General features: G+C 44.5%; 7 protein-coding genes and 2 non-coding genes across 19 annotated transcripts; 3 read left to right on the top strand and 6 right to left on the bottom strand.

Moving 5' to 3' along the window:
* Window positions 1-13,088: 13,088 nt before the first annotated feature.
* Window positions 13,089-13,160, bottom strand: Trnaw-cca (transfer RNA tryptophan (anticodon CCA)). The gene has a single exon. It is a non-coding gene; the product is annotated as a tRNA-Trp (tRNA).
* Window positions 13,161-21,356: 8,196 nt separating this feature from the next.
* On the top strand, window positions 21,357-27,791 carry Atp5mf (ATP synthase membrane subunit f). Of its 2 annotated transcripts, XM_063234175.1 has the most exons (4): window positions 21,360-21,501; window positions 25,799-25,906; window positions 26,799-26,915; window positions 27,623-27,791. In XM_063234175.1, exons 1-4 carry the CDS (start codon window positions 21,489-21,491, stop codon window positions 27,649-27,651), a joined length of 267 nt encoding a protein of 88 aa, XP_063090245.1. In that variant the 5' UTR covers window positions 21,360-21,488; the 3' UTR covers window positions 27,652-27,791. The 2 variants fall into 2 exon arrangements, with proteins under 2 accessions (XP_063090246.1, XP_063090245.1); XM_063234176.1 differs by lacking the exon at window positions 26,799-26,915 and having other exon boundaries at window positions 21,357-21,501.
* Window positions 27,792-29,093: 1,302 nt separating this feature from the next.
* Cpsf4 (cleavage and polyadenylation specific factor 4) lies at window positions 29,094-44,635 on the bottom strand. 6 transcript variants are annotated; one of them, XM_063234174.1, is made up of 10 exons: window positions 44,445-44,635; window positions 40,151-40,201; window positions 38,592-38,744; window positions 36,383-36,478; window positions 35,730-35,823; window positions 35,221-35,293; window positions 34,034-34,098; window positions 33,563-33,658; window positions 29,871-30,043; window positions 29,094-29,238 (listed from the first exon to the last, which is right to left on the bottom strand). In XM_063234174.1, exons 1-9 carry the CDS (start codon window positions 44,545-44,547, stop codon window positions 29,914-29,916), a joined length of 861 nt encoding a protein of 286 aa, XP_063090244.1. In that variant the 5' UTR covers window positions 44,548-44,635; the 3' UTR covers window positions 29,094-29,238; window positions 29,871-29,913. The 6 variants fall into 6 exon arrangements, 5 of the variants coding, with proteins under 5 accessions (XP_063090244.1, XP_063090243.1, XP_003470065.1 ...); XR_216308.4 differs by lacking the exon at window positions 34,034-34,098 and having other exon boundaries at window positions 33,563-33,733; XM_063234173.1 differs by having other exon boundaries at window positions 29,094-30,043.
* A 157-nt stretch (window positions 44,636-44,792) lies between these two features.
* On the top strand, window positions 44,793-69,539 carry Ptcd1 (pentatricopeptide repeat domain 1). Of its 2 annotated transcripts, none has more exons than XM_005003705.4 (9): window positions 44,793-44,926; window positions 48,153-48,643; window positions 51,823-51,963; window positions 54,954-55,172; window positions 56,634-56,735; window positions 64,404-65,111; window positions 66,435-66,551; window positions 67,307-67,489; window positions 68,833-69,539. In XM_005003705.4, exons 2-9 carry the CDS (start codon window positions 48,179-48,181, stop codon window positions 69,013-69,015), a joined length of 2,118 nt encoding a protein of 705 aa, XP_005003762.1. In that variant the 5' UTR covers window positions 44,793-44,926; window positions 48,153-48,178; the 3' UTR covers window positions 69,016-69,539. The 2 variants fall into 2 exon arrangements, with proteins under 2 accessions (XP_005003762.1, XP_063090240.1); XM_063234170.1 differs by lacking the exon at window positions 44,793-44,926 and adding an exon at window positions 45,032-45,168.
* On the bottom strand, window positions 62,221-62,327 carry LOC111756941 (U6 spliceosomal RNA). The gene has a single exon (XR_002791335.1). It is a non-coding gene; the product is annotated as a U6 spliceosomal RNA (small nuclear RNA).
* Window positions 69,208-74,861, bottom strand: Bud31 (BUD31 homolog). Its single transcript, XM_003470019.4, has 4 exons — window positions 74,741-74,861; window positions 71,184-71,306; window positions 70,822-70,988; window positions 69,208-69,419 (listed from the first exon to the last, which is right to left on the bottom strand). Exons 1-4 carry the CDS (start codon window positions 74,832-74,834, stop codon window positions 69,369-69,371), a joined length of 435 nt encoding a protein of 144 aa, XP_003470067.1. The 5' UTR covers window positions 74,835-74,861; the 3' UTR covers window positions 69,208-69,368.
* A 1,744-nt stretch (window positions 74,862-76,605) lies between these two features.
* On the top strand, window positions 76,606-87,988 carry Pdap1 (PDGFA associated protein 1). The gene is made up of 6 exons (XM_003470020.5): window positions 76,606-76,743; window positions 79,936-80,027; window positions 81,264-81,371; window positions 83,352-83,473; window positions 85,620-85,771; window positions 87,271-87,988. Exons 1-6 carry the CDS (start codon window positions 76,731-76,733, stop codon window positions 87,327-87,329), a joined length of 546 nt encoding a protein of 181 aa, XP_003470068.1. The 5' UTR covers window positions 76,606-76,730; the 3' UTR covers window positions 87,330-87,988.
* A 3,527-nt stretch (window positions 87,989-91,515) lies between these two features.
* On the bottom strand, window positions 91,516-104,768 carry Arpc1b (actin related protein 2/3 complex subunit 1B). 3 transcript variants are annotated; one of them, XM_003470021.5, is made up of 10 exons: window positions 104,620-104,767; window positions 99,271-99,347; window positions 98,166-98,270; window positions 97,499-97,721; window positions 96,774-96,881; window positions 95,207-95,413; window positions 95,041-95,116; window positions 93,054-93,259; window positions 92,095-92,185; window positions 91,516-91,829 (listed from the first exon to the last, which is right to left on the bottom strand). In XM_003470021.5, exons 2-10 carry the CDS (start codon window positions 99,332-99,334, stop codon window positions 91,791-91,793), a joined length of 1,119 nt encoding a protein of 372 aa, XP_003470069.1. In that variant the 5' UTR covers window positions 99,335-99,347; window positions 104,620-104,767; the 3' UTR covers window positions 91,516-91,790. The 3 variants fall into 3 exon arrangements, with proteins under 3 accessions (XP_003470069.1, XP_013008227.1, XP_063090241.1); XM_013152773.3 differs by lacking the exon at window positions 104,620-104,767 and adding an exon at window positions 104,067-104,224; XM_063234171.1 differs by lacking the exon at window positions 93,054-93,259 and having other exon boundaries at window positions 104,620-104,768.
* A 5,348-nt stretch (window positions 104,769-110,116) lies between these two features.
* On the bottom strand, window positions 110,117-140,046 carry Arpc1a (actin related protein 2/3 complex subunit 1A). Of its 2 annotated transcripts, XM_063234172.1 has the most exons (11): window positions 139,890-140,046; window positions 134,393-134,484; window positions 132,989-133,034; window positions 129,498-129,602; window positions 123,936-124,158; window positions 120,953-121,060; window positions 118,181-118,393; window positions 114,762-114,837; window positions 114,354-114,547; window positions 112,097-112,187; window positions 110,117-110,481 (listed from the first exon to the last, which is right to left on the bottom strand). In XM_063234172.1, exons 2-11 carry the CDS (start codon window positions 134,414-134,416, stop codon window positions 110,443-110,445), a joined length of 1,119 nt encoding a protein of 372 aa, XP_063090242.1. In that variant the 5' UTR covers window positions 134,417-134,484; window positions 139,890-140,046; the 3' UTR covers window positions 110,117-110,442. The 2 variants fall into 2 exon arrangements, with proteins under 2 accessions (XP_063090242.1, XP_003470070.1); XM_003470022.5 differs by lacking the exon at window positions 132,989-133,034.
* Window positions 140,047-140,419: the final 373 nt, after the last annotated feature.

Raw genomic sequence — 140,419 nt, 5'->3', positions numbered from 1 at the left:
GGATGTTATACTCTGGCTTTTTCTCCAGCTCACTTCAATGATCATATCTTCTCAGTCTCCTTTATCTCCTATTCCATTAATTGTTGGAGCTATAATACTAACAAGATTTTATCTCTTTCTATACTCATTATTTTAGGGATCACAGATTCATAGTTATAAACACTGTCCCTGTAGATTACTTCCAAATTCAAACCTCCATCCTGGACTGTCCTCAGAGCCTCAAGATTTGAAGGAAAAGCTACTTGGGTCTAGTTCACTAGGTGAGATTTCCTTGGATCTCAGAAACAAGACAAAAGGGGGAAAAAAGGATGTGCTATGCCAAGATAAGATATCAGAACAGGGGCTGGGCATGGTGGCACATGCCAATAATCTCAGCACTCAACAGGCTGGAGCAAAAAGATCATCACTGGGCTACATAGTGAGTTCAAGGCCAACCTGAACTACATAGTGAGACCTTGTGCCACTTACACACACACACACACACACACACACACACACACACACACACGGAAGAGGGAACTCAAACTCACAAGGAAATCAACAGGAAAGAGTTTAGCAGTAGGTTTCACTTCTTCTATACTTTGTTTTAGGGGCAGAGAAATAGCAGCAGTCTTGGCTGAAAGGAACAGAAAATAAAATGAAGTAAACTCACCCTTCCATTTCCAAATTCACTAGGACAAAAGATGTCACAGGGCAGATGTTGTGAATAATATCACAACATCTACTCTATTTGACTCAAAAAACATAGATGGAGATAGAGTAAGACAACAGAACAAAAGTATTTTGATCAATAAGTATAATTAGTCAGATATGACGGTGTATATTTATAATCTCAGCTACTCAGAAAGGTAAATCAGGAGGATCAGTAATCTGAGGTTACTCTAGGCACTTTAGTGAGATCCTGTCTCAAAATAAAAAAATAATTTTTGGTACCAGGGATTTAACTCATGACCTCATGCTCTCCAGGCAGGCATTTATGCCACTGAGCTAAATCCCCAGATCCTTCAAAGTAAAATTTTTAAAAGGGTGGGGATGTAGCGCAATGCTCCTTGAGTTCAATCCCCAGTACTGAAAAAAAAAATTTAAGTTAAACTTACAGAATTCCTCAAAAAACTAGGACTAGAGGTTCCATTCCACCCAGGTATTCCCCTTCATGGTCTCTTCCTAAAAGAATTAAAAGCATTTAGAAAAGAATTAAAAGCATTATACCACAGCAATATATCCACACCCATTTTATAACAATATAGTTTGTAATACATAATCTTGGAAGTAGTCCAAATGCCCATCAACTGATGAATGAATAAAGATGCAGTTTTTGATTTTTTGCAGGTGGATACTGGGAATCAAACTCAGAATCTTGCACTTTCCAGACAAGTGCTGTGCCACAAGCCTTGCTTTTGCTTTTTGAGACAAGTTCTCACTCTGTAATTCAGGCTGGTCTTAAACTCACTATTTAGCCCAGGCTGGCCATCTTCCTGCCTCAGCCTCCCCGGTGCTGGGACTACAGGTGTGCGACACCATGCCTGGCTAAAATGTCGGGTTTTTTTTTTTTTACAATGGAATACTACTTTGCCATAAAGAAAAATCTTGAGACATTTATAGCTAAATGAGTGCACCTTGAGACCATAGTCTTCAGTGAAATAAATCAGAAACATGTAAACATGGCATTGTTTCTCTGGTATGAGAAACCGAAACTGTAAATAAGGACCAAAATGTATAAAAGATACTATGAAATAGGAAGAAAATATTCAAATGGGAAGGGAAACTATGGAGAGGGTAGAGGAAAGAAAAGAAAAAAGAAGGAAAAATGTAAATAAAGCTTTTATAAATAAAGAGGGGAAGATAGGTTGAAAGGAATGTAGTGAAATGGGAAAAAGAAAGAATCCAGTTATATCATGTACAGGTACAAATTTCCTATGATGAATGTAACTATTATATATACCTAAAATATGCCCATAAACTTAATTTTATTTTTTTAATCTGAAAATGATTTTATAAGTTCGTGTAAATTGCACAGAATAGTGGATTACATTTTGGTGTACTGCAACTTGCATATAATATACATTGATTTTTTTTTTGAGGTGCTGGCTTGGCTTCCCAGAGTCCTAAGCTACAACATGGCGTGGATCTTAGGAGACACTGCTAGTTCTCCCCCTGGAAGGGCTGCAGTCTGCCACCCTGCCTCCGCTTACAGGGAGGGGAGGTGCTGGCTTGGCTTCCCAGAGTCCTAAGTTCCAGCATGGCGTGGATCTCCTAATTTTATTTTTAACTTATTTATTTTTGGTACCAGGGATTGAACTCAACACTTTGCATTTACTAAGCAGGCACTTATGTCACTGAGCTAAACACCCAGCCCAATAAACTTAATTTTAAAAAGTTCACAGCTCTGAAGCACATCAACCTTTTGGACTAGTCTATTAGGGGTAGAAAAGTGTTACCTGCCTTTTCCATAAAAGCAACTATGATGTAATATTTTACCTTCAACAGTTTTACAGACCAAGTGGATGAGCATAGCAGTACAGAAAAAGGAACATGGGACCAGAGAACAGGCTACAGGAACCCGCTTGTGTTTTCACAACAATGGCACTGTCTATTCCAGGCCTTCTTCAGAGAGGTGTCTGCTGCTTTTCTATTATTTGAAGGGCCCCTAACAGTTTTCTTCTCACTGAGGAGGAGTTTGAGGCCAGACTGGTATGAGGAATTATTACAGTGTGTCTAAATAAAAAGATACGTATTACAGTGAAAGAAATATTGCCATTAATCTCTCAAAATACCTCTTCTAGCTTAGAACTCACTTACCCCATCGTTCTCACTGAAAGTTTTGGCCCAGACAGGACACTGTAGCTGGTGAAGCCTTAGAGGTGGAACCAAGGAGCTCCTATCTCCCCCACCCCTTGGAATTTACCTGTGACTCCATCTTCCCTGCCCCTAGGAATTTACCTATGACGCCAAACAAAGACCAATGGGCTACTGTGCATCCCTAATGCCCCCTTAGGTTCCACCCCAAACCGAGGCTACTTATATACCCCCATGCCACGTACCCACCAGAGAGAAAGCTGGACTCCAGCGGTCTGGGGGTGTTTTGGTTTTCTCTCTCCGTGTTCTCAGAATAAAGGCCTCTTTTGTTTTATACTTCTCATCTTTTGGATATAATCTTATCACTCACCACTTTCTGTAGCAGTTCTGGAAGTCCTCTTTCATAAGTGTCTTTAGTTGAATTGTTGTGGCTGCCTCCATGCCTTGAGTCAATTTAGAATGTTTACCTTTCAGAGTCATTTGTATCTTGTGGAAGAGCTAGAGGCCACATGGGCCAGATCCAGTAAAAAGTTGGATGAGGACACATCATCAAATTTTTATCAGCTTTTCAACTGGAGAGAAAGATTTGTGCCTGTATTGTTCAGACAATTGAATGCAGATGTCTTGTGCTCTAAGTGAATGATTTGAAGATGACAATTGTCTTAGTTACCTTTTACTTGTTGCTGAGACAAAATACCTGATGCCCAAAGTTAAGGAAGGAAAGGTTTATTTCTTACAGGTCTTAGAGGTTTCACTCTATACTCAGTTGGTGGCAAGGCAGCATGGTGGGGTAGCCATCCATGGCTGCTGCAAACAGCAAGGTGCTAACCAGCAAGAGAGAGACACACCTTCTTCCTGTGTTACATCATATCCTGGCTCCACCCCTAGGCAGGTGTTACACTCACACAATCAATCCAAGCACTAGACAATGAACCAATCACAAATGCATAATTGCAGGCAGCCTGGGAACCACTAACATAAACCATGACAACAATGCATAATGTATGTATCTATCATTGTTGTGCCATGACTGACATGTTGTTTTTTCTTTTTATCCTTGATATAAAATGGATTTGGCAAAAAATTTTATGAATCTAACTTTCCATTAGATGGCACTGAGCATCAGCATTCATATTTTTTATTATACCTTGTAAGGACTTTAATTAAAAAGGATTTCCAGAACTGGTTCAGAAAGTGGCAAGAGCAGGGCATGGTGGTATTTGCCTGTAGTCCCAGCACTTGGGAAGCTGAGGCAGGAGAATCTCCATGAGTTAGAGGCCAACCTGGGCTACATAGAGACTTCAGGGTCAGCCTGAATTATATAACCAGACTCTGTCTCAAACAAACAAAGGCAGCAAGAAATATGGGCCAGCTATAATGATATACACCTGTAATCCCAGCACTCAGAAGGCTGAGAAGGGAGTTTGAGGCCAAACTGGGCTACAAGATGCATTTAAGACCCACCTGAATTACACAGAGAAACTCTGTCTCAAAAAAAAAATAGTGGTAAGAACTATGAAATAAGTATAGTGTATTTGAAGGAAGGGGAAGTATTTTGAGAGAGATTAATGGATATATGTCTTATACTGTAATATATTTTACTTAGGTATTTATTTTTGGTACCGGGGATCAAATTTAAAACCTCACACTTGCCAGGCAGGCACTTGTGCTGCTGAGCTAAATTCCTGGGCCTGCTGTAACATATTTTAATTTAAACACCCTGATAGAACTGTGGGGGACTGGTGGCAGCTGAAAAGATAAGAAGTATGAAATATAAATAACCTTTATTTTGAGAATGCGGGGAGAGACACCCCTGATCTCCTGGGGCATGGCATCTCCCCCCACCAGGGTCGGCGATCTCTCCATGGAACACGTGGCGTGGAGGCATATATGTAGCTTAGGTTTGGAGTGGAGCCTGAGGGGGCATTAGGGATGTACAGGTAGTCCGTTGGTATTCTTTGGGTGCCAGAGGTAGATTCCTAGGGGTGGGGGAGATGGAACACCTTGGTTCCACCTGAGGCTTTTCCGGTCTGGGCCAAAACTCTTTCATATCATGTATTATGATTATTATTATGAAAAGGGGTGAAGATTTCTCTCTTTACTGATTCCTGCTGGCAGGGGGCGCTGTACTGGAGTCTAGGGGAGTCGACGGGATGATGGTTGATGCCCAGGTAAAAGCTGGTGCCAGGTCTTTTAGCCAGGACAACTTCACTGGTGAATGCACGTTATGTTAGACTGGAAAAACAAAGAGACAAGATGTTATGAGGAGGCACTGTCATATTTAAGGACCCAGGTGAGGTAGAAGGAAAGGTGCCTTTGATTTTGATATGTCATTATATCAGGACCACGTTGAGGTAGGATCATTGTCATGGTGAGGTATAATTCTGAAAAATATGTGTGGGGTTAAGAGGAGTAAAGTTATAAGAGGTGATTACTCCCCCATCTGAAAGGGTAAAAGTTAAGAGGGTGAGGCTTGTTCCTGGTATGCATGATGTGGGAGTCTTAGGAAATACTGTTAAGAGTCCTGCTGTAAAATGAATAAGAAATTAGAAACCAAATTGGAAAACAAAACATGACAGCCTGAGAGTTGTGGCTTTGGGGCCTTGGTAAGGCAGAGATGAGTAGGCAAAAGGATGGTGAGATCTAGGGCTGGAAGGGCACCACTTAGCCTGCGTGATGGGAAACCAGGATGGCAGTCTAGCAACTTTGATCATTGTTGAGGTTGCCAAGAATCTCAGGTATGGGTCGCTGTAACCTGGTTGTAATCCTTGGAATGATTTGCTGTAACAGAACTTTAGCAAGCATATCAGCAGTCTCCCTGGTTGTATAAAAGGCTTTTATGTATCCTGAAAAAGTATAAACAAAGTGAGAAGACCAAATTTATCTGCCAGTCTTGACCAGGTTGTCTGAGAAATTGGTGAATAAGAATGGAACGGGGTGGTCTAGTGATAACAGGTGTAAGCTGCTGAGACCTCAGTGTCTGGGTCAGCCTGTATAAATACAAGGGAATAAAAGCATTTTTAAGATTTGGGGCTGAAGAGTGAGTGGTGGAGGGAAGATTTGGCACCACTGGGTGGATTGGGAAGAAGCAGTCTGGGACTTGCATGAAATAGGGCGGTGGAGGCGGCAGTCACGCGGCACACGGTGGGGGGGGGCAGTGGTGCAGTGGTGGGGCAGCAGCGGCAGTGCATGCTGGGAAGCGGAGCTGAGATGCTTCGTGCCAGGATCCTGTATGCTGGGACCCCTGGGGCTGCTCACGGAGCCGTGGCTGGTAGCCCAACCAACGCGGAGCTTAGCTGCCACATGGAGCTGAAACTGCTTGTGGGGTGCGCGGATTAGAGCGTGGCATTAGAGCCCAACCCCACGCGGACCTGGAGTGCCACATGAAAGCTGAGATACCACACGTGGAGTTGGGGCACGGTGTGAAAGCTTAAAGCAGCCCCGCATGTATCTCTCAACACTGTTTGGGCTCTTTTTTTCCATCTTGGCGGGGAATGGGTCAGTGCACGGCAGGAAAGGGGAAGCAGTGAGGAGACAAAGGGGATGCTGGTGGGGAAAGGACACACATTCTCAAAATAAAGTGTAGGGAGCCGCGTGACAGCCCCATTGCTGCCTCCCTGCCTCTCTCTCCTATGGGCACAATGCATCTGCCTACATCAACCATAATCCTCTCCTGCTTACGTCACATACCCGGACATGACGATGACCCTGTTGTATTCATCCCCGTGCCTCTTTCTGTCCCACCAGCCCGCCCTTAGCCTATAAAAGATGTGATCACTTCTGGAATAAATGGGACTTGATTAGACTCTCTCAACTTGCCTCAGTCTCTCTCTGTTTCCCCCATGTCTTTATTAATCCCCATTCCCCCTCCAGGTACACCCCACGGATTGATCTGTGGGCCAGATCAACAAAGGCTTAAAGATAGAGAGTTTTGTAAACTTGTCATCAGTGTGATAAGCCATAGATAGGTATGTTTTTTTGGGGGGGGACAGGAAGTGGTCCCCAAGATAAAATCTGGTGTGGGGTCTGGCCCACAGAGTTATAGCCAGATGAGGCAACAGCCCGTGGTTTAATAAGTGTAAATTGTCACTTTTTACTTATAGACTGATCGGTATTATATGGTTCCAAAACTCATAATAATTGGCCGTCACCAATATACGAGTGGATTTCACGTGGGTTTAGTAACAGCTCTGCCCGTAAGAACTTAAAAAGCTCTGAAGGACGTGAGAGACTCTCAGTGTGGACACAGGCTGGCCCAGGAAAACTCTGCCTTGGGCTATCTAAGGACATGAGAGTGTCATGTGAACCCACGGAAAGGGGGAGAAAACCCACCTGGGGCCTGGCCCAGCGGCAATCTCTGGGGGGGGGGGTTGCTCACCTGTGGTAAATTGGGTCAGTGTTGTTTGTGAACCAGCAGCGACAAGATTACAGCTCCTGAGTGTAAAAGTGAGGAATTAATGCAGGATGCAGTCCGGTACTGGTCGTGAACGGCAGGGGACTCAAACTGAGAAAGCCCCAGGAGTCTCTTGTCTGCCATTCCTAGTCAGGGAACCATATGATAGAACTGTGGGGGACCAGTAACGGCTGAAAAGATAAGAAGTATGAAATATAAATGACCTTTATTCTGAGAATGTAGGGAGAGACACCCCCAATCCCCTGAGGCACAGCATCTCCCCACCAGGGTCGGCGATCTCTCTGTGGAACAAGAGGAGTAGAGGCATATATGTAGCCTAGGTTTGGGGAGGGGTATTAGGGATGCACAGGTAGCCCAGTGGTATTCTTTTGGCGCCAGAGGTAAATTCCTAGGGGTGGGGGGAGATGGAGCTCCTTGGTTCCACCTGAGGCTTTTCCAGCTACAGTTTCCAGCCTTCACACCCCCTGTACATTTTGATCACCCCCTTGGTGTCACTTCTTTCCACTTGCAACTTCCTATTTCCCTAATCTTACCTTCTCCTTATCTTCCTACTTCTGATGGCAACAGAATCTTTGCTCAGCTTCTCCTCCTTGTTCTGCTATTGCTAACTTCCTCAGTGTTTACTGCTTCAGATGAGGTGACCATGGATTTTTCAGGAATACATACCCTGCTGCTTTCTGTAAATCATCCACCTTCGACAGGAATCTCTGGACAGAAATTCTGAAGTTAGGTTTTACTTTCTGTAAAACTCATTCCTGTTCCCTGGGACCTCTCCTTCTATCTCCAGTACTAATAGGTGTCTTTGTTTTTAAGCCGTAGGCCTTCAAAAATAGTTCTTCTTTGTTTGAGGCCTTTATTACAGTGAGAACTGGCAGCCTACAGGACTGACATGCACTGCATTCTCCGCAATACCCTCTATCCACAGGCAACTCCCAGAATCCTCTGCTCATAGTCTCGGTTCCCCAGAAGTCTTTGCGACAGCCCAGGCCACATTGCTGGGCACTAGGAAGAGGTCCGGAAGGAGGGAGATTCCCCCTCCTGGTGTGGGCCTGTTTTGCCGGGTAGGATGAGGACCAGGTGCTGCCCATCCCTGACCCTGGGGACAGGACCTGGAAGCCCAGCTGAGGCTGGGCAGGAGTGTTCCAGCCTCGGGTGCACACAGGTCGCCTCTGGTTTTCTCATCCAAGACTCTGCTCTGTGTACACTGGGATCCTGGAGGCTGTGCCCTGCGGCAGGCTGGAGGAGCTAAGGCCCCGGTTAGTCCCGCCAAGTGCAGAAACCCAGGGGCTGGAGTCTCAAGTCCCATGTGAAGTCGCATCTGAGCACTGGGAGGGGGTCTGAGCAAAAGAACTCCAATTCCCAGAGGGCTTGGGGACATCGGTGCCATCTTCAGGGCCGTCTCCAGAATGACAAGCGGAAAATTAACAGCAAAGAGGAAACCTCACCTGAAAGATATAAAATGCTGTAACTAAAGCTCTTCAAGTGATTTTATTGTATGATTCTTTGTACTGAACCAAAAATCTTCACTCATTCATTTATTCGTGTATGTTTTGAGAGAGTCTTGCTGTGTAGTTTAGGCTGGCCTCGAATTCTCAGCAACCTTGTCTATTCTTGCCTTTCTTCAGTTCACGCTCTTTAAAGTAGCCAAAGTGAGCATTTAAAAAGTAAGCCTGAGGGAGAAGACTCAGTGGTTGTCTTAATTACTTTTCTGTTGCTAAGACAAAATATCTGACCCCCAAGGTTAAAGAAGGAAAGGTTTATTTAGCTCACAGTTTGTAGAGGTTTTAGTCCATCATCAGCGGGGTCCAAGGCAGGGTGGCACATGGCAAAGGGGCAACAGTTCATATTGGCAGAAACAGGAGAAAGGCAAACCTCTTTCTGTTCCTTATATTGTATTCAGGCTAACATTCACACCCTTAATCCCATCACTGGACCATGTATCAATCATAAACTCTAGATTCAGACCCCTGTCCTCAAGACCCACTGACTGCATTGGTGGGGAGATCCAGACACAAACCATAACAGTGGTAAAGTAGTTATGTAGTATGCAGGATGCCCTAGATTGAAACCCAGTACAGCAAAAAGAAATTAGTAGAAATTAAATCTGTTAGCCAGAGGATCACAATTTTTTTTTTTTTTTTTTGGTATTGGGGGTCAAACTGACAACTGCACACTTGCAAGACAGGTGCTTATAACACTGAGCTAAATTCTGGGCCAATTTTTTTTTTTGTAACAGGGGTCAAACTCATAACCTTGTGCTTGCCAGACAGCTGTCACTGGGCCAAACAGCTAGCTGATAGTCACCTGTGACAACCATTATCCATGTTGACAATTCAACATTAATATGCAAATAAAATTGTTGATGTCTGGAACGTTTGCCTTCAAAATTGATATCTGAAATCTGAGATAACCAGCTGTGATGGCACATGCCTGTAATCCCAGCATTTGGGAGGCTGAGGCAGGAGGATGATCATGAGTTTGAGGGCAGCCTGAATTGCATAGCAAGATCCTGTCTCAAAAAAGAGGGGAGGAGGGTACAGGCCTATAATCCCAGCACTTGGGAGACTGAAAAAGGACAATTGCTCAAATTTGATGCCAGCTTGGGCTACAAAGTGTGTTCAAATCCAGCCTAAACTGCATAGTGAAACCCTGTCTCAAACATACACACACACACACACACAGATAAAATACCTTCTGAGATAAATACCAGTGCCTTCAGATTGTCATTTGAGATGCTTTTCACTGTGACTCCTTTCCTAGCAAGTATTCACTCTGAAAATGCAGGAGGCCTGCCTGAAGGAATAACCCTTGATTGAATCATTGGCAGCTTAGTAGCATTTCAGGCCCTAGGACTGCCAATTAAGAGGATGGTCTTTTTTTGAGATTACAAAACTGTTCTGGCTGAAAATGTAGCTCAGCAGTAGGATGCTTGCCTGGCACGCACCAGGCCTTTGGTTGGATGCCCAGAACTCCAAAAATGAAGTGTGTTAAATTGATTAAAGTGATGGCTGCACAATTCTGTGAATGTACTAAAAATCACCAATTGTAAAATGATTTAAAGTAAATTGTAAGGCCAGGGATTTAGCTCAGTGGAGTTAGCACCTGCCTGGTAAGCATGAGGTTATGAATTCAACCCCCGGTACCACCAAAATAAATAAATAAAAATAAATTGAATAGTATCATTTATGAATTACATCCCAAAGCTGTTTTTAAAAGAAACATGTAATTTGTAGGTAACACCTGCCAGTATAGTATTGATGGGAATTTTTTTTTACAAAGAATAATGTTTGAGGAAATAATAGACAAAAATATCAGGAAATTGTGAATCATCAGAACATTCATGATGTTCTGAGTGGTTTGATTGTGGGTAATTTTTAGTTTTCTTGTCATATTTTGCTATATTTTGGCTTTTATTTTTTAATACTGGGAATCAAACTCAGGACCTTGCACTTGCCAGGCAGGTGCTTGTGCCATTGAGCTATATGCTCAGTCCTGGCATTCATTTTAAGAAACATATTTTATTCTTTAAAAAACAACTAGCAACTGACCTCTTAAAAAGAGAATGAAAACATGAGTACAATCCTGGCACTTTGGAAAGCTGAGGCAGTGGGATTTCAAGTTCAAACCCAGTCTTGGCAATTTGGCAAGACCCTGTTAAAAAGGAGGGGGCTGGGGCTGTAGCTCTGCACTTTGTGTAAAGGGATGTAAGAGAATCCTTACTCCGCATCTCTCTTCACCCTGCCATTTGTGTGGTGTCACTTGTCATTTGTTAAAATCTTTTCAGATGTATTATGAAATTGTTGCCCCCCCCAACTCGGGCCTGGTCTACTTTAATCTCTGAGTGCTTCTAGAACACAGCTTGGTGCATCTCCTATATGTGAGCACACTATGCGGTGATCATGTAAATGTTTGTGAAATAAATTTAGGCTATTGTGCTCAGAGTCCTCCTACAGTGGAGAAATCCTTCAGAAGTGAAGCAACATGCTCCTGTGTCTTTTCAAAGAACATCCAGGGAGGAAGGGCAGGGTTTCAAGAAAGTTCCAGGTATTAGAAGGTTCAAAAGGGGTCGAAAGTCCAGCATGAAGGTCCCCAAAATGAACTGAGAAGTCAGTCCAGAAGGTTAATCCCAGGAATATGAATGTGCAGATGGAGAGAGACCACAGGTCTTATCACAGTCACCACAGTTGCTTGCTTTTGTGTCCTGCAAATTGGACCCAGCTTTAGTGAAGAACTAAGATAGCTCCCCATGGTGCTCTCAAGATGATGGAAAACAGATGTCAAACATTTCCTTACAGTCCCTCCCCTCCCACCTGCCCTGGGTCCTTAGAAATTCTATTGGTGATGGCAGCTGCTTAGGATACTTTAGTATCAAATGGAAACTGATCCTTGCCCCACCTGGATTTTGAGTAAATCTTTGTCTTCTTGGCTGCTGAAAAATAAGTCCTTGGCCACCTGCGCTGCTCCCAGGACAACAAACTCCTGTGGTGGACAACTAGTTTCCTGATTGCAAAGACAAGTATTCCCTGAGCTCCAGAATCCTGTTTCACCTGTACTTTATGTGCTTTTCCATATTACCTTATATATCCCTTAATGAAGGGACAAGAAACTCAGATTATTTCAAAGGACATGCAAACAGAGGTAACAAGTATTGAACTATGCTACTGAAAAATTTTTAAATTAGTATATATTAAATACACAAAAGAACCTTGTGCTTTGTACAAACAATAGCAGAGCTGCTTGGAGATCAGACAGTTGTGTGTTCAAGCTACTTTGGCATCGATGTGAGTAGAGATTCTGTCCATTGTAAGATTTGTTAAAAGCAATACCTAGGAGACTCCCCATTAACTCCCATTGCTATGAATTGAACTCAGGATGTAAGCACAGTTACTTAAGTGCTCAGCCACTAAGCTACATCCCTTGCCAGGGACAGCTGTTTATATCAAAGGGAGAGGAGCAACTGGCACAGAGGGATCGCCATCCTGGAAAGAACCCAGCTATCTCCAATTCTGTTAGCATGGGGTTTTCTTTGCTCTCAGTTCATGAGAACAGTTGCTTTATATGTGGGACTTAATTGTTTCATCTCTGGATTGAGAGACACACTGAACTCCTAAGTGAAATGGTGATAATTACTCATAACTTTCCACACATAGAGACTTCAAGAGCTTCTTCCCAAAAATCATATATTTTAAAATCAGTTTTACAGTATTTTCTCCTTAATCAGAATGTTCAGAAACTCAAACCATGAAATGTTGTGTGTATGTGTGTGTGACAGAGAGACAGACACAGAGAGACAGAGAGACAGAGACAGAGACAGAGAGACAGAGAGACAGTGAGAAAGACAGTTAGTTGACTCCAAGAACCCATCTTTTCTTTTATGGTACTGGGGATTGAGTCAAGCTTCACGCTAAACTACATCCCCATCCCTTTTTCTATTTTGAGAAAGCCTCACTAAATTCCCTAGGCAGCACTCAAATTTGCAATTGATCTTTCTGCTTCAGCCCCCACAGAGTGCTGGGATTATGGGATAGCATGTGTCACCACACCCACATCCAGTGAAACTATTTTCACACCAGAAAAGACTCATTAGCAAAGCCTCCTCCTGCCTGAAGAGCCCACTTGAAGTCATCTGAATGTCTCACCTGAAACCTAGTCCTGATATGAAAGTGAGCAGAAAGATTTAAATTTTAGATCATTTGGATTTTCTTTTTTAACTTTCATTCAAGCTTAACCTTTAGTTTGTCCATTGATCAGTTGTTCACAAAAATTCCTCTGAGGGAGAAGCAAAAGAACACCCAAGGCTGCCAGTTAGTGCAAACATATGTTTTGCTAGAGAATTTAAATATAACTTCCCATGCATTAAAGAAAACATCTGGATTTCTGACCTCGACGTGATTTGAACACGCAACCTTCTGATCTGGAGTCAGATGCGCTACCGTTGCGCCACGAGGTCCCATGACATAATGCAGTTTCATACTTTACAAGGATGTCAATTTTAGCAATTAGATGGCCTGACCAGGGCTTGCTTTTCGTTTTGCTCTTATAATTTGACTGTGTGTACTTTGTCCTATTTGTAAAGCAACCATTCAATGTAAGTACCTGCAGCAAGTGAGATGCGATACAAAGACAAGGGACTGGGGAATACACTACCGTGATTCAGGAAAACCCATCTCCCCAGGGCTATGGAAATGCTGAGAGCAAAGCATGGGAAACAGCTTGAAAAATTCCAAGTGCAGCTCACCAGGGAAGCTCATGTGGGATCATCAGGGATCCTGGTTCTCTCCTGCACATCACAAAGATTTGCAGGCGGGTCACACCTACCAACAAAGCTTATTTTTTCATGATCACACAGAGCACTTAAACCCAAGTGGTGGCACGTACATTTTTAATCCCAGCACTTCAGGAGGCTGAAGCAGAAGTACTGAAAGTTTGAGCTCCATTGGGCCAGTTTATCAAGACTGTTACAAAAATTTAAAAATTCTAAGTAGGGCTACAGATGTAGCTCAGTGTTAAGGCCTTGGGTTCAATCCCCAGTGTTTTTTAAAAGATTGCAGTACAAGTTAAGGGACATGCTTGGCATGTGACGCTGCTACTTTTCCAAGCCTATTACATTATAGTATTAATCTAACCCTCTTGGAGGGAGACATTGTTATTGTGAATCCTAACTTTCTAAAGAGGAAATGAAAAGATAGAAGATAAGCAAATAGATCAAAGTGACTCATCAAGGAAAGTTGCAAACCTGAGAAAGTCCCTCAGGCTTTACCTTGCTCACCTGGTAGGTGTACCCTCAGCGTTTGGTGGAATAAGCTACCCTGAAGGGTACAAATTTCAATGCCCTCCATTGCATCAACAGACATAATATTCCTTCTGGTGAAGTGGAGGGGGGATGTGTACAAGTATTGTACTGAGATAGGTGATTTGCTCTTTGATATATACATGGATTTAGATATATTTTCATCAGTTTTCTAGATGGTGATTCAACCACCAACATTGGCCACTGGCTTGTAAATGAGCTATAAGTGTAGTCATCAAGAACAGCTTCAGAAGCTATGAGTGTGGCTTAGTGGTAGACCTGCCTAACATGCGGGAAGACTTGTGTTTGGTCCCCAGCACAAAAACCTAAATCAAATAGAACAATTATAAGACCTTATAAGACCTCTGGCATGGTTCATTTTTCTTCCACAGTAACTCTTCTGTGAAAGTACATTTAGAGGGCTGGGGAAATAGCTCAGCAACATAAGTGCCTGCCTGGCAAGTGCAAGGTCCTGAGTTTGATTCTTGGTACAAAAAAAAAAAAAAAATTAAAGAAAATACATTTAGATGGCCCACAATAGACCTGCATATACAATTGCTTTTTGTGAGAAATGCAAGTATTTCTGGCATAATCTGCCCTTACATTCATTAAGGTAAGAAAAAATAAAATTTTGTGAGTTTTTTTTTTTATGTCGAATTGAACTCGGGACTTTTTGTTTGTCAGGCAGGCACTATAACCCCAGCTAATAAAGTTCTTTTGATTATTTAAAACTCTAGTCTTTTTATTGTTTATTTAGTCATGTTGAGGACCAAACACAAGGCCTTCCCACTGAGTTACATCCCCAGCCCTGATTGATTGATTGATTGATTGACCAATATATTGCTTGCTTGCTTGCTGTTTTGAGATAGGGTCTCTAAAAGTCATTGAATTACCCAGTCTGAGTCTGAACTTGCCATCCTCCTGCCTCTGTCTCCCAAAATGCTGGGATCACAGGACAATAGCTTGAGAACTGCTCTCTTCTGTGTGGGTATAATCACAGCTTGCATGTCCTGACTTTTTGGGTTTGCCTGGGAGGACTGGTCTTGGCAGTGCCCCTCTCTGGCCTCTTCCAGTGTCCAGGTCATGGACTCAGGCCACCTGCCACTACTGCTGTGAGCTGGTGTATGGCCACTGGGTTGTAATCTCCTTGGCTCCCTTGCCCCCAAGCCAACTAGAGTGTCAGCCCTAGGAGATGACCATTGCCAGGACTTGGTGCTGTGTGATATCCCTGGCCCCAAGTCTTCCAGTCCCTTCCCTTCCCTCCAACTTCAGCCAGACCTGCATGCTGCTCCTCTGCATTCTCCCCTTAAGAGATGTGTCCTTGAATCAGACCCCTGGACTGAACTTAACACTACTAAGACCAAGCAAAGTAGTTCAGTGACACTCACTTTCTCAGGGTGAGCTGGAAGGTGGCCACGGCAGATGCCTTCTCTGCCCAGTGCTGGACACATTGACTTCTGAAGATTCTGGTCCTTGTGCCACTAGTGGCAGGCCCTAGTCTGGCTGCTCAGTGCCCAGCTGTGAAGGGTAGACATTAATAGGCCCTAGCACATATGCAGGGTCTTCCTTGAGTCCAGTTACTTAGGGATGCACTGTCCTAATTACGCCCTCCTAATTACACTGTCAATCAGCACACAACACCATTCAAGCAATCAAAATGGATTTCATAGTGGCACACACTTGTAATCCCAGCACTCCAAGAGCCCAGCCTACGCAATTTAGTAATTGAGACCCTGTCTCTAAAACAGAAAATAGAGTTGCAGATGTAGCTCAGTTGAAGGACCCTAGGTTCAGTTCCTAGTAATTCATAAGTAAATGAATAAACATTAACAATAACAGAAAAGTATGAAAACGATCATTAAAACCAGCAAGGATGACATAGCTCCAACAGTGTGGAATATGAAAAAACAAATGAAATACCAAAATGAATCAAGTTATTCTAGGTGGCCTATGCCTGTCTATAGTCCCAGATACTTGGGAACCTGACAGGAGGGGAAGTTCAAGGCCAGCCTGGGCAAAATAATGAGACTGCTCCCCTCAAACAAAGGTTCAAACTAAAGGAATAGGTAAGAAAAATACATATCATTGTTGATATTTGCTGTGATTTATTAGAGAGCATTGAGAGTCGATGATTAATTCATTTTGTTTTGTTTTTTTGAGACAAGGTCTCACTTGTAGTCAGGCTGGTTTTGAATTTGCTATATAACCCAGGCTGGCCTCAAACTTGCAGTGATCCTCCTGCCTCAGCCTCCCAAGTGATTTCAGGTGTGCACCACCATACCTGGGAAAATTAACCACTTTAAGCAGGGAGTAGCGGTGCACATCTGTAATTCCATCACTCTGAGAGGTTGAGGCAGAAGGATTACAAATTCAAGATTCAACCTGAGCAATTTGGTGACTTATTATAAATTGCTCTGTCTCAAAATAAAAAAGGTCCAAGGATGTAGTTCAGTGCTAAAATTTTGGATTCAATCCCTATTACCACAAAAATAGATAAGTACATATGTAAATAAAAATGAGCAACAGGGTTTGGATGCAGTTCAGTGGCAGAGTGTTTTCACAGCATGCACAGGCCATGGAGTCAATTTCCAGCACCACAAAAACAAAAGCAAAAGCAAACAAAAAACAGTAGTTAAGAGGAACTAGAAGCCCAATGTGGTAGCATAGTCCTACAGGAGGCTGAGGCAAGAGGATCATTGTGTGTTTGAAACAAGCCTGGGCTACAAAGTGAGCTCAAGGCCAACCTGAACTGCACAAAACCCTTGTCTCAAAGAGCCAAAAAACTTAGAAAAATTTATGAATTTATGTTTGGGATTCTTTTTGAAGTTAATAACTTCAGAGATCTCTAGGATATTATGAAAGTGCACTTCTGTGGGTAAATAGCTCATTGGGTATGGCCTTAGGCACTATATCTGCTTTCTGGTACCTTTCTTTCTACCTCTTTCCCTCTTGGTTTCTGGCTGTTGTAAAGTGAGCAGCTTATTCTTTTTCCATGTCCTTATGCCATAATGTTTCTGCCTTCAAAGCAGCTGAACATGGACTGGAACCTCCAAAACCGTGAACTATGGTTTAAAAAAATGTGAAAGTTGTTGACGAGTGCTATTCAACTGAAAGAGAGGCTGGAAAAACATTATGATCTGTGCTCATCCATCCACCTTATTCACTAGATCTGGCACTATGCAACTTCTGGCTCTTCCTTAAAGTCAAATGGCCATGAAAGGTAAAGGTTTCAAAACAAAAGGGAAAGAAAGCAAGCAAGCAAGCAAGAAAGAAAGATAGATAGATAAAGGTTTCGAACTGATTCAGGACACTGAAACAGCCACGACAGCATAATTTAAGATGTTCCTGCTAGAGGATTTCCAGAACTTCTCCAGGCAGTGGCAGGAATGAAGGGGAGATTTTGTATTTTGTTTTTTGTTCGATTTTGTTTGAGACAGGATCTGGCTTTAAAGTGGAGAATGGCCTTAAACTCACTATATAGCCCAGGCCAGTTCTGAACTCATGGTGATCTTCCTGCCTCAGTCTCCCAAGTGTTGGGATTGAAGGCATGTGTCACCACACCTAGTTTACGTTCTTTTTTAAAATTAATTCTATTGGTATACTTTTGATACATATAACGATCACATTCAACATATGGAATTTGTACCTGTACATAATATATCTTAATTCTATTTTCCCATCTACTTCCCTTTATTTCAGTCCTTCTTCCCCTCTCCCTTTAAAAAACTTTGTTTCTATTGTTTTCCTCCCATTGTTTTTTACTTTTTAATCCCTCTTTCCTCTTTTTCCTTCTCCTTGCCCCCTCCCTTGTTTCCCTTCCTTTTGAACATTTTTTTTCCTACTTCCCAATATCTGTCATTCACTTTGGTCCTTATTTATCCTTTGGGCTTCTTACACAAGAGAAGCAATGAAATATTTAAACATGTGTGTCCCATGTATTTCACTTAAAATTATGTTCTTCATAGCGGGGAGTTTAGCTCAGCGGCATAAGCGCCTGCCTTGCAAGTGTGCAGTCATGAGTTCGATCCCTGGTACAAAAAGAAAAAACCAAAAACAAAGTTCAGTCTTCCATCTTCTGGCTGGAGATTTAGCTAGGCAACATAAGCACCTGCTTTGCAAGTGTGTGGCCATGAGTTCAATCCCCGGTATCGATTTAAAAAAAAAAAGACAAAAAAAAAAAAATCATGTTCTCCAGGTGCATCCATTTACCTGGAAATGTCTCAAGTTTATCCTTTTTTATGGTTGAATGGTACTCTACTGTATAAAAAAATCTTCTTTATCCATTCATCAGTTGATAGACATTCGGGCTGTTTCCAAGATTTAACTATTACAAACTGTGTCGGTATAAACATGCATGTTCATCTATTCTTGTGCTACAGTGCTTTTTAATTTTGAGGGGAAGATACCAAGAAGGGGACTAGCTGGGTTGAAACGAATCTCTAGTTTTTATTTTTTTATAAATCTCCACACTGATTTCTACAGTGGTTGCACTGTAGTCTACACTCCTAGCCACAGTGGAAAAGGGTTTTTTTCTCTCCCCCAGATCCTCTAGCATTTGTTATTGGTCAATTTCTTGATAACAGCTATTTTTTTGGAAGGAGATAGAATCTCAGTGTTATAATTTGCATTTCTCAAATGACCAGTTGTTGGGAACCACTGAGCTAATGATTGCTCACATGTGGAGCCGAAAGCACAAGTGCCTGAACAGGAGGGCCCCACGGGCACAGAGCACCTGACAAACACCCCCGAGGGCTTGGGGTGCTGGAGGTGAACAGGTGCTGCAGTCTTGAAAACACAGGAGAACACAGGGGCACAAGAAGAAAGCTAGTCAAGCAGAGGAGCATGGTATGGCAGGTGTACAAATAAACACACTGCAGTAATTAATTGAGCAGTCTCATCCTCTCATGTAGAGAAGGGCTCCACCTCACCCAGCATTCTGTCTCTATCTTTATTTTCTTCATCCTCTAGGTGTTCTTTCCTCTGAAATTTAAGAGATCTCTGGTGGACATCTACAGTAATATTAAACAGTAATATTAAACATTTTTCATATGTTTATTTTACCTACAACCAGTGATATTAAACATTTTTCATATGTTTATTTGCAGTTTGTACTTCTTCATGTGATATGTGTCTATTCATTTCAGATGCCCATTTTTGGATTTGGTCTTTAAATTTAAGGGTCTGATTTTTAAAATTTGAGTTCTTTTGATAGTCTAGATAAATTTTTATTGAGTCCTGGGTTACTTACACTGGGCTGTGGCTTTTCTAGAATAAAACAAGCTGGCATTGGCAAGTCATCCGTGTTTTAGAGGCATGTTTTTGGCAGAAAAAAATATCTGCAGCCTCAGCTAACAAAATTCTTTCCTTGACTAAACCCCACCCAGGCTGCTGTGAACTCTCTTCTCAACTGGGCTTCAACTTCATGAATGCCAGCTGGCAAACCCAGATGGGTTTCCATGTGGTCCAAACCCCTTCCAGGCTTTGTCACTGACTTGATTCTACTGAGCCATTTCCTTTCCCATATAAAATACTCAGGCACCTCTGTACTAATCAAACGAGTGCAATTCATATTGGATTCTTTTCTCTTTGCAGCACTGTAGTACTGATTACAATCTGTCCATAGCACGTGAACATTTAGTGTAGTTTTATTTTTTTGATTTTTTGTTTGGTTTTGGTACTAGGAATTGAATCCAGGACCTTCATATTAAACTACATCTCCAGCTTTTTAATTATTTTTTTAAATTTTGAGACAGGGAATTGCTAAGCTGCTACATTACTCAAGTTGTGTTCCACCATGCCCAGTTTTAGCTTTGTCAGTCTTTTACAGTACCTAAAGAACCTTATTTCAGTTCTCAGCGTCTCGCCCAGAGCCGGAACACAGTGGACACTTGAATCAAATCTTTTGAAGCCTGTGTTTGGATACCACCTTCTGTGACTGTTACTTCCTTGAGAGTCAGAGCTTACTTGCCATCCAGCATAGCTGAGAGTAAGGTTCTTGATAAGCCCCTCTCATTTTTTTACAACAAATTTAATTATGAGAAAATCAAAATGCCTTTTTTTTCATTCCAGTACTGAGGATTGAATTCAGGGCCTTCACACTAAGCTATATCCCAGTCTTTTTAAAATTTATTTATTTAGTCTTTGTGAGACAGTGTTTTACTATGCAGCTTAAGCTGGCCTAAAACTCACTTTGTAGACCAGGCTGGCCTTGAACTCAAAACAAGTCTTTCTGCTTCAGCCTCCCAATTGCTGGGATTACAAGCATGCGCCATCATATCTATCCCTCTTTATTTTTGGACACAACATCTGGCTAAATTGCTCAGGGTTACTCTAACTTGCTGTTCCCTAGTCTTAACTTGCCAGAGTGCTGGGACTACAGGCCAGTGCCACCATAGTTGTTACTGGATAGAAGCTGGCATGGGTTGTTTCCAGTTTTTCAGTAACCTGAACAAAGAATGGAGCAGGATACTCAAAGTGAGTAATAAGTGTCATATTTATTAAAAGTGAAAGAGGCTGGGCATGGTGGTACATTGCCTGAAAGCCTGAGGCCGGAGGATTGCCATAAATTTTAGGTCATTCTGGACAACATATGGAGACCCTGTCTCAAAAAATGACAAAAACAAAACGTGAAAGAAACAAAAGTACATGTCACAGAGTGGAAGAAAGCCAGTGGGAAAAGTTCACAGCCTGAAAGATGCAGGTCCTGGATCTCTTAAGAGTCTTGGGATTATAGGAGGATCTACAGAGGGATTGACAGGAGTCATAGAGTGTAACTGACTGGTCCACCCTTGGAGAAGAGTTTTTGGTCGTATTAGGTTTTGTCAAGGAGTGCAAAGATCACGTGGTGGGAGTGGGGTTGGGGATTGGGGGTGTGTCTGGAAACCCTAATGCAAATGAGGTGGACACAGGCCAGGGTCAGGTACTTCTGGTTTTGCACATGCTAGGGGACCTTTTTGGGGGGAGGATAACGTGTCCTTTATCTGTTATGTCTTTATGTAGTAGTTCTTAACTCCAGTTTCTAAATTCTTCCTCATACAATTTCTTTTCTTCATTTAAAATTTTTTTTGCACGGGGTGTTTAGACAGGCTCTCGCTCTGTCCTTCTGGCTAGTCTTGCCCTCCAATTCATGGGGATTCTCCTACTTCAGCCTCCTGTGTGCTGGGATTACAAGTGTGTACTACCACTGCTTTCTGTGGTTCACTTGTCTTTATTTTACCTTCTACTGCAAGGCCAACTTTTTTTTTTTTTTTTAATCCTTACAGTTACTGGGATACGGAGACAGACCAAGATGCCAGCTCACTAACTGCAGATTTCCTGCTGTTCAGGCAAAGAACGTCGCCCTTCTCTTCATGGCACCTTTATAATTCCAGTCTAGTGGCACTGTTGACCGGCTTCCCGTGAGTCTCTGCTCCCAGCGCTCGCTTTGAGACTTACTCCCTACCCAGCAGCCCTTGCGCGACCCACTTTAGCGGACAGCAGGAATCCAAAATGGCTTCTGTCGGTAAGTTCTTGTCCTGTATTTTATATGCCGCGTTGGAGGCAGAGGCTGGCATATAGGTCAGAATCGCACTGGGAAGCTGCGGAGTCCCCCCTCTACTTTCGGGGGCATCATCGGGGCGTCACTTCAGGCGCGCTGAACCATTTCTCCAGGGTTTTGGCGCTGTCCGACCTTCCAGCGCTCTTCCCGTCCTGGCTTTCCGCTGCTCAGGACTCGCGCCACCCACGTTCGGAGTGGAGGGCGAAAAAAGCCTGGAGACTCGCCTTTGGCTCTGGGACTGTCCTGCCTGGGGGACAGTTACCCTCTTTCAGTTAAGTTGCTTCTTAAAAAAAAGGAATGGCTGTTTCTTTTTCCCCTGAGACACAGGCGATTTGCACTTGAACCTTATGGGCAGCTTCTTTCTGCCTTTTCTAAAGCTGAAGTTAAAATTAAGCTCCAGGAGGAGCTAATGCCTAAGACGGTGCTCCGCACCACCACGTTAGGTTCGATGCATACATATTGAATAGGCTTACAGAGATGAAGTGACCTATTCAAGGTCACAACTCATGCGAGGGCTGAGCTGAGATTCAAACCTAGGCATGTGGAACCTTATGGTAAATGAAGTTTATTAGCATTGACCGGCAGGCTTTTCAGGGATACATATATGTAAATCGACATTAAAACACTGTGCACTGTGATTTTTTTTTTTTAAACTAAGTTTTAGCCCTAGCTCCTCAGAATTCCCACATCAGGGAGTCCGTTGATCTCCTTGTAAAGAGAAAGGAAGTAACGGTCCGAGATATTGTGTGGCCACATAGCCTCCAAAGTTTTAATTAACTCTTGTGTACTATATCCATTTTATATTATTAATCTCAGCCTGGAAAAATGAAGAGATTAGAAAAAGGGAGAATGAAGCTGCTATCTGTAAAATGGGCATGAAACCACTTGTGATTGATAGTGATCGTGTTTAACTTGTCCAGTGTGAAAAGGGAGCACTGAGACTTGGCGTTTTATTTAAGGAGGATTGAAGTGAACAGAGTTCTGGATTCGAGATTTTAAAATGTAGTACATAAGGGCTGGGGATATAGCTCAGTGGCATAGTGCCTGCCTGACAAGCTCGAGGTTCTGAGTTGGATTCCCCGTAGCAAAAAAAAAAAAAAAAAAAATTATATATATATATATATATATATATATATATATATACACACACACACACACACACACACACACTAGAGAGAACACTCCCTGCCCCACAGTGGAGGGCTCAGTGGTGTGAGGTGATCACCCAGTGACCAAGGTCATGTCCCATGCCTGGCCTATTGAGCATCACCCTAGTATTTGGATTTTATGTCCTAAGTACTGGAGCTCTTTTACATGATATCTTGTGCCAGGGCACAAATCCACTAATTTATTACCAAAGTGAAGGAAACAGGAATGATCAGCAGTGGATAGTGTCAGAGTTTGGCAAGCTATGGACAGCAGGCTGGATGTCTTGGGGCCTCATTTTGTACAGCTATGAGCTAAGTGGGGGTGGGAGTTGGGAGGGTGGTTTATATTTAAAAAAAGAAAAGACTGTGTTACAGAGACTTTATATGGCATGAAAAACCTAAAATTTTTACTTTTTTGGCCAACTGGTGGGTTGGAATTAGCAGTAAGGGAACACTTGCCATTTCTATGCCACTCCTTAGTAAGTGGATAGGGTATCTCTCCAAGTCATAAAATCACCTACCCTCTCAAGAACCTATGATTGTTCAACCATTAATCTAGTGTCATGTGTCAGGAATTGTGTGGGGATGTTCCCACATTCAGTTCATAATCAAGCAGAAAGATAATAGTTTCATATATATAGTATATACTGTGAGGCAAAAAGGTAGATATTTATTATCCTTATTTTACAAAGGAGGAAACAGAAACAGTTTTCTGTTTGTAAGAGAACAAAGGGTATGATTAATCCCTGAAGGCTGGCTACTCAAAATGCCCCTAAAATTCAATTTATATGCCATTGCTCTCTCCCCACCCCCTTTGTTTGTGATGCTTTACATAGATAGACCTTAGTAAGATTTCGACGGTAATAACAATCTGCAGTGGTCTGGCATTTTTCATTAATTCTTAATGAACCCCATGGGTAAGCCATTTCACAGTTAAGGAAATAAGCTTTCGGGTTTTAGAGGAAGAAAGTAGTCAAGCTTATTGGAGATAGGGCCTCCAGGAAGGCCTTTAAGATGTCCCTGTGGTCTAATTGATGCTTTACATAGATAGACCTTAGTAAGATTTCGACGGTAATAACAATCTGGTCTGGCATTTTTCATTAATTCTTAATTAATCCCATGGGTAAGCCATTTCACAGTTAAGGAAATAAGCTTTCGGGTTTTAGAGGAAGAAAGTAGTCAAGCTTATTGGAGATAGGGCCTCCAGGAAGGCCTTTAAGATGTCCCTGTGGTCTAAGGGCACTGTTAATACAGACTTGTCAGCTGTGAATAATCTTGTTGCCTAGGAGAAACAAAGGGGCTAGACCAGTGGTGACAAACCTATTGTGCAGCAGAGTGCTGTTTTTTCAGAGCTGAATGCACTAAAATGTTTGCCATCAGTGGGCTGGACTAAAATGTGACCCTGGAAAGAACAGCAGGATAGAAGATGGTTGCTTTACAAAGAAGAATGTTATAATTGGTCACCAGTGAATCCACAGTGATTAGCATGATGCCTGGCATACAGTACATGCTCCATATGAGTTGGACGAGAGTAGATGGAAGGTTTAGTGGTGGCTCTTAATAGTGTACCTTAGTCGTCCTGTATGAACTTACAGACCCATGTATCTCCCTGTCACTTGCGGCCTTTGGACAAGTCATTAAAGCTGCATGTCTGTCTTGTTAGATGAACCAGAGCAGATTAGGGCCATAAAGCCTTGCATTTCTGTGTTTACATCCCAAAAGCCATTGTTTTTGTTTAGTGTTGGGAGCTGTCAGAGCATTTGTGGGATCCCCTTAGCAGATTGCTGTGGCTGGTCCAGAAAGAGCCTTAGTCTTTCTTTGGATCCCCTAGTGGAGAAGAAACCTTGGAATGATTTAGTCTGGCTGTTCCTGTGGTTGGTCATCTTTAAGAGGGGACACAGTGGTCCTGGACTCCTATCCTGAAGAGGGTATCTGCCAAAAGCTTTTAAAAATTGGTCTTTATAGGAAAGACAGAGGAAGACCATTTTCTTCTTACATACATCTTCTGCACAACCACAGGCCCATCCCTTCTCCCCTCCCCCCATGCTACTTATTATCGTATTTGCTTTTTGGGCCCAAAGATGAATATGATACTTTTTCAGCTGAGAGACTTTCTTATGGTTTGTTCCAGACTCTCACTGGGACATGGTCTGGGGCCCATTGTACCATACAGATAAGATTTTACTAAATTATTTAATTTCTTGAGATAGGTTGTCTTTTGTTTCTGGAAATTGTTGACCTCTGCTGTCCCAAGTAGGATGCTTGAGGTGGGAATTTTTACATTTTTATTTTTTTAAATGTGGGTTGGGGGAGGGCCACTGTAATACAGGCTGGCCTTTTAACTCTTGGTGAATCTCCTGCCTCAGTTTCCCAAGTGCTGGGACTGCAGTCATGTGCTACTATACCTGGCTCTCCTTTACATTCTTTTCATTGGGTATTCTAAGACCGGCAAACCTGGGGAGAGTGGCAGTGATTCAGGTGCAGCACAAAGCCCTCCCCCAATAAACAAGCACATCCAACCAATGAACTGCATGAGAGCATATCCAGCTGGTCTCAGTCCACATCCCTTCCTATCAATCTGTGACCACAGATCCCCAGAATTTGAACAGACCCATCCTTAGATAAGCATCAAAAGCATAGGTCCCATCTCAAGGTTGTATTGTCAAGGTTGTATGTCTGTATTGTGCATATGACTTTGATTAAGATACCCAACCCTCTGAGTCTACTTGCTTCCCTTCCCTGACTAAAGGCACCAACCATCTGTGAAAATTAAATAAGCTAATATATACATAAAGTAAATGTTAGTTTTCCCAAATATTTTGTCCTGCATTTTATTGCTGTTTTCACCATGGTCCTTAGTTTACTTGTTGGTAGCAAGCTGTTGTTCAGACATCCTGTTGTCTGTTGGTTCATAAAGCAGTTGCTGCGGCAGTTCAGCCATTTTGCAGGCTGAAGGTTAAAATAGTGTTTTTGATGTAATGGGTTAATTCGTAATGCTTATGCACAGCCACTATGTGACAATCTTGACAATGTTGAAATGACTTAAAAAGATGCTATTTGTATTATTGGGAGACTATTTAGTAGGTGTGGTGTTTTTTGCTTTTCCTTTTCAGTACCATTGAAAGAGAAGAAACTCTTGGATGTGAAACTAGCAGAGCTGCCCAGCTGGATATTGATGCGGGATTTTACTCCTACAGGCATTGCTGGAGCATTTCAGAGAGGTCAGAGCCTTAAGGATATTCGTAAAACCAAAGCAAATTTCTGAGTCTGCAGGTCTCTTTGCCATGAATTAATTTGGGCAATAAAAGCCTTCTTATCTCAAAACTAGGAAGTTCTATAGGAGAAGGGCAAAGGTTTGTCAGCTGTTGAGTTTTTGTATTTCATGGGCTCTATCAAAGGCTGGCTGTGTGTCTTGCTCTGTTCTAAGTCTTAAAGCAAGGCCCTCAGAATACCCAGTCTAATTACAGCTGTGAACTGAAGTGAACATGGCCTGTTCATGTTTATAGCTCTGCCCTGCTCCTTCAGGGCATCCCTATCTTATTTATTTGGTTTTGAGACAGGGCCTTTCTCAGTAATCCAAGCTGGCCTTGAACTTTCTGTGTAGGCCAGGCTGACCTCAGACTTGCAGTGTTCCTCCTGCCTCAGCCTCTCTTGCTGGAATTGGTGTGTGTCACCATGCCCATCCAGGTTTCTATTTTAAATTTACTTATTTCATTTATTTGCATCAACTATAAAGCATGTTTCCCCTTTAGAGAAGAGATGAACAAAGGGAAGGCTTTTCCCCCCAAGGGCTTTGCTGATCCAGCTGACTATAGTCACGTGGCCCCTATTGGGGGTTGGGATCTGGGACAGAATTAGTTAGAATTTGGCTAAGAGCATCCCCAGGGCTGGAGGTAGGAGGTAAGACAAGTTGACCCAAATCTGTAATATCGAGGCCAAAGGCAAACTAGGACCAAACTCTGGAGCTGCTGGTCTTGGGCTGTGGGGATTGGACCATGCAGTCAGTGAATGTAGAGTGAATGGGTTGACGATCCAGAGCAGGACTGATAGTTCCAGACAACTCTGTGCACTGTGGGAAGGAATCTCAGCAAAGCAGGGCCTCGTCTGTTACAGGTTACTACCGGTATTACAACAAGTACATCAACGTGAAGAAAGGGAGCATCGCGGGGCTTAACATGGTGCTGGCAGCCTACGTGCTTTTCAGCTACTGCCTTTCTTACAAGGAACTCAGTGAGTGGCTCTTGCATTATCTTGCCTCCAGATCCCCTTAAGATTGTAGTGTTGGCTCCCTATGTTAGATGTGGCAGTCTACTGTCTGTCACCTGAGGGATCTTTATACTTCCTCCTGAAAGAATGAAATTGTATAAATGAAACATATGTGATAGTATTTTAGGTAAGAAATTTGTGATAGAGAACAGAGGAAAAACAAGATGAAACTAAGGTAGAGGTCATACTTGGGAAGCATCCTATAAGATACTGTAGGCTCTTTACTAAAATTTGGCTTGATTTTCCTAGCAGGCAGTATGATGAAGGATATAGGTTTCATGGTTATAATCCAGTATCTCTCCAGTGCTTTGGGAAAGCAGTTATTCCTGGCTCTAAGACCTGGATGATCTCAGATGTCTGGTGGGAAATGCTGTAACTGGGACTCTGGCTGAGTTTCCTGGGCCCCTTTGGATCATAAGGCCTGTCAGCCTGTGTATCATGGCAGTGGTCTCTAAAAGATCGACTTCTGGGGACTCTTTATATAAAAAGTGGGCATCTTACAAGAGGCTAGCCAGGCTGTATCTTTGTGCCCCCAGTTTGCTGATTCGACTGACACTGGCAGGTGTCTGGATCATCTTAAAAGAACTCATGATCATAGCCTGCCGTTGTCACTGTCATCTTGTGCTTTCACTAGAATACTTAAGAAACTTACTATTTTTTTCTGACTTCAGAACATGAGCGGCGACGCAAGTACCACTGAAAAGGGCCAGTGTGGAAGGCACTCTGCACTCTAGACTGTGACTGCCTCATCCTGCTCCCACCTGAGAACAGCTTACTCATGGCTCGGTCTGTTCATAGTCTAAGTGAGAATTAATGCTTAATAAAAGGTGACCAGTACAAGTACTGCTTGTGTTTCATAGCCCATCCTGGCCCCATCTGCATCAAGAGGTACAAAATATTGTCAGACAGCCCATGGGTTGGCTCCTGAAGCCTTGGTAGACTCTGCACACCACTTGACCCCTTGGAATCACATTCCAGCATGTGAGATGGCAGTCTTCTGGAGTTTGTCATTGTCCAGGGCCCAGTCTCCTGCTGTAAGCTTTATGGCCACTTGAAGGGACCACAGCCGTTTGATAGCTGACTCTATACAACAGATGCCAAGTTCTAGAGTACCACACCTCACCCCTGACTATCTACAGTTCTAGGTAAGGGATTCTTTTTTATGACCCAGTATCTTATTCATTTTGCTACATGAGCTTGTGGCATCAGCTGCAAGTCACCAAGGACTATCTAGAGACACCATAGGAGCTTAACTAACAGGGAGCTCAGTGTAGTAATGGTGAGGGAGAGGCACAAGGCTGATACAAGCTCATCATGCTCTTCACTCCTTTTTGCTGACCCATCAGAGGTGTTCAGGTTATCAGGTATCGTGAATGCCAACACCAGCTCCTTGCTGAGGGGTGGACAGTGAGTACATAAATCATATCGAACCCAAGGAAGAGGGAAGACAGTGGGACAGTGCTGTAATCAAGTTCACCTAGAAGAGCTAAATTTGGATAGGTATTACCCTAACATTTGACATGAAGCAAGAGCTCCAGCTGCCAGTACAAAGGCCTGTCTCAACAGCATCACTGCCACTCTTGATCTTAGCCAGAGGCTGAGAAGCAGACCACCAACATGTGTTGAAAGGGATGAGTTTAACCACCTGTCAATGTACCCTGAGCATCATCCATTACTCAGGGAATGCATTTGTTTATGTGCTGACTCAAGTGTCATTCAGGCGGGTGTCATTGCAACCAGTCTTTTTTTTTTTTGGTACAAGAATGAAACTCAGAACCTCATACTTGCCAGGCATGTGCTGTGCCAGAGCTGTATCTCCAGCCCAACCAATAGATTCTCATCTTGAAAAATTTGATCAAATTTTCATATTTATATATCCTGCTTAATTTATGGAAAATATGCAATTTTTGGTCATCCTGTATTTAAGTAATTGGACTGCCAGGCATGGTGGCACACAGCTGTAATGCAAACATTTAGGAGGCTAAGGCAACCCAGCCTGGGCTACATAGCAAGACCCTTATATCAAAAACTAAACACAATTGGACTGGTAAGTCGTTAACATCACAGCTTCATACGTGGCAGCAAATGTAGTCTGGCAGATCCTCCTTCCTCATGGAATCTTTTTAAGGAATGAGACACAGCTTAAAAAACAAGCTTTAATCAACTCCATAAAAATTGTTCTTATAATTGAAACTGGATAGGCCCATTTGTCCAGCAGGTTGCAGTTGATGGTTTCACATTTTCTAGGCTCAAGAACAGGGCGATCTCCTCTGTATGCCACAGGTGTCTGAGTGACAGTACAGATGCTTGATCAGCAGGAGGTAGGCGCAGATGGACTGGGGCAGCTATTTAAAGGATAGTCTGTAGCTCTGGCTGAAGGTACACCTTAAATACTGTCAAGCAGGTACACCACAAGAAAATATGCCCAGGAGAAAAAGAGAACCTAAAACTAGAGGGTCTACATCCCTCTCAGCTGCTGCTGCCTGGGCCTAGGGCCAGGCTGAGGCAGTGAGTGTACCAGGTTTGCAGGAAAGGCTCCCTTGGTTCAAATCATTTTGATAGGCACAGCTTCAGGATTCAGCAGGACATGGAGGAAGCAGGCATGACCTGGCCATAGCTCTGAATGATCCACCAGTCCTGGGGCTCACCAAAACTGGTATTGTATGAGGCCTGAGGGAAAAGGCCATCTTCCACATACCGCTTCTCAGAGCATAAGCCCCTCCCCAGCTACTCCCTCTCTGAGGGTGGGTATGCAGGAAGTCTCAGAAAAGAGGCACTGATGCTCAGGCAAACATGATGTCAACTTGGGATACCCGACTGAAGCATAGGTCCCTTTGTTTAAAAAAAAAAAAATTACAGCAAAATAATAGGAAACTAACAGATGTGGCCCCTCAGAACAGTGAACCCCAGCGAGTGTACCTGCTGGCTCTGGTTGGAGTTGAACCAACACTACTTTCAGCAGTTAAGTGCACACTCGCAATAACAGGGCCCCTCGGGCTGCTCTGAGCTGGCTCCAGCTGCTGTCACTGTCCACTGAGAAAGGCCAAGTGCCCTTTGGTGCATCTGTTGGCGTAGTGTCCTTTTTCACCACACTAGGAACAGCAGGAGGGAAAGGAGAGACAAAAATATAACACTGTTTTCAAGTGCAATTTTCAGTTACTCACATCAAACAAAAGATCAGAGAAGACTTCATATTCTCTGCAATGTACATTTCCTCTCAGACTCCAGCAGAAGGAGATCCAGGTGGTGAAGAAATTCGGCAGAAAGGAGTGAGGTCACCAGAAAATGACCTGACAGCTCAGCAGGGAGCTCCAATCAACCCATTCCTCACTTGCACTGGACCCCAGCATTCTGGAAGGGAACTCTCACAAGTGGGTGGTTGGATGAAGACCAAGCCCCTTGTGTGGCAGGCCAGTCACTTACCTCTGAGCCAAGATCGGGGCCCCCTGAGGAGATGGGAGCAAACAGTGCAACAGAAGCAACCAGACTCCTTTCCCAACTTGGGGAGCCACTACTGTGAACACAGGCGCCCAAACTTCCCTGCTGGTTCTTGCATATCTAAGCTATCCCTAGGGACATGTTTTGATCACAGACAGGAAATGGTTAGACTTGGATAAGTGAAGCTGGTAGTGACTTGTCCTGGTTATCTTTATCCCAGTCCTTCCATAGCATCGCCATTCTTGTGACCCCTCAAAACACAGCAGGAAATTATAGGGAAGGATGTGAACAACAGCCTCAAGCAGGGAACAAAGAGTTGCAAAGCAGCTGAGGGCAGCATCTCCTCTTCACCAGTCGGTACCCCCTGGGCCTCTGCACCCTAAGCCCCTGCTTTTTAGGCACTGTCTACTATCCTTATTTGGCATCCTGTTCTGTTTCCCTCACCCCAGTCCCATTCTGTTTGACCTGTGACTTTCCTATGGTTGAGTGGCTCAGATAGACACAATGTGATGACCAAGAGAGGAACCACAGGGCCCTACTTGTAGTACTATTTTTTTTTTTTTTTTTGTCTTTTTCATTTTTATCAGTACCAAGGATCGAACTCACGACTGCCTGCTTGCAAGGCAGGTGTTTATGCTGCTGAGCTAAATCCCCAGCCCTTACTTGTAGTACTTAACACATCTGTCTTCATAGCTCATCTCAGGAAATCTAGGTGTCTTTAATAGTAACAGCATGACACACCTGTGGTAAGAGAATGTCTAGTCCCCCAGGATGATTACTTCTAAAATCTCAGGGCTTAGACCTTACTTCACAGAGGCCCTGGTATTTCTGAGCTGGGCCAAGGGGATAGCTAACCTGCCATAGGATACGGAACATTTTTTTGTTCTTAAGAAGCAACAAGGGAATCTGTTCTGCAAGGGACACTCTCCCATCTGCCTCACTTTCTCCATCTGTCACCATCCCAAACTCTTCTTGCTGTTTATGGCTCAGACTCCAAAATCTCCCCAGTGATGTCTTTTCATGTGTACTTTCCCTCTGAGTGTCTTTAGGTACGTGCCTAGGTCCTTCCCACTATGAGCAAACTCCTCTGGGGCAGAGCAGGAGCTAAGGAATGCTGGCTGTTAGGACAGGACCAGGGATAACCCTCTTTTTTTTTTTTTTTTTAAATTAAGTGTGTCCTTTGACTCAGAACTTCCTCTTGTAGACATGTATGTCAGTGACATCTTAGCAGAGCCAACAAGGGGTCCAAGTGTTAGATTCAGACTCAGCACTATTATTTGGAGCAAACCATATGGCAGGTTTAATCACAGAAAAAGATTAGATTTCCATATATTGTCATGGAAAGAACCAAGACACTACAAGTTTTTTAAAAGGCTAGTATGTGGAGCTCCATTGATACTAAAATAATGTATCTAGGGTTATGTGAATAAGTTTAGAATAGGAGACCCCCAGATGTGGTATGAGGGTTCCGCTGGTGGGGTTTGTAAGTAACAGTAGAACTGTAATCAAGTGTGTAAACATGCTGAATACAGTGGCTCTTTTTAGGAAGGACAACAGTGAAGGACAGTGTTCTCATTGTATCCTAAACACTTTTATGCTATTTAAAAGTTTTACAAAAATCATGTACCAGGGCTGAGGATTTAGCTCACTGGCATAAGTGCCTACCTTGCAAGCGAGCAGTTGTGAGCTTGATCCTCAGTACCCCCCTCCCCCCCCCCGCAAAAAATCATGTACCAATCTTCTATTTTGTCAAATTTGTAGACTCATAGTCTTTGTGATTGTAGTTCTATTGCTGGCTATTTTGGCTCACTCAGATGGTGTGTTTCCTTGCATGTTAGTCAGTTTTTATTTATTGGTGATTTTTTTTTTTTGAGACAAGGTCTCACAATATAGTTTAGGCTGTCCTTGAATTCACTATGTAGCCCAGGCTGGACTCAAACTCAGTAATCCTCCTAACAGCTTCCCAAGTGCTGGGATTATAGGTATGTACAACCACACCCAGTTTTGCTTTGTTTTGTTTGTGTTTTGAGATTTTAATTATGAGATCATTCTTTGGAATTCTAGCTGTGGAATTCTGAACACTGCTGGTGAAGTTGCTCCTGCCTCCTTTTCAGCTCTCAACAAAGATGTGAACACAGGCCTAAACTTACGTAAAGGCCTGCCAGTAATGAGATTATAAAGGGATTTTTTTTCTTGCTTTCTACCAAGACAGAGATGAAAAAAGACACTTTTCTAGACAGTCCCCCCTTTCCCTGAGAGTTCCATTTATTTTGGGGTGTATGTGTGTTCTTGATTGAATTCCTTGAAGTGTTGGCTCAGAGCTTTGAGGCACCCATGTAGGAAATGAGAATGCCTCCAGGGCAGCCAGAGATGTCCAGAATCACTTTTTACCAGATACATTTATTTTGTTCCTAACTTTTGATTTCCTTCACATTGTTCTGGTGTTTTGTTTTGATGGTATTGGGGACTGAACCCATAGCCTTTGTATACCCTGGTTTTTTTAAAAATTTTTGTTTATTTATTAGTTGAGATAAGAGTTTTGCTGTATAGTCTGGGCTGGCCTCAAACTCATGGCAATCCTCCCACCTCAGCATCCCAGGTGCTGGGATTACAAGCATGTGCCACCACGCCTGGTTTACTTTATTTTTTGAGACAGGGTCTTGCTATATTGTCCAGGCTAGGTTTGAACTTAGGGATTTCCCTGCCTCAGCCTCTTAAATACCTGGGATTACAAGTATACAACACCATACCCAACTTTTCTTTTCTTGCAAACAGAGTCATTCATTCAGTAGCATGTTTTTCCTGTCTTTCACTTTGCCTTGGTGTTTTGCAAGAAGTATGATGTTAATGGTCTCTAGTACACCATAGTGGCCCACCATTTCTCTTACATCAGCAAAACAAAATGTTTTTCCTTTTTTTTTTTTTTGTTTTGTTTTGGGGATTGAAACGAAAATCTTCACACTGAACTAAATACCCAGCCCTTTTTTATTTTGAGATAAGGTCTTAAGTTGTCCAGGCTTTGTGCCAACTGGTGAGTCTCCTGCCTCAGCCTCCCAGAGTGCTGGGATTACAGATGTGCACTACCATGCCCAGGTAATTTTTCAAAATTAACCACACATACAGGGAATGAGGGAATGGCCACCCCCACCCTGTCCCTAGGTCCCAGGACTTACCTTGTAACAAGTGACCTGCTCCAGCGGCCGGGGTCCTCGGTTGCCTGCACTGCTGTTTTGACTCTGCATAACCCCGATGACCTGTGGGGCTCTCTGCTGATTGGGAGAAGAGTTCTGACTCGTTAACTGGATCAAGGAGGACGACCTTTGTAATGGCGGATTGTTACTTTGCTGGAAAGAGTTACACAACACGGTTTTACTGTGGAAAACACGTGCACGCAGACTACCAATGGGGTCAGGAAAAAAAGAGGGCGGGATTGTTCCCGCATGACCAGCAGGAAGAGGACTTCCACGATGACCCAGCTCAGGAGAGTGGGCAGAAGAGAAACTTCTGGTGATGGTGGCAGGAGCCGCTGCCCGAAAAACACCATGCAAACACACAAAAACGAAAAATAAAAGTAGAAATCAAAACACCAAAGAGACAAGAGGAGGTCTCTGGGGCAGTGGGGCAAGGGCATGATCAGGCCTTACTTTTGGTTCTGAGGTTCTAGCTTCAGGTCAGGATGAACGCTTGGTTCAGCCAGATGTTTAGCAGCCTACACGGCGGGCAACAGTCACAGAAAAACAGTTGGAGCCTGGCACGCTGACCTGTGGTCTACGGGCTGAGAGCCCTCCTCCAGGGAGTCACATAAGAAAGAGGGGGTGGGGGCTTGTGGGGAGGGAATCCACAGCAAGGCCACTTCTCAGGTGTGAGTTCTTGGCTCTTGCCCTATAGGACTGAGCTAGGAACAAACCCCCAGGCTGTCAGCTGTACCATGCCTGGGAATTCTGGCTTCCCCCAAGAAGAATTTGGTTGGTTTGGCATCTCCACCAGGGTGGGGTCTGCAGAGGGTAAGCACAGCCTCATACCCTCTTGGCCTACAGCAATGAAGAAGGCTAAGAGAGGCTTTGGCAATTGACTCAAGAGCCCAGCCAGGTAAGAGGTGAGGCTTCAAGGTCAACGGACCTGTTCAGGCCCTATCTAACCCTAGGCCAGCCTTGCTCTGGGCCCAACTCCACTCACGTCCCCAGACCCAGGGAGTCTTTAGTTTGGGAGATAGCAGAAAATCCACACTTGTCTATGGTACATATCTCTCTCTTCCAGTGCCCGAAGAGATGGACCAGCTGCATCGTGGGGCCATCTAGAAAATTAGAACCAGCTAGTCCTTTAGCCCTGGTCTTGCCATAGGAGTAGCAGTGGCCCTAGCATGAAGACACTTGGCCTAAGTTCTGCTCCTTCTAGGAGTCCCAGTCTCCCTGTTTGTAAGAGACAGCATCTGACCCAGCAGAAAAAGCAGCAGACACCAGCCCAGTTGTGGGGCAGACACTGCTGAGCCACAGTGGTACCTCCCATCACTCAGTCACACCCTCTGAACCCTGCCTGTCATCCTGCTCTAGGTCTTACTCACTGTGCTGAAGTTCTGTGCTTGAGGGAAAAAGGAAAGCGGCCCAGTGGGAATTCAGGTTTGGCAGATGTCCTCCATCTCTAATAGTACGTGCACACACCTCCTCTCCCTGAGTTTTCTGCTGGAACTTGAGGTCACTTCCTGTTCCTTCTCTCCTGCCTCCGAGCCCTTATCCTCCTCTCACAAGATTCCACCACTGGGTCTACAGCAGACTGCACACTGAGTTCTCTCCGTGGGGCAGCATGGCCAAGGAGGGGCCAGAATATACGGTACCTTTGTTGGAGGCTGTGTCTGCTGCGGCAGTGGGGGTTGCTCGGTGGTTCCCATGGGCAGTTCAAATCGGGGGCTGGTCACCAGCAGCCAGAGACAAAGTGAACAAGGGAAGAAAGGGCATGAGAGAAGATAGGCCAGGTGGTACTTAAAAAACCACTATAAGCCCTTGTACAAGTGAAAGTGACCCAAACCATGTGGACACAGGGTAGCACAAGAACTCAGCAATGCCTCTGGGAGACCTTGGGTAAGTGCTGCTCCAAGAAAAGAAGGCACAGGTGTCCTGTGTGTTTCTGAAACAAGCTTTCAGATTACCAGATGGTACATGACCCATAAAGATTAAATGCTGATCTAGGACAGCTGTCTTTGGGCTAAGTAGCAGCAGCCATCAGTAGCGGTTCTTCCCTCACCCTAGGCCTTGGTACCAATACCACCCCGTGACAAAGCCCCGCTCCCAGGAAGGACACAGCAGCAGCAGGACTTCAGACAGGAACTGTAGGCAGGGTACTCACTGCATGAATTTACATGAGGGGCCCTCCGGGCAGAATCCCACGAGGTAATTCACACAGATGACTCGCCGCGTATGCCGGTGCCTACACAGAGGACCTGCCAGAGCCAGTGTTCGGGTCACTCAGATGGCCCCTCTGCAGGAGAATACTTTAGTGTCCTCACTCCTAGCCAGAGCCACACCTACACTGACTGGAGTGCTGATTGCCACAGGACGGCTTCATAGGCTGGTTTTGCCTCAAACAGAGAGAATCGGAGGGACTCAGCCTCTCCACATTGGTCTCCTTACCCAGAATGCCAGTGAGCCAGGCCAGTTGGTACACACCTGTAATCCCAGCTACTAGGGAGGCCAAGGAAGGTGGATTGAGAATATGAAGCCAGCTTGGGCAATTTTTTGAGGTTCTGTTTCAAAAAACGGCTGGGGATATACCTTGGTGGTGAACATTTGACTTGTGTGAGCCCTGAGTTCAATCCCCAGTACCAGAGGGAAAGGGAAAAAAAAAAAAAAGAGACATGAACACATCCTCCACAAGGCCTGCTTGGGAGGGATATAGAAAGCTCTGGTTTTGCTGGGACAGGCAGAGCGATGTCCCAGGAGGACCAGCTGACAGGCTTGATGGTCATGTGGACAGGGGGTGCCATCCCATCCTGTACCTACCATGCTTGCAGAAGCCGCGGTCGTACCAAGGACAATCCTTGATCTTGGACTCTGGGTCAATGTGCAGGAAGGGGCACTCCTTATTGCTGCATTCTCCTGCAGGAAACCCAGACATGTGGTCTCCCAGAATAGAGCTTTTCCAAGCCAAAAAGGGGCCAAGAGGTTCTGGTGTCCAGTCTTGGCCATGCAAGTCCTGAGCCCAGGGCAGGATGTTAGTAGGGCTATGTAGGCCTCACATATACCTGTGCCTCTGAAAAGGATAGTAACACCAGCAAAGCCTTGGCCAGGGCAAACTCTCATCAGAATCCATTGTTTCACCCTTACCAAGGCAGAGGGGGCATCATGGGCATGTGGGAGCCCAGATAAGTAAATGTGCCCTTGAGACCAAGGCATGACTTTCCCCCTCTCGTTGACTGTTTGCTGGGACGGGACGGTTTGAGAACTCTTTTAGGATAACCACTGGGAGCTTAAGCCAGGGTCCATGGGGTATTATGGGGTAAGCTTTAGTGATGAAACAACACATGCGGACCAGGACGTTTCAGAAGCAAGCAGCCCAGGTGTCTGTCAGCTTTCGGACACAGCTCCCAGTATAACTATCTGCCACAGGGCTGGGGATTAGCTCAGCAGCATAAATACCGGCCTGGCACACGTGAGGTCGGGAGTTTGATCCCAGGTACAAAAAAAACCACCAAACTATCTGCCACCTCCAGGCTGGCCCTGTACAGTCTATGTTAACATACCCTGTTCATTAACCAGAGGAAACACAAGTGCCCTCTCCACAGGCTCAGCAGCCACTACTGCACCCACACTGACCCCACCACTGTCCAAGATGAATCTTCAGCCAAGACCAGGCCCTTCTTAGCCCCCCGCTTGGCCTCCTCTCAAGAGCCCCTCCTAGGTCACTCTGTCTGACAGGGAATCCAGCATGGGTCTCATCACTTTACTTCCTTCATGGCACTTTCCTTCTTTTTGCCACTGGCTTTATCAGCTGCCCCGTTACTAGGTCACTAGCGTAAGGACAAGTCTGCCCTCTTCACCGCCATCCCTCTAGAAGGAGACCCTCAACACTCAGCTGTGGCGCTTGACAGGAGCTGCAGGTGTTGCATATTCATGAAGGCAGGCTCTGCACAAAAAGGCAGACGGGACATAAGTGACTTCGGAGGGTGGGGAAGTTGAGCCCAGGACTGTCAGCAGGAAGGAGGGAACCCTAAGGGACAGCTCTAGGCCTAAATAAAGAGACCCTGCTCCATTCAGGTATTACTATAGGCAGAAGTGAAAAGGGGCTACAGATTGGCTGGCAGGATGATCTCAAGAGGGTGAGAGCTGGGAATCCTGGGTCTTGCTATCTGCTTTGACTTCTCAGCTTATGATGCTTCAGTAAAGTCACAACTATCATTAAGAACCCAGCAGTCAAGCCTTGCTGGGATGCTGAAATAATTACTGTCTCCTCCATCAAAAGCATTTTGAAAAAGCTTCCAACAGGCTTCTGACCTCCTGCCTGGCTCCTGCACAGAGCCTGGGGCTGGCAGTTCTGGGGCCAGAGTCAGCCCCTGAGCTGACCAAGATCTTCGATCTTCTTCTGGGACATCTCCAAGAATAGGACCAGAATGGAGATCTTGGCCACAAAGCTCTGTGTCAGCACCACTGCCTTTACCCTGTCCCCTGCTTTTCCATGCAGGCCACACATTCTCTAAGCACAGCTCAAAGCAATCTTTGCTTGAGATAAAAAGCAGGGCTCACTGCCACCAGAAGACAACCCTCCCACACCCACTATTCTGAGGGCTGTTAGGATGGTCAAACTACTGCCCAGGATCCTGCTTCCAGACAGAAGAAATCAGTTTAGGTCAAGGTGGTGGTAATCAAGGACTATGCTACAAGGAGATATGGATTCCAGGAGTAGGGCTGCCTTAAACAGAATCTAGGTCTCCAGCCCACTGTACTGTCTGCTTGCTCACCAAGATTCCTCCTATTCTCACTGTCCCAAAGTGCTCCAAACCCTACAGTATTGCAAAGACTGGGAGGGACTATCAGAGAATCGCTATGATAGCTCCTCACTGAAGAGCGAACTCAGGCTTGCAGGAACTGTCTAAGTTTTTCATCAGAAGCTGGCAAGATAGGAGAAGGCAGAGAGAGGCAGCAGGGCCTCAGCAGACACACCGGGTCTTGGTTTGAGAACCTGGTAGAGAACCCAGGATTCTGTGTGCCTTACCAAACTTTGAGTAGAAGTAGCATTCGGGCATCTTGGTCATGTCATACTCGTGTAAGAACTCACACTGGTCCCCTTTCTTGCACAGCCCCCGCAGCCAGTGTTTGCACACAACTGTCTTCTCACCGCTGATGTGGCGGAATGGACACATGCCTCCTGCCAAGGAAGAGAGGCCAGGATGTGAGGAGAAATGTGGGCTTGGGGAGCAGAAGCACCTCTGCTCCATACATTCTTGAAAGCAACATACCCTGGAAGGCAGTGAAGGCAGAAGATAGCCTGGTTTTAGGAAGTATAATGGCAAACATTTTAAACTTTGGTATCTCTGTTTTAGTTTGGAAAAATCAAACTAATACTGAATCATAATTTCATAGATATTATAAGGTGGAAGAATAACAAGACTGAAGTGAGATGGAGGTGGGTTCATTTATTCCTTATGAACATTTCTACTGGTACACAGACATGGAAAAATTGTAGGGGTAGTAAGAGAAAGGGTAAGGGTTGGAAAACTTCAAAGGATAAAGAAGATCATCAGGAGAAGCCTGGATTCCAGGCAGGCTCTGTTTCTTGTACCTGCACAGCCTTGAGATCCCAAAAAGATCAATTTCAGAGTTAAAGAAATGCAATGGACCAAGGGGAGGGGTGTCTTGCAGTCGCAGACCTGTCCCACCCAGATGGACCACAGCCATCCTCTGGGAATACTGGACTTGTAACTGGAGGCCTGTCAGGACCACTGGGAAGGGCTCAGTAGAATAAGGCTATACCTAGCAAAGATCTATACCAGCTCTGACCAGAACTTTCTGCAATGGTGGAAGACAATGATCTATACTCCTGCTGTCTAATGCAGCAGCAGCCACGTGTGGCTTTTGAGTTCTTGAATCATTGCATGTGACAGAGAAGTGCATTTTTCACATTATTAAATTTCAATTGGAATTAGGCACATGGGGCTGGTAGCTACCATACTAGTGGATAGTTGCAGTAATCTATGTTAAGGAATGGTTGTGTTAGCAAATGGTGGTTGGCCAGAAGGCAGAATAACTGAGCAAATATGTTTGTTGAGAATGAGAACAGGAGCAGTGGGGGCATGACCCCCTGAGCAGGCAGTGTGAGGATAGCTGATTGATCTACCTGGAAGGTCTACTGTGTTAGTAGCAAAGGACTATTATAAATCCACTCATATCATCCATGTAAACTATCTCTTTGGTCTAGTTCTACATTCCCCATTCAAGATTCTGATTAAGATTTCCTGAATAAATTTCCCTGTAGGGGGAACCAGACTTGTACATGGCATGGAAGGTCCCACTAGCAATATTTAAAGTGGACAGATACAGTCTGACTTGTACAGCCTCTGTGGGGTCCTAGTAAGTGTAAATAGGACCCCACACAAAGGTTACTGCAGGTCATCTGCTGAGAAGCTAGAAAACAGTGAGCTGGTACAGACTGACCACAATATTATCCTGCAGGAGGCAACACAGGCCAGACATTGGTAGCTTACCTGTCTGCCAGGAGTGGTTAGGTGGTCAAAGGGCACTTTGGGAAGCATGTTGAAAACTCAGGACTCTTACCTTTGCCACAGGCAGCTTTCAAAAAGAATTCACAGACAGCAGCCCCTGACTCTGTAGAAAGGAAAAAAAAAAGGGACAGCATCAATTAAAGCTAGGTGCTACTGCTATTAGCAATCACTGAAGACAGAGTGAGGGGATCCTTCTGGCCTTTGACCCAGGGTACAGGAAACAGTGGCAGAGATGCAAATTCCAATTAAGCCAGGCCAAAAGCTGCTTATTTCAATCATTCCCTAAAAAATAAGAAATGTACACTGAGACAGAACATTACTTGGTACTTTCTGAGAAGTTCCTGGAAGGGAAACGCTGTCAAGTTAAGAGAGTGGGTGGGGAAGGCAGATAGAGCCCAAAATCACAGAAATGAGTTAATTACCCTCAACTCAGACCTCCCAAGAGGCCCAGTTCACAGCCACCTTGACATGAGGTAGAGGGAATAATGGTTTCACAGCTAATGGGACCCTATTTTAAAATAGAATAAAATAAATAAATAGGGCTGAGGATGTACTTTAGTGTGACAGTACTGGGTTCAATGTCTAATACTGAAAAAAAACATCTTAAAGAGTATTTCTGGTCTTTTGCTCTTTTTAGAGATTAGGGCTTCATTCCTTAAAGCTATCAATCCAGTCTAGAGACTGGTTCTCAAGTAGATGTGATAAGAGTATATCTTAATTATCACCAAAAAATCAAATAACAACAAATATTCTTGAGGCTATGGTGGGGAAGGAATCCTTCTGTATCATTGGTGGGAATGTAAACTATACAACCACTATGGAAATCAGTATGGAGATTCCTCAGAAAAATAAAACTAGAAATTTCACTGGACCCAGCTATTCCCGTTCTACGTGCCTTCCTTAAAGAGCTAAAGATGTCATATTAAAGTGACACATGCATACCCATGTTTGTAGCAGCAAATTCATAATAGGTAAATCTTGGAAGCCAACAGATAAGTGGATAAAAAATGTGGTGTTAACATACAGTGGAGTATTACTCTGTCATAAAACATAGATTTGAGTCATTTGTAGGAAAATAGATATACCTTGAAACCAAAATTTTAAGTGAAATAAATCACATACATAAGGTTAAACATCACATGGTTTCTTTTACATGAGAAACCCAAAATACTATATAAAGAGCAAAATAAAAGATACTAGCTAGTGGTGGTGCATGCCTGTAATCCCAGTACTAGAGAGGCTGAGGCAGGAGGCTCTCTATAAATTCAAGGTCAGCCTGGGCTACAAAGTAAGCTCAAGGTCAGCCTGAACTGCACAGTGAAACTGTCTAAAAAGACAAAAAATAAATAAAAAGATACTAGAAAATAGGGAGAAAGATCTTTTTCAAATGAGAACAGGATGGAGGGAGAAAAAAAGAATCGTGATGTACTACATACATGTCCCAACTCCCCACAACAAATGCACTGTATTTTCCTGAAAGATCTAACTAGAAAATAAGCCCTAGCATAGTTTTTCAAGATGTTTGTAATATAAGCACCCTCCCCAAAGCCCCAGTTAAAATCATCAGCCAGGCAAGGTATGATGGTGCACACCTGTAATCCTAGCACTTTAGAAGCCCATATAGTGAGTTTAAGGCCAGCCTGAACTCCATAGCAAGACCTTGTCTCAAAAAAGATCAGCCAGATGGATACATTTAGTATTTTGGTTGCAAAACACAATAAAATAGTATTAACTTATAATTAAATATCAACACTAATACTTAAAAATGATAATATGATTATTTGCAAATACTTATTAAGTAGGTGCCTTTGGATGAGAGGTAAATGCCTACATAAATGAATTCAAGACACTGCTGGATGACCAACTGGAAGAGACACAATGCACAAATGACCACGCATAGATGATAACAGACATGATTCTGTCTAATATGAACCTTCATAATTTAATACATCACATGTTGTTAACAGACATACTCAGTGCACTTGTGTGAAATAAAGAAACACTTTCTGAATTTTGGTGTCTGCAATTTTTCATCGCTTTTGTATGGCCCATAATTATCATTATTTTTGTAGCCACCCCTGACTCATAAGTCTTCAATTAACACTTGATTTAATGGAAACTTTGTGAAGCCCAGCTTGTAAGAGGTCATTACTTGGGTGAAGAATTGATGGGATAAAAAATCACTGACAGCTGTGCTGCTAATGGACCATGAGCAGGCTACATGGACAGAAGTACTCATTTTAGGAAAGCTTTATTGATGGACCCAAGAGATTAGGGACAGTGATTCTACAGAACTGGAATTACAAGAAATCCGGGCCAGAATTTGTGGCTTGGAGAGTTATAATAATGTTTCAGAAGGAGAGGCTTTCGTTGGTTAAAAAAAAAAAAAAGTTTCAGAAGAGGACATGACTGTATTTGAATGTAGATTTTTATATATGAATAAATGTAAATTTTGTACATGGATAAACATAGATTGCTGCATACCCCCTGAAAATAAGCCCTATTGTGTCTTTTGGAGCGAAATGATTAAGAACTGCTCTTATTTTGGGGAAATATGGTAATTACACATACTACAAACATATACGATAATAATAAAAACTAAAAACTGTAGGAAAAAAGCGTGCTTTAAAGGTGCGAACTTTTTGCAAATGGGGAGGGGATAAATAGATGGAGACAGCGGATGGGAACATAAAAAGAATTAAGATGTTATATACATGTACCAACTCAAGATAAATGTAATTATGTACTATAAACATATACAAATAAAAAAAGAAAGAAAAGGTTCATAATTTACAGTTCTCCTCAAACTGTGATGGGAATGAAGGCCAGGGACCAGTGAGGGCCATGACCTTGCTGGGACTTAACATACTGGACACATCACAAAACTCTGGGCAGAACATGTCAACCAAATCTGAAGTCCGGGGCTAGACATGTAAATAATCCTCCCTATGAACAAGTGTGTGGGGCTTATCATTGTACCCACCTCTAGAGGTAGACTTGTGGTGCCAGATGGGAGAAAGTTCTGAGGGAAGAGGTTACCTGGCACGGATTGTTCTGTGTCAGGGGCCACCAAAAGAAGAAAAGTTTCAAGTGGATGTGTACGTGGAAGCACTAAGGAATCAAAGGAGCAGAGAGGCAGGTAAGAGAGAGCCTGTATGAATCTGAACAGCTGCTTACAAGAGGCATCTGTGTATAAAAAATTAGTTGGTTTGATGAATGTGTATTGCTATAAACACTGTCTTGCACAGAAGTATCAATAATAGAGGAAAGAGTTTTGGTGTGTGTTAAAAAGTAAAGGCAGAAAGAGAGGCTGACAGGGATAGAGAGTAAAAGCATCAGCTACCACATTCTGGTAGTAAGGGGAGACAGCATGGAATGCTGGAGAGGTCCTCAGACTCTACCATGCATTGAGTGGTCATAAGTCCCTTCCACACCTGGCTTCAGGTTCCTCATCAACAGACTGAACTGTGACCTCTAACAGCCTGCTGAGTTACACTAGGCTTCAAGGATTTCCAGAAAAAAGTGAAGAAGGAAACTGCTGGTTCCTCTCTTTTTTTAAGGAGTTTTGTTATGCAGCTCAGGAGGACCTCCAATTCGTGACCCTCCTGCCTGTTTCCTGAATACTGGGATTACAGGCATGCCTCACCACGTTTTAGCTGCTGGTTTCTCTAAAAGTGCAAGATATCCCCCCTGAGTTGGTAAGGGTGAGAAGCCAGAAGTTACCATGTGAAGAGGGAGAGTTAAGGGAACTCAGACCAAAGGTCCACAACTGGGGCTTAGATGTGGCAAAGAAATTCAGGAAAAACGAGTTCTAGGCAGGCCCTGAAATAGGGATGAGCTCCCAGGAGTGCGAGTACCAGGAAAAGAATAGTTTGAACTGTGGTTGGTACGGTGAAGGAGAAGCGGTCCTTCCCTCGGTTGATGTCCTCCAACAGCCTAACTTTGATGAAAGCAAGAAGGCCCTCCAAGTAGGGAGCCGGGGGTGAGGAGGCTAATCTAGGTCGGACTTTCCCCTAGTTTGGGAAGTGTGCTAGGGGAGGTTTCCGTGCAGGATCACCGGCCTTCACGCTAGAAGCAGTCAACCACGGATAAGGTCCTGATCTCCTAAAGATAAGTGTGGAATAGCCACAGGGTATCAAAGACCAAAGGAAGGGGACTCCAGGTCAAAAGGAGGGGAGAACCGGTCCCAGGACCAGGGAATGGGTCTTGGTCCGAATGAAAAAGTCCCAGGCCTAAGAGGAAGAGTTCCCGAGTGCGAAATACAGAAGAGGTCCCAGGATCGGGGTAAAAGTCTTGGGGACCGGGTCCGACCCAGTCTCACCCGCCCGCCCGGGCCCCGCGCTCACTGTCCATGCCGGGGAAGGGCAGCGGCTGCGCCCCAAGCTGCTGCTCCACGGCGATTTCCAAGTCGAACTTGATGTGGTCCACGCTGGCAATAATTTCCTGCATGGTGGCAGCGGCGGCCCCCCGGCACGGCTCCCTTCAAGTGTCTCGCCGCCCTCACTCCCCTTTCTGCCACCCGCTCCGCCACACACAGTCCTCCTCCGCCGCGCCCGCCGCCGCCGCTGCCCGAGGAATGCCGGGAGCTCCGGGAGCCCGCGCCGGCCCTTTTGCCTGTTCAGACACGGCCAATCGAGCGCCAGACCCGGGTAGCCGCCAGCCAAACTTACGCTTCTCCTCGCCGGCAACTTCAATTTCAGCCCCTGAGAGCTCAAGCCGCAGACTACGCCTGCGCGAGGCCAGGTCGAGGCGGGCACCCAAGAGGTTGACCTCCGCGCTGAAGCAGAGACTAGTGGAATACCGGTTCTGCGGTCGCATTGTGTTTCGGGTGAGTTCCTACTCGATTCTCGCAGGAATCCCGGGACCTGGGCGGAGGGGCTCTTAGGGCCGAGTGGAGAAGCTCCCGAGTCTCAGTGAGACAAGCGATCCCAGGGCCAGAGGAAGAGCCCTGGGTCCCGCGTCTGAGCCGGTCTCACCGCTTGCCCGGGCCCCACGTTCACTGTCCAAGCCAAGGAATGGAACTCAGCCTCTGAAATCCAGCGTGCTGACAGGGGGGTCTCGTCAGTGTCGGTGAGCGTTTGTAAGGGTCTGCAGATGGTTGGGTCCTCAAAAGAAGATGGCCACCGTGTGTTTCTAATTCAGAGATTTTATTTTTAAATGTTTATTTCTGTAGTACTGGGGATTAAACCCAGGGCCTCGGTATTGAGCTACATCCCTGCCCCTTTCTAAAATACCTAGGATGGGCCGAGGATTTAGCTCAGGGACATTAAGCATTTGTTTGGCAAGTGCGAGGTCCTGAGTTCCATTCCCCGGTACCAAAAAAAAAAGTAAAATAAAATAAAATAACTAGGTTGTTCTCAAACTTGGAATTCTCTTATCTCCCCCATCCAGGGTGCAGGGATTACACCAGCACGTGCACCACTACACCCCACCTTCTAATTCCAGGGGTTAAACCTGAGTAAATTAATGAATTTAGTAGGCAGAAAATTCCACCTTCACTTTTTTCTATGTGAAACTTAGCATTTCCTTTCCTGACAGGCAGAGCAGCATTAGCGTTGTGTGAAATTTCTAGTGTTGCTAAGTGTAAATGGTAGTTGGAAACAGGATTTGTACAACTATGAAGTTTTAACTCTGCTTCAAAATTATGATTTGTTACATTAAAAAGAAACATGTAGTAGTATACCATGTATAAACATTAGTATAGTATTATTGTAAAACGGGTACAGTACCCCAACAAGTCCCTGTCCTGGGCCTCAAACTGCTGTTAACTCTGAGGTCTTTCCAATGGTGACCTTCTAATATTAGCAGACCTTTCTGATATTTTTTATTAAAGAGTTTAAGAATTCAGGTTGGACTCTAGCCCAGCCCTGCCCAAGAGACACATTGTAAGCTATATTTGTGTATTATGTATGTATATGTATGTGTGGTACTGGGAATGAACCCAGGGCTTTTGCACTAAGCTGCATTCCCAGCTTTTTCCTTGTTTTTTTTGTTCTTGTTTTTGTTTTGCACAGTGAATTGAACTCAGTACCTTAAGCTTGCCAGGCAAGGGCTTGTGCCACCCCAGCCCTTTTTTTAATTAAAAAAAAAATTTTTTTGTCCAACAGAAATATACAAGCACATGTATTATTTTAAGTTTTCAAGTAGTCATATTAAAAAGAATTTGTGAAATTATTGTTACTATATTTTATTTAGTCTAGCATATTTTAAGTATTATTTTAGGATTTTTAAAAGTTATATCATGTGTATTTGATATTGTGTGTCAGAATCCTTGAAATCTGGTAAACAGAAGTCTCTGTTTAGATTGGCCCATTTCAAGTACTTGGTAACTACATGTGGCTAGTGGCTGTTATTTTTATATTATTGTATTTATTTATTTTGAGACAGGATTGTGCTTTGTAGTGCAGGCCAGCCTTAAATTCACTTATATAGTCCAGGCTGGCCTCAGATTCACAGCAATCCTCTTGCCTCAGCCTCTTGAGTGCTGGGATTGCAGGCATGTACTAGCATGCCCAGCTTAGTAGCTGCTGTCTTAGCATATTTGACCAGATTTTGCAGAAGAGAAATGCTTGAGTTAGCCTCCATTTGCAGAGGCCAAAATGCCAACATTTTTTCCCAGTAATAGATTATAATAGCTATAACTTTTGACCACTTATTAAAATGCTAGACATTGGTCAATTTATGCCAATCATGGTGTCACATACCTATAATCCTAGCACTCTGGGAGGATGAGGCAGGTACTCATAAATTGAAGCCAAGCTTGGCCAGTTTATCATCTTAAATTCTGTCTTTAAAAATGAAAAGGGGCTGGTGACATAGTTCAGAAGAAGGCTCTAGGTTCAATCCCTAATCCTGAAAAAATAAAAACACCTCAATTTAATCTTGTAGTTGAAAAAATCAAGGCAAAGAAGGTCAAGTAATAGGACTCAACACAGAGGTCTGGCCAGGACCTGAAACCCAGCTCTGACTTCAGTGCCATGTACTTGAGGATGTTAGCTTATGTCTAACAAGTATTTAAGTGGGTGTCAGTGTTGTACTTACATGCTATATATTGCTGCAGTACTATGTGGATCACTTTACTGTTAATCTCAGTTCAGTCTTGGTTACTTTTTCGTTTTTGAGACAAAATCTGTAACACCCACAAGTTAAAGGAGAAAAGCTTATTTTAGCTCACAGTTTGTAAAGGTTTAAGTCTGTAGTCAGCTAGTTCCAAGGCAAGGCAGCCTGAGGAGGAAAAACAGTCTGAGGCAGGGCAGCCAGAAGGCAAGATGCAGCAAAACTGTGAGCCTCCCTTTCCTTTTTATCCCATCCAGTCTACATGCCTGTTGATTGGTGCTGCCCACCCGCTGGATCGGTCCTTTCATTATCTACCATTATTGGTCCTATTCATTATATACCAGAACTATGCTAAACCAATCAGTGGGTTTATTTAGTTTTCACACAACCTTAATCCATATTCATACACTGGAGAGCCAGCCACCTCTGAAAAGCCCCACCTGTGAGCACATGAGGCTCTGGGGGGACATCTAAATACAAGCCATAGCAAGATGCTAGTGGTTGTATATATTTTTGTTTTTTCCTGTGATACTGGGAAATTGGATTTTTATTTTATTTATTTATTTATTTATTTATTTATTTATTTTTGTCTTTTTTAAGACAGTCTCGCTTTGCACTTCTGACTGGCCTTGGGCTCACTTTGTAGCTGACCAGTCTCAAATTTTGCAATGATCCTCCTGCCTCAGCCTCTTGAGTGCTGGGATTTCAGGAGTGCACCACCACACCTGGCTGTGGATTTGTTTTGTTTTTGAGACACAGTCTTACAGAATTATTCAGTCTGGTTCTGAGCCTGTAAACCTTCTGCTTCAGTCTTCCAGAGTGCTGGGATTTTAAGTGTGCACCACCACAGCTGGTTCATAGAGAGCTGTTGCAAAGCTGGAATCTGAGCTGAAACTTCTTTAACTTCAGGACCCATGCTTGCAACCACCTCTCTGTCTTTCTGCCTTTTGTAAGTGTGAACCTGAGTTGACTTCCTTGTTTTTTTTGACTTGCTCAAGGTGCCATTGGAACAGGAAAGCCAGAGATGGACCTTGTGAGACTTGCCCGGCTCTTCTCCAGCCCTTGCCCTGTGAGACTGTCTATCCTCCAACATCTCAACCCACTTGGAGCCCAATGGGCAGGAGGCAGGGAGTGGCTTGCCATGTGGCAGACCTGGCCAGTGTCAGCCTTCAGTAGTTTTTCCTGCCAACTGCCACCAGGCCAAGGGAACCAGAAGAACATGAGCAGCCTGCCCTCCAACCCAAGCCAGCCCAGCTCCATGGACCCTCAGGAGGAAGAGGAGGAGGAAAGTTTTGGAACCCTCTCCAACAAGTACTCTTCTCGGAGATTATTTCGCAAATCAACAGCTCAGTTGTATAACCTGCAACTAAGGGAACAAAATGCTGAGGAAGATGAGGAAGGTAAACTGGAGCCAAAATCCTGGCAGGGTCGGAAGAACACGCCATACTGGTATTTCTTTCAGTGCAAACGCCTGATCAAGGAAGGAAAGGTGAGGAGTTTTTCTTCCTGCTGGGGTGGTTATTTTGTGCATTTGGAAAGCAACCCAGTCTTTTCAGCTGCTAAATGTTGGTATACTCCGCACTCAGCCGATGAGCCTTACCTCTCTATCTTTGCTCACTCTAGTGATCCATCAGCCTCATGGCATTGAGTATCCCCTGGCTGCTGTAGTTATGTTCGGATCTCTAGCCCTGGCCTTTCTGTGAACCCCTCATCTGTGTATTCCTAACACTTATCCTCATAGCTACCTGTACAAATCCAAGCCTGACATTTTTGTTCTTAACCTGTTTACCTCACACTTATTTTTCCTACAGTACTGGGGATTGAATTTAAGGCCTTTGCATTGAACTACTGTCCCAGCCCTTTTTTTGTATTTTTAAAAAAAAAAATTTTTTTTTTTTTTTTTGGTTTTTTTGAGACGAGGGAGGTCTTACTAAGTTCAGACTAGCCTTGAACTCAACTTTGTAGCCCAGGCTGGTTTCAGACTCACAGTGATCCTTCTGCCTCAGCCTCTTGAGTGCTGAGAACATGGGCATGCACCACCACGCCTAGCTCTGAATTTTATTTTTATAGAGTGTCTTGCTAAATTGCCCAGAATGTCCTTAAATTTGTAATCCTTCTGTCTCACCCCCATTGAGTTTTAGTATTATAGGCATGTGCCAAGGTGTCTTGCTTTCTCCATACTTCCTTTATCTCACTAAATGGCAATACCAGTATTTCATTTCACCAAGACCACGTTTCCTAAGTGTTTGGTTTTTTCACTGTGTGTGTGTGGTGGGGTGGGGAGAGAGACAGAGGGAGAGAGAGAGAGAGAGAATGTTAGCTGAGGTAGGTAAACAGGCCTTTATTGAGGGCACAGGAGATGCTTGAGGAGACACTAGCAGCCTTCAGAAGCTTAAAGAACAATCACAGCTTTTTTATCTGAAACCTAACAGAGGCGGAGTTAAAGGGGCAGGCAGAATGACATCCTGACCGCCAATAGAAAGAGCCTCTGCACACTGCAGTGAGCTGGAGGTTTAACTTACGAAGTTGTGAAATTAATACCAGGGGGCTCTGTCCAGCATCAAAGGCAGCTTGTACCTGAGGAAAAACCTATCACTTAGGTCATGCTTCTTTTGTTTCTTTCTCTTACCACCTGTACCTCCACATTGTTGCCACCCCCATTTCTCACAGCCATAGCTTGAATGCCCAGGAATAGCCTCCTAAACCTCCTCAGTTATTAAGACACTTGTTTCTGGGCTACCAGCTGTTTGTGTGATCTCTCATCTTGCTAACTGCTCACAACACAGAGCTGTCCTGTTGAACAGAAAGCAGATCATATTAATCTTCTTCCCAGGACCGCCAGTACATTCGGTGGTGTTAATGTTCATTTTCTGGCTGTGATGTAGGTTAGTAGTAGAGCAATTGTATAGCGTGCTTATGACCTTGGGTTCAATCCTTAACACTAAAAAAAAAGTCTGGTGGGAGTATAGCTTAATGACACAGTGTGTTCTAGTTTGCTTGAAGCCCTAGGTTTGATCCCTATTCCGCAAGAAGAGTTGAGGATGGTGGTACACTCCTGTAAACCCAGCTATGTGAGAAGCTGAGGCAGATTGCAAGTTCAAGCCTACCCTGACCTATTTAGTGACTTAATGAGACATTGTTTCAAAATAAAAATTAAAATTGAACTGGGAATATAGCTCAGTGCAAAGGCCCTGGGTTCAGTTCCCAGTATAGCAAATAAATAAATAAATAATTTTTAAAAGCTCACTTTCCTGGAAATTGATAATGACTTTACTGTATATTTATGTTTGAAAATCTCTTAATGGTGTATACTAAAGGTCATATGGATGAAATGAAGGGTGTCTGGGATTTGCTTTTAAAATGCTGTTTAGAGCCAAGCATGGTGTGGTACACCTGCAGTCCCCACATGAGAGACTGAGGCAGGAGCATTGCTGCAAGTTCAAGGCCAGCCTGGAACTACATAGCGAGACCCTGACTCAAACATGCCATTTAGAGCTGTGCACGGTGGCACATGCTGCTAATCCCAGCTATTTGGAAGATTAAGGCAGGAAGATTGCAAGTTTGAGGCTAGCCTGGGCAACCTAGCAAGACCACTCTCAAAATGTAAAAATAAAAAATAGGATTGGGGATATAGCTTAGTGGTAGAGCACTTGCCTAGTATATGGAAGGTTCTAGGTTTAAGCTCCTGTACTATATATATATATTTTTTAATTGGTACCGGGGATCAAACTCATGACCACGCGCTTACAAGGCAGGCGCTTATGCCCTGAGCTAAATCCCCAGCCCCGAGCTCCTGTACTATAAAAGCAAAAACAAGAAAAACATCGTAAAAAGCCAGGCATGATGGCACACACTTGTAATCCCAATACTCTGGGAAGATGAGGCAAGAGGATCACAAGTTCAAGTACAGCCTGTGCAACTGAGTGTTTTAGTAAAAACTGATACCAAATCTCTCTTATCCCTCAAAAGCAAGGAATAAGGAAGCCTAGCATAGTGGTACATACCTATTATCCCAGCACGTGGAGGGTAAGGCAGAAGGATTGCTGAGTTTGAGGCCAACCTACGCTACATAGTGAGTTCGGAGCCAGCCTGAACCACATGACAAGGCCCTGTCTCAAAAAAAAAAAAGGAGAAGGTGAGGATATAGTTCAGTAGTTCAGTGCAAAGTCCTGAGCACAATCCCCAGTACTACAATAAATAATAACTAAACAACCATACTGTTTGGAAGAGGTTTGCAGAATTGACCACCCATTTATAATCCCTATAGGTGATATTTTATATACATCTTGAATTCTTCATAATGAACAGTTAAGTAAAAGCTAAGGTCCTCACAATGGCTTATCCCTCCATTACTTTTCCACTCTCCTCCCCTTTCCTCCTTTACCCCACTGCAGTCACCGTAGCACTTCACTCATTCAGCTCCCACGTGTACTCCTGCCTCAGAGCCTTTGCACTGTCTGTTTTCAGAGAGCTGTTGGGCCGTCTGCCTTACCTTCAAGTCTTTGTTCACATGTCACCTTCTGGGTAAGGACTTACTTGGCTGTATCTAAAAGTGACTCCCCCACACCCTTGTTCAGCACTTCTTAATTTATTTTTTGTTCGAACACCTACCATCATCTGGCAAAAAGACATATTTCTCTTTTCTTTTGTTTCTTTTCTCCCTCCCAGCTGGCCGAGGCTCTGGAGCTGTTTGAAAGGCAGATGCTGAAAGAGGAGCGACTGCAGCCACTTGAATGCAACTACACAGTGCTGATCGGGGGCTGCGGGCGAGCAGGCTACCTAAAGAAGGCCTTCCGGCTCTACAATGACGTGAGTGTGGGGCAGGGCCGAGGGCTGGCACAGGCTTTGAGTGCAGAAAGATCTAAGTGCAGATTTGGGCGTGCCACTTGCTAGTACATTACCCTGACTGGGTGGCTTAAGCTCCTGGCATCAGATTCATCACCTGTCAACTAGAGATGACCTTGGACTATTAACTGAAATGATGTGCAAGTGCTTCAGAACCTGCCTTGGCCACAGCGGGCCCATGCGGCCTCTTCTCTGCTGCCATGCACAGTTGGCTTGTGCTCCTTTTTACCCCCATACCTGCACATGCATATACTCTGCTTCCAAGTCTACTTCTTTGGAAAGGACTTTATTTTTATACCAGGAATCAAACTCAGCACCTTGTTGCCAGGCAGGCTCTGCGCCACTGAGCGATAGCCCTGGCCCTGGAAAGGAATTTTATTATTCCTGGAAAATCACTTTACTTTGCACTCATGTCTCTTGGGTATATCATCGTCACTGTCAGAGCCAACAAGCTGTTTCCTGCATGAGTCCAGAAAGAGCCTCACCTCTGAGGACCATTGACTTTTTCTGAAGAGAGCCCATCTCCTGCAGCTAGAAACTAGCGTTTTCACTCCAGTAGGAGCTCCTGGGAACCCCGGTCATATTATTTGCCACACACTGCTCCATGCCTGATGATCTGTAACTGCAGTCCAGGGAGAGAAACTGCACTTACAAATAGAAAAGTAATGTCAGCCTTTGAAAGACCTAAAGTGCTGTCCAGCACTGCGCTGGAAAGGCAAAAGGCCACGCTGACAAGAGAGCTGGCTGAAAAAAAAGCCAGGTGTGGTGGTGTACTCCTGTAATCCCAGAACTCTGGACACTAAAGCAGGAGGATTGTCGCAAGTTTGAGACCAGCCAGGGCTACAAAGTGAATCCAAGGTCAGCCTGAACCATGTAGCAAGACTCTGTCTCAGAAAGACCAAAAAAAGGGCAGGGATTTAGCTCAACAGCATAAGTGCCTGACTGGCAAGTGCAAGGTCATGAGTTCAGTCCCTGCTACAAAAAAAAAAAAAAAACTGGCTGAAAAGCATTCAGGTGCCAGGCAAAGAGCCAGGGTGCAGGTGAGACAGTTGTTGGAGTTGTTGGAGACAGACTGGTAGCAGCCCTGAGGGTCTTTTTTTTTTTTTTTTTTTTTTTTGGTAGTGAGAACTAAACTCAGGACCTTATGCTTGCCAGGCAGGCACTGTGCTGCTGAGCTATATCCCTGACTTCATCCCTGAAGATAAAGTGATTGCCCTGCATGTAATCCAGAGAAGCCTATGCTATTCTGTATCTTTTTGTTGCCTTTTGTAAACTGATACACTTTTTCTAATAAACATTTCACTTTGGAATACTTTTAGGTTTATAGAGAAGTTGCAGAGACAGTATAGAAAGTTCCAAATATCTGAGCATGGTGGTGCATGCTTGTAATCTCAGAATTCCAGGATGTTGAGGCAGGTGGATTACAACTTTGAGTCCAGCCTGGGCATCTGATAACTTAGTGAGACCCTGTCTCGAAATAAAAAAGGACTGGGGATGTAGCTGAGAGGGAAGGCCCTGGTTTAAGCCATGATACCAAAAAAAGGAAAGAAAGAAAAATGTTTCCAAATATTCTTTACCCAGTTTCTAACTTGTTTTTACCTTACTTTGGGTTAGTGTATTTGTCAAGACAAGACGGCCAACGTTGGTGGGTGGCTGTTAATTAAACCCCAGACCTTATTTGAATTTCACCAGTGTTAGCACTGATAGCCTCTATTTCTGTATCCAGTCTGGGTGCCCATACTGTCTCTGGCTCCTGCAATCTGTGACCTTTTCCAAGTCTTTCCTTTTCTTTGTGACCGTGATCATTTCAAGGAGCACTGACGAGAGGTGATGGAAACTGCCTATCCATGTGCATTAAGGTGCTCCTGCTTCATGAGGAGACAGGAGTTGTGGCTTTGGGAAAGGGACATCAGAGAAGTGAAACAGCCCTCTTGTGTCAGAATGTGTATGACATCACCATGGCATCATTGATGACATTCACCTTGGTTACTTGGTGAAAGTAGTGGCCAGGTCTGTCTGGACTTTCTTTTTCCTTCCTACTTTCTGTTTTCCTGTGTCCTTCACAGTGCCCATGAGTCCTTGTGTATACGTCCTCCACTGCAGTGTGAGTCCCTCCTTGAGTGGATGCTCAGTGAAGACAGTCTGCCTTGCTCACCACTGGGTGCTAAGGGTATATGCAAGTCCTTAGTCCACATCTATTGAATACAAGCTACATGCAGAATGTGCGTCTTCCTACCAGGAGGACTCAGCCTCTGCCCTTTCAGATAAAGAACTTGAGGCCCAGAGAGATGAAGGGATATGACCAAGGCATCCCTCGTTGAGAGCATTGGAACTGGAGCTGGGATTTGAGCCCTGAGCAGCCTGGTTCTAGAAAGCTCTTTGAAGCCTCAGTGTCTTGTCACCTGTCCTTGGCAATCAGTGGCCTTTCTCTGACAAGTAAGTGCTTGTCTTACTCAGATGTTTTCAGACTCAAGTACTAGCCCCAGCCACTGGGAGGCTTGATAAGCTGAGTGTGTGTTTCAGAGGATACCAGCCTCTACTTTCTTGCTGAGCCCTGTACCTACTCCTCAGATGATGCCCTCATCCTCATTTTCCTGAGAGCTTGTGGTCCATAACCCCTCAGCTACGGAGTAATGCTCTCCTTTTCCCAGCCACATCTACTCTGACCCCTTGCCAGTCAGAGTGACCTGGCCTGAGGGCGGGGACTCCAGGCTGACCTAGAGCAGGTACAGAGAGAGTAGTTTTTTCTTGGCACTTTTGAGGATACAGGCACAGTTTTTAGGTCTCTCTGGTGAAGTCTACAGTTTAGACACCAGATTTTGATCTGTCCGTAAGCAAGTAGGATCTGAGACTGCTTGAACATAGTCATGGAGGTCTCTCTCAGGTCTTCTGGGGTAGCTGCTCATTTCTACCTGATCCTGGAGCCACCTCTTAAGTTTCTCCCATCTTAACAGATGAAGAAGCGAGACCTGGAGCCCTCTGATGCCACATACACAGCCCTGTTCAATGTCTGTGCTGAGTCCCCCTGGAAGGACTCAGCTCTGCAGAGTGCCCTGAAGCTCCAACAGCAGCTTCGGGCCAAAAACTTCCAGCTCAATCTAAAAACATACCATGCCCTGCTGAAGGTGGCCGCCAAGTGTGCAGACCTGAGGATGTGCCTCGATGTATTCAAGGTAGGGACACTCTTTCTGGCTCCTCCCAAAGGGACCCCAGCCCCCCATGACAGGAGTAAGGCAGAGGTTGGCTTCTCCCCTCCTGCAGAAGGATCAAGGAGGCTGCTGGGTTGTAGAGATCCAAGGTTGGTACAGCATAACCCTGCCCTGGATCTGACACCCAGAATGCTGTGTAGTAGCGGAACAGGAGAGTAGCAAGGATAGGGTGAGGCCTTGTCCCCCATGTGCTGGGACAGTCAAAGTAAATTCCGAGGACTAAAGAAAATACTCGAGGTGACTTATAAGAGAAGCTTCATTAAGGCATTGACAGCAATTGAACATGGTGGTGCACTATTGTAATTGTAGCACTCTGGAGGCCGAGGCAGGAGTTTCGCTGACAGTTTGAGCCCTGTCTGAACTATACATTGAGACCCTGCCTCAAAGAAAAAAAAAAAAAAACAACGAACAAAAAAACCCAAAACAAAAAACATCAATGCACAGAATGAAGTTTTACTTAGTAGCAAGAAAGCATAAGATCAGAATTTTTATTGGCAGCAGACTGGATTAATCAATCATCAGAAGGTTCAGGGACCTGACAGGAAATTACCAGAAGACCTAGTGGTGGCAGGCAGGACAGAAAACTTCCAGACAGCTCAGTGTCCAGTGGTCCAGGTGAACTATAGTACTCCATAGAGCTCTGTTCTGCACTCAGTTATTGCAGGGTAGAGAGGGTTATAGAGTAAACCACATGGCAGTGTCATCTGTCGCTTGCTTTGTTTTATTGTATGACCTGACCAGCATTCTAAGGAACGGCTGCCTTAGCACACAATCATGAAGGTAGTTGCTATAGATAACACTAGTTTGCCTGTTTCTAATGTTGTTAAGCTAATTATTTAAACAGCCCAGTACATGTGGACTTACAATGGCCCCTTGACTTGATAAGAGTCTTGGGATCACAAAAGGGCTAAATGCCCTCATTTTTCTAGGGATGATTAGGCAGGGAACCTCTGCTAACCAAAGAGACAGAGGAGAGACTTGAGGAGGTAGAAGGAAGGTATAGAGGAGGCCATGGCCAACCCTGATACCCCAGAGGACAGTGGGAACTAGACTCACTATGGACAGCACTACACAGTTGGGCTGTTCCTAGGGTTCCAGAAAGTGTGTCCTTCCACAGATGAGGAAGCTGATGCTCAAGCGGACCAGTGGTAGAGCTGGGGCAAGAACTGAAGACTCTTGAGTTCAGGGGCTAAGCAGGCTGCTGGATGGGTCTTTCCAGAGGAGCTGCCCAGACTTGCTGGGACCGAGCTGGGCAGAAAGGCCTGGAGGCTGCAGGGCAGCAGTCGGGTACATTGCTGAGGAGCTGGTTCTGAGCAGGCCCCAGATGGGTGGAGCAGATCCTGGCCCACATGAATTAGATAACGTCTGCCCTAAGCCTGGGCCCTGTCTAGCTTCTGAGTGGTTCTGCCTTGTTCCCTCCCCCAGGAAATCGTCTACAAGGGCCACGTGGTCACAGAGGAGACCTTCAATTTCCTGCTTATGGGTTGCATCCAGGACAAGAAGACTGGCTTCCGACATGCTCTACAGGTCTGTTCTTCCTCCCTGGCTTCTTGCCCTGCTTCCAGCATGAGGCTATGCCAGGGTGCTAGATGATGATCCTTGTCATGTTTCCTGAGCACCTGCTACTGCCCCATGGCAGGTACATTTATTTATTTGTTTGGTTTTTGTTTTTTGAGGTGGTTCTCACTATGTATTCCAGCCTGTCCTCAAACTCTTGGCAATCCTGCCTCAGCTTCCTGCGTGCTGGGATTACAAGTGTGTGCCACCGTGCCCAGCCTTCCTTTTTCTTTTTCTTTTTGGAGACAGGGTCTCACTTTTTATTTTATACTTGCCTTGAATTCACTGTGTAGCAGTTCAGCAGTCCTCCTGCCTCAGCCTCCCAAGTGCTGGGATTATAGGTGTGCACCATCACTCCTGGCTAGGGGCTTTTATATTTGGCATCTTTTGGTCTTCTCAGCAGGTGCTTCAGGGCACACTGCTTCCTATTTTTAAAGATGGTAGGCAGAGCAGTGCCTTGAGTGAGGGTGCAGCAAGCTCAGACCCCCTGCTCTGCTTGGTGAGCAGCCCAGACCCTCTAACCTCGTGGTCTCCAACAGCCTGCAGGGCCCAAATTCAGTCGGCCTCACAGCCTTCCTCTCCTCTCCTTCCCTTTCTTTTCCTCTCAGTGCAGCCCAGGGCTGTGGAATGTACTTGTAAATTCGAAGTCAAGCACACACTTCTAGTCTCACCTTAGCCCTGCCCGTGCCCCCACCCCAGTGAATTGGTGTTGGCATTGGTACTTCAGCTGTTCTGTGGCTTCTAAGTCTCCTCTGACTCTCTGTCCTCACATATGTGCCATAGACCAGCAGCTCTAGCCCTGTCCCTACCTTTCTGTGCACAGCAGGCTCCTTGGGTACTTTGCACAGTCTGACCTGTCCTCATCTGGGACGATGCAAGCACAGATGTTTGTATCCCCGCTGCGGTCTCTGGCAGCAGTGACCAGCCTCTTCTGATCCTCAGGAGCTTTCCTTACAAAGAGCTAAGATATGGTACTTTTTTTTTTTTTTTTTAAATTTTATTTAAAAGGAAAAAGAGAAAAACACAAAACAAAACAAAGCAGTGTAAGGGTACACGTAATACAGAACTACAAAAAAAAAAAAAAGTAAGAAATCACCTGTTAATAGATTACATATTATCATCTTAGAAATAGTTGCTCAAATCACAGTATCAAAGAATACAAAGTGGACATTCAAACAGAGAGACTGCAAACAGCTGTGTTCAATGATCCAAAAACATTAATATAGTCAGCTATTTAACACCCCTAAACACACTTGCTGTTATATCCGTTAGAGCTCTTTTTTTTCCCCCTCTCTTTTTTACAACAAAATTTACACATTTTGGATTTTATTACTCCTTAGTTCTTATTACTTTTTTGGGGGGGAGAGAATAAAGTCAAATATGGCAAAACAAAGCTGTCAGTCAAAACCAAGAATAGACATAGCACATGATGTAAAACAGAGTACAAGGTTATCAGCAATGGTTATCAATGATGTCTCTTGTTTCCTTAAAAAGAATTGTCTATCTCATTAGATATTATAAAGTTGAACAAAACAGTAGAGAACAAGACCAATAAAACTTAGGCATTGTGAACATTACAGGACTTTCAAAGGAGACAATAGTCCAACCAGAATGGGCATCTTAGTGAATCTTATTGCCTTCAAAGTAGTTGCCTATACCCTCAAACTTGATACTATCATACAGAATGGAACAGAGTCTAATCAGTCAAAACAAGATCGTGGGAGTATTACAGGACTTCAAAACAAGTTAATAGGAAATCAAAAAGAGTTACTATTATATATCCTGCTAATTTTTTTAATTTTTCCCCTTAATTAAAACAAACATAAGAAATAACTAAATAATTTTTTTAAAGAATAAGGGAGAGATTGAGATAAAACAGGACATAACAATATAGCAATACAGGTCAAAGCAAGACTGTTTCAGCAACCTAGTGCTTCACCACCAAATAACCCGACTTAATAGTAGTTACCATAGTGTCTGTCTTTTTCCTTGAAATATTTGGATAAAACTTCATATACTATAGCTTCAAATATTTCCATATCAAGAAGCCCAGAATAAAGCGTTTCCAATTAATAAGTGAAAACTTTATAAGGCTTCAAGGCCACATAATGGGGAATCATGATTACCACATATTTTTATATATTTGAATCATTACTTACTTTAGGGAAACTATTCGGTATTCACACATGCGAGATTGATTTATTTCACTTATGAGTATGGTCTCAAGCTGCGCCCATTTATTGATAAATATCTCAATGTGATCCTTCTTTATAGCTGAATAATACTCCATTGTATAGAAATACCACAACTTTTTTATCCATTCCTCAGTTGATGGACACTTGGGTTGTTTCCAAGATCTGGCGATTACAAATTGTGCTGCTATAAACATAGGTGCACATATATCACTGTGGTATGATGCTTTCAGTTCTTCCAGGAATATGCCTAGAAGTGGAATAGCTGGAATAAATGGTATTTCCAATCCCAACTTTTTGAGAAATCTCCAGACAGACCTCCACAAAGGCTGTACCAGTCTACACTCCCACCAACAGTGCAGGAGAGTTCCTTTTTCCCCACAGCCTCTCCAGCATTTGTTGTTATTGGTTTTCTTGATCCTGGCCACTCTTTCAGGAGTTGAGATGGTATCTCAGTGTGGTTTTAATTTGCATTTCTCTAATGACCAATGATGATGAACATTTTTTCATGTATTTATTTGCCATTTGCATTTCTTCATCTGAGAATTGCGTATTCATCTCAGATGCCCATTCTTGGATTGGATCTTTGAATTTTGGAGGTCTGAGTTTTTTTAATTCTTTATATGTTTTAGACAAGAGTCCCTTGTCTGAGAGAGAGTTCACTAAAATCTTTTCCCAGTTTGTGGGTTTTCTTTTCACTATGCTGGAGATTTCTTTTGACATGGAGAAACTTTTTAATAAGAAGTGGTCCCAGTTATTGATTCTGGGAAGTATTTCCTGTGCGGTTTGAGTTCTGTTCATGAATTCTCTACCTACTCCTATGTCTCCAAGGTTTCTACCCAATTTGTCTTCCAATAGATTTAGTGTTTCTGTTTTAATATTCAGATCTTTGACCCATTTAGATTTTAATTTAGTACATGGTGATAGACATGGGTCTAGCTTTAGTTTTCGACAAATGGAGAGCCAGTTTTTCCAGCACCATTTATTAAAGAGACTGTCGTTCTTCCAATGAACCTGCTTGGCTCCTTTATCAGAGATAAGGTGGTTGAGTGTGTTTGTAGTTGTGGTTGTATCTTCTAATCTATCCCATTGATCTTCGGCTCTGTTTTGATTCCAATACTATGTTGATTTTACTACTGTTGCTTTGTAGTATAACTTCAAGTCAGGGATTGTGATGCCTCCTGCTTTGTCTTTGCTGCTTAGAATTGCCTTTGCGATTCTAGGTCTCTTCTGGTTCCAGGTGAAATTTAGGAGTGATTTCTCTAGATCTATAAGGTGTGTTAATGGTATTTCTATTGAGATTGCATTGAATCTGTATAACAGTTTTGGGAGAATGGCCATCTTCACAATGTTTGTTCTTCCTATCCATGAGCAAGGGATGTCTTTCCATTTTCTGAGATCATCCTCAATTTCCTTTTTTCAGTGTATTATAATTTTCACTGTATAAGTCTTTCACTTCTTTCGTAAGAGTAATTCCTAAATATTTCATTTTTTTGCTTGCTAATGTGAATAGTCCAGTTTCTCTTATTTCCCTCTCTGTGATTTTGTTGTTTGTGTATAGGAATACTATTGATTTCTGAGTATTGATTTTGTATCCAGCCACATTACTGAATTTATTTATTGTATCTAAGAGTCTTTCAATGGAGTTTAGGGGGTCTTCTATGTAGAGTATCATGTCATCTGCAAACAATGATAATTTAACTTCTTCTTTTCCTATCTTTACCCCTTTTATTTCTCTCTCTTGCCTAATTGCTCTGGCTAGTACTTCCAGTACTATATTAAATAGGAGTGGTGATAAAGGACATCCTTGTCTTGAGCCTGATTTTAAAGTAAAGGCTTTCAATTTTTGGCCATTTAGTATGATGCTGGCGGTTGGTTTGTCATAAATGGCCTTTATTATATTGAGGTAAAGACCATTTATTCCAATTTTCTGTAAGGTTCTTATCATGAATAAATGTTGGACCTTATCGAAGGCTTTTTCTGCATCTATAGAAATGATCATGTGATTCTTATTTTTGGCTTTATTGATATGGTGGATTACATTTATTGATTTGCGTATGTTGAACCATCCTTGCATTCCTGGGATGAATCCCACTTGGTCACAGTATATAATCTTCTTGATGATTTGCTGCATCCTATTTGCCAATATTTTATTGAGGATTTTTGCATCTGTGTTCATTAGGGAGATCGGTCTATAGTTCTCTTTTTTAGTTGGGTCTTTCTCAGGTTTTGATACTAGAGTAATATTTGCTTCCAGGAATGACTTAGGAAGGATTGCTTCCCTTTCAATTTCATTGAATAGTTTGAGGAGTGTTGGCATTAGGTCTTCTTTGTATTTCTTGTAGAATTCTGCAGTGAATCCTTCTGGGCCTGGGCTCTTCTTGGTGGGTAAGGACTTAATTACATTTTCAGTTTCATTAACAGAGATTGGGGTATTCAACAGTTTTACATCCTCTTGATCTAGCTTTGGTACTTCATATGTTTCTAAGAATCTGTCTATTTCTTCTGTGTTATCAAACTTTTGAGAGTAGAGATTTTCGAAATAGGTGTTGATGATGTTCTGTATTTCTATTGGGTCTGTAGTGATTTCACCTTTTTCATTTCTTATTGCATGAATTTGAGCTTTTTCTTCCCTTTTTTCAATAAGGTTGGCTAGGGGCTTATCGATTTTATTTATTCTTTCAAAGAAGCAACTCTTTGATTCGTTGATTCTTTGGATTGTTTTCTTAGATCTATTGCATTGATTTCTGCTCTGATTTTTATAATTTCCTCTCTTCTTTTGGCTTTGGGCTTGACTTGCTCTTCTTTTTCTAGCTGTTTGAGGTGTAGCATCAAGTTATTTATTTGTATTCGTTCTGTTTTCCTGATATGGGAACTCAGTGCAATAAATTTTCCTCTGAGGACGGCTTTCATTGCATCCCACAGATTCCGGTAAGTTGTATCTGCATTTTCATTTTCTTTTAGGTATTTAATTTCTTCTTTAATTTCTTCTGTGACCCACTGATTACTCAAGAGTGTGTTATTCAGTTTCCATGTGTTTGCGGGATTTTTGCAGTATCTTTTATCATTAATTTCTAATTTCAGAGCGCTATGATCCGATAACATGCAAGGGATGATTTCAACTCTTTTGCATTTGTTTAAATATGTTCTGTGAGCTAATATATGGTCTATTTTAGAGAATGGTCCATGTACTGCTGAGAAGAATGTGTATTCTGATGTTGTTGGGTGGAACATTCTGTATATGTCTATCAAACCCATTTGTTAAAAATATGGAATGCTTCACGAATTTGCGTGTCATCCTTGCACAGGGGCCATGCCAATCTGCTCTCTATCATTCCGATTTTAGTATATGTGCTGCCGAAGCGAGCACTAAGATATGGTTCTTTCTAGTTCTTGGCTTAGATCTGTTCTTGTTAGAAGTAATCTGTTACCCTAATGTTTGTGTTACGTACTTATTGCACTGCTTCTGTTAGGTATTAGTTGTTTCAAACCCTTTTCCAACCTTTGTTTTTTTTCTTTAAGACTGAGGATTGAATCCAAGGCTTTCACGTCCCCAGGCCTTTTTATTTTATTTTGAGACAGAGTTTTGCTAAACTGTTCAGGCTGGGCTTGAATTTCTGATCTTCCTGCTTCCTCCCTCCTGCTGGGATTATAGGCATGAACCATAATATCTGACTTGGTAGCCATATATTGCAGGTGAGGGAACTGAGGCAAAGACCAGTAGCTTGTAATAGGTCCCACAGCTACTGACACTCACCCAGAGTTAAACTGATACTCATTTGATTCCTAATCCTGAACCCCTGCCACCACTCTTCTACTGTGAAATAGTGGGTTTCCCTTGTACTTCCCTTCTGTCAATCATCCCTTGAGGGGTGTGGCTGCCAAGACCCTGCCTCAGTGGGCAGTGGCCCTCTTGCAAGATTTGCTAGCTGAAGCCTGACCCAGTCTTCCCTACCCACACCTCTGATGAAAGTGAGTGTCAGATGTGTGTCCCAGCCCTGGAATGAGTGCAGGCATCTGTTGAGCCCACAGGCAATTTTTTTTTTTTTTTTTTTTTTTTTTTTGTACTAGGGATCAAACTCATGACCTCGTGCTTGCCAGGCAGGCTCACCACTGAGCTAAATCCCCGGCCCTCATGTGATATTTTAAAGATAGTGTGGTGGAAGTGTTTGCCTGTGATCCTAGCCCTCAGGAGGCTGAGGCAGGAGAATCTCCTTGTCTGAAAAGCAAAGCAAATCCAGAAACAGCATGGTTTTCAGCCAGGCATACTAGCACTTGCTGGAAGCTTGTTAACATTCTGGAAGGCTGAGGCAAAAAAAATTGTAAGTTTATGTCCAGTCTGAGCAGTTTAGTGACTTAGCAAGACTCTGGCCTCAAAATAAAAAAGGGCTAGGGATGTAACTCAGTGTGAAAGTCCTGAGTTCAATCCCCTGTACCACAAAAAAAGAAAAAAAATGGCATAGTCTAGGCTAGTATGAGAGTTACCCAGATGTGATCAGAACTACATTTGTTGATCTCACATTGAATGTACTAGGTATGATGCTGTGGAGATAAGAATGATCTTGTCCCACAGGGAAACAGGATCCTGGGGTCACATCTAGGAGAGGTGAGGGCTTCCACTGCCGCCTGCCTAGCACTGGTGCTGTACTCTGCTGGTTCTGTGTTGGCTCTGTCCTGACTTCTGCTGATCTCAAGGAAATCAGGCAGGAGTAAAGAGTGGGCACTTGGGGGACGCTCCTGAGTCCCAGCCTCAAATGTTAGCCTGGACTCTTGGAGAACTTTGGCTCTCCTGTCCATTCCTTAGGGGCAAGCAGGAGAAGGTAGGTAGGGACCCCAGGTAAAGGAACTCTGGGAGAGAGCAGTGAGACATGAGAACAGTTTCGAGATGAATTTGAGGAGGGAAAAGAAAGTTGCTGGCTCTATGAGCCTTCCTAGGAAGTTTTAGAATTGTCATAGTTCTTAGTTTCCAGAGCTGAGTGTTGGGTTAGAATCATTGCTTTTTCTTTGTTTGTTTGATTTTTTTTTTTTTTTTTTTTTTTTTTTTTGAGATGAGGTCTCACTATGTTACCCAGGCTAATCTTGAACTCTGAGTAGTCACCAGTCCTTCTGACTCAGCCTCTTGAGTGCTGGAACTACAGGCATGCACTACCATACCCTACTATCTTTTTTATTTTTTGCTGCAGCTGAAGATCAAACCCAGGGCCTCATGTCTACTAGGCAAGTGCTTTACCATTCCATCACATACCCAGCAATAATTTAAGAAGTTGTATGTGTTGGGGGGCAGTCCTGGGGATGCACCAAGGGGCCTGCCACTGAGCTACATCCCTACCCTTCTTGTGCCTTTTGAGGTTGCTGGTCAGACCGTCAGTTCACAGTGCCCATACACCTCTGCCAAAGGCTCTTAATGGCAGGAGCACTGAGCTGGTATTTGTCTCTCTCCGGGCAGGTGTGGAGACAGATGCTGAGTCTGGGGATCAAGCCAAACCGGCATGGCTATAACCTGCTCTTGGGGGCAGCTCGAGACTGTGGCCTGGGAGACCCAGAGGTGGCCTCCAGGCTGCTCTTGAGGTCCAGCGAGGAGATGGTCCTGCTTCCGCACCAGGAAGGCAAGCAGCGGGCAGGGAAGAGAGACCCACCCAGGGCAGGTGGTGGCACATCAGCAAGACTGCTTGTGGAGGCCCTGGAGAGGCAACTCTGCATGGAACTTTCTCCAGCACTTGAGGTTCCTCCGGAGCCTTTGAAGTCTACAGTGTCTGATAAGGCCCAACCTGAGGTGGAAACCAACAAAGAGACCAGCCATACTGCAGCCCTTACCCTCAGGCCCCCAAAGCCACTTCCCTTAGAACTGGAGGTCAACCTCCTGGCCCTTGGGGCTGTCTCCCCAGCTGTAGTCTCACTTGGGGCAGTGACCACCCCTGCTGACAGGCTGGTCTTGATGGGGGGCCTGGAAGGCTTCCTAGGCAAGATGGCTGAGCATGGGCTGCGGCCCAACATCAAGACTCTCACGCTGCTGGCTGAGGTGGTAGAGCCTGGGAGCCCTGCAGAGTCCTCACTGCTGACCATCCTGGATAGGCACCAGGTGGAGGCCGATGTGACATTTTTCAACACACTAATGAGGAAGAAGAGCAAGCTGGGGGACCTGGAGGGGGCAAAGGTAAGGGGCTTGGGGCGAGAACCTCCCTTTCCTTCCTTCTCTGACCCTTGCACCTAAAACATGGCTCACCTCTTAACAGACAGCTCTGGAGTCCTCTCAGATCTGGCCCTGGGTACAGCTGGGATGGAGCCATGAACCAGCCAGACATAGCTGCCCTCCTGGGGGATCTTAGGGACTGGTAGGGAAGGATCCTAGGAAGTGGTGGTGTCAAACATGTCATTACATGGGCACGGGGTGGGGGTACAAAATGGGCAGGTGCTGTGGGAGGCAGCCTCTGATGGCTCCAGTGACACTGCTGAATGTCACTGCCTTCAATGCCTCAGACTGACACTGCTCCTTCTGTGCTTGATGCTCTTCTTAGAGCCTCTTGTCCATTTGCTCCTTTACCGATCACACCAGAAGGCACTGGTGGGAACGTGAGGGTCTTGACAGGGTTTTTGTTATTTGTTGAATTTTTGTTTGTGCATGTGCGTATGCATGTTTGTTTTGTTTTTTGAAGTAGGGGGTTGACTGCAAGGCCCTCACACTAAGCTACATCCCCAATCCTTTTTGATTTTTAAATTTTGAGACAGGATCTTACTAAGTTGCCTGGACTAGTCTTCAACTTGGAATACTTCTGCCTCAGCCTCTCAGGGTGCCAGGAATAAGGAAATATACCATAATGCCCAGCATATCAGGGTTTTGTTTTTTTGTCTTTTCAAGATACAGTTTCACTGTGCAGTTCAGGCTAGCTTTGCACTTAGTCATCTTCCTGCCTTAACTCCCAAGTGCTGGGATTATAGCCATGTGCCACCATACATGCTTTATGTGATACTTTTTTTGTTTTGTTAGAAGCACTACCCAGGGCACTTTCACTGTAGCTGTGGCCTGTCCTTGCAGGCTCACAGTGGGACCACATCTTCTTCTGGGCAGGCTAAGCATGATAAAACCTTTCTGGAGGCCCTCTCTGGCTCAGCCAATCTTTGCGGGCAACCTGATTCCTCCTGCCTGTCCAGGTGCTCCTTAAGCCAGTACTTCTCATACTGCTCAGTGTTAACTCCTGCTCTGCACCCAGTTCTCAAGGAACCTTGTGCTGGGACTGAGGGCAGGGTTGGCCAGCTGAGGAGCACATAGTGGCGGCAGGTAGGAGTGATGGGAATATGAAGGGCATTCATGGAGAAGGGACAGGCAGGCTGGGGGTCACAGTGCATGCTAGGGAGTTGTGTCCTGAGTAAAGTTGCACAGGATGCAGAGCTGTGCCCCTGGGGTCTCCAGCAAGAGCTTTGCTGTAGGTCTCACCAACACTGGAGTCACAGGTTATAGTGACACCATGTCTGTCCTCAGGCACTCTTGCCAGTCCTGGCGAAGAGGGGACTCATCCCCAATCTGCACACGTTCTGCAACCTGGCCATTGGGTGTCACAGGCACACGGATGGTCTGCAGCTGCTGGCAGACATGAAGGTGAGGGGATCCAGACCTAGGCAGCATGCCCGTGATGCTCTAGAGCACTCTGGGAGAGGTCTGCAAGGAAGTTGAGGGTAGGGTGGGGCAGCTCTACTCCAGTGCAGTGGCCATCAGCCGCCTTTGGGACAAGGAGACCTTGGTGAGCTGCTGTGACAATATTCCCATAGAGCAGAGACATTCTCATCTTGAAGACTGTGGTGGTGAGGGGTACTGCAGAGATGTGCCTTACCTGGTAGGTGTGTCTAAAATGGAGATGGATCAAAAGTCCTAGGGGGCAAGAGATTGTTTTCACAGCCTCTAAATGGTTCTGATACACATCCCGCCCAATCCCCATTGAGACTGCACTAAGTGGTTTTCTTTTAACCTCAGCAGAGGGCACTTCCTGGGCCCAGGTGGTTTGCATCACCCAGCCAGTGCCGGTTGCTTTTCTAGACTGCCACCTCCTGGTGATGATATCACCCATAAACACAGGAGTCATGAAATGAGCCTCCTGCCTCATTTGCTGCCCTAGTCAGTTGGTCTCAGAGCAGCACAGTCTTACTGCAGTTCCCTGGGGTGAGGGGCAGGTCATGCTCACTTTCCTTCTAGATGGGAGTGTTGTTGCTATAAAGCCCTACCCTTCCTGGCCCTGCTGGTCTTTAGAGCAGACCTGATTGGCAGGGCAGCTCCCCAAGCTGAATATGCTACAGTGAGCTGTTGGTCCCAACAGCTGCCAACATCTTGCTGATTGTGTGATGTCCACGATGTTTCAGAAATCCCATATGATCCCAAACACCTACATCTACAGCACCCTCATCAATGCAGCCCTTAAGAAGTTGGACTACAGCTATCTCATCGACATCCTGAAGGACATGAAGCACAGCAGAGTTCCAGTGAATGAAGTGGTCATCCGCCAACTGGAGTTTGCAGCCGAGTACCCACCCACCTTTGACCGGGTAAGGATACCAAGCTCTGAGATGCTGTCTCCTTGACTATGGCCATCCTGGAGCTGGCATTCCTTTGTCCAGCAGTTTCCCTTAGGAGAGATCCGAACGTCTTGACTGTGTGTCCCAAAGGTCTTGTCATGCTCAACCGTTGGTCCCCTGGCTTCTTACCTGCCTTGGAAACATGTCTCCGCTCCGCCTCAAATAGACTCGCCGGGTTCTTTCTGCTGTAGGTCTTTGCTTGAAAAGGCTTTCTTCAAAAATGTCCTGCTGCCTGCTTCTCCCCACAGCATACAGTCCCGTAATATGTGTGACTGCCACCTTCACTAAGCTTCCAGAGGTAGAGGCCGTCTGCCCTGCTAACGGGCCCCAAGTTCCTGCAGGCTGCCTATGAATCCAGTGGGCTGGCAGCAGCACCACAGTGATGGAGCTGATTTAGCAGGGAACAGGGAAGGTTGTGCCTGCCAGAGGGCACAGCTGGGTGTCTTTGGACACTTCCTCATTGAGTCCTGAGTTCTCCACCAGATGGCTAGTCTTTGCTAGTTATGTGTTGTAAATACTTTCGGTTGGTGGATTCTCTCCACTGAGTTTTAGGATCCAACACTGGGGTCCTCTTAGGTTTAGCAACAGTCACAAGACTACCTGAGGCCTCAAGTTCATTGTATTAAAAACCATGTAGCAGTGTTCCCTTTAATTGTGGGGCTTTTTTATATTTCTGTTTGTGATTCTGTCAAGTTGTTTTTCCTGAGGCAGGGTCTTGCTGTGTGTTTAGGTTGGCCTTAAATTCAACAGTCCTCCTGCCTCAGTCTCCTGAGTGCTAGGATTTTATAGGTGTGAGCCACCATGCACAGCAAGTTTTGCTTTTTGTGTCCTTTCAGGCCATTCTGTGTGTACATTTAAGTCTGGAATTGCTAAATCTTTTGAATCAAACATTTGTCACATATGGAGACATGCTTCATCTCTGAGCATTTTTCTGCACAGTCCCCTTTCAGTTTTCCTTCAGTACCTACTGTACTTGGTGTGTCTTGTTTTTCCTTTTACTGCTTCCCTGGGGAGGCAGCAGCTATGCTGGAGGGGAAGTACTCAGCAGAGTACAGGCCACTGTTGGTAGAGCCCAGGGTTCTAGTTTGCAGGCTAAGGTGACATTGGTGTGTCAAGGATTGCAGTGCGTGGGAGGAAGACACTCCCATATTGAGCTTTCCTGTGCTGTCGCCTATGGCCCCTGAAGGGTGAGCAGCAGAGACCGGATTTAAGTCCTGAGCCAGCTGCTGTAGTTTGGGATCAGCTGTAGGTGAAATGCAATGATTTGGATTATCCAAAGACTCCCCTGGACTCCATGTTTTTTTCAATTACAGTACCAAGGGAAGAACACCTACTTGGAGAAGATTGATGGCTTCCGAGCTTATTACAAACAGTGGCTGAAAGTGATGCCAGCAGAGGAAACCACCCACCCCTGGCAGGTGTTCCGGACCAAACCCAAAGGAGACCAGGACACCGCCAGAGACATTGGTACAGACAGAAGCTTTGAGGGCAGGTGATAAGGGCACATGGCTGGCACAAAATGTGTGGACTTTTCAGTGCCTGGTGGGAGTCTCAGCGTGCTGCTATTGGTTTGAGGACATCTGTCAGGCCCAGGTGCTCTGACTGAACCTCAGGGACAAAAAGTCCCCAGGGCCAGGCCTGGCACTCTTCTAGGTTCTGTGGCTTATTGCCCTGAAAGAATGCAAGACTCAAGAGGCCTAAAGACTTTATTATTACAAATCACAGCTGGTGGACACCAAACCTTCACCTGAAGAGATCACACTCCAACTAGGGCCCAGAGCGCTGCTCCAAAAAGAGCTGCTCCCGGGGTCCAAAGTCCACGATGGAGAAGCCTCAGGGCCAGATGGCCTTAGCCAGAGCAGCCTCTGCAGCCGCAGTGCGTGCACTCGATGATGCGACCCTGCAACAGAGGACAGCTGACCATGAGACACCATGTCCAGTGCCACGTACCCCTGCAGCTCCCACACAGTGGCCTCCAAGTAGGATGCCAGTGGGACTTCCTGCAGTATACCTCTCAAAATCCTTCCTGGACAGTACTGTACGAGGATTGCAATTCCCTCATGAAAAAGGAAACGAGCCAGGTGTGGTAGTGTACACCTAGCACTCTGATGACTACTGAGCTTTTAGCTTGGGCTAAAAGTGAGTTTAAGATCAGTCTCAACTATATAGTACTATTCTGCCTCAAAAAAAGTTTAAAAAAAAAATGACTGTCAGCATTGATGTATGCATTTAATTTGTGCAAATTCAACATACATTCTTGCTCAGAAAAAAGTCTTGTGTGGATGACTCTTACTCTCTGCTGGTTGAGGTGGGAATGCTAGTGCTCAAGAGGCTCAGTGCCACATCTTGACTGGGACACTTGTTGGTAGGAACACTAGGGGAGAAGGGTAAGTGCACCAGACTTCATGTGGTCAGCCAGACAGCCTTGTCCTGCAGGCCTGGTGTTTGGCTGCGGGTCTGCCCAGCAAATCAGATGTCCTAGAGAATTTTGAACTCTCTTGAATGAGCAAAATTGTAGTCAAAGTAAGAAGATGGTGAATCCCAGTTAAATTCAGGTAATCCTGGGCTCTTGTGGGGAGGAGGTCAGCCATGTGCCAGCCCTCTGCCTGCCTCACAGAGCCTTCCCCTAGAGGTGCCCTCGTTGGTTCACCTGTGCTTGAGCCCCCACACATGAAAGGAGACACACTGGCCTGTGAGTGAAAGCCCTTGGCATGGACCCAAAGCTCCAGGAACTGACTCTTGGTGCCACAGTGTGAAGGGCACCATGGGATGAGGTGCCTGTGTGAAATAAGGGAAAGCAAGGCCAAGCTGACATATGTGCCATCTGGCCTGACCTAAAATAGGGCCAACTGTGTGGCCTCACTCATGAGCAGTGGGCCAGTTACTGACTCCTTCTGCAGTTCTATTCTCAAGGGCAGAAAAGCCAAGCTGAGCTACTCCACACCTGATACCACTCCTAGAGTGTCCAGACTAGCTTAAATTGCAGTGGTTGTGACATGACAGGGAAAGGAACCAAGCAGCTACTATTCCCATCCTGATGGGAATCCTGCCACCACTCTGAAGTTCGGTCACTTACCCAAAAGGTGGAGTTGAGTTTGGTCCCAGACAAAACAGGATCACTGCTGAACCCTGGCTAGCACAGACCCCTCAACAGAGGGACTTGTTGCAGGAAGGATACACAGCAGAACTCCAGTAACTAAAACCATGCTTCAGCCAATCCAAATGTTACAAAACCAAATGGAGACAACTAAGGCAGTTTTGAAAAACCGACGAAAACAGCAAACCTTAGCATCAGGCCTTACCACTTCTAGCTTGCTTTTGGGAACCCGGCAAATGCAGTTTGTCCCAAAATTGGTGTCCCGAGTCTGAATGCATCGCAGGCAGCACAAGTTCTCATACCCCTGCTTTTTCCACTTTGCAATCAGGTTTTTGTCTGCGTAGCCTTCTCTAATACAGTATTCATAGAGTTCTGTCAGAAAGATGACAAAAGGGCTTCAGACCACAGCATAACAAACCTGACCCACCCTTGTTTAAAAAGAAAAATCTCCCCATCTTTAGTGGTAAGAAAACTCATGATGCTTTGGTTGCAAGGATAAGGATTGTTAACCTATATAATTCTGAAATTATGCAAATTCAAAGGCCAAGAGAGAATTTAGCCAATTACCTCTGCTTATGGCTTTCCGCTTATAAAAGAGATCAAAGATATAGCGGGTTTTTTGGTGGTGGATTCTGAAGATGGGCCACAGAGATTCCACTTTCCTCTTTCCCTCATGAGGTTCTGTTTCAGCTGGAGAAAGAAGAAAAAAAAAGTAAATGTACTTGTTTTACAGAGTAGAGTTAGTCTGCAACTGCACAATATTTTTTTATTTTTTGTCTTTTTCGTTTTTATCGGTACCAGGGATCGAACTCATGACTGCCTGCTTGCAAAGCAGGCGCTTATGCTGCTGAGCTAAACCCCCAGCCCTGCAACTGCACAATATGGAGGGTTTTTTGGTTTTTTTTTTTTTTGCAGGGGGTAGGGGCTGTTGACCATGGATAATGAGCTGGGCATGGTGGCTTACAATTCCAGCACTAGAGGAGCTGAGACAGGAGGATTACAAGTTTGAAGCCAATTGTGTTACACAGTAAGACCCTATCTCAAAAAAAAAATAAAAATAAAAAAATAAAAAATAACCATTTTATATCCACTAGTACAGCTATAATCAAAATGACAGACAGCAATATGATGGTAAGAATGTAGAGAAATTGGAGTTCACACATACCACTGTGATAGCAATGTAAAAAGAGTGCAGCTACTGTGGAAAACAATTTGGCAGGCCTTTAAAAACTTAAAAACAGAACTTAAAAGTCATTATATGACCCACCAGTCCCACTCCTGGGAATACACCAAAAAGAATTGAAAACACACAGGCACATGCACATTTGTACATGAACGTTCATTGTAGTGAAAAAGCAGACGCAACCTACAAGTTTTCCAGCTGATGAATGGGTGAACTCTGTGGTATACCCATACAAAGGAATATTATTTAGCCATAAAAAGGAATGAAGTTAATCCTAGCGTTCTGGGAGGCTGAAGCAAGAGAATCTCAAATTCAAGCCCAGCCTGGGCAATATAGCATCTTAGCAAGACCCTGATTTAAAATTTTAATAACTTACCAGTCTAATTATTTAAATACACGATAACCAAAAATTGCATATTTTTCCATTATTTTCGTAAAAATGTAACAGGAAATATGACAATTTTATCAAATTTATTCAATACAAAAATTTCAACTGAGCTGGCCATGGTGAGGCACACTTATAATCCCAGCAGTAGGAAGACTGAGGCAGGAAGATCACTGCAAGTTTGCCAGTCTGCACTACATAGGTAATTCAAAGCTAACCTGAACTACATAGCAAGACCATGTCTTTAAAAAAAAAAAGAAACAAATCAACAGGTTGAAATGATTCCTGTGAGTAATACTCAGGATCATAAGTATGTAAACAAATGTGCTCCTGCCCCAGTGACACTTGGGCAAAAGTATTAAGTGGATAAAAGGGGGATGGGGAATGTAGATCACTGTAAAGGCCCAGATTCAATCGCCATTGTGTGCATGTGCAGTGTGTGCACGTGCAGACACATACTGAAATGCATGCTTCAACATGGATGAAGAAGCTTAAAGTGTAAAAGTGACTGGTGAGGCCCGCACAACTCTGAATATACCAAAAACCTCGTAATTGGATACTTTAACAGTGAATTTCTCAGCAAGTGATTATCTCCCAAGTAATTATCAGAAAAAAGTGATTGAAACATAATTGTTTTAACTTTAAAATGCCTTTTAAATTAAATAAATTAGAAACAGTCTCAAAAACATTCAACAATAATCTCTGTTAATACTCTGGTCTCATTTCTCTACACCTATTTTTATAGCCTAGTAATTTCTCAAGATAATTTTGGGCTTACAGATACGTAACTTAATGATCTTTAAAGTGACTAATTTCATTTTCCAGGTAAATCCTCTAGGACTGAGGAAGAGAACCAAAAGGAATGCACAATCTGAAGGTTTTCAGCAGTATGCAAATGACTCCTCCTTCCATGGCATAAGATCAAGTGGTACAGTAGAGTTCAGAGGTTCTACAAAGCAGAGGTTCAGAGTTTGAGGCCTCAATCATTTGTGTAGTTTTCCTCAGAACCTAACTAATAATTATTCTTGCCCTCCACCACCCTGCTGATTCACAGAAAGCCGAAGTATTATCTGCAGTTGTTTTCTTAGTGGGAGGTATGCAAGTAGCCACTCTGCAAGTGTTACTGTTGTCACTGTTGCTGACTGGCTGCTGCCCTGTAACTCATTTACAACAGATGCACCAGCATTCCGGAATCCTAACAGGTTGCTATACCTTGTGTAGCTATCTTGAGTGTACTCAGTTTTGTTCTTCTGAAGTCCTAAGATTCCTAAGATGCCACCAAAATGCCCTACAGCTTTTAAGGCTTTTTAAATACAGTATTTATTCAATTATGTAACTGGGAGATATACCATATTTAGTGTCTAAACTGTAAAAACAGACACAGGCATTTTTCTATCATATCTGAAATTTACGATTTTTCACAATTCAAGGGTGCACTAGGAACATAACCTCCATGAATTTCAGGAGTCGACTGTACTCATACCCACTGTAGTAAGGCAATTCTCTTTTAGCAATCAAAATTGACCTCTGTTGTTCATAAACAACTATTGGGGATGAAATCTCTCAGCCCACAATGACATTGATTACTGTAAGTTCTGGATATTTAATAAATGTAATCTGCAAAATCAGTTATAAAAAGGGGAAAGAATTTAAAACTGATTTAGTAATTATTGTTGAAGGTGTGATCTCATAACAGTGGTTAGATTCATTGTACACAAGCACTTAAAAGCTTGGTTTAGAGAATGGGGGTATAGTTCAGAGGTAAAATGCTTGCCTAGCACACACAAGACTCTGGGTTTGATCTCAAACACCACCAAAAAAAAAAAAAAAAAAAGTGAAGGGTGACATCTCAAAATATTACTTTTTGTATAATTTTTAATATACACCTAACCAAAACAGTATAGACTACTTATACGGTTTGTGTCTGGATGTCCCCCCAAAGCCTCATGCACTTTTAGATGTGGCGTTTTCAGAAGTAGTTGAATCTAGAGTTTGTGACTGATTCAAATGGCTCAATGCTAGGATTAAGGATGAGTGTTAGATCAGTCCACTGATTGGACTGGCACCACCCTAATCCCAGCAATCGGGATAAAACAGGCAGGAAGAGGTTTGTTTTTCCCTTTTTTGCCCTTGCTTTTGCTGTCTTTCAACATCATGAACACAACAGTTGCCCCTCTGCTATGTGCCACCCTGCCCTGGATCGAGCAGATTATGGACTGAAACCTCTACAAACTGTGAGCTAAATAAACCTTTTCCCCTTTAACTTTGGGAATTGGGTATCTTGTCCCAGCAACAAGAGAAAAGTAACTAACTGTTCTGAAGTATAGTCCTTAAAGCCTTTATATTCAAGTTGGTCCAAAAACTTTTTAAAGGTCCTTTTCATTAATGTTAATCTTGTCTTCCAGTAGTTGGAGCATTCTACATTGATAAGCAAGCAGTATATATACTCTAGTGTCAGAAGACAAGCATCTTATTGCACTGACTATGTGCCTCATCTTGGAGGAACCTAAGGCTGAGTCTCCACACAGCCAACACAGGCAGAAGCACCTCACTCACCTTCTCTCATCTTTTGATCCAATTCATCCAGTGTTGGTTCAATCAACTCCCAGCCATCTGGGGGAGCTTTCCGGCTTCTTTTGACTTTAGGCATTTTTTCCCCCCTTACAAGATAATTGGCAGAGATCTGGAAAAATAAATTGGTTTCTGAGTCTCAAGTTAACTACCAAACCTTTTGCCAGTCACTATTTTGGTACATAGTCACTTCCTGACGCCATACTGGTCATTGGGAACATAAACCAAGGAATTAAGGTACACAGTATGCTTTTTAAAAGGTGAAATTCTGATACAGAGATAGACAATTACAATCCAGGGTAAGGAGGACTATACCTGAGGGAGCCAAAGGGATGAATGTTTGAAAGGGAAAAGACAGTTGTTAAAACCAACAGTACCTTAGGATCTCTTTCCAAGAGTGACACAGAAAGATCTCTGGTCTTTGCAGTTACAGGCTTGGACTTTGGTCTCACTCTACCAGTCTGACTTTGGAGTCCTTCTTTGAGTCAGTCTCATCTGTAAAATGAGAGGAGCAGATGAGCTGATTACCAAATTCTTATTTATTTATTTAGTGGTACTGGCAATTAAACCCAAGGCCTACGACTAAGCTATACCCCTAGACCTTTCAGGATTTGAACTACCAAATCATCATTCCTCAGTCTTCCAGAGTGTTGGGATGAAAGGCGTGTGCCATCACGTCTAGCTGTCAGAGTCCCTTGTAGAGAACATGTTTCATAAAATCAGGTAAAGCTTATACGAATGCCAGGCTAAACAGCAAAATATTTTCAAAATACATAGTATTTCCTAGCTGGCAAAGAAAAGTTCAGGTTCTTACCCATAATCACAGCCAACCCATCTCTTTCCACATTCACTGTCTGCCGCTGCAAGGTACCTGATGCTACAAAGCCCCCTGCCCGTAACATTAAAACTCTCCATAACAACTTTTTAGATAAGCAAGCAAACTCTAAAGGGGTGATATCACGGTTGCAGAGCTGATTGACGGCTCCGGACTAGCAGTGGTGTCCCCCGAGCTGAAGCCAGGATGGATGAAACTGGTCCCTGATCCTGGGCGAACAGCCAGTGACAAAACAATGACTTTCCTCTGACCCACGGATATTCAAAAGTCCTGGCTCTACCTGTGAGTTTGAATCCTCTAGGGAATATAATGGTAGGCTGTAAAGACAGAGAAAAGAGGTGTTGGGCAGTATACAGAAGTGGGAACACTCAAGGGCCGGGATGAGGGACACAGGAGAATGTTATAGCCAGGACTGTAGGAACGGCTCCTAAAAAGGATGTCATCTGAAGTGTGCTTAGAAAAACAAATAGTATTTAAATAAGAAAAACAAACCAATCCCATGAAAAAAGGGTGTGCAAAGAAGCCTAGTACCAAAAAAACACCCGAAGTCTACCATTCCCTCGGCAAAACAAAAAGGCGCTGCTGACTCTTCTCTGCGCAGGTAATCAAACTGCACTCCATAGAACTCTAGTCCCGGCCTCAGCCGTTGCCAATGTACAGTGTGCTTAAGAGCCCAGGAAAAATACTCACCGGAAGCCTCAGCTCAGGCAGGGGCCGCCGCTCCTCCACATACGGCTTCCGCCCCTCCTAGCTCGCTTTGGAATGAGTCCCCTTGGAAGCCCCGCTCTACTGCGCGCGAAGATTGCGTCACTTTAGGTGTCCGCAGCTCTGCCAGTATACAATTCCGGAGCCGCTAGGGATCTTTGCCCTCCTGTCTCGGGAAGGCTGGCAAGACTACGTGTCTTTCCAGATGCAGGCACTGGTGACGCTGTTGCCAGGTAGCGAGCTGCCAGACTTAGACTCAGGCGACACGCGGGACAGTCTGGCTTCGTGTGCCGGCCTCTGTGAGGTCCCCTTTCTCGCGGTGATGGCGGCGGCGGCGCGCTGAGCGGACTGGGCCGGGCGGAAGAAGTAGATCTTAAAGTGTTTCCGGTTCCTGTGTCACTTCGAGGCGCCGCCGCCGCAGCCACTGAAGCAGCGATGCCTAAAGGAGGTGAGAAACAGGCGCGCGTGCTTATGAGTGTGTAGGGGCAACGTGGGGCCCGCTGCTGCTGTGCTTTAAACCCGAGGGCGTCTTGGAGAACTGCGCAAAAGGAGACCTTACGCGCTGAGAGCCAGGCCTGGGCCTCGAAGCCCAATTGTCCCTGTGGGCAAACTTAAGCACCATGACGGTCTAGAGCTGCGCTGTCGGGGATGTAAGGAGACTCGGGGGATTGGACCTCCCCGGCGCAAAAAGGGCTGAAGGCGCGCTTCTCCAAGCTTGGGGGCTTTAGAGAGGTCTGGCGTTTCCTCCCACTTTTCAGCTGGTGAGGGACTGAGTCACAGCGTCCCGCGCCTTGCGGGCCTTCCTGCATCGCGCGTAAAATGGGGGCCCTTTCAGGCTCCTTGCTCAGCCAGGCCTCTCTAATAAGAAACTCGGGAACCTGGCAGATACGGCTCTGACTCCTGTACTCGATAGCAGCTCACTATATACATTTGAATCAGTCGCATAACTTCTTTGTGTCTCGATTTTCTCTTTTGCAACTGGGACAATGATGTGTGTGTATCGCATAGTACTGACGGGAGGCTTAAAGTCGTAATACATATAGAATGCTCTGCAGAGTGTAGGGCAGCCATTAAGTGCCCACTGAGCATTAACTATTACTGTTTGCGTGGGATATTGCCAGCTCTTGATCAAGGAGGCCCATGCTTTCCCAGTACATTATAGCTTACTTGCCATTCGTGTTCTCTTTCATAGCCTATAGTTTTGCTTTAAAATCCCAGCTACGTCATTATCTTGTTTTATTTATCTGGAATATCAGCATAATAACTCTTAACTTGGCAAATTAGGAACAGGAGTCATAAGATGACAGAACACAGAAAGTGCCAGGCTAGCTCCTGGCACAGAACAGATGTTCAATTCATATTGGCAGCTTATGTGTTATGCTGGTTAATGCACTCAGCTTACAAGGCACATCTGCTTGGAGCGCTTTCAGACCTAAATTACTTCCGACTCAACGTTCAGAAATGTTAGCTTTTGCAAAACGGAATCATTCAAAACCTAGCTCTGATGATTTATTTGGTAGCTGGAAGACCCATGTCTCTCTTACATTTCATGGTTTTTTACATCTGTAAAAGGCAAGGGGTTAGCATGACGAATGAACTTCTCTGGCTCCAACATTAAAAGTTAAAATCAGACTAAGACCGGCGTAGTGGCCCATACCTGTAATCCCTCAGCTGGTGAGGCTGAGGTGGGAGGATTGTTTCGAGTTCCAGACCAGCCTGGGCTACAAAGTGAGCTCGAGGCCAGACAGAACTGCATAGCGAGACCCCGTCTTAAAAAAAGACAAAAAAAAGTTAAAATCAGAAAATCTGGAATATGAATTCTTAGTTAAATGACTTGGTCTTGTAGCTTGTAAACAGTTTTGCAGACAAGTTTTTTTTAGTTAGGTTAATTTGCTTAAAAACACAAATCATAAAAGTGTTGAAAGTATAAAATTCCCTATGAACAAGGCACCAGCTCTGTCTTTTTTTTTTTTTTTTTTTTTTTTTTTTTTTTTTGAGACAGGATCTCACTATGGAGTTTAGGCTAGTTTTGAACTCATTATATAGGCTAGGCTACCCTTGAACTCACTGTGATCCTCCTGCCTCAGCCTCCAGAGTGCTGGGATTACAGGCATGGGCTACCATGCCTGGCATCTCTTTACTTTCACTATACTGTGAAATATTTTTTAAAGTCTTACAGAGCCTCTGATAAAAAGTTACTGTAGACTAAGTATCACATCACCAGATGTAGGGGCTAAGAGCCTGTAGTAACTCAATTTTAGTTGTTATCATGGCCACATATTAAGAAGGTAAAAAAAAGTTTTGGGTTTTTAATGGCAAGCTTGGTGTCTCACAATAGTCCTTTCATGAGCATAGACTTAGATAACTCCTGGGAACCTAGGTAGTCATTAAAAATGGGTGGTGTGGGCTTTAGCCATCCAATTATGGCTCTACAGCTGCTGTCTAGGAAATTAGAGGAGACCAGTATCTTTACTACTGTCTCTGGAGTCTGGAGCAGCTCTCACTGTCTTAATTACATGTTCTCTGTTCACAGCAAGGGACCCTCTGGAGATCATGTGGATCACAGCTTCTAAGAGAGGTCGTGTGTTTCTGAGGGATGCCACTCTGCTGTAAAACTGGTGGATGGCTTTAGTAGGTGTCAGTCTAATGTTCAGGAGGGTCAGAATATAAAAATTTGTACCCTCAGGTGAATTTTCGTTGCCAGCCACATTTTAACACCTTGGACTATAGCCAGGTTTATTTTCAACTTTAACTTCATTTGCTAATTTCATTCCAAGGACAAAAGATTTTGCTGATAGATTTTGGGTATTTTTTAAACTATGTATTCTCTACCATATTACTAAAGTAAATATGAAGTATTTTTTTTCTTCTTTCTGTCTCATTTACAGTAAATTGTTTATGTGGTTAGTGGTTCTTTGTTGTTGTTTTCTCATCAAATACTATTTTAGAGAGATAAACAACAGTCCTGGCAGACAGTTTTGTAATGCTTATCCTGTACCAGGGGCCATTCCAGCAGCTTTGCATGTGTAAACTGATCTGTCTTCATAGCAGACCTATGAAGTAGGAACATATGAGAAAATAGACTCTGAGAAGTTAACAAGTTTAGCTAAGATTTGAATGAGGGGTTGGCCTCCAAAATTCTTACTCTTCACTGATGCTTTTACCTTAAGTCTCCTTGTCTAGAAAATGAGGTCATCAATGACTCTTACACTGTAGGTTGTTTTGAAGATCAAGTGAGCCTGTGACCGTGACAGAACATGGCACCTAAAAAGCCCAGCAGTGACTATTAAGTGATTTTTGTGCTTGTGTCAGAGTCCACTGTGTTTGGGTTCTGAGGGACCAGGGGACTTAGCCAGTTGTTTTGCCGTGCACAGTACCCTGTGTTCTTCCCTAGGTCTGATTCACAGGAACTAGATCCAGCATACTTTGGCGGTGCATCAGGTGGTTCATGAGTTGCTTCTTGTGTCCCTTTGAACACATGTGAGTGGGGGAGGTGTGGGTTTGTGTGGTGCGTGGTGAAGGGACAGTGAGATTTCTGCAGCTTCTGATAAGAGCATCCAGGTAGAACATAACCCTTTGGGATTCAGGCTCATCAATGCAATTGTTCCTCTCACTTTCTTAAACTGCTGACCTTGTACAGGGAGAAAGGGAGGCCACAAAGGCCGAGCAAGGCAGTATACAAGCCCTGAGGAGATTGACGCCCAGCTCCAGGCTGAAAAGCAGAAAGCCAGGGTGAGTACATCCCTGTCCACCACTCCAGTGGCCTAGGTGCTGCCTTGCTTCAGGACTACCATTCACACGGAGAAAACTGCATGTGGGGGTAGGGAGGGCAGTAGACAGCAGGTGTGAGTCCTGGAACAACCAGTCATAGCTGGGGGTTGCGTCCCATGACCTGGTCTTTAGAACTTTTCCCACTTTGTGGAATTTGCCATAATGAGTCTTTGTTCATGGTCCTCTGTGCCTGCCGTAGGGGAGCTGTCCGTCCATCACCCACTGTCCATTCTCAGCTTGTGTTCCCAGCAACCCCAGCTTGTCTGCTGTGGCCACACAGGGCTGCTTGCCAGACTGAGCACCCACATGCTGACCTGCCTTCCCACACTCGCCCACACCTTTTCATTGCTTCGCGCTTGGTTTAGTGTCACTTCCGGGATGATTCTTACTGGTGATACACACCCTCTCTTCCATTCCAAGCTTAGTTCCCTCTTTTCTGGTCCCATGGTACTTTGTCCAGTCATTATTTGTGTTCTTGTTCCCTACTACACTCCTACCGCTGTTCTAAAAAGGGAAGGACAGAAGGTTTCTTATCAGAGTGATATTTTAGGTGGGAAGGCAAGAAAAGGTAGAGGCAAGTAGTTTGCCATGATGTGGTTTTGAGAAGCCAGTGCAGCAGGGCAGTGTGGGGGGCAGAGCTGGTTATGGGAATGTAAAACCAGGGATGACCTGTCTTAAGAGGGTCAGTATGATTTACAGCTGCATCTAAGTTATTGGGGCTACTGAGCAGCACCGTGGTTTTCAGCCTCACACCTGGGTCCTTCTGTCCTCAAGAGATGAACTTCTCGGGCTGGGGATTTAGCTCAGTGGCATAAGCGCCTGCCTTGCAAGCAGGCAGTCGTGAGTTCAATCCCTGGTACCGATAAAAACGAAAAAGACAAAAAAAAAAAAAAAAAGAGAGAGATGAACTTCTCATCAGGCTGCACAAGGTGGCCGAGCAGGAGAACAGTGTCTTTTACAGCTGGACAAGGGGCTTATTGGACTGTGGGTCTGGCCTCCAGGCTATGATACTGCGTGGACAGGCCCAAGACCCCACCTTGGAGGTCAGGTGTTCAGAGTTGGGCCCTGACATACTTGGTCCCAGCCTTCCAGAGGCTTAATGTCAAGGTCCACAGTCTGACTGTGGTGGTAGGGGATCACAGTCTTGGGGGTTTGTTTTGCATTTCTGATTTTGCAGGTTATCCATTTCTGAAACAGGAAGAAGAGGAACAAGAAGAAGGTGGAGATGGGGCTGCAGGTGACCCCAAGAAGGAGAAGAAATCTCTAGACTCTGATGAGAGTGAGGATGAAGATGATGACTACCAGGTACTGAAGTGTGGCTTCTAAGATTTAGACAGTGGATTGGGATCTGGACTCATGAATCAACAGTTACTTACTGCTTGTTTATTACCAGTCCCAATAGTAGATGTAAATAGAGTCCTTGCTCTTAAGGGTTTCACAGTCTGGATATACATATAATGAAGCAAATGAATTGCATAGTGTTATGAGAAATATTAGGAATAAAACACTGATGGAACGTATTTGGAATAGTGTGGTGATGAGGTGGTTTGTACACTGAGATGTAAAATACAGAATGGAGCCACCCATGTGAAAATTGCTGTGCAGAGCAGCTGAGGCAGCCAGGTAAATAAATGCGAAGGCTTGGCAAGTTCAAAGAACAGAATGGGGCCACCAGGGCTTCGCCTTAGGGGTAAGGAGTGGAGTAGTTCAGGATGAAGAAGGAGAGGGCAGCCTCTGTGTAGTTGGCAAAGGGGTTGCGTTTCATTACAGTAGGGAGGGAGCAGTTGATGAAGGCCTTTTAGGCCTTCCTACTTTTGTAGGAAAAAAATGATCAAGTTGGCTTTTAAAGGTTATTTAGGACCAACAGTGTAGCTCAACGGCTCAGCACTCAGCACCTGCCCAGAAACCTCAAGGCCCTAAGTTCAATTCTTGGTACCAAAACAAAAAGGTTGATTTAGAAGGGCTGAGGATATAGCTCAGCAGCACAGCACCTGTGTGGCAAGTGCAAGGTTGTGAGTTTGATTCCCAGTACACCCCACCCCAAAATTGAATTAGAGCCAGATGTGGTAGTACACTCCTATAATGCCAGCACTCAAGAGGCTGAGCCAGGAGGGTTGCCATGAGTTTAAGGCCAACCTGAAATGCATAACGAAACTCAATCTCAAAAAAATGAGGGGAAAAAAAAGATGCGGGGCTGGGGATTTAGCTCAGTGGCATAAGCACCTGCCTTGCAAGCAGGCGATCTTGAATTCGATCCCCAGTACCAATAAAAAGATTAAAAAAAAAAAAAAGATGCTTTAGGCTTCCTTGTGTAAAATGAATTATACAAGGTTGACAATGTAAGCAAGGAGATGGCAGCATGTGTCCAGAGAAGAAATTCTGATTTGCACTCAATGGCAGTAACAGTGAGAAGAGTAGACAGATTGAGGCCATGGTAGGGGCTTTCTGAGAAAAGGAGAAATCAAGGGTATTTTTACAGTTAAGAGGTGGAGCAGATTGGGTGAAGAATGAATCTCAAATTCTGTCTTATATGTGTTTTGTAGCATTAGTAGCCCTGTAAAGTCGTAAATTGAAAGCCAGACTGAGTGTAGGCATGTGGATCTGGAATGGTCAGAACAATTGTGTGAACTATCCGGGAAAGCCATTATAATCACTTAATTTAAGGAGAAAATCTAGAATTGACGTAGCCTGAAACTGACCGTACCTGCTGGAGAATTTGTGTTCTCATTTCACATTCATTCCCAAGTTGCATTGCCCGTCCCTCAGTGTGATGATGGGTTAGGCACTGGGCAGGAGAATACACATCCATGGCTACCCCTGCCCAGGGGCCTGGCACATCCTTGTTGCCAGAAAAGTAGGGATTGAGAGTCCATAGAACACTGTTTCTGGAGGTTGAACTTGAAGCAGGGAAGTAGTGTTATACACTGGGAGCTTGTGATTTGGACTGCGGTTCTCTTCACATCCGCTGTCATTTCCTGGTTGACCTTGGGCAAATTATTTAACCCTGAGCTGACATTTTTGCTCCCTCAGAAATGGGGATAATAGTCTCCGATTGCTGGGAGTTGGCAAAGGTTGGGCCTTCCTCACACACACTCATTTTCCCTGCCCCTTGTAGTCTACTTAAGATACTCCTGAATGTTTTCTTCACTGTGAGACTTGGGCCAATCAGATGAAACAGGGATTTGTGCCCATCCAGATGTGCTCTCAGGAGGTATTGGGACTGGCCTCCAGGGGTCTCTGTACAACCTAAACTTCTTCAATAGCCAGCCTCTTGCCTTGTCCTAGCAAAAACGAAAAGGCGTGGAAGGGCTCATTGACATCGAAAACCCCAACCGGGTGGCACAGACGACCAAAAAGGTTACACAGCTGGATCTGGATGGGCCAAAAGAGCTTTCGAGGAGAGAACGGTAATGTCCCATGGGCAGGCCTTGTGATGGATGATACCCAGGGAAGGGGTTGACCTGTGGGTTGCTGAGGTACCTGGTGAAGGGGTGGAGTGGTGAAACTGTCATTTGTTTCATCTCATTTCTTACAGGAATCTCTAAAAAAAATAAGTACAAATTTTTCACCAGTAGGTACATGACCTTAAGGACAGGTTGAGACCCAACCTGTGCTTCAGGTAATGGCCCAGGGATGTGAGCACCCACCCTAGAGAGACTCCTTCTCAGACCAGTCTTAATCACTTCTGGCCTAGACTGGGGCCCTGGGCTGACCAGAGGTACTGCTCAACTCAGCTGGCTGTGCATATCCCTTAAAGTCCATGTGAAAACAGAGCTTAAAGTACTTCTCATGAGTTATGTGGATGTTGAGATCAAATACTGAGGTGTGTGGCATATAGTCCTTGATAAGAAGTTTCTCTTTCTCCTTGTTCCTGAGGATTGATCTAAAGCCTCGTGAATGCTAGGCAGATGTTCTGTCATCTAGCTACACCCCCAGACCTAGTCCCTTTACCTTTGGTGGCCACAGGTGATTTCAGGGGTCTTAAGAAGCTGGAGACTGCTGGGGAAAGTAGCTTTGGTTTCTCCTAATCAGGCTACTGGATTTCAGTCCACCAATCTATGCAGATCCTACGACACCTAGCAAATATTTTTGTGAAAATTCCCATTTAGGAAAGTCTGTGAGCCTGGGATGTGATTGGAGACTTCTAGGGACACCTCCCCTACCCCTGGAGTAGCTTTTGTGTTGGGATTGATTCCCTAGAGCCCAACAGCCTGGGCTGGTGCTGGCTTTCCTAGAGCAGAAGGTCTGTAGTGCTCACCTAGGTTCTTCCACTTCATCACTAAGCAACCTTGAATGAGCACTGCCCTTTCTGGGCCTTAGTGTTCTCACTGGTACAAAGGGGATCCTGTTGCTGGCCCTCCCTCTGTGGTTGCAGAGATGGCAGGCATAGAGGCCAAGGCCTTGACTGGCACTTGCCCTTCACTGAGGAGCCCATGAAGAGCCCAGGGGCAGCTGGCTCACTCTTGGGGGCTCAGCTGAGAGGTATCTGAGTCAGAGGTGTCCTTGCCAGGATGGGAGCTGCAGTTATGCTCTCCTCTGTAGCAGTTGTCTTTGTCCAGTACCCTGGCTGAGATGTCTGTTCATCCCATTCCCAGTGGCTCCCCTTTAGTGAGACCCCCTTATCTTCTTTCTCATTTCCCAGCCCTCTGGACCTGAAGGTCTCTTACTGTCCTGCTAAGCAGGACAGAGCTATTCCTGCCTCCATTACTTGGCTTCTTCCAGAGGAGTGCCAGGAGGACCCTCCTATCTCACACCCTGTGATGTCCTCTCTGATGCAGATGCTCAGGCTTGGCCAGATCCTCACAGGGAAACTAATGGCCCTCTACACTCTTAGTTTTAGTGGTATAAAAATACCTTTGTCCTATGAAGGCCAGCTTTTGTTTATACATTCTTACTAAGGGCTCACCCCTCAAGAGGTGGCCCCCTGCACCTCTGAGCTGCTGTAAGAATGTACTACGTCATGGTTGTCATGACGCAGGACCAGAAATATTTCACAAATGTGACCCACATATTCTGGCTTGTGGCCACTTGGTCCACTTATTTCTGTTCCTTATATAGTTCCCAGTGCCTCCATGATCCTGGTCATCTGGAACACGCTGGTCACTTGCTTTAGGTCCCCCTTTTTCATTAGAAATGATGCTCTTGGGCATCTTTCTGTTTCCCAACAGTCAAGCATTGCCCCACCTCATGTAAAGACATCCCCACAGGTGTTTGCCATCTGAGCCCATTCCTTCTGTTTGCTTATTTACTGAGTGTCCAGCAAAAATGGTGTATGGAGCCAGGGTCCCTCCCTCAGCTGGAGTACCCTCCTCTACCACCCGTGCCCTTGGCTTGAGTACTTAGATTTACTCTTTCTCCCACTTTCAGCTCATTTAACAGTGATTGGAGCTGTATGTGGTGACACACAGCTTTGATCCCAGAGACTGAGGTGTATCACTACAGGGTCAAGGCCAGCCTGAACTACGTAGCAAGACCCTGTCCCAACACCTCCCTCCTCTTGAAAAGATAATGGTGGGGAAGATGCTGTATGTGACACCATTTTTATCTCAACAGAGAAGAAATTGAGAAGCAGAAAGCAAAAGAACGCTACATGAAGATGCATTTAGCTGGTAAGACAGAGCAGGCCAAGGCTGACCTTGCCCGATTGGCAATAATCCGGAAACAACGGGAGGAGGCCGCGAGGAAGAAAGAAGAGGAAAGGAAAGGTAAGTCCTGGGCTGCTGCTCTAGAGATGGCTGCCTGGCTATGCCTCTGCTAAAGCCACTGAAACTGCACTTAGGTCCTTCTTGCTGGTATACACAGCAAGTATATACAGCAGTGTCCTGAAATCAAGTGCCAATTGGAATCTCAGCAAAGTACCATCTACAGCAAGGGAATAGTCACCATCTGCAGCAGCAGCAGGAGGCCTCAGAGGCACAGTTGGAGGCCTTTCAAGGCTGGCAGGTCCTCAAGACCTAGTAACACTTGAAGCCAGATAGCAATAGATATTGCATAAACCTAACTTAAGTAGGACCCAGGTGCCCCTCCTCCCTGTGCGTCTCTCCGGGCTGCCAAAGGCAGCCAGGATTCCTAGAGAGGTGGGTGACTGAGCAGCTGGTCTGATTTATAGGAAGAAGCTTTTGAGACCTTCCATCTGTTTGGGGCTGTGAGAGCACTTGGAGATCCCTCTGACTTGCCTCTTCACTGATCAGGGGAAAACAGGCCCGTTGTAGTCAGCTTCTCTGTCACTGTGACAGAATACCTAAGGAAATTAAACTAAAGAGGAGGAAGATTGTTGTTTCTGCCTATTTTCAGAAGTTCTGGTCTATGGTTGCTTTGGGAGGCACTATCACAGTAGAAGAATGTAGTGAAGCACCGCTGTGCATTTAGTGACTGCAGGGAAGCAAAAAAGGAGAAAGGGCTGGAGACAAAAAAATATCCTTCCAGGGTGATTTCCTCAACGACCCACTCGATTCAACTAGCTCCTGCCCTATACATTCCCTTTGCCTGTCGTAGCCATCAAATTACGAACCCATGAATGGGTGAATCCATTGATGAGGTTAGAACTCTTGTGAGCCAATCACTTCCCCAAATCCCACCTCTAAACCTTGCTACACTGTGGACTAAGCCATCGCTCAACACATGAGCTTTCAGGGAACATGGTAGATCCAAACCCTGACACCTGGAACTGGGAGGTCGTGTCTCGGTACCCTTGGGCTCAGTGGCCCCTGTGTTGGGGCATTATCCTGGGTCCCAGCTCAGCTTGCTTCCCAAACCTCAAGCAGCAGAAACAAACAACAAAAAACCAAACACCAAACCCCAAGCAGGACAGAACTTCATATATAACTGTGAGCATGTCATTGCTGGTTTCAGGCTTCACATTCTGAGAACCCATAGAGGTTGTGATTGGGGCTTTGCCAGAGATGTGAGAAGTTTCCAGGTGCCTGCTAGAGTGCATTAGTGGGCCTTTGCACAGGGGGCAGCTCTTCCTAAGGTGGTGGCAGCCACTCGAATACAGCAGGAATGCTGGGTGCCTGGGTCTTGTGTCCCAGCAGAAATCCTCTACTGGCAGGGGGCGGCAGGCTGAGTGTCTTCCTCATCTGCCAACTGAGCCAGCACACAGAATGCTGAGATCCCTTAGAACTAAACTTCTGTGATTCAGGGGGCCATGTGGTGGGTAATTTTGCTTTGCTCTAACTCCTACTCTTCCCTTCCATCCCCTCAGCAAAAGATGACGCGACTTTGTCAGGAAAACGGATGCAGTCACTCTCCCTGAATAAGTAAGCGCCACCTGTGGGAGGAGAGGCCAGGGAACCGGGCCGCGCCGCCAGGACCGCTGCCGTGTCTCGTCCGCCCTGTGCCCTGGCAACGCTGCAGCAGCCCCTCACGGCCAGGAACCCCCCACGGCCTGGGGCCGCCTATTCATCTTGGCACAGAAATTGTTCGGGGGGTTGTGGGGGGCTGGGGGAGGGGGCAGCTGCTATCTTTTGAGACAGAAAGATGCAGGACAGCATTTCATATGTAACCATTTGAATGTTTTTGCTGTTTTTAGAATTCAGAACCCTGGTTGGGGTGCCTGGGAGGTGGGTAAGAAGAGCTTCCATTTGTTTGGTAGATCGCACGTTAGTGGGTGGTGGTGCCGGTCACAGCTGCTGGCACATTTGTAGCAACCAGCCCAGTCTGTGCTGCCTGGGTGCTTACTTGGAGAGGGGATTGTGCTCTGGGTCTCATGGCTTCTCCATCCCTGGCCAGTGTCTTCCAACTGAGCCCTCTTCTTCCCTTCCCTGCCCCATTCCCATGCATCTGGCCAGGGCTAGTACCCATTTTTAACCCAACTCATCTATCATTTCAACAAACCTCCGTTTACTGTGCAGCACCCAGGCAAAACCTGCTCCACAAATCCAACTTGTATATTTGGCAGATTAAACTTGACATTATCGTAATCCTTGTTTTGCAATTGTTTTTCTTTTCCTTTTTTTTTTTTTTTTTTTTTTAAAGACAGGGTCTTGCTGTGTAGCTGAGGCTGGCCTTGAACTCAGGGCAATCCTGCCTCAACCTCTTTCTCCCTCAGCTTCTTGAGAGCTGCAATTACAGGCAAGTAGTTCATCCTTTGGCTTCTGTGCCTGAGGCATTTTTGCCCAGAGTGTTACTGAGGCAAGTATAATAGGGTTGCCAGCACAGACTGAATCTTCTGTCAGGCAAAAGAGCAGGGTGCAGGGTCTGGATCAAAGATGCAGGCCCAGGATCAAGAGAGACCAAAAGTACTCTGTGGCTGGAGACTGGTCCATCCAGTCTCCACCAGGTTGGAGCAGCACTGAGGACTCCCTCCTCTAGCCTCCAGGTGCCCCCTGGTGGCCACAGCCTGATTCTGTGCTGGAAGAAGCTGCCTAGAAGCTGCTGCCCAGCAATGCCTGACTGCTGAACTCTTGTCTCATTTCATCTGTGCCCAGTGTGGCCAGGTGGGCAGTGGGGAAGAAGCTTACTGCTAGCAAGTGAGCTGCCTGCAGATTCAGGCTATTTAAAGGGAACCCATGGGTACTATCACCTTTACCCATGAGAGGTGCATGTGGAGTTGTGAATAGTGTCCTTTGCTTGTGGCCCTGAGGGGTCAGTGGGTTCTCGGGTATGTTGGTGTGACTAGGTGCCCAGAAGGGTGCGAGTGATTGCAGTGTGGTTTTCCTGAGGTCAGACAAAATGATTCAGTGGCCCAGCTCCAAGCTGCTTATACCACACGCCCCAGGAAGGATCCCACTGCTACCAGCACCTGTAGCTTCCCAACCCAAAGCTCTGGTTCCCAGAGCAGGAATTACAGTTTCTACCAATGCTCCTCCCCCTTCCCCTGGGATCATGCAGCTGCTGCCCAGGTTCAAGTCTGGGCAGCATAAAACATAAAATGAGGTCCTCTAGCAAGGTGGAGGGAGGTAGTGGATGTCCGCTGAGGTTCACTGCCCTGTGACTGCTCCAAGAAGGTGGTAATGAGGTAGGCATCCTGTAAGGTGTGTTGGGGAAGCTGGAGGTCTAAGGCTGGTGTACAGAGGCCTCGCTTGGTGAGGTTCCCCCTGGTGCTCAGGACCCGTGTGTCTGCAGGCCTAGGAGTGTGCTTCTGCAGGTCATGCCTGGATTCTTAGGCGATACTATGTGAACAAGAATTCTGGGGGCTGGAAGTGTTCCCCTTAATGGGGCTCAGTTGGAAGTTAGATCCAAGTTTGAATGCCTGTGGGACTTCACCTTTTTTCTCTGATGGCAGTTCCTTTTTTGGTACCACTGGGGTCAAACAGGCTCCACACACATACTCAGCAAATGCACTTAGCCCCAGCCTATTTTGCTTTTATCTTTTTTTTCCTTTTGGTCTTGTGACACAGGTTGTTACTATGTAGCCCAGGCTATCCTAGAATTCTCAGTGATCCTCTCTGCCTCAGCGCCCCCCCCCCCAAGTGCTGGGATTATAGGCACATGGCACCATACCAGGCTTTGTTTCTGTCTTTAAAGTAGGTATAACAAGGCCTCCTTCCTAACGTGGTGCCTCAAGTCTGTTAGGACTTGTCCAGCTGTCCTTTGCCATGCATCAAGTCGCCCAAGCCAGGTCAGCTCTCACCCCACCTCTGTCCTGATCTGTCATCTCCTATCTGTGTCCTTCGGCAACCCACAGGCCGGCAGTGTGATCCCTACAATGCAACGCTAGTGTGTCTCTACTTTGGTATGTGACTCTGGTGCTGGGAGGTGGTGGCCCTCCCTAGCCTCTCTACAGTCCTTTAGCTCCCTCAAAGGACTACGGTGTAGCTCACAGCTTTTTTGTATCCAGTTCCTTGCCTGGAACCTGTCCTCACCTATCCCCCATGTCTGAGCTCAACAGTAGTGTCTCGGTAACCCTCAAGTGTCCCCTCAATATGCAGCTAGGCTCCTGGTGGCGACTGTTGGGGCAGCACAGGTCAGTCCAGGACCCATGCTTTCTTGACCCAGCTGCCCATGCACTGTGGAGAGGCTTTTTCCTGCTGAGGAGAGGCACAGGACCCAGCCTATGTGGCCTTTTTCCCTACTCTACACACACTGGGGCCAGGCTTGAAGCAAGGGTCTTACACAAGGTCAGCATCCCACCACACTACACCCCTGGTCCCTGTGTGCTTTTGTTTTAAAGATGGTGTCTCCCAGGTTGCCCAGGCTGGTCTCAAGCACCTAATACTCCCATCTCAGCACCCAAGTAGCTTAGAGACTTGTTTCGCTGTGGCCTGGCTCTGAACCTTGCTTTTCTGTTTTTTGGTAGCACTAGGAGATTGAACCCAGGACTTTTCTCACTGAGCTCCATCCCATCCTTTTATTTTGAGAGGGTCTCAGTCACTGAGTTGTTTAAACTGGGCTTGAACTTGCGATCCTCCTGCTTCAGCTTCCTATAGTGCTAATGATTACAGTAATGTGCCACCATGTCTGCTTGAACCTGTCACTTTTAAGCCAGCATTCATGTCCCTCTGTAGGAAGGCCTATGTGAAGAGGTACATCTAAGGAAGGCCAGTAGACTTCTGCAAAGCCTCTACGTGAGGCCAAATAACATGTTTGCTATTCAGGATAGAAAAGAAGGAATAATATTGATTGGGAACCACTGGGATCTATATTGACTCACACTCAGGCCACCAGAGGTATGCAAATACCTCCTTGCACTCTGGTGCAGAGCCTTATGACATTCATCAGCTGTAGGATCTAAACCTCACTTTGCAGTGGGCTGGCACAGGCTATGCTTGCATTTAGTTAAGAACAGATGAGCTGTGTGCATGGGCATGGTGGTGCACATCTGTAAATCCCAGCACTCAAGAGGCTGAGGCAGGAGGATCACTGTGAGTTCAAGGGCAGCACTGACTACAGTGAGTTCAACACCAGACTGAACTACATAGTGAGACCGTCACAGAAAACGAAAAACAAACAGGAATAAGGTGAGCTGTGTAGCCTCACTGTCTCCCCAGAGCCTGGCAACTTCTCACTGTGACTACAAAAGAATGGCGCCTCTTCTGACAAGCTATGCAGATGTAAGGATAATTCACCATTTGCAAATCTTAGATGTAATTTGTCACCAGTGAGCTTAAGAGATGCTTACATAGGGTTGGGGGGGAAGCTCAGGGATAAAGAGCTTCTGAAAAGCATGTGATCAAACAAAAACACCTGAGTAAAACAGAAATAGGAAAAAATTTAAATCAGTGTTAATCAAAAAAATGAACTACTCACATTGTAACAGAAAAATAAAGAATTTCCATTAAGGTTCAGAACCAGCCTGTATGTGCAAACCCTCTGTCTAGGATCTGACTGACTGACAGGAGAGATACTGTGCCTCATTCTGGCCGCTTGGAGAATGACAGCACAGGGCCAGACTGCATGACAAAAGGAAGCCTTTGGAAAAGGTCAGTGGGCTTAAACATCAGTTTCACTGGCAAGCAGACTGTACTCATACAAAAGCCAGCTTCTTCCAAACACACAGGCAAGCATGTCCAAAATTACATTTTTATTACTTCCACACCTGAAGGAGTTCATGACCAGCACTGTGCTTTTGGGCATTTTTTTTAAAACAATAATTGAAAGCATTTCTTTAAGAAAAAGGCACAAGTTCCCTGAATAGGTATGCAAAGCTCCTCTCCCAATCCCTCCCCTTCTGAGGGAGCAGCCCTATGGGGATCCATGCTGTACCCTAGAAGCATTCAGCAAAGCAGCCCCTTATAGCCACCCTTCCCCAGCAGCTAGGATGAGGGCAGCGTTCCTCACAGGTCATTTTATCTTGAGGTCCTTCAAGGCTGACTCCAGGCTCTGCAAGAAGCGGAATGGGTTGGTTCTCAGCTGCCCTGCAGACACCCTGTGTGCTCAGGGGTGCAGCACAGCAGAGGAAGAACTTGGTCTTTGGAGCCTGGCAGACTAGGTTTAAATCCCAAGTGATGTGTAAGCAGGGCCAAGAGACTAGGGGGCTCCTGCCTGCTTACAGTCCCCATGCAGTTCCTCTTGTAATAGTGAAGGACAGGGCAAGAAGGGTCCACCTTGGGGCCTAGCAGGAGGTCAAGGGTGCAGCAAGCCTCACCTTCACATCCCAGATGCTCATGCCACCATCCATGCCTGTGGTGCAGAACTGCGAACACTTGGCCTTGCCCCCACTGAGCACTGATATCTGGCTGTAAAAATAATTAAGGGTTTAGGGATTCCACCCATGGTCAGAAGCTCCAGCACCCCAAGGAAACCATCTCCTGTAAGTGCCAGAACAGGGTGTGCACAACCAGGGACCACCTGGGAGAGAGCTCGGAACCAGCAGTGGGCTGAGCAACAGAGGGAGGCCCGGCAGATGCCTCAGAACACTTGAGGGCTGGCCACGGAGGACAGACAGTATCTGGGTGTGTACAAAGTACCAGCAGCATGTGCTGGGGCCAGGTGATGGGTTCAGATGATTCGGGGTGGGCCTAAAAGGCCTGCAGAGCCAAAGGTCTTCAGTCTGCAGAAAGAGTGTTCAGCCCACAAAGGGCCTAAGTGGCTGAGGAGTTCAGTCAGGAAGTCTCCCCTGACTGCAGGGTGGGACCCTGTGGCTGGCAGCTTTGGGGATTTATTGGGGAGGTGTCTCTCTCATCCAAACCTACCTCACCAGGTACTAGTCCTTCATCCACCCATATGCAGCTGCTGGTTGCAGCCCGGCTGTGCCAGAGAACTTGAAGGCCTCACCCAGTGATCCCAAACTGCAGAGTGGGGCTGCTGGTCACCCTTGCTGGCTGCTTTTTCCTTTGATACTAATACTTTTTATTTGATAACATAGACTGAGTCCAGGGTCTTTACACTGAGCTACATCCCTACCCTTAATTAATTAATTAATTAATTTATTCATTGACAGGGTTTTATAAGTTACCCAGGCTGGGCTGAAACTTCCAATTCTCCTGCCTCAGCCTCCCAGAGTGTAAGGATTGTAAGTGTGTGCCACGTGACCAGCTCAGTGCTTTTTTTTTTTTTTTTTTTTTACCTAAAGAGTCGACCTGCTTCCCAGGCCGGGCTCCTCACCTGACACTGTTCTTGTGCAGCGAGTCAAGGCCAGCGCCTGCCGCCGTGCCGCCCTCTGAGCTCGCCTTCTTGTCGAGGTTCTGGAAACGCTCCCGGGCTGTGAGGCCACGCTGAGAGCTCTGCTTGGGCACGTCCAGGCGCCCACCGAAGCTCAGCTTCCCAGCAGCACCATCGTAAGTAAACAGCACAGGGAAGCAGTCATGACCCTGCAGCCGGAGAGGGGTGCCACTGAGCACTGGCCTGCCAGGCACCATACCCCATTTTCTACCTGGGGAATCCTGGAGGCCCAAGTGAGGCCTTGATGGTGCCACTGATACCAGGAGACCAAGGCCCAGCCTAAGGTCATAGGCCCAGGGCCATCATTGGAGACAGATGTAAAGGGCTGCCCACCCTGCCGGCAGGGGCAGCATGTAGGTCAGACTTGTCTGGGCATCCTGCCCAGGCCATGGGATCCCCTAGCTGCTTACTCCTTTAGGCAGAAAGCCAGTTCCATCCTCCTGACACTTCCGCACATGGACAGAGGCACAAGAAAGGAACTGACAGGCAGGACAGATAAGCAAGTGGGCAGAGATGACAGGAAGAATAATCTTTTTTTTTTGGAAGCACAGAGGATTGAATCCAGGGTCTTTACACTGAGCTACATCCCCAGCAATTTTTAATTTTGAGACAGGGTCTCAGCTGCCTAGGCTGGGCTCAGACTTGGAATTCTCCTGCATCACCTTTCCAGACTACTGGGATTCCCAGGGCAGGCCACCACATGCCACTGAGTAGTACCTTTCCAGATTGCACCCCATACCTGCCTTTTGAGTTAGGCGTGGCCATGTCGATGGCCAGTAAAGTATAATCAGAGATGTCAGGATCCAGGCTATGAATGACTGCTCAATTCTACACTTCCCTCTTCTCCCTGCAGGGCAGGGGGGAGGCATGCTGCAGACAGCCTCCATCAGAACCTGTCAACACCCACGCTGGCCGCCAAGGCTGTGTTATACCAGTGCAGTTGGGAATTTTTATTACTGTAGCATAACCCAACCTAGCAGATGTGATCCAAAGATACGGCAAATATTAAATTAAAAATTTTTTTACAGTTAAAGACAGTACCATTTGTTCTCTACAGCTCCCCTCACTTCATTCACCCCCATCACTCTTTATTTTTATTGTTACATATTCACAGCATATGATTATATCCCTTGTGGGGAGCTGGTACATGTTATCCCATCACTCTTGCTGTTTTCTGGAGCAGTTTATATTCAAGGAAGTTTGTCAGATAATAGCACTGCAGTCTGTCCTCGTCCTCCTTATTCACCAGATCTGGTGCTACGCCACCTGTGGCTCTCACCCAAAGCCAAAATGACCAGGCAAGGGAAACGTTTTGAATCTGTGCAGGACGTCAAGGAGTCACAACATCACAAATAAGGCATGCAAGAGGACCTCAGAACTGCTCCAGAAGGAGCACAGCGAGGGGGAGAATTCTGAAGGGGATTAATGGCTACGTGTCTTTACTGTCATAAGTTTTTAAAATTTTTTTTTAAATATTGGATTTTTCTTTGCCTTTTTGAGACAGGGTTTCACTATGTAGTTCAGACTGCTCTTGAACTCACTTTATAGCCCAGGTTGGCCCCAAACTTGCAGCTATCCTCCTGCCTCAGCCTCCTGAGTATTGGGATTCCAGGTGTGCACCACCATGCCTGGCCTAATATATTTTTTGATCATGCTTTGTATTCTGCTCAATACAGACGATCAATGGAAAAAAGCAGGGGGGTGAGCCTGGGGATTTAGTTCACTGGTATAAGCACCTGGCTGGCAAGCGTGAGGTTGTGAGTTCTAGCCCTGGTACCAAAAAAAAAAAAAAAAAAAAAAAAAGTAAAGGGGGAGAGGGAGGTGGGGGAGGGATGGAGGGATGGAGAGATGCTGCGAGTTGTACTCATACATGGGAGGAGTGCTGTTCCTGCCCACTGCCCACCTATCCTGTCCCCTCCGCCCCACTTACCGCTGCCACCAGGCTGTTTTCAGTGATGAAGGTGAGGGCCAGCAGCGGCAGAGTTTCAGAGGCCAGGGTTGCCACACTGGGAGAAGAGCAAGGTCAGCCACGCTGCCCCATCCTCCAGCTCTCTTCTGTTGCAACCCTCACTCCCCACCTCCAGTCCCACACTCACGCCATCTTCTTGTCGGCATCAGCAAGGCACACAGTGCTGTCGTGGCTGACCCAGGCCACGCGGCTGCCACTGGCTGAGAAACAGACACCGTGCACCCAGCCACAGCTGCTGCTGGACTCGAACATCAGCTCTCCAAAGGGCATTTTGGAGCCCCACGGGGTGGGGGCTGGCCGCTCTTCCACCTCCTTGATGTAGGCTGAGAAGATCCTGCCAGAAGGCCGAAGGGGAGAAGCAGGTTTTGGGAGGGCTGGGAGGATTAGGTCCTAGATGGCCTAGCTGTGCCAGTGGCTCTGCATGACCTGCACCTTCACACTGAATAGATCTAGTTCTGTTTCCCTCTGTGCAGCAAGCCAAGGGGTCTCCTATAGCATCCTAGAAACTCTGGAAACCCTATGGGCCCTGAAAGCTGGCCACTGTCAGTCAAGGCCCAAGCCAGCACCCGTATGGCCAGCCCTGGGACAGCCCTGTACCCCCTGGGAGCACACTGACCTCCCATTTCTGAACTGAGGCCCTTTGCACGCAGCTCCATCGGTGCCCTTTCTTAGTTTTTATTTTGAGACATGGTCTCGCTAAATTACTAAGTGAGGGGCCAAAACGTGATCTTCCTGCTCCAATCTCCCAGAATGTTGGGATGAAAGCTATGTAACACCAACTTGGCATAATTTTTATTTTTATTTACTTACTTCTGAGTTTTTTGAGACACAGCCTAAGTAGTTTAGGCTTCACCACAACTGGCTTATTTTTATTTATTTTTTAATTTACTTTTGAGTTTTTTGAGACAGGGTCTCCCCTATGCAGTTTGGGGCTGGCCTTGAACTCTATGCAGCCCACAGCGGACTCGAACTCATGATGATCCTACTGTTTAAGTCTCCCGAGTGTGGATAGGTGTGTTCCACCATGCACAGCTTATTTTTTATTTTGAGGCAGTATTTGCTAAGTCATTAGGTTACCCACGCTCAAACTTGCATCCTCCTGCCTCAGTCTCCCAAAGTGCTGGGATGATAGATGTACACCACCATCCCTGGCTCATACTGATCTCAATCCATACCTGACAGAGCAGGGGGCTCCCTGCTCCCCACCCACCAAAAAAACCCACAGCACATCATCCTCTCTGTACCCAGGGCCTCTGGTTCTTGGAAAGTGGGGGATTCAGAGACTGTGGTGAAGGACTGTCTACTCAGAGCTAGAAGGAAATGGGGTTTGGTGATCACGTCAGATTCAAAGGCTGGGACCAGATTTTCTATATTCCAGGTCTTAAGAAAGTGAGCTAGGGTTTGTTGCAGCTCATCAGCCACTCATACCTCAGGATGAGTAAGTACACCTACTCATTCTCCCTCGGATGGAAGTGAGGAAACTACACCACAGGTAGGGATGGGTGGTTCTAAAGAGGCAGGAAAGGAGGGCTTGGAAGGACTTTGCTGACATTCAGTGGTGGCAAAGGATACCCTGTGCTGATGGGTGACCAGAAAGGATGTTGGATCCTTCCCACAGCAAACCTTCATGAGGCTCCACTGAAGCCCTAGCCCACCCTACCGGTGGCAGCCCTCCCAGGGAAGCCCCACCTCACCTGCACTTGAAGTCACAAGAACCAGCGGCCAAGAGCACGTTGTTGGGATGCCAGTCCAAGCTGAGCACAGTGGAGCGGATGGGCTTCTTGATGTGCTTACACACCCACCTGCACAGAGCCAGATGGGTGAGTGCCAGGGGACTCCAAAGCACCCTGTGCAAGGGCCCTGGCCTTGAGGTAGAAACCTATGCCCTGTCCTCCCAGCCCCTCAGGGTCCCACAGTGGCTAACCAGCCATGGCAAGATTTAAACCTGGGTCTCCCAGACTCAAGCTGTGCTCCTGCCAGGCCTCTCCCCTCGGCGAGACAAGGGAATCAGATCTGCACTACAGACTGACAGGCAAGCTGCCATGCCATTGTCAGGAAGTCAGAGGCACTCTGCATGGCGCCTAAAGCTGGTCTGTGTTTTTTGGTTTTTGTTTTTGTTTTTCTTTTTTTTTTTTTTCGTTTTTATCGGTACCAGGGGATCGAACTCACAACTGCACACTTGCAAGGCAGGCACTTATGCCGCTAAGCTAAATCCCCAGCCCTGGCCTGTGTTCTTGCAGTCATCAAGTTGGGGCTTTGGGACTACACGGGGACTATGCAGAGTCCCAGGCCTTTCCCACGAGGCCCAGACAGGCCAGACTCTCCCTGAGGTCAACAAGAACATGGCTGCTCCATCTCATCAGGTGCACCTACAGTTCCAGGTCTCCCCAGCCCACTCTGGCTTAGCCCTGATACCCACCAGTCATTCTCTTGCTCAAAATAGCAAATGGAGATAACTCGAGAGCCACTGCCCACGGCGAACTTGTTCTCATTGGGAGCCCAGCGCACACAGCGGGCAGCACGGTTGATCCGCAGGATGACAAGTGTAGGCTTCCACGTGCTGCCCTTGAGCGTCCACACGTAGGCATTGCGGTCTGTGCCGCAGGTCACGATGCGGTTACTCTCAGGGGCCCAGTCAATGCCTGTGGTGGGGTGGAGAGTGCAGGGTACACAGTAGGCTGAAGTCACTGCAGCCTGTGTAGACCATCAGTGGTCTGAAGGTGGGACTTCAAGGCCACAGTCAGACAGGCTGTTGCCTCTGCCCAGCAAGTGCACTTTTCCCTGAAATCCACTATTACTAGTTGTTGCCGGAGCTTGTGATAGAGTGGGACAGTGCTCCCAAGCTATCACCAAGCGTTATGGAAGGCAAAGCTAAGAGGTAAAAAAGAACAGTTGTTGGTAAACAGAGCTGCTGGATCAAGCTACTCCTAAAGGTCCCAATTCTTTGGAGTTTTTCACTATATCTGCCAACACACTCTCTTTATGTAGAACCTACATCAGTTTGAATTTCTTGAAATCTAAATTACCCTAATACAGCAAGTACCCCTCCTCCTTTCAGAAAGGCGATCCCAACCAGTGTGACCCACCTGTCACCTGCCCATTGTGTTCCTTGAGCTCATGCACCTTGGTCCACTTGGCTCCGCTCTTCTCGTAGATGTGCACCTCATGGTTGTTGGGGCAGATGGCGATCTCTGCGGGGCAGACAGGAGGGGTTTAAGAGTAAGGGGAGCCAGCCCCCTTCCCAACGCCCTCCACTAGGAACACACTTTCAGGGTGGGCAGCGCCTCACCCTGTATGAACCAGTTCTCTCCTTCTCCATGGAGGGGCCCCCTCAAACCCCACAGCCTCAGCTGGGACTGAACCCTAAATCCTCTACTTGTATCCACCCAGGTCCCCCCCCCACACCAGGTTTCTTTTTTTTGTTTTGTTTTTGTCTTTTTCGTTTTTTATTGGTACCAGGGATCGAGCTCACGACTGCCTGCTTGCAAGGCAGGTGCTTATGCCGCTGAGCTAAATCCCCAGTCCCGTAATCACACCAAGTTTCTTGACCCGTGGATCTCACGGTCTACTACAAAAGCTGCCCAGCACCTGCTGGTGGGCCCCAAGTCCAGCTCCTCTGGCTTCTGTCTGGGTGTGTGTCACCGCTTCCCTTTCTATTTTCCTCCTTCTCCTTACTGTTCTTGTTTTTGCAGTGGTGGGGACTGAACCCAGGACCTTCACACTGAGCTACAGCCCTAGCCTTTTTTACTCTGTTGAAACAGGGTTTGGGGCTGGGGATTTAGCTCAGTGGCATAAGCACCTGCCTTGCAAGCAGGCAGTCGTGAGTTCGATCCCTGGTACCGATAAAAAGACAAAAAAAAAAAAAAAAAAAAAAAAAAAACAGGGTTTTGCGAGGATGCTGAACTGCCAGGCTGGGTGATCCTTCTGCCTCAGCCTCTCAGTGGTGGGATTATAGGCCTGTGACGCCACACCCAGCTACAATCTTAAACTGTAACCTCTGCCTCTTGCCGTCCCCTCACAGCTCCCACCACTGCAGGTAGCTTTGCTGTCATTCCCTCCCGATGGAGACAGCTATATTGCCCACCCCACCCCGTGCCAGCACCCACAAAAGGCTGGTGCCTTTCCACTTGACTGTCCTGCATCCTTCCCTGGAGACTACTTCCCTCAGTGCAGAGACCCAGAGCCACTCACGTGTGCGGTCTTTGTTCCAGGCATGACAGCTGATGGGTTCCACCAGGAAGCTGTGGTAGGCCATGGCTGCTCAGCTCCTGTGTGGGGAGAGCAGAGACTCCAGGTTGGTGCTGCCCCAGCCCTAGATGAGCCCTAGGAAAGGTCCCCATTTCATAGGGACAATAGTTTTCTGGAAAGGGTGACAGAAAGCATCTCCTCTCCGGGCTGGTCTGGTGTGTTGCTTTACTCCCTCGGGCCTTGTTTCCCTCCTTCTACGACAGCAGGGGTCACAGGATGCCTCTGAGGCCCCAGGACAAAGGGTGGGATGTAGCAGGAGTGATCAATACCTTGAGACCAGGCGCCTATCGCTCATCACCTGTGACTCAGTTTCCTCATAAGTTGAACTCCCCCTCCCCCATAATGAAGGGAGATGATGAAACAGTCTTGTAAACCTCCAGCACCCAGTGGGCAGTACAGAGGCAGACAAGATTGTTCTACCCCTGGGCCAGGGTCTCAGGGAGTCCACACAGTCACAGGAGTGAAGAGGGCGGCTGAGTGCCACTGCAGTCCACAAAGCACAACCCTCGCAGAGTGGTGGCCTGGCTCCTGCCAACTGTCCCTACCCCTCATGCTCTGGAGAGCTTCAGAGGAGCCCTCTAGGTCCTTGTTCAGGCTAGGATGGCCCAGCCCGGAGTCCCCCTTCCCCAGCTTCCACAACCCAATCTCTCTGTGGTGTTGCCCCCAGCTGCTGCTGCTGCGTGGCATAGGCATCCCAGCCCTGGCACATGCTCCCCTGATCTTTGAGGCCAGTCCTGCCCACCTTTTCACACCCACAAGCGGTTCTATGCACTGTCCAATGTCCACTCCTGCTCTATCTGGCCACAGGGAGCTCATCCCGAAAAGACCCACCTCCATGACTCAGCTTCCCTGAGTTGTAGAGGCCTGAGGCACTGCCTGCAAGAAGTGACCTGAACCTCAGTTTCCACTTGTGCGGGATGGAAATGGAAAACCTGTCTCCCCTAGAGGTGCTGAAGGTGCCCAGACCTGGCACCTGGTGAGTGCTCATGAGGCAGCAGCTCTTGACCTCTAAGGGCATGATGGCACCAAGCCTCAGTTCATGCATTTAAAGGCTGGCTCCCCTGGCCAGCCCAGTCTGGGATAGGTGGCACCACAGAGCCAACAAGCTCACTGCCCGGTGGGTCTGCCCAGACTGCCCACCTGCTCAGCCAGGTGCCAACCCCCCTCTTTCATGCACACCAGGGGCCTTGGGAACTTCCCAGGCAGCACAGGGAACACATGGATGCATGGACACACATGCATACACACATACAGGGCAGGGTTTTGTCTCTCCATATTTAGAACTGGGACCCTCGTGGGTCCTCTGTTACCGTGCTGAGAAAGTCAGCCAGGTGCAGTGCACACTCTTGTAATCCCAGTACTCTGGGAAATGGAGGCAGAAGGATTGCAAGTTCTAGCCCAGCCGGGGCAACTTAGCCCCTGTCTCAAAATTAATAAGGGCTGAGGATTAGGGATGTAGTTCAGAGCAAAGACCCTGAGTTCACTCCCCAGTACGTCAGGGGGAGGGGGAACACACACAGCATGCACTGCAGCACACATGACTTCCTCCCCAGCTTCTCTCCTTCTAAGGCCTCTGTGCATAGAGGAAGGCGCAGAAGGCCGCCTCTGCACCTCAGCAAGCATGACGGGGATTTCCCTGGTGCTCTCAAGCTGGTCTCAGCCTAGGCCATCACTGCCCCCACCGGATTTGGGGGCGGGGGAGCCTGGAAGTCACCAGACTGAAAATTATGCTCAAGTGTCCCAGCCCAAAGGCCTCAGGTCACCAGTGGGACTCAGCCAGGGATAAGGGCTGAGCCTACCCCTCTGCTCCATCCCTCCCCTCAGGGACCAGGAAGGAAGCAGCTCTGGGACCTCAGCCTGGGGGCCAGAACTTAGACTCAGGGTCTGGGTTGGTGGGCAGAATCCAACTTCCCAAAAGCAACTCATGCCCCAGCACATCTCAGATGGAGCAGCTGCCCCATCAGTGGCCCCTACATGTCCTAGGGAGTACTGGGATTAGAGGGAACAGCCCCTCACCCAGCCCACTCCTGCTCACTTCTGCAATGCAGCTGACCCAGCAATGACTCCCTGAACCCTTCCTCTCCCGAATGAGGAAGTGGTAGTCAGAGATCATGGCAATCAGACCCAGGCAGCACCCTTCACATCCCACTGCTCTGTCTACAGAACTCTGACTCAGTCATTCCCAGGAAAGCCTCCAACCAGGAAATTCAGTGGGGTGGAGCTTCTGCTACTGCCCACCAACCACCATGCTGCAAAAAGCCTGGGGAGGAGGGAAACTCGGGCTGCTTCAACCCAGCGAGCTGTCAGGCCTCCTCATCCTGGTGGAGAGAAAGGCTGCTTATTTATTTTACAGGACTGGGATCGAACTCATGCCTCATCCATGCTAGATAAAAACTATGTCTGAGCTAAAGGTCCACCCAACCACTTCTTACCCTGGTCCCAGCAGAGTCAAGCCTCTTTCATGGCCGAGGAATGAGAGGTAGGAAGAGACTCTGGGAATGGACTTGGGACCAGGAGTTCACATACGGGCTCTGTACCCCATCATTCTGGAAACAGAGTGAGGTTGACTTTTGAGCCAATCTCACCAGCACTGGCTGAATCTCTACCTCCAGGCATCCCTCCCACACCTGTGTTAGGGCTTCAGCGACCGGTGTGTCCATGAAGGGAACAGCATGTGGGGTGGTGCTGGGAGGGGGCGGGGGAAGAGTCAGTATCCTTTAGAATTCCCTAAAGGGACACCACGGGAGCTTGAATTTCTAAGACAAGGTGGGAGTTTCTATCCAAGGAGTGCCAAAGACCATACACTGGGGTGTAGATTTTTTTTTTTTCAAGAGACATGAGGTTTTTGGCTTGGGATAGAGCCTCAGTGATAGAGTACTTGCTTAGCATACAGGAGGCCCCTGGTTCAAACCCCAGTATCACGAATAAATAAATTCCACACTCAGAAGCCCAGCATTTGGGAAGCTGGGACAGGAACATTGAGGTCAGCCTGAACATAGTGAGACTTGTTTCAAAAAACCATGAATACATAAATGTAATACTTTGAAGGGTGTGAAGGAACTTAGCAAGACCCTGTCTCAAAAAAGGGCTGGGGACAGAATGCAAAGCTCCAGGTTGCAATTCTTAGTAACACACATACACACTCCAGAAAAAAGTGGATCATGTATTCAAGCTTCTCCCCAGCCAATGGTCCGGGAAGGCTGAAAACCTCCAATCCAGGGTCTTCTCTGTGGACGCAGAGGGGAGCACAGAACCCGCCTCCCTCAGCCATTTCACAAAGCCTCAGGCTGCACAGCCGGGGGGAACTTTTTTTGGGTCTTGGCCCTCAGCTTCCCAATCCTTACAGCACTGGGTTGAAACCCTCGCTCTCTCCATACCGGCTGGGAACCCTCAGCCAAGCCTCCACCCTGGATCATTACCCAGAAAACGCTGTGGCCAGATGGAGTGCAGGCGGTAGGTCTTTTCTTGTTTGGTTTTGCTCAGTTTTCCGGAATCCAGAGGTTTGGCTGGAGGTGAGGCTAAAGCCAGCCCAAGGAGTTGCCAGGAGCAACTCCTAACCTTGGCTCTCCAGGAAGTCCCCGCCCGCTCTGGTGCTTAGGGAGCTGCCAGCAGTCGGTTTTGCCCCAGAGCTAAGCCTTACTTAACTTCCTGTTATGGGCAGGAGCCCCAGAAGTCTATGTAGTTCATACTACCCTAACACCCTCTTTTAGCATCTGACTTGAAAGCTTACAAACCAGGTAAGTCAAGAAATACAGATTTAAATAGCCATAAGGCATCAGAAAGCACAAGTTAAAATCTCAAAACAAAAAACTCAATGCTGGCAGGGCTGTGGAAAAGTTCTCATTTGCTGCTACCTGGTTGGGTCTTTGAGAAGTATCATAACTTTCAGAACCGTGTAAGAACAAACAACATTAATGTGAACTTAACTGTTGATAATCTTGGCCACGTATGTCCAGTTTGGTACTAAAAAAATCAACCACCATTTTTTAAAGGCAAATGTGTTCATTAAAACTGTAACATCCTGCCTGGCAAGGGCAGATCGTGAGTTCAATCCCTAATACCAAAAATGAATAAATAAATAAAACTAACAGTGGCAGGGTAGAAAAAGCTGGATGACTACAAACTTTAGAGTAAACTGTGATATTAAAACATGGGGGAGGGGGAGTTCATTATGGGTCTGTGGTAAAATACTCGCCTAGCCCTGGGTTCCGTCCCCATCATTGCAACAAACAAAAAACACGTTAAGATGCTATTTAACCACTGTTTCAGAAAAGATGAATCAATGGGCAATATGCAAAGACATTGGTAGCAAACAAAATTGACTTCCCTGGCATCAAGTTGAGGACTACCGCGTTTTTACCAAAAGTTTCACAACACATTCTTTTACCCCAAAAGCAAGACTGGGAAGTTTGTTTCTTTGGATTTTCTTCATTTTTGTACATAAGGAAATTGAGGCTGTGACAAAAGTCTCACAGCTCCATGACACCTTGGGACTGGGGTCTGATGGGAGCCCAGACCTCGGCTCAGGCTCACCAGTGTGTTTCGATCAAAGTAGCAGATCTTACGAGGTAACAATAGCACACATTGATACGTGTCTGGCACACTGCCAGGGGTCTCACACGCGCTCCAGCATTTAAACCTCTTGATCTGAAAGCTCCCCATTTTCCAGATAAGGTACATTGAGGCTTATACCCAGGTGGCGGCCAGGGGTCAGTGAAGAAAGAACCTGTCCCTCTTACCCAGGGTGTCGAGTCTGGCTGCTCCAGGCTACCGATTCCTGCTCCCACCCCCGTAACCGATCAGACCTGTCCGCCCGGCCGGCCCGCTGCACTCGCCGCCCGCGCCCCGGGAGGGAGGGGCCGCCGCGATCCGCTCCCGATCTCCGCCCGCACGGACCCCTGGGACCCCGACTCGGCTGGCTGGAGGCCGACAGAGGGGTGGCGGCCGGGGCGGGGCGAGCCGGGGGCGCCAGCTCATTTCCCGGCGGCAGCGGCAACCCGGAAGGCTGCGGAGCGAGGGGAAGTGCCGGGCGTGGGGCCCCGGCGCCCCAAATAACGGGGCGGCACCGGCGCGAAGCAGAGCTGGGCGGCCGGAGCAGGACGACGGCGGGCGCGCGGGCCTGTCCCCCGGAGGCGCGGGGAACCCGAAGTACACGCCCCGCACCTCGCGGCACCCCACTCCCCGCAACCGCAACCCCGGGGCCCCGCGCCTCCCGCACCTGCAGGGCCCCGCACTCTCCCCTTCCCTCCCCGCTCGACGGCAGGCGGCGCCCTGCTCGCCGGGTCCCCTCACCTCGGGGGTCCCGGCCGCGGACTCTGGGCAGTCGACGCGCCGAGCCGGCTCTGAGCCCCGCGCCCGGCCGCAGCCACTTCCTCGTGGGCGGGGGGCGGGGCCTGGCGGGCCGGGCCCGCGGGGGCCGGGGCGGGGACCCGGGGGCGGGTGGAGGACTCAGTCCCGCCCACGCCTCGGGGTTTGGGGGCTGTGGGGATCGGCAGTCTTCGGAGGTGTGTCCGGAAATCGCCTGCCATCGCTTCTCACTACTTTGTGGGTGGGGAAACTGAGGCTGAGAGGGGCGCAACCTGAGCAACCAGTCGGCAGACGCCAAACCCGGGGGGCGCACTTCCACCCACCGAGAGCTGGTGGGGCGAGTGGAGAGTCGCGTGCATTAAACCCAGACTGCTGGTGACCCCGCAGCTCAACAGACGCCAGCAGGATTGGGAGCCATCCTTGGGGCCGTCAACGCGCTGCTTGAATTGCACTCACAGCGCCGGACTGGACGTCGTGGGCGTGGCCAGGGCGGCCAGGCTCCGCCCTCCTGGCCCGGAGCGTTGGTCACTACGTGATTTTTTTTTTGTCTTTCGGTTCTGGGGCTTGAAGCTTGGGCCTTTGCTAGGAGCTACATCTTACCTCTCTTACCTCTTTTAAAAAATTTGACACAGCATCTAAATTGCAAAATTACCAGGCGTTGTGGCTCATATCTGTAATCCCAGCACTCAGGAGGCTGAGGCAGGAGGATAGTTGCGAGTTCAGGACTAACCTGGGCTACAAAGTGAGTTCAAAATCTGCCTGAACTGCATAGCAAAACCTTGTCTAAAAAAGGTAATAAATAAATAAATAAATAAATAAAGATAAAAAAAATAGCTAAATTGCACTGGCACGGCTGGAAATTGAAACCTTCCTATCTAAGCCTCTGTGAAGAGTGTGCAGTGATAACAGGTGTGGGCCACCATGCCTGGCCCCTGGTAACTACTTGCCCTTCTATTCCAGTCTTTCACGTTACCTGGACAGCCTGATTTGAGGTCTTGGGCCAGGGGGCCCCTGGCGGTCTATGAGTTCTGACCTTGGGCCTCATCAAGAGAAACAGCCAGGTGGCCAGGCAGAAGGTGAAAACCCTGCTCCCTAGAAGCTGTTTGACTCGAAGCCAGCCAGATGTGGGGTCTTCATGATTTGGCCCCCATGTAAGGTCTAGAGTCTTAAGACACACGTTCCTTTTGCCTAGGGCACTTTTCCCCACCTGTCCTCTCATGCAAGTTGGGTTAGTTCTTCAGGATGTGGACCACTGCACCTGAGGTCATTCTGCATCCGACACCCCACGAGAGGTGTCCACTATGTTCCCAAGGCATCCTGTGACACCAGTCCAGCCCCCCTTAACTGACCACTGAGCCTGTTCCCCAGAAGTGGCTAGCAGGTTTCAGGGTGCAATTATGTGTGCAACACCCCCCACAGGGAGCCCTGCTGGACTGAGGGAACAAGGCTGGGCTGTGACTCGGAGCCTACCACTTCACTGTATCTACAGGTTTGTTAGACAACCTTGACAACACAGGGGGATGGGTTTAACTAGAAAAAAGCTCTACATGGTCTGTACCAGCAGCTCTTCCCTTGGGACAAGTGCCATTGAATTGCAACTTTGCAGATGTCCAGGGAGTGTCTCCAGAAAGTCCTGTGTAGTCTAACTGTATCAGCTCCTACATTTCCCTGTCCTTGACCCAGATGTAGATGATCCCACCAGGTCACTCAATGTTGGCTGATCCTAATGCCAAGCTGAGCCAGGTGTGGTGGTGCATGCCTGTAAGCTTAGCACTCTGCAAGGCTGAGGCAGGAGAATCACCTGCCTGGGCAGTTGGTAACTTACCAAGAACCTGTCTCAAAAAAAAAAAAAAAAAAAGGATTGGGTTGTAGCTCAGTGCAAAGGCCCCAAGTCCTAACCCCAGAACAAGACAAAGTTAGAAACCAGTTCTAATTCTGCCACTCAGCATGCATTGTAACCTTGGGCAAGCTACACCTGCCATGCTATTTCTGCCCAACGGCCTTGCTGGCCAAAGGATGAAGCAGCAAACCTCAGACTGCAAAGTGATGGGGGCAGATGGAGGCATTATTTGAAATGGCTCCCCTAAGGGGTTGGTTTTCTAAGCCTTCATTGAATCAAGTATATCTCTTCTGTAGGGAGGTCTGGAATGGAGAACAGCTTGGACAGCTTCCTCTGTCTTCCTGGAATCTGTAGGCAGTGCTCAGGGGTGCAGATATTTTTTGTCTCAGGTTTCCAAGAAATGCAGCCTGGAGCCAGGGTGAGTGCATCTTCTCTCATTAGATGCTGGCTCTGCTCTCCAGCCCTCCTGCAAGCTTTGCTGCCTCTGGGCCACAGGCTGACCACAGGCCCAGCAGTGGAGACTAGAGAGGAAAACCTTCCCCAGCATGTTTTCTTGGCTAGAAAAAGGACATGTGCCCACCCTTTCCTGAGATAAGAGATTCATTGCCACCTGCTAACTTAGTTGGAGAGAAGTGGGAGAAACCTTGTGCCCCTGCCAAGGTTACACAGGCAGCAAAAGTCCCAGAGAGCAGCTATCCAGAACATGTTCAACGCTCCACACCCCATCCCACTATTCTGATGGGGCCCTTTGGCTGCATACTACCTCTGAAGTCCAAAAGCTTTCTGTGTGAGTGCAATAGAGAAATTTGGTCTACAGTGAACTCCCTCAAGGTACGGTCGAGCTATTTCCCCTCCAGTCAGGGCCATGGCACCATGCACTCCTGAGCCGGTCAGTGAAACTGGGCCATTCCTGGGGTGCCTCCACTCCCACCCTCATGTCACGGGGAGCATGCTTACCACTTGGAGCTCTCACGAGAGGGCCTGTGGTCTCCCTGAACTTGAGTTGTCACCTATAAAATGTGGCAACAATAGTTCAACCCTTGAGTCACTGATGCTTTCGGCTGCTTACCCCCACATTACTACTGCATGACTGTTGCATTCAAGGACTGGCTAACAACCTTTCCTTAGGAACCTTCTTGTTCTTGACTGCTTACATTTGTGGCTTTCAAACACTGTTCTTTTTATGGATACAGGGTCTCACTGTATAAGTCAAATTGGCTTGAAGTCACCATGCAGCCCAGGGTAGCCCCCAATTCAAATCAATCCTTTTGTCTCAACCTCCCAAGTGCTGGGATTATAGATGTGTACCTCTGTACCCAGTTCAAAGTACTTTTTATCACAATCCTCAGTAAAATGTACAATTTGTACATTTACTAATGAGAACATATTTTGAAAAATGGATCCCATGGATTTTCATGTTGTGCAGATACCAAAGTTTTTTAATTCACAAACTTGGGTGGTGAAGGTCAATCATTGGACATAGGCTTGTAATGCAATCAAGAGATGGAGCAGACACAAGATGGTGAGGCTGCTGCTGGTGTAACCCAGTGCACTGTTGTATAATAAAGAAATTTTAGTAAATATTAAATGATAAGAAGTGCTGGGCATCATGGTGCATGACTGTAATCCCAGCAATCAGAAGGCTGAGACAGGAGGATTACTGAGAGTTCAAGGCCCATCTGGGCTACACTGTAAGTTCAAGGCCAGCCTGAAATACACAGTGAGACTGTGTCTCAAAAAAAAAAAAAAAATATATATATATATATATATATATATATATGTAAAAAGGAGGTGTAAGTAAATACATAAACCAGTAAGTCATTTACTGTCACTGTATTATGCATTGTATGTAATTTTATATGCTGTACTTTTATACAACTGGCAGTCTAGTTTTATTTATACTAATTATCACCACAAACGTGAATAATGCATCGAACTCTGGCCTTACAATCTCCACAGTGTCACTAGACAATGGAAGTTTTCAGTTTCAGATTATAATCCAGTAGGGCCACATTATATATTCAGTCCTGATACAGGACTGAATTATATTCCCAGTTATATTTTTATTTTGAGACAGGGTCTAAGACGCTAAATTGCCTGGGATAGGCTACAACTTCAACTCTCCTGCCTCATCCCACCATGGGTGAAAACAATTTGGGGGGGGCTGGGGACTTAGCTCAGCAGCATAAGCACCTGCCTTGCAAGCAGGCGATTGTGAGTTCGATTCCCGGTACCAATAAAAATGAACAAGACAAAAAAAAAATTTTTTTTTCAAGAATCTTTGGTATGATGTTGGTTGACTCTGCTGATACTGATTCCCATGGATGCAGAACCCTTGGATTTGGAGGGCCAGCTCTAATAGCATTTAAGGTAAATCTGGCTTCTGAGACTGGGGTATGTGAGAACTGGTGTGAGTTTAAAAAAAAAAAAGACTGTGTGGCACTTTTCAGGGGAGCAGCCAAAATAAGTAAACTTTGTTTTCTTGTTGATTTCATGGAGTACATTGTTTCTCTAAAAAATCTCTGGATCTGCTGGTCAAAAACGTGATATTTTCCCCCTTATACTACTGGCAATTGAAAAAATTGAGCTACATTCCAAGCCACCCTCTTTTTATGCCTGACCCCCTTATGTGTGTGCTACTTTGAAGTGAACTAGAGCCTGTGGGCTGAGCCATATCCTGATACAGGACTGAATTATATTCCCCGTTATATTTTTATTTTGAGACAGGATCTAAGATGCTAAATTGCCTGGGATGGGCTACAACTTCAACTCTCCTGCCTCAGCTTCCCAGAGTGCTGAGATCACAGGCATGTGTCATCAGACCCAGCTTCTAAAATTTTTTTTAGCTGTGCGGTGGCACACACCTGTAACCCTAGTGGCCAAGCAGGAGGATCCTCCTTAGTTTAAGGACAGCCTGGGTTATGTGATATGTTCAAGGCTGGCCAGCCTTGACTATATGGCAAGATCCAGTCTCAAAATATCAAACAGTAAGTGTGCAGTCGTGAGTTTGATCCCTGGTACCGGTAAAAACGAAAAAGACCAAAAAAAAAAAAAAAAAAATTCTCGGGGCTGGGGATTTAGCTCAACAGCAGAAGTGCCTACCTTGCAGGCGTACAGCTATAAATTCGATCCCCAGTACCAAAAATAAATACATAAACAAACAAAATAATTCTCATTAAATTGCCCAGGCTGGCCTTTTACCTTTCCCTGCTTCAGCTTGAGTAGCTAAGATTACAGCTGCATACTACACCACAAAACCGTGAGATTTAATTTTGTTTTGTTTTGTTTTGTTTTGTTTTAACTCACTATGTAGTTCAGGTTGGCCTTGAACTCACGAGGTAGCCCAGGCTGGCCTCAGATTCGAAGTGATCAATCTTCTTATCTCACCCTCCTGAGTGCTAGGATTACAAGCATGTACCACTGCGCCTGGCTTTACTATAAATACATTTTTTTCAACATTCACTGTGTATTTTGACTATAGCACATAATGTTAACCCAGCATGTTTAAGAAATCATTCTCCTCCATTATAGATGCTTTTTTTCAGTTAAAGGTTAATCTAACTAAAATTTTATCTAAAAATAAACTTAAAAAGCCTTATATTTTTCTACTAAAACAGAAACAATATAAGGAAACAAACCCAAAAACATTCAGGATTTTTATTTAATTTTCTAGCAGACAATTTACATACCTTCTTCAACCTTTCCTTTAAGTTAGTGTGACAATTCCATAATAAACTATTTAAAGAGAAGCTTTGGTCAAGAATGGAATGAAATCGCGAAAACAAAACCAAACCATTGCTGCTTTTTAAAAAACCAACACTTTCACCAATTATATTCAAACAAAAACACACAATATTTGCACGGTATGTGTTACAGTGTTTCCTTGGGCTGGCTTTCCTCACCATCATGCGAATGGCAGGGCTGCGCTCAGCCGCCGTTCTCATGCTGGATGACAGGGTCGCTCAGCTTCACATTATCCGGAGGCCTTGGATCGAAGACTCTAAGGTCTTGGAAAAAGGAGGAAGACAGATCATTCCTGGGGAGGTGTATCGTTTCCCAGATGTCCTACACTACTGCACTGCCCCTCTGGCCCTGCCTTCATCCCAGCACCCCCTTGCCCCCACCTTGGAGTCTTGTGGGTCCAGATGCCTAAATCCCTATTGCCAAAGCCACCAGCTCTGGGCCCACACTCACTGCCACGTTTGTTGTTGTTGTTGTTGTTGTTGTTTTGAGACAGAGTCTCACTATGTATTTCAGGATGGCTTTGACCTCCCAACCAAGATCCTCCTGCCTCAGTCTCCTGAGTGCTAGGATTACACTCATACACCACCATGCCTGATGGGAAGATCTTTAATTTTTCTGACAGTCCTGCCAAAAACATGCATTCTCTGTAGTTCTGAATGTACATAAGCTTACTAAAAGTAACTGGTCTCCAAATTCTAAAGAATTTAGCACCACAATTTTTTGTGACATGACACTAGTTTTTTTTGTTTTGATTTTTGTCTTTGAGACAAGGGTCTCACTCTGCAGTTCAGGCTGGTCTTGAACTCACAATAATCCTTTTTGCCTTAGCCTCCTGAGTGCTGGGATTACAGGCATGCACCACCACGCCCAGCTGAAAATAGTTTTTTTTTTTTTTTTTTTGGTACCAGGGACCGAATTCAGAATCTCGAGCTTGCCAGGCAGGCACTTATGCCACTGAGCTAAATCCCCGGTCGACAATAGTTTTTAAATAAATACAATTTTGAAAAGTGACATAGATTTTCCCTCATTTACTATAACCTGATTATGTACAAACACTTAAAAGATCTAAAAAATTCCAGCAAGATATGCACCCCCACACAAACTGAACCCAAAGCCTTTGCCACTGAGCTGTATCCCCAGTGTCACCCCTTTTTTATTCTGAAACATAGTCTAGGTCACTAAATTACTCCCACTGGCCTAAATTTATGATCCTTCTGCCTCAGCTTCGCTGAGTGCTAGGATTTCAGGGAAGTGCCACCACCCCAGGCCCTGACTTCTCTTCTGGAGTCCCTTCCAGTTTTCTTCTACCAAGGAACCTCTCAAGCACTACTTTCACCTTCATATTCTCAGTGTCAGCACCATACCTGGCAGCTAGCACACACTTACTGCTTATTAAATCAATTAGTACAAACCGTAAATTACAACTGCATAGTGAAATGCAAGGCCAACACAGTGCCTGCTTTAACAACACCACTAAAGTTTTCCTCAGTGAATAAATATTTAAGCTAGAAGTCCCATCGCACTAAGAATGTGGTCTTCTGCAGGAAAGAACCATTTTCTAAAGGCCTATCACCCAGCCCTGCAGCTGCCACTATGTTTCAAGAAACCACCACCATGGCCAGGCCTGATGGGCCACACCTGTAATCCATGCATTCTGGGAGGCTCAGGGAAAAGGATCACAATTACAAGCCCAGTCTAAGCGATTTAATAAAACCTTGCCTCAAAAAAGGACAGAAGTAGTTTGCTATAAAGGCAATGGGTTCAATCCCCAGGACCTTGTGTGGGTGTGTGTATGTGAGGGGGGAGGAGGTGAGACGGAGTGAGATTATTTGGGGAGAGTTTGAATCCAAAATGATTTGTTCTGAAAGGTAAAAGTACCTTGAAGTCCCAAATTGTCATGGCTCCATCGATGCCAGTAGTGCAAAATTTGCGACAATCTTGCTTGTCCACCTCGTAAATAGACACTTGACTGAAAAAAAAAGCAGAAACAACAATTGTAATGGATATAGTGGGAGCTCAAGGATGATTATATACAAGGTCTCCTGAATATTAACCTGTCCATCAATATTGGGTTACAGCAATCTTAGAAAATATCCAAAAGCATTTTATGACCCAATGTCTAGGACAGACAAAATCAAAAGAGGGCGAAGTTATGAGCCTGCATGAATTTGAGTGATTTGGAAAAGCAAGGATGTTCCAGCCTTCACAGTATACAAATATTTTAGAACAGGTTGTGGGCAGAACCACAGCAAAGATGGAAATGGATTTTTGTTTTTTTAAAACAGAGGCATGACTACAACATGACTGAAATCCAATTGACTCCAAATAAAACTTCCCAAATCATCTCCAGGATAGTCAGAGCATAATGCCAGGAGCCCTCCTTGCATCTGAAATGAATCTCCTCAGTGTTAGCAGCAGGCAGACACTCCCCCAGATTCCAGCCAGCAAAGCAGAGGGACAGATAAATGAAACAGCCTGTCTTAGCCTAATTACCTGGAAAATGTTCAAGAAAACCAGTTCCTCAGTTAAGACTATTTTTTTTCTCCTCTGAAATGTCTAGAATTTATTCCTTTACGGAAGATCATTCTCTCATTGTGTAAAAATGATGTAAAATTAAAATTTTAGGTCCATGAAGTTTGGCTAGAATACAGCCAGCTCACTGTATATTCCAGGGTTGTGTTCGTGATAGTCATAGACCAGAGTGGTCATGACCAAGACCATGTGGCCTCTAAGAACTTAAAATATTTATGGGTTGGTCCTTTACAGAACAAATTTGCTGACACTGCTCTAGAGAAAACCTTGACTTCTACAAATAAAAGTAGATGATCCAGTCTGGAAGGCTTGTCTTTTCATTTTTCACCCAAAAGGTTCAAGAGGCAACGGAGAGCTATTTCCTCCTGATACACACACAGTCTGCAGGAAAACCTGAGAAATTCACAAGGAATCTGGAAGATGATGGGGAGGAAGATAAGTTCCTCTTCAATTCTTGCTTTTCAAGAACACACACATTTTCAGCCTCTTTTAAGTACTGTTGCCTCTTCCACTTAATATGAAGAGAAGCACAACCAGCATTTAAAAATAACGCTCCTAGCCAGATGTGGTGGTAGATACCTGTAATTCTAGCTCTCAGGAGGTGGAAGCAGGAAGACTGCCACGAGTTTGAGGCTAGCCTGGGCTACATAGTGAATTCAAATGCAGCCTGAACTGCACATCAAGACCTTGTCTCAAAAAACAAAGCAAACAAAACTTCTAAATTGTTGGGCTTTTCATTATTCCTTCCACCATCAACAAAATAGAATAAAGGTGACTTGATAGGAAAGGTCTAGTTAAAAGAGAAAATATTTGACACTCCATTGGAACATGATAATTTACAGTATCAAGAATGTGAAACACTTCTCCTCCTGATTAAAAACATCAAACTTTCTGGACAAAACAAAATTCTATTGTCCTTCTTTTTTCATTTTCCGACAAGGTCTTGCTAAGTTGCCCAGGCTGGGCTCAAATTTGACATTCCCTACCCTAGTCTTTCCTCCCAGAGCGCTGGCTATCAGCTATATATCGGCTATAAGCCACTATGCCTGGCCTCTGCTGTCTTTCATGATCACATATTCATGGTGAAAAATCAAGAGACTTCTCAGCTGTCATGATGCTAAGAAATTCTGTTTATGTGATTAATTCAAGGATTTTCTTGCTTACACACAGTTCTTGTTATCTATGATTAGAATACTTCCTGTCCTGTTCTCATTGGCAGAAGAACATGGCATTAAGAAAGTCTCCTGTTCTCAACTGAGTTGTTCACAAAGTGAGCCCAGGAAGAGGCTGCCCTGCCAGGTCCCCCACTGCATAGTCTACAGGATTCACACTCTTCCTGGCATATGCCTTGTGCCATCTGCACCCAAAGGGACAGAATGACTAGGTGGTGGCAGCTCCCTGTCTGTCATGAGCTGAGAATAAACTTGGCAGTCAGAAAGATAGAACCTTATTGCTGTCCTTGTTCCTAAAGGGCTGCCTACACTTGCATGCACAGGGACTCAGTGAGCAAGTAAGAAAAGGATGCCCTTCTGGCTACCTAACTACTTCTCTACGGACGGCCCTGGGAGTCCAGGGGGCCCCCCAGGTGGCTGATGGCACCTACGTGATGCTATTCTGGTGCAGTGTCTCCAAAGCGGTATTACGGTCCTCAGTCGTCGCCCTTTTGTCCATGTTGCGGAAGCGTTCCATGGCAGACATGTTGCGCTGGATGCTCTGTTTTGGAATGTCAAGCTTGGAGACAAAGGTCAAGCAGCCGCGGTCATCATAGTTAAAGAGCATCGGACAACAGTCATGGCCCTGAAACAAGATGGCAGTCAGCCCTGGCGGGCCTGGCATCCACCTACCCACCCCTCAGCAGTGTTCACCACCAGGGGCACCCCTTGCTCCTCCAAGCCAGCTCTGTTTCTTTTCTGAGCCTGCTCTCTTTTGTGCTGGTGACAGAGTATGCTTTGTCCTGGGCTGTGGAGACACACAGAGTACACATAGGGAAAAAATGGAGAGAAATACTTACAGCAGCCACAACACTGTTTTCAGAGACAAATGACACACTCAGGAGTGGCAGGAACTCGGTTTTCAGAGTGGAGACCCTGAACACAAGAACACTTGTCTCACTGAGCAGAACCATACCAACTTCTTTATAGACTCAGAAGACAACAAAGGACCCATTCTCATAGGGGTTGCTGTTCAAAAGAAGCCCCTTGACCTCTCCCCCTTGCAGGAATCTCAAGCATGAGGTGACCCCAATGCGACCCTGAGAAATAGATGCTTTTGGTCTGGGGGTATGGATCAGTGCTAGAGCTCCTGCTTAGCATGTAAGATCTTGGGTTGCACCACAAATAAAGAATAAGACACTGAGGCCTTCAGTACCCTCCTTCTGTGCTCTGTCTGCTTCTGAGGCCTGGTCTCCAAGAAATGCTTGTTTTTTCTGTCTCTGCTTTTTCCCTGAGTCTTTCTATCCCCAGCACTGGCTCTGAATGATTCTTTAGCTTACACAAGTCCAGCGCTTAGCTCTGATCAGATCTCCTCCATCAGGCTTTCCTGAACAACTTCAACATAAAGTGGCCTGTCTGCCTTCCTCCCTGCTAGAGTGTATACTGTCAGTATGCCTGGGGAGTGAACAGATGTGCTTCCAGGGCAGCTGGAAGGCTGGCACCACAGGCACCATTTAGAGTCAGGGCCGGTAAGAGGCAAAGCTATACTGAGTTGAAGTAAATTTAGTCTTAGGCAGTAGCTCACACTCAAATGGGCGTGTGTGTGTGTGTGTGTGTGTGTGTGTGTGTGTAACCTCTGCTCCTGTGGCTGATAAATAGGCTACACATACAGCAGGCAACTCACTGGTTGATTAATTAGGAGGAACTAATTTCATACACAAAGTGACACATTTTGAAAGCTGACTGTGTATGCCTCAGGAGACTCCTTAATCAAATTGGATTAACACCTTCCTACCAGTTTGAGCCATGGTGGTACAGAGCCTACTGGCAGTGAGATATACAAATTACAGGCTTGTCATGAATGTATTAAAGAACTAACACATTGTATTAACCCCTTACTATGATATTGACTTTTACTACCTGAAATATTAATGTTAGAGAAGCAGAAGGGTAGAACATACAATCTGACCAAACTGAAAAGGGCAAAAAATAAGTCAATATGAAGGTAGACAGGGATTTGTTTTTGTTCTGTTTTTTGAAATAAGGTCATCCTACTGTAGTCCAGGCCAGCCCTAAGCTTGCAAGGTAGTCCAGGCTAATATTGATCTTGTGGTTTGGGTCTCTGTGCTGGGATTGTTAAGAGTACTCACCATTTCTGGCTTAGAAATTTGTAATACACATTTGCAAGAACTTATTACATTACAATATAATGTTTACAACCAACACTGGCATCTCTTACTGCATGTCAAAAGACAAATTACTACATACAATGTAGCACATAATTCCACAGCATTAAAAATAAAAAGATAAATACATGCCTGTATTTATGGTAATCTTTTGGAAACTGGGGTTTGATAGTATATATCTATAATCTTAGCTACTCCAGAGGCTGAGGTACAAAAATTACAACTTTGAGGTCAGACTAAGCAACTTAGTAAGACCTTGTCTCAAAGTAAAAAACAGCTCAGTGGTGGTATTTACCTAGCATACATGAAGCCCCGGTTTCAATCCATGATAATGAAGGGGGAAAAGAAAAGAAAAAATCTAGAAGACTGTACGTATAATGGGAAGCATATCTTTAAAAAACATAAAACTGGTTAGGTGTGGTGGGATATGCTTATAATTCCAGCATTTGGAAAAGGTATGAGGATTGCTGAGAGCTTGAAGCCAAAACCCGCAAATGAATAAACAAACTGATTTTTAAAAAACCCATCTTAGGGGCTAGGAATTTAGTTCAGCAGCATAAGCGCCTGCCTTCAATCCCCGGTACTGAATAAGACAACAACAACAACAAAAAACCCCATCTTAAATCCAGTTAGGGGAAAAAACGTGATAAAAATACAGGGTATATTTTATTTAAAATTTCATTACAGTGTGACACATTGCCATTATGCCTTCTCAAAACATCCCCCACCCTACTTCCAACACTTATCCCACGGTTCCTGCCACGTTCTGAAGCATGTCTGTAAGTGCACTTTTCCTCTTTAGTCATACCAGCGTGGCTGCCTTGATGAACTGAATTGACTCAATCATTTTGACTGAAAGAAGTGCCAGAACTCACAATGGTGTGAGATTTGGTGAGTAAGGTAGATGAGGACACTCTGCCACGCTTTTATTTAACAGAAACTACTGTAGACAAGTGATATGGACAAGGAACACAAGAGAAGACTTCTAGAACTGCTTTACAGTAGCAAGATTGATGGGGTAAGTATGTTCCAAGTGAGAGGAAGTATTCTGAAGGAGATTCATAGCCGTGTCTTCATTGTAGTAAGTTTTATAAAAATGTAAACCTATTTTTGATCATGTGTTGTATCACACCTCTGAAGTCACATTTCACTGCCACTGCATAGCAGAGAGCAAGAGTCACTTAGCATGACTGAGTCCCCATCACAGGTCTGCAAGTCTCATGCTAACAGTGAGCTACCCTAAGCTGCAAACAGAGGACTAACACAAAAGGGATTCTAATCTCTCTTCTGCAGACACTTAATGAGTAAATATGCATTGTGACATCTGCCAAGGTGCCTTAAGGCTAAGTAGGCACCCCACTCAAAAATGAGTCATCACAATTCCGGTTTTTCCAACGGATACCAGACGTGCCACAAAGGGGCATTACTCACTCACTAACAAGAGGAAGAACACATTTCCTACTTAAGGCTTGTGGGTGACACTGGTATGATGTAAGGAAGTCAGAACAGTAAACTAAACTAGTCACTTTGAAGGATCCATATCAGTAGCAAATCAGGACATTCTTCAAAGAGATCCCTACCCCTCCTTCCATTAAGAAGCATTTCTGGGGCTGGGGATTTAGCTCAGCAGCATAAGCGCCTGCCTTGCAAGCAGGCAGTCGTGAGTTCGATCCCTGGTACCGATTAAAAAAAAAAAAGAAGCATTTCTGGAAGAAAGACTTTCTCTTACAATGTCCCAAACAGAGCACAGTGTGGCAGTGCATGCTGATACTCCCAGTTATTCAGAAGGCTGAGGTAAGAGGACAGTAAGTTCAAGGACAGCCTGGGAAAGCTAGTTAGATCCCATCTCAAAATAAAAACAGGACTGAGTGTGTAGCTCAGTAGTAAGAATGTTTTCCTAGCCACAGAAGATCCTGGGTTACATTCTCAGTACCACAGAAAAAGATGGACTGGAACTTGAAGTGCTGCTTGCAGTTCAGTTGGGATTTTTATGCTCACATCCTAATTTATACCCAGGGAAGGGCAGCCTCGGCCTGGATGGTGGGAGATTCCAACCCTGGCCCTCACCTTGCAAATAAAAGGCAAATACTCACTGTACACTTTTTGAGGCATCAGCAACAGACACAGTACTGTCATGGCTGACCCAAGCCAGACGACTCCCACTGGCAGAGAAGCTGACTCCATGGACCCAGCCACCAGTGCCACTGCCACCAAACTCTGACATCAGTTGGCCAAAAGGCATCTTGCTGCCCCAGGGTGTACTGGCTGGCTTTTCATCCACTTCTTTAATGTAGGCAGAAAACACTCTGCAGTTTAAAGGGTAGGAAGAAAAGGAAAAAACAAATGAAAATTTAGGCCACCATAAGGCAGCTACCATAAGATAATCTAGAACACAAAGAGACTGGCTGGAAAAAAGAACAAAACATGATGTCAAACCTCCCAAGACACAGAGTAGTTTAAAGTCCACCCACAGGCCAAGTCAAGAATGGCAAAGCTGTACTCAACCAGTAGATAACCACTGAACTCAATAGGTGACATATTCAGGTGACAATACAATGCTCTTTCCTCATGGATTGCACATTCTGAGGAAACCTTGCTGCCCCACCCCTCTCTTGCCCAAATCAGACCTTGCACTGAAATGACCACAGCTTTCTTTTCTGCCTATTTCAGAATCACTCTCAAAACAATACTGCAGGAAGCCATGTGGTCAACTACTGGCCAGCCTGCAACAAGCCAATGCTATTAACCCATTTACAAACACAGACACCTACAGGGGAAGCTGAGGGAGTCATCAAGGAAAAGCAGGCAGGTTCTGCAGCACTGCTTAGGTGATGGGCTGGCTTCCCCCAAACCTCAGGCCCCTGACCCAGTCTTTGTGGCAGAAGGCTCTGAGAGAAGATGGTACTCTCACAGCCAAGTTTGTCAGTCTTTTTCTAAATCACTTTTTTATTTAATTCCAGGTAGTTGTAAGATGTTCTGGTATATGTATAGTTAGAAAGCAGAAGGGACCAAGAGGGACACCTATCTTTCGGTATTCTAATGCTATTTCTAATTTATATATCTCCTCTTTAGGGAACTTCTGAACCTGAAGACTCCCTAAAAGAACTGTGGAATCCTCCCACCTTATACCCAAGTGACAACGGCAACAGGAGCTCTAGGAAAGACAGGTATCCTGTTTGAATGTTCACTTTGTGTGCTTTGATCCTGTGACCTGAAACACCATTTCTAAGATGATAGCGAGTAATCTATTAACTGATAATAGCTTACTGTTTTTTGCTTTTCTGTAGTTCTGAATTACTTGTACCTTACACTGTTTTGTTTTGTTCTGCCTTTTTTTCTCTTTTTCCTTTTAAATAAAATATTAAAAAAAAAAAAAAAAAAGAAAAGACAGGTATCAGAGACCTGGAGGCCAGTGAGTTATCTTTATGTCAGATGCTTTAATCAGCATCACAACAGAGACTGCTTGAGAGACCAAGACAAAGCCAGCAGATCGCAGCCTCCAATATGATGATGTGAATGGAACATACATTCAAAGACCTGCAGCTCAAAAAAAAGTCTACTTGTAGAAACTAATATTTTCTTTCCTTTTTTTTTTTTTTGTGGACATTATTAACAAGAGAACTGCAACCTATTTTCACAGCCAGATTTTCAGATACATCACAAGAATGAGGTGGTACAGTTTAGTGCCACTGACATCTATTTTCCAAGAGAACCAAGATGACTCTGGGTACCAGATTACAAACAAAAATTGAAAATATAAAGTTCCTGATGCTACCATAACCCCATCCTTGTAGCAAAACACACGTCTTTCTTTTTTTAAACACTGGGTATTCTTGAATCTAAATTACTAGGCAGATTTCCCAGAAAATTTCCATACAGCTACTGAAAAAAGCTGCATCCCGACTCCCACCCTCAGAAGAGTCAATACGAAGCAACAATTACGTGCTTTTCTTTTAGCTAAGAGGCAAAAGCTTCTTGGTAAGGAACACTTTTAAAAGCAATTACAGGATAGGATCATTAAAGCTCTTAGCAAAGTGACTGTGTTCTTTTAGCTTTCTGCTAGTAACAAAGATTTAATGGAAAAGGACAGCACAACAGCTTAGCAGTGCACTATTTAGCTATGTTTGGTTAATCTTAGTTTTACTCTGGAATTTGAAGAGCCCATTGCCTGGAGTATGAAATGAAGAGTAAGGATGTATTGTAGAAAGACAGATTGATAGAAAGGACAGACAGACACACACACAGACAGCAGCACAGACTAACCTGACACCTCAGGTATTCTGTCTAAGACTTCTTTGGCCCTGCTTTGTACCTCCTCCCTACCCCAATCACTTCCATAGCTTAGGTGACTTACACACGGCTCCTTTAACAACTAACCCTTATGAGTATTTGTTGAAGGACTGCTATGGTTTCGATCTAGAATGTCCCCTGAAACTCTCATGTCTTTAGAAGTGGGATTTCTGGGAGGAGAGCAGGTCATGGGAACACTATTCATCTGACCTGCTGATGAATTCGCAGCTAAATGTGCTGTTAGGTGGGGGGGGGGGGGGGAAGCCTTGGTTGGAAGAGGCATGCCACTGGGGGTGTGCCTTTGGTGAGTGCATCTCCCTTCCTGGCTCCTCCTTTCTCTTTCTGCTTCCTGGCTGCCACAAGATAAGCAGCTTCCCTCCACCATGCCCATCCACCGTTATGTTTCTGCCTTGTAGCCAGTCAACTATGGACTGAATCCCCTGAACTGTGAACCAAATTACAACTCTCCCCCTCTTAAGTTACGGATGTCAGGTATTATGTCGCAGCAACTGAAAAGCTTACTAATAGGACAAACAACAAACAGATCAAGTGAATCAATTTTTATTTCTTCCCACCTGCACTTGAAATCACAGGATCCTGCTGCAAGTAAAACATTGTTGGGATGCCAATCCAAGCTGAGGACTGTAGAGCGAATCGGCTTTTTAATGTGCTTGCTTACCCACCTATAAGAGGAAGAAAATTAGTTTATCTACATATCAAGTGACAATCCCCAAATGACCTACATACGTGTGCCAGGTGTTAACATTTGCACAATTCACACAATGGCCACTAAACTCTAATCTCAGCACAAGGGAAACAGAGGCAAATTCAACGCTAGCATAGGCCACATAGTGAACTCAAGGCCAGCCTGAACTACAGGGAGAGAGAGAGAGAGACAGACAGAGACAGAGAGACAGAGAGAGAGACAGAGAGACAGAGACAGACAGAGATAAAGATAGAGACAGAGACAGACAGAGACAGAGAGAGAGAGAGAGAGAGAAAGAGAGAGAGAGAGAGAGAAAGAGAAAGACTGGGGATTTAACTCAGCGGCATAAGCACCTGCCTTGCAAGCGTGCAGTCATGAGCTCGATCCCCAGTACCAAAAAAAAAAGAGAGAGAGAGAAAAAGAATGAAACACATATGATAGCCACCAAGTCTCCTGCTACACAAGAGGTGCATTTCTGAAGGACACAAAGAAAACTCTCTGTTCTGTCCCATGAGATTTCAGGTCACAGGTGATGTTAACCTTTGGGATAAAAACTGAACTTTGAGCTGAGCATGGTGGCTCATGCCTGAAATCTCAGTACTTAAGAGGCTGAGACAGGAGGACTGCTATAAGTATGAAGCCAGCATGGTCTCCATAGTGGGTTCAAGGTCAGTCTAAACTGCATAGCAAAACCTTGTCTCAAAAAGACAACAACAACAAAAAAAACCCTGAGCTTTGAAACTACTTGGATTTTTATTATAAATATTCAATGATTTGTTATTCCATTATGAGTGATGAGCTTAATTTTCTTTACAAGTCTCTAGGAAGCTACAAATTTTTTATTCTTTTTTTCTACAGAAAAATCGAACCAAGAAATTAGGCTTTAGGCCTTTTCTTGGGGATTAGGCTCTAATTAATTTGTTATTGACTTCAAAAAAGATTATTTGTGTCTATGCTCAGTCATTATTTATGCTTAACTAATTCAATTTTTGCCTCAAAATTGCTGTTTAAAAAACCAATCTCATCTGGTTATTCAAGTGTTGAGAAACTTGAAACTGAGTCAAATGCCTTTCCTTGAATGCTAAATTATTTTTCTACAGAATACTTCTTGAAAACCTATCTGAAAAAGTTCATCTTAAAAAAGATGAATTCTGAATTGGGTTTTTTTTTTTTTGGTCTTTTTCCTTTTTACCGGTACCGGGGATCAAACTCCTAACTGCCTGCTTGCAAGGCAGGCACTTATGCGGCTGAGCTAAATCCCCAGCCCCAAATTCTGAATTGTTTTAACTATTTAGTTATTTCAAATAATGAAAAGAGTGGCAAGAAAAAAATAATCAGTATCTCATATCATTAAATTACAAGCATCTGAGTGATGGTTTTAAAGTTCTCACATCATACCCATGAACTGTTCTACAGCTAAAGTACTGCTCTGAATGTACAATTTATTCAGGCAGGGTATGGTGGCCCATCTGTATTAACTCAGAACCGAAGCTGAGGCAGGAGGATCCTGAGTTAGAAGTCAGCTCAGATACATATGGAATCTTTGTCTCAAAAAATAAAACAAAAATTTATTCAAAGACAATACTTTTTACCATAGTAAACTTCAACTTACATGTGTCTCAATGAGTAAGAATATAAACAATTACTGTAACTGAAGCTTAGCTAGGAGAAAGTTCCCACATAAATTGTAATCTCTGACACAGTTCAGTCGTATAAGAATATTAATGGAGTTCAATTCGACTCATTACCATGAAATTTCCAAATGAGTTCTAGTTTACATGTTGTAATCTTATTTTTTATACCTAACTTGAAAGAAAAATATACATCATAATTCAATCTTATGGCAAATTCACTTTCTTCTTTTTTGGCGGTGTTAGCGATTGAATCCATGCTTGTATATGCTATACAAGCATTCCACCACTGAACTGTATACCACTAGCCTAACAAATTCACCTTCTTTCCAAAGGATAAAAATTTTGGTGTTTTACTAAATGAAAAATGTAATATTATCACCTTTCCTTACACTGTTTTGGTAAACAGTACTGCTACTAAGAGAAATGTATGTCATTTTTAATAGAAACAATACATTCCCAGCTTTTTACTTATGACAGTTCCATATTGGAATGGGTGAATGATATTTATCACCCATTCTGAACGTGTGCCAAGTAAAAGAAGGTTATTTTTCTCTTCAAGAAAGCAGGAAGTAGCCATAAAAGTAATCTTTGTTTTGATTAGCTCATCTACAAGCGATTTAACAAAATTTAAAAGTTTTAAACAAAAAAAAAAAAGAAGAAGAAGAGGCAGAGGAGGAGGAAGAGGAGGAAGAAGAGAAGCCTGATTATGGTTCTAAGATTCTGGTAAATTTTTTACTTCAGCAGTTTAAACAAGTAAAATATTATCTGAAGGTACAGCACTGGTTAGCAAGTAAGTTTAAAAGGAAAAACATGCCATGTGCCAAAATCCTAGGTATTTTAAGTAGGATGAGGGAAAAAAATTCCTCAGAGTACTCACTCTTTCAAGTTTATGATTTATATATCACAATACAAAAAGCGCAATTTGGGTAGTGAAGAGAACAGTTTATACTGTTTTTGTTCAGCATACTGCAGAACTTGGAAACAACAGATCTACATTAGTAAGAAAAAGATAGGAGGTTTGATTAAAGGTGTACATGTGAAAGAAATGCTCAGGAAAAAGGAGAATTCCAAGAGAGAAAAACCACAAGCTCTAGATGAGGAAAACCTGGAATTATACTTAAGCCTTCACACTGTGCCTCAACAGTCTCCAAAAACACAGCAGTCAAAATTGAAATTCTACAGAAAGAAACAAAAGAATTTCTAAAATAAGTTGCTCACCAGTCATTTTCAGATTCAAAGTAACAAACAGAAATGAGTCGTGCTCCACTTCCCACAGCAAATTTGTTCTCTAGAGGGGACCACTTCACAAAAGTGGCTGCGCGGTTAATCCTCAGGATCACCAAGGTTGGCTTCCAGACACCATCTTTCTGACTCCAGACATAGGCATTGCGGTCGGCTCCACAAGTGACAATGCGATCGCTCTTGGGAGCCCAGTCAATTCCTGAAAGTGAGATGTGGGTCAGCAGCTTTGTCTCATCAAGGACAACTGACTGCACTCTGGCAGGCCGAGTACCAGCCATGGCAGGATCAGATGAGGACTCCCTCCAAGACCCCTCCTTCCCCTCCTATGGCCCTGACCACCTTCTCAGAAAAAAGCAAGGATGTTTCTTTGCAGTCTCTAGGACCCAGGATCCCCATGAGGCCAGGTGAAACAGAGGTGGTTTGGTTTTTTTTGGTGGTACTGGAGATTGAACCTGTAGCGGCAGGTACCATCAATGTCTGGCAGCATTTTGATTTTAAATCCACTCTTATGTGATAATTTTGCAGTTCTCTCTACTAGACTTCAGATTTTATTTTTAAACATAAAAACAATATCCACATATCATTATGAGACAAACACTGCAAAGAGAAATGTCACACTTTGCCCCTATTCTTTGTGTCTGTCTGTCTGTCTTTCTTATCTATTTATTTATTTTGAAGTAGGGTCTTGCCCTATAGACTGAACTGGAACTCACTACGTAGCTCAGGATGACCTCCAACTCACAGTGATGCTACCGGCTCAGCTTCCTGAGTGCTGGCATTACAAGCATGAGCCACCATGCCTGGAATTCTGTCCCAAAACTGTATAAATATCATGACAAACATTTTCTTCATTTAAAAAAAATACCATACATTGTTTCAATGACACCGACACTGTCATGACCTCTCAAATGACCCCATTACTGAATGTTTTTTGATTTCCAATATCTGTTAAAATAGGTAAGAACAGAGTATTTTTTGTTAATGATTATCTGAAGGGTATTACTGTCACAATTTCAGCTGTATATCTTTAAGTGACTTACAGCAAAGTCAGTAGATATTTCCAGATGAAAATAGCTTAGTTTTTGTGGTTTTTTTTTTTTTTTTTTTTGAGTTATGGCTTACCATGAGATTGAAGATTGGTCTAGAAAACTCACTATGAGCCTTGAACTTGCACCAGTCCTCTTGTTTTAGCCTCCCAAGTGCTGGGATCACAGATATGTGCCACCGTGCCCAGCTCAAGTATTTTAAAACTGCTAAGTTTTTATGGGATAAAATATCAGATTTTTAAAACTTTCTATTTAATTCTGAAATTTTAACAGATCATCAAAAAGGTCACCTTTAAAAATTTAATTATAATGCTTGCCAATAAAGGGTGTATTATTTCTGCCAGTAGTTATCACACAGCTACATGGAAAAACCACTCTCTATTATTTATCAAACAACTTTAAAGTTAATAACTTTGTGATTCAACATGTGTTACATGACTGCCTAAAAATATATTCACTATTAGTATTTTAGGTTTTCTCTCCTCCACCTCCTCCTCCTTTTTCTTTTTAGTATGTTTGAGACAGGATCTCATTATGCAGTGCAGGCTGGCCTTGAGCTCACTTTGTAGCCCAAGCTAGTTTCGAAATCGCATTGATCCTCCTGCCTCAGCCTTCTGACTGCTGAAATTACAGATGTGAGTCACCACACCCAGCTTCTTTCTTCTTTTTTTATTTCAGGTTTTCTGAATGAAAAACTTAGAATATTGTTCTATATATTCATTTCGATAAGATTTACTTTGTGATAACAGAAAAATAAGCAAGACCTTGAAGAAAATAGCCTTTTTTGTTCTTTTTGAGACAAGGTCTCGCTGTGCAGTTCAGGCTGGTCTTGGGCTCACTTTGTAGCCTATGCTGGTCTCGAACTTGCAACGATCCTCCTGCCTCAGCCTCCCAAGTGCTGGGATTACAGGCATGAGCCACCATGCCTGGCTAGAAAATAGTATTCTTTTTTTAAAAACTAAAGCAAGATTTAAAAAAAAAAAAATATTTGGGGCACATACATGTTTTTTCTCTGATTAAAATGATTTATAAGGCCAAGGATTTAGCTCAGCAGCACAAGTGCCTGCCTGGCAAGCATGAGGTCATGAGTTCAATCCCTGGTACCAAAAAACAAACAAACAAAAAATTTTCAGAAGTAGGGTATAAAATGAAATTTTTATGGAGGACTTGTTCTCTAACTCAATTTCAATATTGACAACAGCATACAATCTCTGAAAATATGTGTGGTGGCCCCTATACCCCATCAGCTGGTGTTCACACCTTACCCGATCCTCTCAAGGGTATGCTAGAAAGATACCCAATGTAGTGCTAGAAAGATAATGGGATACATGGCATGTGTCTAAGAATATGTAAGGGCACAGGCCCATCTTGCTAAAGACTCTCCTGCTCTCTCCACTGCTGGCTGTGAAGCAAACTGCTATGAATGCTACAGCTTGAGACCCTTAGCAAAGGTCCCAGATAAGACATGGCAGACTCTAAACAGAGATTGTGAGATAAGAAATGTATTTTGGCTTAAACTGATATATTTATGGTATTTTTTATTTTTAATGAAAAATCAATATATCCTTTAACATCCAGATCACTGCCTAGGAATAGAGAGAAAGAGCACAGTGATTTTGGAATGATTTTTGACAATCTCAAATTTCAGTTCATATATCTATGACCCAAACTCTAATTAAATACACATGTGTTTTGTGAGAAATCTTCAGATGCTTTAACATAAAGTGATTTTAAAAACTAGGACCTAATTCTCTAAGAAAAACATGAGGAATTGCCTTGAGCTTGGTTTTACACTTCTAAATCTACTTCTGGACCTACATCTTTCATTCAAAAACAGAAGCTATAAAACTAGTCATATGTCCTCAACTATTTCAGATGATGTTAAGTTTTAATTTTCACATTTGAGAAGGGACAGGAACAGTAAATCATTCAGTAAAAGGCAAGTATTCATCTCTTTATTAATTTACTGTTGTTTTTTCCTACCATCAGAAGATTCAAAGGAAAAGGAGAAAAATCAAACATCTACCCTATTTTCTGTCTGTATCTCAGGGTAAACAAGCAGCAAATGCAGGTAAATTTCTATATTTTAGAAGTATTCTGGGCAGCAAAGAAGAAACAGTAAATTTAGAATATCACCTTTTTAGCCACTACTGAACTAATGGATATAGGTACTGATCAATAGTTGCTAATGTTATAAAAAGAGACTTTCTGTTCCTCCTTGTTGAGGCAACAACTACCACCTAACTTCAACTACAATTTACAGGAAATACAAAGGAATATACAGAACAATGTGAAACTTTGCAAATCTCGCTCTGGGAAACACTACAAAGCCAAAAACACGTTTCACAAAATTTTTTTTTTTTTTTGATCTTTTTGAGACTGAGTTTTGCTATGGAGTTCAGGCTGGCCTTGAACTCACTTTGGTAGCCCAGGCAGGCCTTGAGTTCACAGTAATCCTTCTGCCTCTGCCTCCTGAATGCTGGGATTACAGGCATATACCACATACCTGGCTCATTTCTTAATTTTTTTTTTTTTTTTGCCAAACAGAGAAAAGTAAACTTAAGCAAAAATAAAAACAAAACAAACTGTCTCAAAGTAAAATAATCTGAAAGAGGGTTTGGGTGGGGATAGGTCATTCAGTGGTAGCTTACTTGCCTAGCATGTGTAAGACTCTGGGTTTAATCTCCCAAACCACAGCAAAAAAAAAAAAAAAAATCCAAAAACAAATCAAAAGAAAACATCTAACAGGAGCAATCAAACATTTAGTATACAGGGAAAATCCAGAACTCTACTCTCTCTTTGATGCTTGTATATTCCTATTCTCTGTTGTATTCACTAGTCATTTCTTCTAGAATTCTTTAGAAGGTTTTGTTTTTTTTCTCCCTGTAGTTAATATCTTTCTGAGAAAACATGTCTGACCCTTGGTCTCCTGTCACAGAGTTATATTTAGATTTTTCCAAAAACAGTATCTTTGAGATCTATTGAAAAAAAAAAAATGCCATCAGAGTCTGTACACAGAGAACTGAATCAAGTTCAAAAGACCAAAAGAGAAGAGAGGACAAAGAGACATAAATATATACTTCACATTTTGGCTATTTATTGATTCTTTCACTTTAGCCTCTTCTTATTTAACAGTAGTTCTTAATGCTAAAATTCTAATTTAAAATAGGCATTTCCTTATTGTTAGGCCATAAAAGCAAAGGGACTTAAAGAAAATAGGACAGAACTTAGAGAAACAAGGTCATGGGAAAGCAATAGCAACAAAAATAGAAATGCTGTCTTTGGGCTGGGGATTTAGCTCAATGGCATAGTGCCCGTTGGCAAGCGCAAAGTTGTGAGTTCGATTCCCAGTACAAAAAAAAGAAAAAAGAAAAGATAAATGCTGGCTTTGGTAATAAACTTGGCTCCCAGTGCTCAAGAGCATTACATACAAATTGTTGGTAAATGCAAGCCGCTTATGAGTCATAAGCTTTTGCTTTTTTGAAAGTGGAGCACCAGCAGTTGTACCAGGGGTTTAACCCAGGGCTTTTGTGTCAAGTACTTCCCCAGCCCTTTTATAATTTTTCACAGGGTCTTGCCAAGATGCTACAGTATGTTGTCCAGTCTTGGCTTCAATCTGTGATTCTACTGCTCAGCTTACCAGAGTGCTGGCATTACAGGTATATGCCACCATGTGCTGCTACAAGTGTTACTAAGGAATGTTGGACAACTTACTTTTTTTTTTAGACAACTTCTAAAGACAGTAGAATGTCAAAAAATACTGTATTTCTCTGTGATTCAGGCAGGAATATCTTTTTTTTCCCCCTTTGGAGACAGGGTCTTGCTAAATAGTCACTCTAGAGCCTCAGCCTCTAGAGTGCTGGGATTGTAAGAGAAAGCCACCATGTCTGGCTAAAGGCAAGCATATCTTTAAACTAAACAGTGTTACTGGGGTACACATAAGAAAAAAATATCCTTATAATAAGTCCTACTTAAATACAAATGTTATTTTGAGGAGAGAGAAAATCCAAGGTAACAGTGAGAAATTTGTACTTGGAGAATTATGGAGAATGGTTTTCCACTTTTTTGTGCAGTACAAGTGACGTGATACAGGTGTTTGCTATACTACACCTGTTTCTATTTAATGTTTTAGAAATTCTTGACCCAAAAATAACACAAAGGAAACTCTGAGAGACACCACACCTGGGATCACAGTTGGCTCATGCCGTCACACTGTTTACAAGTTCACATGGTTGTTTTCACTTGCCTGTCTCACGTCTACTCCTCAGAGTAGGGTTCAGTACACTTTGCACATCAGCGTTATGCTGTACACCAGCAGGGTCAAGACATGCCCTACAACTCAGGTCATTATGAAGGTATGTTTCCAATTTTCTAAAGATCAGCAAATGCCACACATCTAAACATCATCACTCCCTTATAGTAGGCTCTTCAGTTAAACAGGAAGTACATGCTTTGGGAACATCGCACCAAGCCTGCACCTGCTTTCCTTTACCTGTGATGTGTCCGTTGTGCTCCTTGAGTTCATGAGCTTTCACCCACTGGCTCCCATTCTTCTTATAGATGTGAACTTCGTGATTATTGGGGCTAAGGGCAATTTCTGAAGAGACATACAGTATAACTGTTAACACTTCATCTGGAAACTGTCTCCACATAAAGGGATGTCATACTTGGCATTTTACAAAGATAGAAGGAATAGGAAAGATTTTTTTAAAAAGTAATTCCCAAATCAATCCTTGAAGAATTCTTTTTATTATTAGTGTGTGAACACAATGGGTATTCTTATTCTTAGTGTACCAAAAAAATTTGATTCTGCTGATAAACTATTACAAAGTTTTCCTTTCTAATAAACCAATACAAGTGTTGGAGATACGGCTTAGTGGTAGAGTCCTTGCCTAGCAAATAAAATTCTGTTTTCAGATCTTCTGGACCAATTCAAAATATTACTATGAGCAATGGATTTTTTTCCCCCACTGTTGGGGACTGAATTCAGATAAGACACTTATGATCCTAGACTAGGCACTGGTTTCCTCAATATGGTAGCAAAAATATAAATTACAAATAAAAAAAAATACATAAGATGGATTTTTTCAAAATTAAAATCTTTAGTGCTTTAGCTGGGTGAGGTGGCACATGCTTGTAAGCCAAATATTTGTGGAGGTTAAAGCAAGAAGACCACTGTGAGTACGAGGCTGGCCTGGCCTCCACAGTGAGTTCAAGGCCAGCCTGAAGTACATAGTAAGACCCCGTCTCAAAACAAGAATGACAACAAGAAACCCCAAAACAATAATTGAAATCTTTTGTGCTTCAAAGTACATCATGAGGGCCAAGAACACAGCTCAGTGGTACAGGCCTGTATGGCAAGCACATGGTCCTGAGTTTGATTTCTGGTACCAAAAAAAAAAAAAAAAAAAAAAAAATCACATACACACACACACAAAAACCCCCACCAAAATACATCATGAGGGAAATGAAAAGACAACACACTGGATGAGGAAAAATTAAAAATATTTGTAAATCATATATCTGATAGAAGATTTATGTGCATATAAAGAATTGCTCTGACACCATTTTAAAAAAAATTTTAAAAAGACAAAGCATCAGAATAGGCTTTTTTCCAAAGAGATATACAGATGGCCAATAAGTATGTGAAAAGATGTTCAACATCATTAATCATCAAGTGTATAAAAATCAAAATGAAGTTGGGTTGGTGGTGCATGCCTGTAATCCTAGCACTTTGGATGCTGAGGCAGGAGGACTGCTTCAAGTTTGATACCAGTATGGGCTACAGAAGTGAATGCAAGGCTAGCCTAAACTGCACAGCAAAACCCTGTCTCGAAAAAGAAAAGAAAAGATGAAAAAATTAAAATGAGGTAACTACTTTCTACCCCATTAGGATAGATATAATAAAATAGGTAATAACAATTTTTTTTTGCTTTTTTAACAAAAACAAATATTGATAAACACATGGAGAAATTAGAACCCTCTCATGCTGAGAATGACTATTTTAGAGAACATTGATAATTCCTCAGAATGTTGAACAGTTACCATATAATCCAGCAATTCAACACCAATGTACAGCATATAATGAAAACATGTCCACATAAAAATTTGTATGTGAATGTTTACAGCAACATTATTCAAAAGAGATAGTAAGTGGAAACCCCAAAGTCAATCAAATGATGAAAATAACAGAATGTGTTATAGCCATATAATAGAATATTAGTCATAAAAAGGAGTGTGGATATATTGAATAATATAGTGGAACCTGGATAACATTATGCTCTGTGACAGAAGGCAGACGCAAAAAGTCACATAGAGCAGCCCTCGCACACACACCAGCTACCACTTGGAATACATCTTGCCAGTAACTGGCACAGGCTGGGAAAAGCAGCAGCCAGCCTCACACCAGCACACCCAATGGCCACCATCAGATATCGATAGCCAGCACTGGTCAGGAGAACCAGCCAGTCACACTTCAGAGAAATTGTAGCCAACGTGGGAAGTGCCTCAGATCCCACTACCCACTTGTCTGGAAGAACCCAAGAAAATGTTAAAACAAAGAAGCAAAAGGTAGTCTCTAGCTTCCAACCCATGCAGAACAAGTCCAGGAGATATAAACACAGAAAAGACTGGGAGTTGCACACCTGAAATTTCTAAAGTGATGGAAATTAACATAAAGAAGCAACTTCATGAGGCTATAAAAGAATTTAGAACAAACATTATCTCAGGTAAAGATGAAATGAAAAACATAATAAAAGAATTGCTGAGTATCTCTAAAGAAGACATAGTAAAAAAAAAAAAAAAGAGGAGCATAGGAAAATGAGGGAAACCTTGAGTGAACAATATAAGAAAGATTTAGAATACATGAAATAGATTCAAAGAGATATCCAGGAAATTAAAAACTCTAGTGAAAGCTGGCAAAACTGCTTGAAAAAAACTGAAGACAAACTTTCAGACCTTAAAGACAGGTTTGCAGCTAGTGATCATAAAAGGGAAGATCTCTTAAAAATAACAAGGAATCAGGAAATAATTCAATGGCTGTAAAATGACACAAAGAATAATAGGTGTCAGCAAAAAAGCAGGGGTCAACACAAACAACATAAAAAGTCTGTTTACAGAAGTAGTAGCAGAAAACTTCCCAAGCATGAGAAAATGATGTGACATACAGTAGATAAGTGAGGCAATATAGAATTCCAGCTAGGCATAACCAAAATAAATCTACACCCAGACATATAATAATCAAGATCCCAGAAATTCAGCATAAGAACAGAATATAAAAAGCTGTTAGAGAAAAGAAACAGATCACCTATAAAGGGAAACCCATCAGATTCATGACAGATTTCTCAACACAAACCATAAAGAAGAGATTGAACTGAAAGAAAACAACTTCCAACCCAGATCGGTATATCCTACAAAACTATCTTTCAAAATTAATGGAGAAACAAGATACTTACATAACAAAGAACAACTAAAGGAACTCATGACCATCAAACTAATACTACCAAGAATACTGAAGGACATTCTTCAGAGAAAGATAAAAATGACCTAAGTTCCAGGAACAGCAGAGGGAGATCACTAAGTAGGGCAAGCAACTGAATGAAGAGGAAAAATCGGCAGCCAATGACAGGAAAAATAGCAAGGCAGAGATAAGCTAGTGCATGCTGGCCATAACCATTAATGCAACGACCTCAATTCACCAATAAAAAGAAACACAGGCAAACTGGATCAGGAGACAGGATCCATCAACATGCTTTATACAAGAAACACATTTAACTGGAAAGAAAATTCATAGACTAAAAGTCAAAGGAGAGAAAACAATGCTCTATGTGACAGGGAACCAGAAAAAAGTAGGGATACTTTGTCCATCAACTGCAGAATAGGTAAGAAAGATATGGTAATTTTATACAATGGAAAGCTACTCAGCTATAAAGAAAACCTCGAGGCTCTTGTATGTAAATGGATACAACTTGAGATTATGCTCACGGGTGAAACAGTTCAGAATCACGTGGGTAAACATCACGTTGTCTCCCTAATATAAAAAAATAAAGGAGTTAGTAGGATCCAAAATGCACAATAGTATTGTGAAAGTGAAAGGGGAGGAAATGTCTAAAAAGCGAAGGCAGTGGCCATTGTTAATCTATCTTGCTTTGAAGCCCTGTATTATTTTCATTGTTCTGTTTTGTTTGGTTTTGTTCTCTTTGTTTTGTTTGATTTTATTGTCTGATGGTATAAGCAGCTACTTTGAAAAAGAGGAATTATGGCAGCCATTGTTGATTTCCTATTGTCTTGTTCTGAAGTCCTGTATCACATTCATTGTTTTGTTTTGTTTTGTTTGACTCTTTTATTTTGTTTGGTTTTATTATCTTCAAAATAAAAAAAAAGTCACATATAATATTGAATGATTTTAAGCAAAACATCTAGAATGGTCAAATCTACAGAAACAAAAATTGAAGCAGGGGAAACACAAATTTAAGGTTAGCAGAGGAAACTTAGCCAGTGTCTCTCTCAAATAAAATTTAGGGAAAAAAAGACACACTAAGTATGTAAATCTGTAATTCAGTGCTAACCTAGCATGTACAAAGCCCTAGGTTCAATCTTTAGCACTGGAAGAAAAAAGAAAAGAAAAAGAAGGAAGAGAAGTAGAAAGAAAAGATAGAGAAGGAAGACGAAGAGGAAGAGGAAAAATAAAAGAGGAAGAAGTAGAAAAAGAATTGATGATTGTGTAGGGCAGGAATTTTGGGGAAAACAGATTGGCTGCTGGTGCTACAGATAGTTTCTCTTTGATGTATTCTCCTATTAAAAATGCTTGGGACCAGAAATATTTCAGATTTTGAGCTTTTGTTGGATTTCTGAATGTCTGTACAGATTTTACTAGTTAAGTATCCTAACCCCAAATTCTGAAATGTTCCAAACTCCAAAATTTTTAGAGCATCATGTTGGTGCTCAGAAAGTTTTACATTTCTGAGCATTTTCATTTTGGACTCTGGGGTTAGTCAAAATGCTCAATATGTTGCATAACTATGAATATGCTGAAAAAATCACTGAATTATACACTTTAAAAGAGTGAATCTTATTTTATTTTGCAGTACTGGGGATTAACTCAGGGCCTTCACACTGAGATACATCCCTAGCCATTTTTTAATTTTTATTTTGGGATGCAGCCTCCTTAAATTAGTAAACTGTTCAGAGTGGGCCTAAACTTTCCAACCTCCTGCCTCACCTTCACAGAGTGCTGGGATTACAGACATGTGCCACCATGCTTGACTAGAAGTGTGCATTTAATGTCCTCTTTACAAGAAACACTTTAATATATGAATCCTAAAAATGCCCAAATCTAAAATGTATCAAAGGTGTCAAAAGTAAGAGCAAAACGGATAGCATACTTACGGGTACGGTCTCTGTTCCAGGCATGACAGGTGATTGGCTCTAGTAAAAACTGATGCAGGGACATATTCTTAGTGTTTTCAAAGGATAGAAAGCTGCAATAAACAAAAAGAAAAGCATTTAAAATAAGAAGCAACTGATATTTAAGTTATCTGAGGATCGTGAAATGTTTTTAGATAAAATATTCTTTCATTAAAAAACAATCAATTTCAAGATCAAACCTTCTTTTCAATATCAAAACTTAATCATTTAAGCCAGGTGTGGTGGCTCACGCCTGTAATCCCAGCACTCGGGAGTCTGAGACAGGAGGATCATTGCAAGTTCGAGACCTGGCTGGGCTACAAAGTAAGCTCAAGGCCTGCTCGAACTGCGTAGCGAGACTCCATCTCCAAAAAGACAAAAAAAAAAAAAAAAAAAAAAACCAAAACTCAACTTAATCATTTAAATAAACTTTCATTGTAACTATCAATGTAGAATTTATTCAGTCAGGGGTCATCAATGGACTCCCAAACCATTTTGACTATCGGGATACAGGATATTTACACAGTCTTAAATATTACCTCACATAATGTTTACTACTTATAAAGGGAAAAACATGCTTTTATAATATAGAAATCTGGCAGGCAACACCTTAACAAAGTGACCAAACTTATCACAAACAGTAGAATGATCTAATCTGATAAGCCTCTTGATGGGAAATAACATAAAGTATACATCATCATTCATATATAATGACCTGATTTATCATCCATACTCAATAACTTTTAACAGCAAAGAGGATACTACTAATAATTATGGTGTGACAACAGGTCACAGGGCTATTCTGGAGAAACCTGAGAATTTGGTCAACCCACTCATGAAGTATCAATGCCAAACGCTTTTACTCTAAATTCAAGAACATCTGATTTTCAGTTTACAGAAAATAAAGCGGAGAGGAATTAGTTAAGCAACATAAGGAGGAAACAGTTAAAACCAGGATGTTCCTCTGTAGAACAATTGACCTGAACTATTTTTTAAAAAGGCAGTGGTAGGGGGTGGGGGACAGATGCAACTATTTTTAGATGAAAAAGAGCTATAAAAACTAAATTTCATAAAAGTTGACTAAAATCCATATGTTTTAAAATAACAATAGAAGACATACTTTGTACAGTAGGGGAAATTTCAGTCTGAAATAGATAACATTACATAGCAATATACAATTATTTTCATTCTCCTAGCTATGATAATGGCATTGCCATGACTTTGCTTCTAGGATATAAAAACAATGCAGTATTTAGAAATGAAATGTCATGTATTCTGTAACTATTTTTAATTGTTCAGGACAAAAAATACATTAAAGGTGAATGCGATAAAACAAAACAAAAACTACTACCCACCAGTGAAACAAGGCAAAGCCTATACAGGTGTTTGAGATCTTAATATTACTCTTTAAACATTTTACTGACACTGAAAAGCAAAATATGAAACATGTCATTAAGTTAAAAATCAGATAAAATTCTCTATAGATACCCAAATCTAACTCCACTGAAACAACCAATTCCTGAAACGGGGAAAATTTTTTCTAAAAATCAGCCAGTATTTCTTTACCCCCAGTTCTGTCATTTCTAAGAGGCATTCTCACTACAAACTGCAGTTTCAATATATTTATGTACAAGTCATGTTAACCCAGGGTGGGGACTGAAATGTGAGATAGAAATTCTGCTGCAAGCAGAAAATGAATGATTATGAAGTGAGCAATAAAAGTTCAACTGACAAAGCAGTGGAACACGAATGTCAGTGGAAAACAGAAGAAATACTTCTGCTAAAAGAACCCAAAGGCCGAAAAGAAATAAATGTACCCTTAAATAAAGAAACATCTAGTATTTTCAACTGGCAGAAAAACGTCAATGTTTCACACTGTATTGTAAGAGAGTAGATATTTAAGTCATTATTTTTTTTTTCTTCTGCATGTTCTGGAAAGTAAATTATGACTCACAAAGAAAAGGCCTCTAATTGGAAATTTAAAACATTTCAAATGAATGTTAGTAAGACTGCTTAATTTGTTTTTTTTAAAAAACTTCCACAGGCACACCAAATGGTTTCCCTATTTCCAATCTCCTTAAATTCTCCTGCCAGTTTATTCATAGCTACACAAAATAGCATGTTATAACAGAGCTATCTCTTCAATTAAAAGAAATTTAGTTTAAAAGCCAAATTTGAAAAGTTCATTTGTTAAATGAAGCAAAACCAGTTTTCAAACTAATAATCCAATTTGATTATTGTAATAAAAGTATGTATTTCATGTATAGCTTTTTTAAAAAGTAGAACTGCAGAAAAAGTTTTCTTAACTGAGTTTTATAAGCAATGTAAAAAAGCTTACAAAAAAAGGCAGTCACACAATATCATAATTACTTATAAAGTTGCATTTCTGATTTTGCTGTATCACTTAAGTTCTATATTTGAACATATATTCAGACCTGTGCTACTTTTATAATCCTGTGGCTATTTTAAGTCTGTAGACCAATACAAATTCATGTTAGTCAAACTTAGAATGCATCTAGTAATCATAGCTTGTATTTTCCAAATTCAGTGAGTGCAAAAGAAACACATAACAGAATTTTGTATCAGGAAAAACATGCCTTCTTACATAGGGGGATGATTATAATTTCTAAATAGTGGTTAATATTTAAGTGAAATTTGAAAATCTTTGTCTTAATAAAGATAGGAGAAAGACAGACAAAAATGTGGTAACATGACACTTAACAATTTCTATTTTCATTGTCCAGCACTGACAGAAATAACAACAGCTTATGGCATAGTATGATTCTAGGGACATCCTATTTCTTTTTCTTCTGCTGCTGCTTTTTTTTTTGGTACTCGGAACCTAACTCAGGCCCTCATGCTTGTCAGGCTCCTTTTCTTTAACTATCACTTTGAGTAGTCATCCTGGTGTATGATACGGCTAGTTGAGCCAAAAGACCTTGTATGTGAATCCTGGGGTAGACACATACTGGTAATGAGACCCTAGGAGTTACTTAATATCTTTGAACCTAATTTATTTTATCTGTAAAACAGATGCTACCACTGATACCATAAAGCTGTTGGTAGGATTACATAAGGCAACATTTGAAACATGAAGTACTGAACCCAACTCAAACCACATCTTAACTTTCCTTTCTTCCTTTTGACTCCAGGCTTTTGAGCAGTCCTTAGAAGTACCCTCTGAACTTGGAAATGTAGCACACACTGTAAATTCTTATGCCACCACAACTTGAAAGTATTCATATGAGTGAGAATTTCAGTTCCCTGTTTAGGGTTAGTTTTCAAGACTGTGATTCACCTAATTTCTAATCATTCTCATTACTCAACCCAGCAACATCAGGTACTTCAGCAAGGTCACCACACCCTCCCAGTGATCAGACAGGCTTCAATTCCAGGCTCACTGGCATAGCATTTTCAATTTATTTGTGCAGGATTTGTTTCAGGACAGGATTAGATAATTACATCAAAATACTGCCACTCTCTCTCCAAAGCAGGAGTTTTAATTATCCAATGGGATTCCCCCCTCCTTCCAGTGTGATCACCAAACGAATCCCAGAAGGTCCCATAAATACTCCTCAGTAGGAAGCAGTCACATAATAAATCTACTCTCTAACAGGGTAAACACACCAAACTGATCCATAACCTCTCTTTTGTTTTAGATTCCTGAAAACCCAAAGCCTACATGACAGCAAAAGTTTAATAAAATTGAGAGAAGAGGCCAGAATTACTAGCACAGTGGTGTACATCCATGATTCCAGTTATTTGGGAAGCCAAAGCAAGAGGATGACAAATTCAAACCCAGCTTGGGCAATTTTTTTTGTTTGTTTTATTTTGGCACTACTTGGAATGAATCGAGAGCCTTTATTACACTGAGTTACCTCCCCAACTCCTTTTTTTTACTCCTAATTTTGATATAAGGTATTAAGTCACTAAATTGCTCAAGTTGGGCCTAAACTTGTGATCCTTCTGTTTCAGCCTGCCCGAGTGCTGGGATTACAAAGGTGCATCACCACTCCATGCTATTACCTGGACAACTTGGGGAGACTCTGTAGCAAATAAAAAATAAAAAAACCACCAGTGGAGGGAATGGGGGTTACCTGGCAGTGTCCCTGAGATCAGGCAAAGGAAAAAAGAAAAAGACCACGATAAAGACTGAACTAAGATCAATTTAATCGATGAGTTGAAGTATACAGAAGGCTCCAAAGTCATATTATAAGAACAGATGGCTTCCCAGACATGGTGGCAGATGCCTGTCACCTCAACATTTGAGAAACTGTGGCAGGAAGATGGAGAGTTCAAGTCTTGCCTATATAGTTGGGTCATGACAGCCTCAATTTGGAACATAGTAAGATCCTGTCTAAAAACCTCCAAGGGAAAAAAAAAAAAAAACCTCCAAGAACAGATGGTCTTATGAGCAAAGATTCTAAGCTAAATTAACTAATTGACTGATAGATTTTGAGACAGGATTTTCCTGTGTGGTTCAGATTAGTCTTGAACTTGCTTATGTAGCTCAGATTAGCCTCAAATATGGGAATCCTTCTGCCTCAGCTTCCAGGTAGGGGGATTACAGGCGTATGCTACTACACCCTGCTTTAAACTACAGTTTATTAAGTATCTACCATGTTCCCAACCGTGCTGCAGGTGCCATTATGGGTACAAACAAATCTGATACACTACCTTGTGCCTCGGGGCTGGGAGAATGAGTAGGAGAGGAAAGACTATAGGCATGTACAGACTGCCCAATAGGAATAATAACAGCTAATATTTATTGAACATCAGCCTATAAGTGGTAACTATTCTAAGCAAATTTGTGCGAATAAGTTCTGTTGATCCTCAGAAAAACTCTAAGAATGATCCTATTGCAGATGAGGAAACTGAGGCACGGAGAAGCAATCTTGCCACGGTCACCCAACAAAGCAGTGGAGTCGGGATAAGAGCTGACGATTTTACACAAAAGGTTCCCCACCGAATCCGAACGCCGAGAATGGCAGAAATCTGACTTGGGAGGATGTCAGTGGGAAGCCGTATGGAACCGTCAGCTGCACAATTAAGGGCTGCCTGTAGGCAGGAGCTAAAAGCTCCATAGGCGCCTTTTGTATTCAGGGAGCTATTCTAAATAAAGAAATGCTTGGCTCCTTATGAGGATCCATTAAGGAAATTATTCTGTTTAACACAATTTTATACACTTCGATAGATGTTCACAGTAGAGGTGCAGGTAGGAATATGGGGAGCTAGAGCTGTTGATTCTGGCATCGGAAGCGGCAGAGAACTCAAAAATCTTGAAAAGTAACCGATCGGTACGTGCAGCAATGCCAGGAGCTCGGGATATTAGAGAACAGGGATCCCCGCCCCCTCAGAGGCCCGGGCCACCCCTCAACCTCGGGGATCCCCGCGGCCTAAATCCCTGGCTCTCCGCCCCCGCAGGCCCAAGACTGGTGTGAGATTGGAATAGAAGAGGCCAACAGAGCCAGACACTCACCAATGCTGCTCTTTACTTGAGGTCTGGGCGGTCTGGAGGGGCTCGCAGCGGAGAATTCGCGGACTCTGGTCAGTCGACGCGAACAAGCTCCGGCGGGCGCGGGCGTAGGACGGAGGCCGAGAGGGAGCGGCTGACAAATCCCGGAAGTGGTCAGCGCGCCTGCGCAGCGCGGAGGCACGCACGATCTGCGCACGCGCACACCTTGGGCGCGCGGCCGGGGACTAGGTTAGAGATGTTGGAGGTGAGCTAGGAACGGAGTAACTGCCGTCGCCCCTTAGAGGTGGCGCGAGAAGGCCCTGGCAAAGCAGTCTGGACGTCTTGTTTCCTTGAAACAGTCTTCAGGATAATGGGCTGAGTAGCTTTGTGATTTCCCAAGCTGTTTTTTCAGAAGATGAGTTACTGAGGATTGTGTGGCTTCCGACCCCTGTGGACTGGACGGGGACTAAATCTTTCTCTCTTCAGAAAGCCCCAGTTCAAGCTAGTTGGTGTCCTTATGGTTTCGTGTCCCTCCTCCCCTATTCTCCCTTGGA

This window comes from Cavia porcellus, unplaced genomic scaffold (assembly GCF_034190915.1).
Source record: "Cavia porcellus strain 051 isolate PalLab524CR breed Dunkin Hartley unplaced genomic scaffold, mCavPor4.1 scaffold_23, whole genome shotgun sequence".
Classification (NCBI taxonomy): domain Eukaryota; kingdom Metazoa; phylum Chordata; class Mammalia; order Rodentia; family Caviidae; genus Cavia; species Cavia porcellus.
Note: the sequence above shows the minus strand (reverse complement) of the source record. Positions and strands in the feature narration are given on the sequence as shown.

Excerpts from the sequence above, each read along its gene's own strand:
- Atp5mf (XM_063234175.1), top strand. Across the intron at positions 25,907-26,798 it reads TGCTGGAGCATTTCAGAGAG|GTTACTACCGGTATTACAAC; the intron begins GTCAGAGCCTTA and ends CGTCTGTTACAG. Across the intron at positions 26,916-27,622 it reads CCTTTCTTACAAGGAACTCA|AACATGAGCGGCGACGCAAG; the intron begins GTGAGTGGCTCT and ends TTCTGACTTCAG.
- Cpsf4 (XM_063234173.1), bottom strand. The coding sequence starts at position 44,547 with ATGCAGGAAATTATTGCCAGCGTGGACCACATCAAGTTCGACTTGGAA. Across the intron at positions 38,745-40,150 it reads GAAAGCTGCCTGTGGCAAAG|GAGGCATGTGTCCATTCCGC; the intron begins GTAAGAGTCCTG and ends CTTCCTTGGCAG. Across the intron at positions 36,479-38,591 it reads CTACTTCTACTCAAAGTTTG|GAGAATGCAGCAATAAGGAG; the intron begins GTAAGGCACACA and ends GGTTTCCTGCAG.
- Ptcd1 (XM_005003705.4), top strand. The coding sequence starts at position 48,179 with ATGGACCTTGTGAGACTTGCCCGGCTCTTCTCCAGCCCTTGCCCTGTG. Across the intron at positions 48,644-51,822 it reads GCCTGATCAAGGAAGGAAAG|CTGGCCGAGGCTCTGGAGCT; the intron begins GTGAGGAGTTTT and ends TCTCCCTCCCAG. Across the intron at positions 67,490-68,832 it reads ACCCACCCACCTTTGACCGG|TACCAAGGGAAGAACACCTA; the intron begins GTAAGGATACCA and ends TTTCAATTACAG.
- Bud31 (XM_003470019.4), bottom strand. The coding sequence starts at position 74,834 with ATGCCTAAAGTCAAAAGAAGCCGGAAAGCTCCCCCAGATGGCTGGGAG. Across the intron at positions 71,307-74,740 it reads GGATCAAAAGATGAGAGAAG|CTGAAACAGAACCTCATGAG; the intron begins GTGAGTGAGGTG and ends TTCTTTCTCCAG. Across the intron at positions 70,989-71,183 it reads GCGGAAAGCCATAAGCAGAG|AACTCTATGAATACTGTATT; the intron begins GTAATTGGCTAA and ends TCTTTCTGACAG.
- Pdap1 (XM_003470020.5), top strand. Across the intron at positions 80,028-81,263 it reads CTGAAAAGCAGAAAGCCAGG|GAAGAAGAGGAACAAGAAGA; the intron begins GTGAGTACATCC and ends TTTCTGAAACAG. Across the intron at positions 83,474-85,619 it reads GAGCTTTCGAGGAGAGAACG|AGAAGAAATTGAGAAGCAGA; the intron begins GTAATGTCCCAT and ends TTATCTCAACAG.
- Arpc1b (XM_003470021.5), bottom strand. The coding sequence starts at position 99,334 with ATGGCCTACCACAGCTTCCTGGTGGAACCCATCAGCTGTCATGCCTGG. Across the intron at positions 96,882-97,498 it reads TTTGAGCAAGAGAATGACTG|GTGGGTGTGTAAGCACATCA; the intron begins GTGGGTATCAGG and ends GGCTCTGTGCAG. Across the intron at positions 91,830-92,094 it reads TGAGCATCTGGGATGTGAAG|AGCCTGGAGTCAGCCTTGAA; the intron begins GTGAGGCTTGCT and ends CGCTTCTTGCAG.
- Arpc1a (XM_063234172.1), bottom strand. The coding sequence starts at position 134,416 with ATGCCTGGAACAGAGACCGTACCC. Across the intron at positions 129,603-132,988 it reads GATTCTGAACTGTTTCACCC|AAATTGCCCTTAGCCCCAAT; the intron begins GTGAGCATAATC and ends ATGTCTCTTCAG. Across the intron at positions 114,548-114,761 it reads AAAACAGTGTTGTGGCTGCT|GGCCATGACTGTTGTCCGAT; the intron begins GTAAGTATTTCT and ends ATCTTGTTTCAG.